Source organism: Panicum virgatum, chromosome 6N, assembly GCF_016808335.1.
Source record: "Panicum virgatum strain AP13 chromosome 6N, P.virgatum_v5, whole genome shotgun sequence".
In the NCBI taxonomy this organism is placed as follows: Eukaryota; Viridiplantae; Streptophyta; class Magnoliopsida; order Poales; family Poaceae; genus Panicum; species Panicum virgatum.
Genome location: NC_053150.1, coordinates 31,686,806 through 31,830,057, shown reverse-complemented (window position 1 = coordinate 31,830,057; position 143,252 = coordinate 31,686,806). Strand labels below are relative to the sequence as shown.

At 47.4% G+C, this 143,252-nt stretch overlaps 5 protein-coding genes and 2 long non-coding RNA genes across 18 annotated transcripts; 3 read left to right on the top strand and 4 right to left on the bottom strand.

Moving 5' to 3' along the window:
• Positions 1-23,325: 23,325 nt before the first annotated feature.
• On the bottom strand, positions 23,326-23,961 carry LOC120679257. Its single transcript, XR_005677079.1, has 2 exons — positions 23,901-23,961; positions 23,326-23,548 (listed from the first exon to the last, which is right to left on the bottom strand). It is a non-coding gene; the product is annotated as an uncharacterized LOC120679257 (long non-coding RNA).
• Positions 23,962-32,538: 8,577 nt separating this feature from the next.
• On the top strand, positions 32,539-35,951 carry LOC120679646. Its single transcript, XM_039961288.1, has one exon. It carries the CDS (start codon positions 33,036-33,038, stop codon positions 35,598-35,600), a length of 2,565 nt encoding a protein of 854 aa, XP_039817222.1. The 5' UTR covers positions 32,539-33,035; the 3' UTR covers positions 35,601-35,951.
• A 15,644-nt stretch (positions 35,952-51,595) lies between these two features.
• On the top strand, positions 51,596-78,798 carry LOC120678925 (rRNA (cytosine-C(5))-methyltransferase NOP2C-like). Of its 8 annotated transcripts, XM_039960382.1 has the most exons (14): positions 56,263-56,681; positions 57,502-57,583; positions 57,713-57,817; positions 58,759-58,906; positions 59,114-59,251; positions 59,945-60,007; positions 60,552-60,673; positions 73,917-74,151; positions 74,620-74,846; positions 75,628-75,728; positions 76,227-76,308; positions 76,881-76,945; positions 78,100-78,138; positions 78,252-78,784. In XM_039960382.1, the coding sequence occupies exons 1-14, from the start codon at positions 56,509-56,511 to the stop codon at positions 78,394-78,396; spliced, it is 1,725 nt and encodes a 574-aa protein (XP_039816316.1). In that variant the 5' UTR covers positions 56,263-56,508; the 3' UTR covers positions 78,397-78,784. The 8 variants fall into 8 exon arrangements, with proteins under 8 accessions (XP_039816317.1, XP_039816311.1, XP_039816312.1 ...); XM_039960383.1 differs by lacking the exon at positions 56,263-56,681 and adding an exon at positions 51,596-52,095 and having other exon boundaries at positions 57,502-57,817; XM_039960377.1 differs by having other exon boundaries at positions 56,262-56,681; positions 57,502-57,817; positions 74,638-74,846.
• Positions 78,799-80,640: 1,842 nt separating this feature from the next.
• LOC120680270 (putative F-box protein At5g55150) lies at positions 80,641-82,303 on the bottom strand. The gene is made up of 2 exons (XM_039961888.1): positions 82,230-82,303; positions 80,641-82,132 (listed from the first exon to the last, which is right to left on the bottom strand). Exon 2 carries the CDS (start codon positions 82,130-82,132, stop codon positions 80,858-80,860), a length of 1,275 nt encoding a protein of 424 aa, XP_039817822.1. The 5' UTR covers positions 82,230-82,303; the 3' UTR covers positions 80,641-80,857.
• Positions 82,304-96,542: 14,239 nt separating this feature from the next.
• Positions 96,543-98,589, bottom strand: LOC120680057. Its single transcript, XM_039961703.1, has 2 exons — positions 97,333-98,589; positions 96,543-97,253 (listed from the first exon to the last, which is right to left on the bottom strand). The coding sequence occupies exons 1-2, from the start codon at positions 97,537-97,539 to the stop codon at positions 96,696-96,698; spliced, it is 765 nt and encodes a 254-aa protein (XP_039817637.1). The 5' UTR covers positions 97,540-98,589; the 3' UTR covers positions 96,543-96,695.
• A 2,571-nt stretch (positions 98,590-101,160) lies between these two features.
• Positions 101,161-104,877, bottom strand: LOC120679553 (pirin-like protein). 4 transcript variants are annotated; one of them, XR_005677235.1, is made up of 9 exons: positions 104,638-104,877; positions 104,305-104,448; positions 104,165-104,214; positions 103,674-103,712; positions 103,522-103,550; positions 103,299-103,361; positions 102,507-102,610; positions 101,801-102,406; positions 101,161-101,685 (listed from the first exon to the last, which is right to left on the bottom strand). XR_005677235.1 is itself a non-coding variant. In XM_039961160.1 (8 exons), the coding sequence occupies exons 1-8, from the start codon at positions 104,784-104,786 to the stop codon at positions 101,860-101,862; spliced, it is 1,125 nt and encodes a 374-aa protein (XP_039817094.1). In that variant the 5' UTR covers positions 104,787-104,877; the 3' UTR covers positions 101,338-101,859. The 4 variants fall into 4 exon arrangements, 3 of the variants coding, with proteins under 3 accessions (XP_039817094.1, XP_039817095.1, XP_039817096.1); XM_039961160.1 differs by having other exon boundaries at positions 101,338-102,406; XM_039961161.1 differs by having other exon boundaries at positions 101,338-102,406; positions 104,305-104,445.
• A 3,502-nt stretch (positions 104,878-108,379) lies between these two features.
• LOC120679521 lies at positions 108,380-112,199 on the top strand. 2 transcript variants are annotated; one of them, XR_005677220.1, is made up of 4 exons: positions 108,380-109,158; positions 109,338-109,492; positions 111,434-111,477; positions 111,834-112,199. It is a non-coding gene; the product is annotated as an uncharacterized LOC120679521 (long non-coding RNA). The 2 variants fall into 2 exon arrangements; XR_005677219.1 differs by having other exon boundaries at positions 108,380-109,492.
• The last annotated feature ends 31,053 nt before the right edge of the window (positions 112,200-143,252 follow it).

The following is a 143,252-nucleotide window of genomic DNA, read 5'->3' as shown; positions in this document are numbered from 1 at the left end:
AGGATGTGCATCGATTATAGAAAATTGAATAAGGCAACGAAGAAGGATCATTTTCCACTACCATTCATTGACGAGATGCTAGAAAGGTTGGCAAAGCATTCACACTTTTGTTACCTTGATGGATACTCGGGATTCTTCCAAATACCTATTCATCCGGATGATCAACATAAGACCACATTTACTTGCCCGTATGGAACTTTTGCATATTGAAGGATGCCTTTTGGATTGTGCAATGCGCCCGCTTCTTTTCAAAGGTGCATGATGGCTATATTTTCAGATTTCATAGAAGAGATTATGGAGGTATTCATGGATGATTTCTCGGTGCATGGTACTACCTTTGAAAATTGCTTGGAAAATTTGGAGAAAGTTCTTAAAAGATGTGGAGAGGTTGATCTTGTGCTTAACTGGGAGAAGTGTCATTTCATGGTGAAAGAAGGAATTGTTCTCAGTCATGTTATCTCCGAGAGAGGGATAGAGGTGGACAAAGCAAAGATATAAACCGTGGAGAAATTGCCACCACCCATGGACATCAAATCTTTGAGGAGCTTCCTCGGTCATGCCGGATTCGATAGGAGGTTCATAAAGGATTTTTCAAAAATCACAAAGCCATTGACACAACTTCTCCAAAAAGATGTGGAATACACCTTTGATAGTGATTGTCTTCACGCCTTTCGAACACTCAAGCAATCTCTCATAAGTGCTCCTATCATGCAACCTCCGGATTGGAATCTACCTTTTGAAATCATGTGTGATGCAAGCAACTACGCCGTAGGAGCCGTTCTTGGACAAAGGAAAGAGGGGAAGGTAAATGCTATCTACTACGCAATCAAGACTCTCAGTGAAGCCCAAGTTAATTATGCAACAACGGAGAAAGAATTGCTTGCCGTGGTATTCGCCTTCAAAAAATTCAGATCATACATAGTAAATTCAAAGGTGATAGTTTATACCGACCATGCGGCAATCAACTATCTCTTGTCCAAGAAAGATGCCAAGGCACGCTTGATTTGATGGATTCTATTGCTACAAGAATTTGATGTGGAGATAAGGGACAAGAAAGGGGCCGAGAACGTTGTGGCCGACCACCTATCGAGGATGAACCATGGAGATGATGGAAAAGAACCTATCGAGGACCAAATGAGAGATGATCACCTATATAGAATTCTCGACCAAGATAGTTGGATGAATGATATAATAAGGGCAATAAAAGGGATGCCCTTAGATCACTTGGAAAAGAATGCAAAGAAAAGAGTGGTCGCGGAAAGAAGAAAATACTATAGGGATCCACCATACTTATATAGATATGGAGAAGATGGAGTCCTAAGAAGATGCATACCGAGGGAGGAACGTGAAGAAGTTCTAAGAAAGTGTCACTCGTCGGGATATGGAGGACATTATGGGCACTTTAGAACTCAAGCTAAGGTATGGGCTAGTGGATTCTATTGGCCCGAGATGCATGAAGACGCGAAAAGATTTGTTTCGACTTGTCCGGAATGCCAAAGGATGGGGAATATCTCGCAAAGGAATGCCATGCCATTGAACTACAACTTGCAAATAGATCTATTTGATGTCTGGGGAATCGATTTCATGGGACCATTCGTGAACTCACATGGGTTTGAGCATATATTGGTGATGGTGGACTATGTTTCAAAGTGGGTTGAAGCTATGCCATGTCGGAAGGCATCAACAGAGGAGTCCATACACATGATTAAATCGGTTATCTTCTCTCGATATGGCGTCCCGAGAATCTTGATAAGCGATGGAGGAACACACTTCACGGGCAAAGACTTTGGTAAATGCTTGAAGAAATTGGGAATTGAACATAGAGTGTCCACGGCTTATCACCCCCAAACAAATGGACAAGCGGAAACTTCGAACAAGCAATTGATGGACATTTTAAAGAAGATCATGATAAAAGGAAGAAAAGATTGGTCGAAGAGACTAGATGATGCACTATGGGCATATCGTACGGCACACTAAACCCCGATTGGTATGACTCCTTATCAATTTGTTTATGGAAAAACATGCCACTTGCCAGTTGAGCTAGAACATAAGGCGTATTGGGCGATGAAGGAGATGAACTTTGATGCGGAAGCCGCTGGAATTAAAAGGAGAATCCGAATAAGTGAATTGGAGGAGTTAAGATTGAAAGCGTACAATAGTGCAACAATTTACATAGAAAGGATGAAGAGATGGTACGACAAGCGATTACAAAACAAGGAATTCAAAGAAGGAGACAAGGTTCTACTCTACAATTCAAGATTCAAACTCTTTGGCAAAGGAAAATTGCAAAGCAAATGGGATGGACCATACGTCGTACACTCGGTTTAACCCATGGGAGCGGTGACAATCATGGATGTGAAAGGCGACTAATATGTGGTGAACGGACAATGACTAAAGGTATTCTTGGAGCCCGACGTCATGCCCCTTCATTACATCGACATATATACCATGGATGAGGAACCAGAACGTCAAGCCTAACGACGTTAAGCAAGGTAAGTTTGTAAATATTCTCTTTTAGATTTTATTTTCGTAGTTTTATTTTTATTCTGGACGAACTTTGAGTAAAACATAGGCTCATAATTTGTTGATGGGCACCTCGGAAAAAGTTGGAGTCCAGGGGGCCGAAAAACCCCCTGGGCCGGCCAGCCCAACACCCCTAGGCCGGCCGGCCTGAGCCTCCTCTTGCGCGATTCGGTCTCGATTTTTGGTAGGTACGAGATAAGGAAATTTTAAACCCGTGTCTTATAGATTTCGCATGCCAAATACGCAGAGATATTGGACTTCTCGTCCAAGTCTTTTCAGGACTTAAATAGAGGCGTTGTTTAGATCTATTCTCTCATACTTTTCAATCTACACCACCACCTCGTGAGAGACATCAACAATGGCCGTTCCAGCGAGCGCAAGAGCCATGATTGCAGCAATGGAGATCAAGGAGAGGGGCATGGCACCCGACACCCCCATGCCAAACCAGCAGATGCCTAGCCCCATCTCGGCAACCGCTGTGCCGCCCCTCCTTGTCGAAGCAAAGCGATGGGTAGCGAAGGCCCCTCCGAAAAAATTTAACACCCAAGCACGGATGAGCGTCAGAGGGAAGGGCCTTCTGTGGTGCAAGAAGAAGCTAGCTCAAGCCCAAAGGGAGGTCGTCGTCATCAGCGACGAAGACGAGGGCGAGAAGCGACAAGACAAAGAGCCACCCGCACCTAGGCGTTCCTTGCACCTTCTCGGAGTTAAAAGGAAAAACTACATCGAGCACACCCCGGAGCCGAAGGACTATGCGGGGGACAGCGATTGGGAGAGCTACATGAGCCCCCGTTCATGGGGCGCCACCTGTCGTGACTACGATGATGATTGGCCGGGATGGGCCGAAGAGGAGAGAAGGGAGGAAGACGACCCCTCCGGAGGTGACAGCGGCAAGGAGAAGAAGAAGAAGGACGATGACGAGCCCGAGGACGATGACCCCAACCGCGGCGGCCATCACTTCGGGTGCTGTTTCAAGTGCTGCAATGAAATCGCGGAATCTCCACGCCACCATCGATAGGTGTCACGATCGAATCGTGGCAATGGATCGAAGGATGGACGACATCGAGCGCTTGGTCGAAGGAGATTACAACTTACTTCTCCGCAACATAAGGAAGTTATTCGGGATGGTTGGAGATCTACAAAAGCAAGGAGGAGGAGGGCGCCCAAGATGCAATTGCCCTAGGTGCCATTGAGAACACTGACGAGCGTCACACCCATCTTTTATATCATTGCGACGAGGACGCCGCATAATCTAAGCTTGGGGGGAGAGGTGTGACGGCTCGTAGATTGAATTTTGTTAGTCTTTGTTTAGTCAAAAGTTCGTCGTGTGCATGTCTTTAATATCGTTTGTGTGATAGACATAGTCTAGCGTTGTGTGCTTTATTTTTCGCATGTGTGAGAGGGAGTCTTAAATTAGTGTTGAGTCATGAAAACAAAATAAAAAGAGTCTTTGTTTTTTGTTGGATCGTGCAATTTTATTTATGCATTCAGTTTTACTTTATTTTCTTTAAAGCAATTGTTCACGAGCGTTGTCATGAAAATTAATTCTTATTTGTGGAGCTTAGTAAATTATTCGTCCATGATAATACCCACACTTGAGCTTTGATCTAGCGCTTGGTTTTGATTACACTTGCGAGTAAGGCATGATTTGGAGGACTTTAATTTTATAAAAATAATAAAACCCCTACAAACATAAGGTTGATCAAGTTCTTGGCAAGTTGAGAGTAAAAAATCCTATCATCCACAAGCTATATTCATTCCACCATAAGTATTGGATGTACATTGAGTTGAGTTAGGATTTTTTTTCTCTTGGGAGTTTTAATTTCGAGCAATGATCATGTCCGTATTTTTCATCTCTGAATTGCTAGCCCCGTCAATATTCGGTAATGAGAATTCCTCATTGGAACAACTCATGAAATCTACCGGATTCCAAAACCCGAACCTGAGATTATCTTGTTTATTATCCTCTTCCTTGACCACAACCCAATTATGAGGATACATTCTGTTCCTGCTCATGAGTTGTATAAAATATAATTTTGATATGAAGAAAGGAAGGAGTACTGGAAATACAGACTGAATCCGACCTGGGAAAGCCCTAGGCCGGCCGGCCTACACACCTTGGGCCGGCCGGCCTAGGCCCCTCTGGCCTCGGCTCGGGCTCCAAAAATTCAGGGAGCCACTTTGGAGATTTGCGTATCTATGTTTTATAGAAAGTGTCATATGAAAAGGTTCGGAAAAGAGAAGGAAAACTCAGGAGAAAGAAAGAAAGAAGAAAAATAAGAAGAAGAGAAGAAAAGAATAAATGAAGGGATTCTATGGTTAGAGAAGTGCAAAGAGATATCACCTTGTTGTTTGAACAATATCCTCAATTCCAACCATGTGCAATCCGACAACGAGGACGACGCTTGTGCCTTGAAGTCAAATTTTTTTGTATGCCTTTGCACATGTCCACCATTCTAAATCTTCTTACCCATGAACCCCTTACATTATGGAGAAACTCTCATGATCATTGGCTCGGAAGGTAAGCAATCATTAGAAGGTTTTCTTAACTTGACAATATATGTATATGCTTTGCTAGCCTCACCTATAGCCCCACTTTATACTTAAGAGACTTTTGGGATATGAGAGTTTGCAAATAATAATAGGATAGCCACTTATATCGAGAGACATGAAAGGACTTGTGCAAGAATTTTTGGTCTAACCTTTGTTGCAGGGTATTTTGCTTCTAAAAACTAAAAAAAGAGAAGAAAGAAAAAAAAAACCTCCAAGGATAGCAAGAAAAGCAAGTGTTGTCGATATTCAAGTTGCCGGTTAAAGGTAAGAGTCGTGGAGTAATATTGGATGAGTTTTTAAACGCCCATGATATGATTATCCTCGCTTCTCCTCTGACCTTTGTTTGAAGAAATATTGTTAGACTTATTTGCATAAGTAAATTTTGCAGTTTAAGAACTCTCGAGCAACCCTTGGAAGGACTTGATGATTTGATTTGCTCGAGGACGAGCAAAAGCTAAGCATGGGGGGAATGTTGGCGCTCCTTAAGTACCCATTTTGTTATACAATTAGGATAGGTTTTGGTAAATTCTTCGGGATGATTCATGTACTAACCCGCCACTTGGCACCCGAACTTGACCGTTTTCGATTTTGTCCTGGATTTTGGAACATGTTGTATTTTGGCAGGAAATTGGACATTTTCGGAGATGTTTCAACGAGACCCATGATCATGCAATAACACGAAGGAAGATGAAGGCCAAAGCCCAAGCAAAGGACCAAAGGCCATGACGACTAGAAGTCCGTTCATGCACATCCACCCTCCAATGAAGCCCAAAGGACAAAGCCCACAAGATGAGATCGAGATACTTCGGGGCTAAGCAAAGTAAATAGAGATTTAAGGAAGGATTCTCCGTCCTATCCTCTCCCTCGAAGAAATCTCGAAGATAACGACGTCCATCGGGGTACAATTGTGAAAGGTATAAACTCCAGAAGACTTGGGGAGAAAGGAGGACGCGAGCCAGCGAGAAAATGGGCCAGGCCGGCCGGCCTGGGCCCATTGAGCCGGCCGGCCCAGGACCTTTCCAGGGAGTCTCGGCCTCCCCTTCGACCTATGGTTTCCTGAGGCTATTTAAAGACCCCTCCCACAGGCTCACGCAGAGATCATTGGGGGAGACGACGTCAAGGAGCAGAATCGAGTTAGACAAAAGAGAAAGGCGACATCGGAGGCCTCATCATCCCTCGGCGCCGCTGCAAGTTGGAGGACAGCAAGGGATCCATCCCTTTCCGGAGATTTCATCACCATGATCGACTACGCTTCGCCTAGCTTCATGGGGTAAAGTCCTCGTTTGTTCATGGGGTTGTAAGGAGATCTTGAGTTGTAATTGCCGAATCCTTTATGAGATTGATCTATCACGATTCTTGTTGATGATGCTTTGATGCTTAATAGTTTGCGACTTGGCTTTGGGTTTGCTTTACTCTTGCATGGTTTACTTAGATTACATCAACTATCGTGTTCTTGTTGATTCGTGACCGATTATCCTCGTGTAGTGACAGTATGCGGGAGGGAAATGTTTTGATCTTGGAACACACCTTTGGTAGATTAGATCTGTTCTTTGTTGCTTGGCGATTACATCTCTAGCGATCCTAGACCCGATGGACAAATGCTCTTCATATCTTGTGCACACACCTATCATTGCTCACTAGTCTAGATTGGATTAGATTGGTAAGATTAGATCTATTTCACACTCAATCACTCAATATATATCTTTTACCAACATCATTAGTGCTTAGTTAAGCATAGTAATACACTTGTTCCGTGGATTGATAAACCTTGGGGGAATACTCTAAGGGAAAAGCTACATGATCCGTGCGCTTGCGGTACGTAAATTGGCGCTCTAAGGAGCATCAACAGTATGCAAGGATGGACCAGTAGTGGAACGTCAGTCCCGGCAATTGGGGAAGACCATGTCCTACTTGGGACGCCCGTCATAGGATGGGGACCACTCTTGAGAACCCCACAAGCCCCGCCCGAGAACCCTGACGGGCCTACTGGCGCCCTTGAAGGGGAATCTGCTGGACAACCCCGGGAAAACGGAAACCTAGAGAACGGCGAGCAAGGACGACTCGTTCCCCTATAAGCACACTCCGAAGAAGGCTCACCCCACGAGTAGCATGCCCCGAAGCCACCCCAGCCCCTTCGGCTTAAGTTGTACCCTTAAGTGTGATCCTGTACCCGGACGTGTAGTACGCGTTTTAGTCTTGTCCCCGTGTTGTACCCTCCCTTGCAGTAATAAAGTTGTTTGTGCTTGTTGTTTGCTATGTTTGTGTGCTTATTGTTAGTTTGTGTGCTTTTCGGCAGAAGGTAGATTCTGTCTTTTCAAAAATACGAATTAAACAACTTAAACATCACTTAATCCTAACCCCAATCTCATAAAGACTCTACCCAATCTATAGATGGATTCTCGAAGCAGTACGAGGGCCTCCCGCAACCGGACCCCTGCAGCCGCAGATGACGGGTATAGCCTAATAGGCAGAACCCTCCTCAGGAAGAATAGGAAGTGAGCCAGAGCAGAGGACAAAATCAAGGAGAAGTGCCACTGCCACCACCACCACCCCTCGTGGACCTGGCACAGATAATACACAACCAGACCCTTATACTGGAAACATTGGCCAATGCCCTCGTAAACAAGCGGCCACGAGAGCAGACCATGAATGACAAGGTGACAACTTTTCTGAGGACCAAGCCGCCCACCTTTGCAGGATCCAGCAAACCCTTAGATGCAGATGATTGGCTGCGTGTGATCCAGAGAAAGCTCGAGCCATTCGAATGCTAGGATCGAGACAAAGTTCTTCTGGCAGCCCACCAACTCACCGGGACTGCCTTAGCCTAGTGGGGGAATTACTGCGCCGCTGCCGAAGATGCCTCCACCATCACTTGGAAGGAATTCGTGAAGGAGTTCCGCCGCTATCATATCCCCTCGGCCACCATGAAGTGCATGGCAGATGAGTTCTGCGCATTGCAGCAAGGAAGCATGTCGGTGAAAGAGTACACCCATCAGTTCATGGAACTGGCCCGATATGCACCAGAGGAAGTGGATGATGATGAAAAGAAGCAGGACATGTTTAAGAAGGGATTGAAACCAGAACACCGGACCCTGCTTACCCCTCAGATCTACCCGGACTTCCAACACTCTGATGAACAAGGCCATTCTCACAGGAAGGGCCAAAGCGGAAGAAAGAAAGGATAACAAGCGCAAATTCCTGGAAAGCAAGGCCCGCCAGCAGGACCGCTTCCAGAAACCAAGGAATTCCAGCTATATGGCACCAAGATATCAGGCCCCAATGCAGTATAGGACCCAGTCTCAGGTGACAGGCCCACAGGCCTCTAACACACAGTTCAGGAGCCAGAGCACCATGAAAGCCCCGCAGAGCAATGCAAGCCAGGTCACCACCAACAACAGCAATGCTAGGGCCTGTTTCAACTGCCGTGAGATAGGGCATTTCATTGCCAACTGCCCATATGCCAAGAACAAGCCTGCTACATCAGCCTTCTCCAACACGGTGAATGGACCAAGGCCAGTTCTGTCAGGTGCCAACCGAGTACCCATCCGCAACAACAACACCACCAACAACAACAACAACAGTCAGCAGATAAGGCAGCCCCAGCAGTCATTTGGACAAGCCCGCGTCAACCACATCAACGCGCAGGAAGCTCAAGGAGCTCAGGGCATAGTGCTCGGTGAGTACCTAGTCAGCTCAGCTCTTGCAATGGTATTATTTGATTCTGGAGCATCACACTCGTTCATATCCTCAAGTATTGTGGAAAAGCACAATATACCTACAGTACTACGAAAAACACCCCTATTAACCCAGACGCCTGGAGGTGACATCAAGTGTCAACTAGGTTGTCTACGGGTAAGGATCAATTTAAGTGGGATAGAATTTCTAGCAGACCTAGTAGTACTTAAGTCTAAGGGAATAGACGTGATCCTTGCAATGGACTGGTTAAGCCGACACAATGGTCTCATAGGTTGTACTGACAAAGTGGTACACCTAACGAACCCAGAAGGAGTACGAGTGACCTGCCATACCTGGGGAAGTGGATCTAACCCAATGGTATTTAACATGGAAGCCAAGACCTTGAAAGAAGTCCCGGTAGTAAACGAATACCCAGATGTTTTCCCTGAGGAACTTCCCGGAATGCCACCAGATAGGGATATAGAGTTTGTCATCGATCTTGTCCCTGGAACCTCTCCTATAGCCAAGAGATCCTATAGGATGGCAGCCTCTGAATTGGCAGAACTAAAGAAGCAACTGGAAGAACTACAACGAATTGGCTTCATCAGACCAAGTTCGTCGCCTTGGGGAGCCCCAGTCCTATTTGTCAAGAAGAAGGATGGGAGCATGAGGTTGTGTGTAGATTACCGGGCACTGAACGAGGTTACCATCAAGAATAAGTACCCCCTCCTCAGGATTGATGACCTTTTTGATCAACTAAAAGAGGCCAAATACTTCTCCAAGATTGATCTGAGGTCAGGATATTTTCAGCTCAAGATTAGAGAAAACGACATCCCAAAGACAGCTTTTGTCACCCGTTACGGTCAGTTTGAGTTCACCGTGTTGTCTTTTGGACAAACTAACGCACCTGCTTATTTCATGAATCTCATGAACAAGGTGTTTATGGACGAGTTAGATAAGTTTGTCGTAGTCTTTATCGACGACATACTTATTTACTCCAAGAGTGTCCAGGAACACGAGCAATATCTGAGGGTAGTTTTGGAAAAGTTGAGAGCAAACAAACTCTATGCAAAATTCAGCAAGTGTGAATTTTGGCTAGAGAAAGTGGCTTTTCTTGGACATATTCTGACCGCAGAGGGAGTAGCAGTCGACCCTGAGAAAGTCGAAGCGGTTTCCAATTGGCAGCAACCAACTAATGTTAGTGAAATCAGAAGCTTTCTTGGATTAGCTGGGTATTATCAAAGATTTGTCGAGGGATTCTCCAAAATAGCCCGGCCCATGACGGAACTACTTAAGAAGGAAAAGAAGTTCGTCGGGACAGAATCCTGCGAAAGGAGTTTTCAGGAATTGAAGCGAAGGTTGTCAACTGCTCCAGTACTAACCCTACCGGACATTCATCGGGATTTTGTCGTTTATTGTGATGCATCCCAACAAGGATTAGGGTGTGTACTGATGCAAGACGGGAAAGTTGTTGCGTATGCTTCCCGCCAACTCAGGCCTCATGAACAGAACTACCCAACACATGATCTGGAGTTTGCAGCCGTAGTGCATGCCCTCAAGATTTGGAGGCATTATCTAATTGGAAATAAGTGCGAAATCTATACCGACCATAAGAGTTTAAAGTATATTTTTACCCAGCCAGATTTGAATTTAAGGCAAAGGAGATGGTTAGAACTGGCTAAAGATTATAATGTGGAAATCTATTACCACCCTGGTAAAGCTATTGTGGAAGCTGATGCCTTAAGCCGGAAATCTTATGGACCCAAGGATGCCCATTTGCAGGAAGAGATGGCACAATTGAATGTGCACATTGTCCCTCGAGGTTCCATTCGCAAGATGAGCATTCGACCTACTCTGGAGGATAAAATCAGGAAGGCACAAAGTTCAGACAAAGACTTGAGGGAAATCTGAACGCAGACTGGAGAAAATAAGGCACCAGATTTTAGAGTGGATAATGAGAGAACTTTATGGTATAAAAATAGGATTTGTGTGCCCTAGGAAGGAGACTTCCGGCGGATAATTATGGATGAAACCCATAACTCGGCCTACTCCATCCACCTAGGATCCACCAAGATGTATATGGATTTAAAACAAAAATATTGGTGGAAAGGAATGAAGGCGGATATTGCACGATTTGTCGCCCATTGTGATACGTGCCAAAGGATCAAGGCCGAACATCAGAAGCCAGCAGGATTGTTGCAACCCCTACCCATCCCGGTTTGGAAATGGGATGAGATAGGAATGGACTTTGTAGTGGGTTTGCCCAGAACACAGAAAGGACATGACTCCATATGGGTAATAGTGGATCGACTCACTAAAGCGGCTCATTTCATACCCGTGTGGACCAACTACGGTGGGGAAAAGCTAGCCAAGCTTTATGTGGAAAACATAGTAAAGTTGTATGGTGTGCCTAACAGAATTGTTTCAGATAGAGGGACCCAATTCACCTCTAGGTTTTGGAAATGTTTGCATAAAGCCATGGGCACCAAATTAGACTTCAGCTCCACCTACCACCCACAAACGGATGGTCAAACAGAAAGGGTAAATCAGATCATGGAGGATATGTTGAGAGCATGTGTCCTTACCTATGGCAAGGATTGGGAGCAGAGTTTACCCTATGCTGAATTTTCATACAACAACAGTTATCAAGCGAGTTTAGGCATTTCACCATTTGAAGCTCTTTATGGGAGAAAATACAGAACTCCCCTGATGTGGTCAGAAGTTGGGGAACGTGCCCTAGTTGGACCCGCACTCATAAAGGAAGCCGAAGAAAGAGTGGCTAAGATTAGAGAAAAACTGAAGGCCGCCCAGTCTCGACAGAAGAGCTACGCAGACAAGAAGAGACGAGAAATAAGCTTCAACTCGGGAGAGTTCGTCTACCTTAAGGTTTCACCTATTCGGGGAACTCGAAGATTTCAAGTACAAGGAAAGCTGGCCCCTCTGTCCATTGGACCGTACCAAGTTCTGAAGAAAGTCGGAGCCGTAGCATACCGTTTGGAGCTACCAGAAGAAATGTCAGATATACACCCAGTGTTTCATGTCTCACAACTAAGAAGGTGTTTGAGGGTACCCGAGACAAAACACGTGCCAGTAGAAGCAATATATTTGTAGCCAGACCTACGATACCAGGAAGTACCTATCAAGATTTTAGACACTGTCACTAGGAGGACAAGAAACTCCGAAGTACGGATTTGCAGAGTTCAGTGGAGCAGACACGGAGTAGAAGAAGCTACATGGGAACGTGAAGATGCTCTGAAGAAAGAATTTCCCCATCTGTTTAGGAGCCAGCCGAATCTCGAGGACGAGATTCATTTTAAGTGGGGTAGGTTTGTAACATCCCGAAAATTTACCAAATCAAATCACGTGCTAAATAATTTCAAAATCTCTTCTCAATCGTTGAGCTCAGTTCATTCAAAATCGTCCCCCGCCCGATCTCCCAATCTCCCGAAAACCGGTCCCGACATTCGAATCCATCGCTGTCCCGTCTCCCTGTTCGCCCTTGTCCCGCGCGTCATGCCCGACCGGGGCGCGTGAGCGTCCGGCCGTGGTCGCCGCCGCGAATATATCTCTCTCTCTTTCTTTTTCCATTTCCTTTTTTCCTTTTCTCTTTTCTTTTTCCTCCCTCTCTCTCTCCTTCCTCCCTCTCCTCTGCCGTACGACCCCAAGCGCCGCTCAGCTCGCCGCCGCCCTTGCCCCACGCACAGACGCGCGCACCCCCGCTCCCGTCCACGCGCGCGTGTGCGCGTCCCTGCACACCGAGCCCCTCGCCACCTTGGCGCACACCTTGCCCACGCGTGTGCATGCGCGCCGCGTGGCCGTGCCGCTCGCCGCGTCGCCCGCCGCTGACGGCCGCCCTGCCGTCTACCCACGCGCCGTGTGTGCGCAGCACGCATTCCACGCGCCCCCGGGACTCGCTGTGCCGCCCGTCGCTTTGCCTGGCCGCACAGCACCGCCGTCTCGCCGCCCAAGCCGCACAGGCCACGCGCAGCAACGCCGCCGGCCGCACAGCGACCCGCCTCGCCACTCGAGCCGCGCAACGCGATACCGAGCTGAGCAGCTAATCCCTCCACGTGCTCGTTGTCCCCCCTGTGCGTTCTCCCTGCTCGAGCCGTCGCGTCGCCACCGCGAATCGCGCGCCGCTCCGCTCCGCGACGCCGGGCACCATTAAAGCCGCTCCGCACAGCTCGCCGGCCTCCCCACCGGCCACCACCGCTCCACCGCCTCTCCCGGCCTATAAGTAGAACCTTCGCACAGATCTTGGCCACCACCACCGCCTCCGCCACCGCGTGCCTTCCCTCCAGCTCCCTAGCACCGCCGCCACCGCCATTGCCGCCGCCTCCAAGACGCCGGCCACCGCGGAGCCCCCTCCTCGCTGCGCCCCAGCACGAGCCAAGGTAGGGGGATAGAACCCCCTTGGTTCCCTCTCCCTTTTTCCCCCAGCTCCAGCCGCCGCCAGGCCCTACAACGCTGCCACCGCGCTGGCCAGAGACGGGCTCCGCCCACCACCATAGCTCCCCTCCCTGCAGGCCTTCTCCCCTGAAATTGAGGGGGGGTCGAACCCCCGAACCTCCCTGTCCCTTTTCCCCCTCCTCCCATCCGCCACCGTGGGCCAGGGCCGCCGGCCAGGCACCGCCGGCGACCGCCCCTCCCTTCCTCTGTTTCCCATGGAGGGAGGAGGAAGGAGGTGGCTTTTTTCCACAAAACCCCCTCCCCTCTCTTCTATTTGTTTAAGAGCCCTCCCACACTTTAGCCTTTTTGCAAATCAAACCCTTCCCTTTATTATATTCCAAAATAAATCCTTCCCCCATATAAACATATTTCTAAATAAACCCCTGACTTTTTTTAGAATAACCCGGGTATTTTCTAAAATACCAATCAAGCCCCTGTCTTCTCAGAAATAATTACAAACAGGTCCCTGGCTCCTTATTTAACCCCTAAACCTCTCTGTAACCTATCATTTCATGCGCCAAACAATCTCTGATCGACCTGAAACCTTACCACGCCATTTCTAACATAGTTTTGGCCATGCCATTAGGAAACCGCCCAAAAATATTACTCCTATCTTCATATCTTAATTGTTTCCGATTCAAGCTCAACAATAAAACCTTCATTTCTTTTTCTTAATTGTGTGTTTGTTTGTATACGTCGTAGATCATGTTGTGAATGAGGGAGAACCCGTCGACGAGCAGTACTGCGAGCAAGTGAACGAGGACCAGTTCCACGATCCCGAACCCGAAGGACAGCACCTCGATCAGGACTACCCAGAAGGCTTTGAAGACGGCAAGTTCAATCCCGCCCTTTGATGCATATTTTGTCCTAGTTTTTATAAACACGACCTATCGGCCTGTTTTACAAAACTGCATATGTTTTGCCTGCTGAAAACATGGTTGGATAGCCACCCCTTGATTTGTTATAACCATTCCTTGACCACCTAGATTAATGTCTGAATGTGATGTGTTTGGATGTTAATCGCTACTAGAACGCTTAGGACATTTAACACGATACGACTTGTTTTATAAAAAGAAAATGTGTGAGTGTGTGTGGGAAGGGAAAATGTGAAACATTCGAAATATGAGTTTAGGCAGGATGGATGGCATTTCTGTGTGATTTGCCGAATGGTGTGCTCTAACCTGTGTGGTTAAGCAAGGAAGGGAGATATCCATGTTGTCACAATTAAGGACTGAGTTGGTGTGTTGTCTCACCTAACTCCACTATTGTGCAAACCACTCGAACGTTGAATGGGCAACGGCTTAGCATAAACCCCAATAGTTAGTCTGATAGTCATCAGGAGAGCTGAGAGCAACGGGTGATCAAGTAGAAGGGATTAGCTCTGTGTGACTTATTGCCCAGTTAAAACCTCTATGATAGGTCAATAACCCCTTGGTGGATCCCGTGATGGCTAGTCAGGTCTAGCTAAGGTAGGTAATGGCTTTGTTGGGATCTGCACTGACACTACGGTGATCGAGCTGTGGTACCCCGCTTGTGGGTAAAGTTGCACACCTCTGCAGAGTTGAAATCTATTCGAATAGCCGTGCCCACGGTACTGGGCGAGTTACGGTCTGGTAACATAACTAGTGTTTCTTCTGGGAATGGATGGGTTGGCGTGAGTTATTTTGGAAAAGTGTCCGGCAGCTGTGCCATGTGCTACGGCGGATGAGGAGTCCGGTTGCAACTTAAAACTTGGGTCCTGTGTGGATCAACACTACATGTTACTCGGTACAAGAAAACTTGCTTTGAAAATCCTTTCTTTCAAACGAACCCCTGCATAAAAATTAGCTTTCTGCAAATTAAACCCTAGCCTTATCCTTGATTTACCCTATGCATTATATTCTGTTTATACCCCTCCGTGGGTGTGGTTGGACTTGCTGAGTATGTTTGTACTCACCCTATTCTTAATTTTTACAGAGGAAGATCCGGACTTCATTTCCGAAGATGTTGAGTAGTGGTTCCGTCCTGCACTCAACCATGCCTGTGGATAGGGTCACCCGCAGGAAGTTCCGTATGGCGCAAGACTCTGATGACCCCCTCTTCATAGTTAATATCATTGTATGGGTGTTAGTTGTTATCCTCGCGATAGTGGCGCTCCACTGCCCACTTCCGCGTAGAGTTGTATGGTGATGTACCATCTGATGAAATAAAAGTGTTATCAGCCTCCTGGGAATGATATTGTATTATTTTTAAGTCTTCTCTCATGAGGGGACGATTCACAAGATATCTCAACCATTCATAAATGGTAGAGTAGGCATTCAAAGAATAGGCAATAAAGTAGGCCATGCAGGGTCAATCCATCATAACAGTAAGTAAAGTGGTAGGGTATCTAGCATGCAATGTCTAATAGGATTCCAAGATCAGAGATGGGCATGCACCTGGCATCTCTTCATAGTCTTCCTGAGCTCCTGGGGCTTCTGGTTGTCCGGGGTCATTATGTCCTGGGCGTCAAGGAAGTACTCCTAGGTCTTCTGGTTGTCCGGGGGTTGGTCAACTCCCTCTTGTAAAGTCCTAATTATAATTATATATAAATTGTTGGGTATTTTAACGATACGAATAAATCCACAAGTGCACGGATACCGACATAGCTTTTAGTCGTGAGTATTCAAGAGTATTGAATCCATAAGGAACGTGTGTCCAATATGTCCTAACTTACTTAGTCCAAGGACATACCAAGATATGGTGGCGAGGATGGAGAGGGTTCCTAAGGTAGTACTAAGGATGAGTTAAAGGTCGATCTCTCAGGTAGAAGACTCAATTCAGGCACTGGCTTACCCCTGAAATGGTCAGGAGCCTCCTGCCAAAAGCTCTACGCTATATCCTAATGTGGAGGATTATGAGGGACCAACAGGGTTGTCACCACCTGCGGTCTACCTCAACAAACCATCGGATGCAAGGCAAATGAAGGATAATCCTTAGCATAGACACCACGTCTGCGCTACTGGTTACTACTGCAGTCAAACTATGTCTGATGTCCCATAGCAAACTACAACACTCCGCATAAATACAGAGCGATGAACCTGCGAGTAAGAGAACTGGTCTCACTCATACGAAAGTACTATGCAAGACAGGAATCAAAAATACTAACTTACTCATACTGGAGGAAGCCAACATCCGTAGAGCTACAAGACCAAAGAAGACCGCCAACAGGCCCATTGCTTCCCCGAACTACTCCTCACCCTCCTCCTACCCTAAGCACTAGCCTAGGTAGGACCTCACCATTAGAGTGGAGCGCTACATCTTCAAGTGAAGAAGGAAGATGTCTTGGTGGTGTGTTGAATTGGGGGTCCTCCTCCTTATATAGCCCTCCAAGGGTGGATCCTTGGGTGAACTTTTGAGGTGGTACCATCCGGAGCTGGCATAGGGAATGCGGTGGGAGTTTGCTGGAGAAAGATGGGCCTCATTGGGCCTAGCAGGGGGTCGGGCGACCCCAAACGGCACTCCTCCGAGCCTGCCTTCCTATGGACAGCTGATAGGTGGGCCCTATTGTCGATTCTTTGGTGCATCTTGCTTGGTACGCCAGTTTTGTCTGGTTTGTGGGCCCTTCTTGTATGTGAGATGCAGGACATGATCTTCTGTGCATTTCTTCTTTGTTCTTTGCATGTTTTCATGTTACTTCCAACTTGTGTCCCTGCAATCAACAATTCACAAACACTCGTGGAATTCATTAGTAATAACTCCTACCACTGCTATTGATGTTCATTCTTTATGTTTATATGCAGGAGTTGATGGCAAAAATTTTGCACTTAACAACTGTCAACAGCACCCCCAGACTTAGCCTTTTGCTCGTCCTCGAGTAAAGGTTGATGCAACTCCTTTGATGTAACCTGCATACAAGTTATTCCAAGCTTCCTCCAGTCCTGTGAATATTGGAGTGGCTACCATGTTTTCTTGGGCGATTGAAGAATGGAACAATGCAGATTTCAGGTTCTAGGTCTTCCTGCTTAGGAACTTGGGTTTTTTATATTTTGAAACAAAAGAATAGTCTTACTCCTCAAATTATTCTCTCGAATCACTCTTTTTATTTTAGTCCTCACCAAGGCAAATTTGCTGCCTTTTTTTTCTCCTATCATCTCATCAGGCTTATTTGAAGCTCAGGGTAGGAGTAAAGAGGCATGCTTGCTTTGCTCATGTTGCTAAGTCAAAAATGAGATCCAAGAAGAAACAAGTCATGCAATCTGATCAAGAATATGCAAGTGTGTGAATATATACTCTTTTTTGGTGGAAGGTTTGGTAATTCTTAACGTTCACAGATAAGATCCGCAAGCGCACAGAAAATACCGTTGTAGCACTTCACCCGGAAAGTATTCAGGGTATCGTATTTTCCACGGGGAACGGAGGTGTAATGGTCTTCTAACTAATTGACCCGGAGGAAGAAAGAGAGGGGTGTCCTTTGGGTAGTGTGGTTATCTAAGAGAAGAGATACTTAAGAGAGATAAACCAGCTCTCACTTGCTTACTTCGGGCACCAGTCTAACCCAGGTACTGTTAGGGACCTCCGCTATTAGCTCTACTCCGTACTCAGACAGGGGGGACTACACTAACCACGAAGTAGCTTCGTAGCGGACAAACAAGGCTGTCACTACCTACGGTCTACCCCGCATTTCTGTGGAGCACGAGGCAAATAAGGGTAAACTAGAGCCTGGACACCACGTCTATGTTGTCGTCTACTACTCTAGTGTCGATTAGGGTTATCCCATCTTTTTCAGGAGCCCTCACTAGAGCATCTGTCACAAGAACGGACGATGATCCCGTAAGCAAAAGATAACAAAAGCTTAACTCTGATAAGAACTCACCAAGTAGATGAAGACCTGGATACTTACTCGAAAGAGACTCATATCCATCGAGGTACTATTAGAGGGAAGCCGACAACTCCGGCCCTCCTCCCATCCGAACTTTGGTCCGGGTCTTGATTCACTTCAATTAGATTCACCTGGGCCTCCACGTGCTCATTCTCGTGAATAGGTATCGTCAGACAGATGGACCGTTTCTATATGAATGCAGAGATGCTCTTTGTCACAACATGGTACAAATTACATTTCTTTCCTTCACTATAAAGTTGTAATCCAACGAATGTGTTCTTCCAGTGATGATCTTGTTGAACTTAATTTACTGGGCATTCATTTATGGAGTAGTTCTTAAATTGACTTAATTTCATAAGGTGAACTGGGTGGCTGTTATTATTACAAGTTAAGACTTCATAAGGACATTTCTTAATTTCATTTCATAAGTTAGGAACAGTTTCTGGTGATATAAATTTTACACAGTGTGGTAAGTCTAATCATGAACTTATAATTAAATTTTCAGCTAAAAACAGTAAAGCATTGAGTCATGAAAAATACATTAAACAGAGCACTATAATATCAAGATGAAATTATACAGAATAATCTACAATAGTTTTGAAGCTCAAAATGTTACATAGTATTCTACACATGATGCTCAAAATACTTTAAATTTACCAGAATTTCTCTAAGCATGAATCAGGAACAATAATTTCGACAAACTTGAATCACATATAACAAGATCAAAATCCAAAGGGAGTTCTACAGTGTTTATGGGTCTCAAATTTTTACCAGAGCCTAATCTAATCAGGAAAAGGCTTCAGTAAAAATATCAACAATTATATCCACCAATAACTTCAGTATGACATTTACTTATCTTAACACATGCATAATCATTCGAGCTAGATTCTGTTAGGTAATCATTCCCAAACTTTTTGTCCAAAATCAATATACACCTAACATGCTTATGCACAAATTTCGCAGGTAAATATGTAGTATTATTACCAGAGCAAAAATAACAAGCTAAACAAGGTGATAACATGAGCAAATAATATCTCTGGTTCAACTCAGTACTTGACACCCAAATTTTGCATGCAGGTTTTTCTACTCAAAAGTAAGTACTGGTACAAATTTCAGATTTTTCCAACTACAACAACTATTTAACAAAATATAGTGTCATTTCCTAAGGATTAAATCATAAATATAGCTACAAAGTTCCACAAATAACCAAACTTGTGCATTGTGTTCATTTAATACTCTAAGATCATGGAAAAAGTTTCATGCACCGTACTATAATAGAACAACTAGAAATAATATGTGAAGTTTCATGCTAGATCTAGCAAGACACAAGTTTTCATCTAATTAGGGGTGTCCACTGGTGCTCAAAATTTTACACAGTGCTAACCATTGCATGAAGTAACATCTAGCCAAAAATCAGCTATAGCTACGAAGTAGAACTCCTAGAACATTTATACCCTAATTAAACTTGATTATTAAACCGAGCTAAAAATATCTGGATTCAGCAAAAGTTTATATTGACGAAGTTGTAGATTTCAGTTCAAAGATTCCAGAGCAGTCGGATTTACATTTTTAGTAATTTTCTACAAATTGATGTGCATTTTTGAAGTTCACTAAAATGAATTCTAATGTTCATGTACATTTTTCACTTAGACCCCTAGAAACCGTGTTTTTATTCACAACGAGGTCCTTCGCCGGGAGAGCTCAAGCAGAGCTTCCCTTGCCGGAAATGTTCCAGTGATGACAGTCCACGACGGTGTGTTCTAAGGATCAGGATAGGTAGAGGAGGTCCATGCGCACCTTTTGGTGCTCGGGGTCGGGGCTGCGGTAGCCGGAATAGGGGTCGACGACGACATGGTGCAGCGGGTCGGAGGAGGTCGTCGACGGCGAGGGTGCTCCGGTGGCCCAAGGCGCCGGACTTCGAGCGCGCGAGCACAACTGGAACTAGGGGAAGGTTTTAGTGTGGTTGAATCGAACAATGCGTGGTTGTGGATGGCTAGCCACGGCGAGGTGGAGCTCACCGATGGAAATGGCGGGCGGCGGAGGGGGAAACCGGGGTCGCGCGTCTCCGGCGACCCTGGGCCTCTATTTATAGGGTAGTTGCCTTTGAGGCGAAGAGAATGCACACCGGGGGAGGTTTATTTGTGGGATTGGGAGACGCGTCGACGGCGAGGCCGACGCCAGCTGCGGCACTGGAGCATGGTGGGGCTGGCATGGCGCCCGGCCAAGTGGCCTGGGACATGTGGCCTACGCTCGAGCAGCCAGAGGGGGCGGATTGGGGTGAAACCGGGGGCGGGCTGGCCAACATGGCCGTGGGACACTGTCCCCGAGTGCCGGCGGCGTACGGACGCCGTGAGGGAGAGAGAAGGAAGGGGATCAGAGTAGTTAGGGACTCATTCGCAATTTCTTAAATTTCCAAGGACTGTTCTGTAAACTAGAATTATCTTCGTTTTCCTAGCCTCAAATGAAAAACTTTTGAGTACCATTTTTTTCAGTTTTTCAATATCTACAATTTTTAATTCAGGCACTTTTTCATTTGAGTTATGGTTTTTGAACTATTTCAAAATTACCAAACATTCACTAAAGGGCTTTAGATTTCATATATTTTTGGACCGAATTTGGGTGGACTTCCTATTAAGCACATGTTACTAAAGGTACTAGATTTCAGTTTACAATATTTTGGTGAGTTGTTTGGGACATGAATGAAGTTGCAAAAATTTTTTCCTTCCCATTACAACATAGGTCCATATTTTTTAGTTAAAATTTAATTTGTATTTTTGATGCCCCTTCTATTGCTTGTCCCCATATTAATTCACCTAGTTGTGATATTTTGATTATTTTTGTCTTTTAAATACCTAGGGAGTCACAGCCTACCCTCCTAAAAAGAATCTCATCCCGAGATTGGATAAATAAACAGAGATAGAGATCGAGGTACCTGGGTAGAACCAAGTTAAAATTTAATTTGTATTTTTGATGTCCCTTCTATTGCTTGTCCCCATATTAATTCACCTAGTTGCGATATTTTGCTTATTTTTGTCTTTTAAATACCTATGGTGTCATAGCTTACCCTCCTAAAAAGAATCTCATCCCGAGATTGGATAAATAAACAGGGATAGAGATCGAGGTACCTGGGTAGAACCAAGAAAACTAGGAAAATGTCGATTGAGATAACTTTCAGTCTCACAGGTGGCTTTTTCTTCATTGTGATGATTCCACTCAGTTTTATATATTTTGAACACCTTTCGACCAGTGCCTCTTTCTTTGATAAAAACGGAGCTGGGTTAGCACGTTGGAAAGTCATTGCAGGTGCAGTTGTTGTTGGTGGTGGTGGGATGTTTCTGAGGGTGTGTTTAGTTGGTGAAAAAGTTTGGGTTTTGTTACTATAGCACATTTTGTTGTTACTTGATAAATAATATTCAATTATGGACTAATTAGGTTTAAAAGATTCAGCTCGTGCTAATCAATTAGATTGTGTAATTAATTATTTTTTTCAACTGTATTTAATGCTCCATGCATGTGTCCGAAAATTTGATGTGACGGATACTGTGCAAAAAAATTTGGGAACTAAACAGGGCCTGAGTTTTGGCGAAAGGCGGGGTGTTCTGAGTTCCGGCTAATGGCAGAGTGGGGTTTTCTTGTTCTACTCGCACCAAGGAAGGCGGAGGGGTAGCTTCTCTAAATTTTTTCTGTGAGATCCGGCCCAACAAGGATGAATTTGAGCCCACTAATGGCCTAAGTGTGAGTGGTATGGCATGTGTGTGGGGGAGTTGTCACACCTTACTAGTTGAGACTAAGTCTCACCAACATATAAACCCAAGTGTCAAGTGCATTTCAACCCTTGGGTTAACTCTTTTACGTGAAGCAAGGACGAAAGCGTAAGCTGGGTTGGTGCGCGTACATGTTTTACTCAATGTGCAAAGTAGAATTTAGTCATATTTGGGATTGAAGCGTTACATTTTCCCCAAGGAGTACCCGATGAAAATCAGCAAAAGACGTGAAAACTGGCGGATCACTTAGGGAGGGCCCATTTGTCATAGAATCAGAACCATGGAACCATGTTTCAGTACCAAAAAGTCCAAGCTCTTTCCTAGTAAACAAATTTATTTGTGAGGGAGACATAGTGGGGGTTAGGAAGGTCACGGCTGTTAGGTAGCGGTGACACTAGTTTATTTTTGACCTTCCAAGATTGACCACTAGTTTGACCTGCAAATCTGCAAAAAAAAGGCAATGTGGCCTCAACGGTTGCAAGCATGGCACTGCCATTCCCCAAATTAAGCTCCAGATTCAAATTGAAAAGACCTTCTTCCGTGTTCTTCGCTGCATTACCAACTTGAGAAATTGGTGCACGATCAGTTTTGCGAAAAGTATGCTTGTTGTACTGATCTATTGAGCTGAAATCAAGCCTATCAAAGGCTGAGACTCTTGGAAAGGAGATACGAGTGAAAACTGAGTTTTTTTGTCTGATTGGCACATTGTTAGCAGCTGTCAGCACACTATTGGAACCATTCTTGACTACTTCAGCATAAGATCTTTTTCCCTTCATGGGTATAGAAGTCCAAGAAGAAGCTTCTTCTCTGAAATACGCTTGAGATTCACTGATCCATGGTGGTCCTCCATTACCCCAGAGATGGAAGAAAACTTTGTACTTATCTCAGGCAAATGAACGTAACTTCACTACTACAGCCACCCCTATCACCGCCGGTTCTAAAAGTACATCACCAACGGTTTTGGGTACCATTGGATTTAAGTCGTTGGTGATAGTGGGGCCATCACCGCCGGTTCCAGAACCGTTGGTGATGTGCACCCATCACCGCCGGTTCGTATCTGGAACCGTTGGTGATGGAGACATCAACACCGCCGGTTGAAGACATGAACCGGCGGTGAAGACCTTTTTCCCATAAAAAAATATTTTTATATAATAATATTGCATCATTTGTACAACATATATAGTAGATGAGCATCGCTATCCCTCATGCCTTCTAGCTCTGTACCAGAAACTGGTCTGCTCACACATATAGAGGCCTATCAGCAAAGCAATTCTCAAAATAGACACGAGAACATGAGTGGATTTAGCTAAAACTAATGTAACCGTCAAGCATAATAAAATAGGCAATAACAGATGCATCAGTAAAAACAATTTTCTCATCATGTCATCAAGTGATCTGAAAATCTAAGAAAATAAAGTACCAAGCATTAAATCACTGAGAATCATAGGTTTGAGTAATATACCAAACATTGCGATACTATAATTGACAATCATTGCGATAAAGCTAAACATGCTGCATGCAACACAGAGCAATAGGGGCATAGTATTGGGAAGTGTTCTCATGAAAGGAACATTTGGCATGTGATAGTTTACTTGATTACCCCATAAGAGAATTTCATGACAAACGGTTGATATACTGAGTCTGATAAATGTTAAACTTCAGAACATTTACCTCTCCGACAAGAAACAGGAAGGCTACCCCTCCCAGAATGCCTCTATGATGGCTCCTTTCTGGCTTGACTTGTTCCCTGCAAGCAATCATGCATTCAAAATTCAAAAAATATTAGAAGTGCATTCACCATATATGAAAAAGAAATATTTGTTTATATTAGTAGAAATTGTAGACCAACAGAGCACTTCCTAAACTTAATAGTAATCATGCACATATATGCGAAAGAATATCTATGTCTTATAACACAGAGCATTTCCTAAACTGAATAATAATTATGCATATATATGCGAAAGAATATATATGTCTTATAACACAGTTCATTTTATTTTTCAAGTATAAAATGAATAATAGTTGCATGCCTTCATCAACCAAATCTGGGCCTAGAGCTCATATAATTAATAAAGTTTGAAGAAAGTAGCTCATAGTACCTGACAATGTCTTGAACAGCATAGGAGTACTACCTCCCAAGGTGCTTTTGCAAGACCTGTTAAAAAAAGGAAGACCATGTTTAGCATGGGAGCTATCCCCACCTCCTTCCCTGAGGTTGAGCACCACTCCTCAACAGACTCCAGCTCCTCTCTCCCCTCTAAGGCTCCAAGAACAGATCAAGATGTCCCTTTCATATATAGAAATACTTTTGCTGTTTTAATTTTATTGCTTGAAAAAAAAGATCCAATTCTGCTATAGAATCATTACCTTAGGAGCTCGTGGGTGGAAGGGCTCGTGGGTCACTGATGGCTTGATCCGGTAGAGCCACCTGCAGCAGAGAAGCTGAATCTGATGAATCAGATGGATGGCGCAGCGAGATTGGCTAATGTGATGGCGGAGGAGGAAACGGGCGGGGTAAGGCTCCTGGCTTCTAGGCGGCTCCGGCCTGAGCTCATGGAGGAGTGCGCCGGAGGGCATGGGAGGAGGGAGGACGAGGGGGCGGAGGGCCGGCCGCGGCAGATCCGCCATGCCCTGCACGGATCCGGCCGCCATGGCCGCCGCGCAGGCCTCTGCCACCGCTGCCGCTACGGGAGGGGGCGGGAGGAGGGTGGAGGGAGGAGGAGGGGGCGGAGGGCCGGGCGCTGCCGCCATGGGAGGGCGTGGGAGGAGGGAGGATTAGGCGGAGGGACAGCCGCCGCTGCCATGGGAGGGCGCGGGACGAGGGAGGAGGACGGGGCGGAGGGCCGGCGCCGCCGCCATGGGAGGGCGCGGGAGGAGGAAGGGGGAATGGGAGGAGGGCGGCGCCACGAGGGAGGGAGGGAGGGAGGGGAGAATGAAAAAAAATAGGTGGAGAACACATCACCGCCGGGTCATATTACAACCCGGCGGTGATGTTAATATATCACCGCCGGTTCGTAATACGACCCGGCGGTGATGCTCTCGAGAGCATCACCGCCGGGTCGTATTACGAACCGGCGGTGATATGTTAGCATCACCGCCAGGTCCATTTGGAACCGGCGGTGATAGACTGTCACCGCCGGTTCGAAACAAACCGGCGGTGATGGGGCGTTTGCAATGATGTATTCTGTAGTAGTGCTTGTAGATGAAAAGGCCACTTTTTTAGAGCAAACCGTGAATTGGAACACCCTATCAGAGAGCTCTAGAACTCTGAAAGCAGGAGCAGAACCACCCAGACAGGCTTGAAGGAGAAGAGCAACTGATCCTTCAGAGAGCTTAAAGTTGCAACGACCAATTGAAGCCACCAAGAGAAAGCTTTCATTTTCACAGCCAAAACGAGCATTGACAGGGAGACCAAACTTACGCCAAATACTTGCTTGGAGATCAAGACCTGGCTGAAGATCCAGAGCAGGGAGAGCCATGAGAAAAAGAGGTTGATGAAGTTCGTACCGTGACGGAAGAGACAATCAGTGACCAGTTTCGGCAGCGCTTGCCCCATACATCACGTCTGCCATCTCCCGCTAACGCCCTACCTTGACCTAGTTTCTAGAATATCCCTTTTAAGATTCATATCTTAGCCAAACGGACAGATCGATCGATCGTGCTCTCTCAAAGCGCTCCAAAAAAAAATGCCGACAAGAAAGCAGTTCTAAACGATATGGCTTGTGTTTCCCCAAAACTGTGTGATCCAAATGCTATGTGGTAGATAAAAGTTTATGCTGAAATTGTTGTACGAACCCCATTCCGCAAGCAGCACTTATATATTGGGCAAATTTTCTTTCCTCTAGATAATCAACCCAAATTGATTGAAATACCAAACTCCTTCATCTGCTTCCATGCTCATTTACTGTTTGATAATATGTCAACGTAGCACACATTTTTTTGCTTTGCTAGATTTGTTCTGTAGACCGTTCAGTCATATAAGTCTTCTAGATCTTCTTATTCGGCTGTTATCTTTAATTGAACAAAAAAAAATTAGATGGCAGCATATATCAAACCTGATATTCTTGCTAACTATTCTTGATCTACAGTTATCTTTAAATCAGAATCACCTTATATATAATTAGATTGGAGTTCTGCAAGGATAATAAATAAGTAATCTCATCGAGCAGATCGAAAGGGCAACACATCAAGGTCCATACGTTCGATCACTTCATCCTGGTGTTCATCGCAGGTGCCGCGGCCGGCGGCCACGCCAATCCCGCCGTCTTCGTCGTGCTGTTCATCCTAGACAACACGGCCGGCGCCAACCCACGACTAGCAACCGCATCATTCACACCCTCTCCGCCGGCCACTTACCAAGATCCAAAGGGTGCGTCTTCTGGAGTGCTTCCAGCTTCCTATAACAGGTATGCATCTATAAAACAATATTGCTTCTATTTCCCCAAATCTATGATCTAAATGCTATCTGGTCGATGAAAACTTTATACTCAAATTGCTGTAGCGAACCCCATTCTGCAAGTAGTACTTATATGTTAGGTAAATTTCATTTCATCTAGATAATCAACCCATATTGATTGAAGTGCCAAACTCCTTCATCTATATGGATGGCAGCGGATCGGGTTCGGAGCAGATATCCGCAGATTTTGGGTTTGCGAGTTTTGAATTTGGGTTCTAATTTTCACCCGCAGATTTTTGGGTTCGGATACTCAAAATATTTCGGGTTTGGGGCAGATTATTAATTTTACCCACGGAGTTCTATTGGGTCTCCGAAAACAACTAGCCCAATAAAACCCACCTAAAACCCTAGATATATATCCCCACATCAGACCCTCACTCGTCACTCCCTCACGGCCGCCTCACCCCTCGCCCATTCCAGCGACCCAGTCACCCGGCGGCTGCCCGCAGCAGTGCAGCTAGGATGATAGGCACCCACCCGCCCCGGCCCCGGCCCCGCCCCCACTGTTGGCCGGCCTACCGGCAAGGCGGCCACGGCCAACAACCCGGCCCAACCACGCCCCCACGGCCCCACTATCGGCCGGCCACTACGAGGCAGTGCAGCGACTAGCCACTCAGCGAGAGCCGGAGCCTTGCAGAGCGCAGAGCAGAGGGCCCCGCGCCCCGCACCCCGGCCATCGCGCAGAGCCTGCCCAGTCTGCGCCGCCGCCGACCGCACCTCTCCAGGCCGCGCCGCCCTCACCAATCCACGAATCAAGCAGGCTAGGAGGTACGATGACATCTCCCTTCCCAGGATCTCGAATTTCATGCATCATCCCCCAATCCCATGTATAATTTTTGCCTTTTTGCATTTGACAGGAAGTGAACAATGTCGGCTCGTGGTGCTTCAAGCGGATCTCAAGCTGCTGCTGCATCTCAATCTATGGGTTCTCGTCCATGTCATGCAGCCAATTCAGCAACACCATCCGATTCAGCAACACCAGCAACTGATTCTGCTACAGGTAATATTGATGTGGTAGAGATAGAAGATGATGTCCCTGCTACTAAAAAGAGGAAGCTAAGATCTGAAGTATTGAAAGACTTTGATTTGATTAGTGTAAATGGGGTTTGGAAAGCAAAATGTAAATGGTGTAAGAAACATTTATGTGGGCAGACAAGAAATGGTACAACTCACTTGAAGAATCACCTTTTTATATGTGATGACAGAATACTAGAAAGGGTTTAACACAGCCAACTCTTAAATTATCTGCAAACCCAAAAGAAGGCACAATCAAATTAGAGAAGTATGTGTTTGATCAAGATGTTGCTAGGATAGAACTTGCTTTAATGATTATTGTCCATGAGTATCCTCTTCCCATGGTGGATCATATTGGATTTCGCAAGTGTTGTCTATGCCATCAAAATAAAATAAATGCCACGTAGATCCTTAATTTCAAATCATGGGTCGGATTTAGAGTCAATTCTCGAGGGCTGCGGGATACATATCATAAATAATTTACTTTTTAAATTTTTTGGAAGATAAGCAAAAAGATTGAAGTGACCCTCAGCCTGATTCTTTGATTTAACCTAAGACTCGGGGGCTACTTCATATGGAGTGCGACTACTCGTCGCACCCTATATTTAAAGATCTTTGAAGATTTCAAGACCACTCGGGCAAGAGCACCTCGCAGCCTCAGCACAGCTCGTGAAGTACTCAGAAAACATGATCCGCGAGAAGTCCTAGGAACTACTCAAGGGCTCAGGAGTACTCAAAGATCTGCGACTATTTGGCTACGAAGAACTCCGGGGCTTGTCAGACCCGGGGCCACAAGATATCTCGTGTGGCACGGTCCTGTGCGAGATATTGTGTACAGCATGTAACCGCCCATATCTTGTACTAGTCGGATTAGATGGAAACTACTCAGGATAAACTCTAGGAGATAAACTGACATAGGATTTCCATGTAACCCTGCTCCCCCAGCCTACATAAAGGCGGGTAGGGACCCCTCTCATTAATTCGATATCCCATAGCGCATAGAGACTCCTTCTACGCGTATCGCTAGACCCTAGGCAATAGAAACCACACAGGACGTAGGGTATTACGCAACATCTTCGGCCCGAGCCTGTCTAAACCTTTGTGTTGCTTGTATCATCGTGTTCCTAATCTCAGCGACCCCCCACGATCATATCTCTATCTAAGGGTATCTCTAGGTAGACGTGACAGTAAAACACTCACAAGGGGATTATTCCATATGGAGCGTGAGTTCATCGCGCACCGTATAAAAAAAGATTTTCGGGGTTTGAGCACCCCATAGCCTCGCTGCAGTCAGAAGTACTCGGAAGATCACTCAAAGTACTCGACGGAGCACTCAAAGCACTCGAAGATGACTTCAAAAGTAATCGACGCCTACAGTACTCGACTACGAAGAGCTCGGGGGCCGATCAGACTCGGGCCCACGGACTGTGCACACCACATAGACGTGAGGAAGATTTCAAATACCCACAAGGAAGGAAGAAGCTGGACTCCAACTAGGACTCCTTTGTAATCCTCCTAGGACTCTACTTTATAATCCTCCTAGGACTCCTACCTTGTAACCGGCCCTCTTGATTATATGAAGGAGGGGGGTACCTAGATCGGCAGATAGAACCAACCAGATAAGCTAGATAGCTTAACAGAGCATAACACACCAGCACAGGGCGTAATATACCAAACCACCACAAAGGACATAGGGTATTACGCTATTCTAGCGGCCTCGAATTTGTCTAAATTTGTGTCTTGTGTCCTCGCATTTACCTTCAAGTTCCAGATTCGGCGATCTATCCCTGAGCAATCTCCTACCTTAGGGTATTCCTAGGTAGACTGGCAGTAAAAACACCGACACACTCCCCACTCCCCACTAGAGTCTTGGGACCTCACTCCCTTTTTCGCCCGTTTGTAACTCCTACTACAAATAAGTATAAGATACACGAGTTGTCGTGAACTGAACATAAGGACGTTCCGCCTAGACCAGTATAAACCTTGTGTTTTCTTAGCAAACCATCCATGGTAGACCTGTGAAACACGGGATTTACTAGCAGATGATTCTGAACATCAAAAAGCATAGTTTCGAGCCTAGTGTGTCTATACTTGGAAGCGGGGCGGGTTGCAGTTGCCCGCCCCGCGTCCGCACGAGCCGCAAGCTCCATCGCGGGCGTATGTGGCGGCCCGCATACCACCGCTTGCTTTTTGCGGCGTTTGCGGCAGCCCGCATGGCCATCTTTCCCGTGCTCTCCTCCGTCCCCGTCCAGGCAAGGACAACAGCAGCCTCCACCCCACCGAGGTCCGCGTCGCTACTTCGTCTTCCTGCACTCACCGGAGCCCTTACGCCCGTACCCACTGGACCATCTCGCCGGCCCGTACGCGCGGCACGTGAAGAAATTTCAGATCGAAAGAATAGATTCCTGAAGTAAGCTACGGCGCCGGTCAGATCCGCGAGGCAGTGATCCACCTGGCACAGGTAGCTCGCACCTCCGTGCGCAGCAGTCCGCCGGAGCCTCCTCTGAGAGGCCACGGCAGATTGCACTCTATATCGCCGGAGCAAGATGGCGACGCCATGGGCGTGACCTGCGATGCACACGAGGCCGCTCGCGCACGGGCACCCCTCTCTTCTGGATCTTAGCTTGAATGGCGACTGACGCAGCGCAGGCGCATGCGAGCTCGAATGGCGACTGCAGCGGCGGCGCGGCGGCGCACAGAGGTTGATTGGCGACTGTGGCGGCATCGCACGCGAGTGGTGCAGGGAGCCAGAGCTTTTTGCGCGCTGTGCGGCGCCGCTGGGCCCGTCGGCAGGCCGCATAACACCACTTCACGCACACAGGCTGAATTGCGGCGGCAGGCTTGCGGCGCGGGTGAGTCCAACGGGCAGCGGGCTTGCGGCAAAGCCCGCCCGGCTTGCATCCCTACGTGTGTCATGCAAGCCGAGTCGTTTCGCCTAGAGCTGAGCGAGCCGGTCCGTCCTCGTGCTTTGGAGTCGACTCCACCGTGTGCCATCGAATGTCTAGGATGCCCACGCGTCGTACATAGGGGGCATGAAGCTCTCGGTGAGGACGGCCACGTCGATTTTTTTATTTTTCCAAAAAGAGGATGACCCCATTTCCATCCTATGTGTCAAAATACAAATTAGTTATTCATGTTTTTAATTAAATTATAGTTTATTGTTCAACTATTTGCATTAGTGCATCCTACTCACAGCCTCGATGCAGTTGGAAGTACTCAGAAGATCACTCAAAGCACTCGACGGAGCACTAGAAGCACTCAAAGACGACTTCAGAAGTACTCTACGCCTGCAGTACTCGGCTACGAAGAGTTCGGGGCTTGTCAGATCCGAGTCCACGAGACTATGCACATCATATAGATGTGAGGAAGATTTCGAATACCCACAAGGAAGGAAGAAGCTAGACTCCAACTAGAACTCTCCTCTATAATCCTCCTGGGACTATTTTGTAATCTTCATAGGGCTCCTACCTTGTAAACAACCAATATCCCACCCTGTGAACTATACAAAGGAGGGGGTACCTAGATCGGTAGATAGGACAAACCAGATAAGCTAGATACCTTACCAGAGCACAACACACCAGCGCAGGGCGCAATATACCAAACCACTACAGAAGACGTAGCGTATTACATTATTCCGGCGGCCCCGAACCTGTCTAAATTTGTGTCTTGTGTCCTCCGTTTACTTTCAAGTTCCAGATTCGGCGATTTGTCCCCAAACAATCTCTTACCTTAGGGTATCCCTATATAGACTGACGGTAAAAACACCGACACACTCCCCACTACAGACTTGGGACCTCGCTCCCTTTTTCGCCCGTTTGTAACCCCTACTACAAATAAGTGCAAGATACACGAGCTGTTATGAACTGAATGTATGGATATTCTGACTAAACCAGTATAAACCTTGTGTTCCACGCTAGACCTGTGAAACACAGGATTTACTAGCCGGTGATTCATGGGTTTGGAGCCTCGTGTGTCATGCAAGCCGAGTCGCGTTTCGCCTAGAGCTGAGCGAGCCGGTCCGTCCTCGTGCTTTGGAGTCGACTCCACTACAATGCCCACGCGTCGTACATCGGGAGCATGAAGCTCTAAGTGAAGACGGCCCCGTCGATTTTTTATTTTTCAAAAAAGAGGATGACCCCATTTCCATCCTATGTGTCAAAATACAAATTAGTTATTCACGTTTTTAATTAAATTATTGTTTAGTGTTCAACTATTTGCATTAGTGCATGCTACTCAATACCATCCCATGCGTCCTCCTCTACAACCAGGTAAACACACCCTAAATTATGTGTTTTTTTGCGAAAGGGGGTTATATTAATAAGAAAGCACAGTATATCCCTGGAGTTTTACAGAAAACACCCTGGAAGACCTTGAAAATACATAACAGCGCCCCCAAGTGTGAGGCAAGCCTCTGAGCTCAAGAACATGGCCGCCGGCGACGAGCATGACGACGACGACCAGGATCGATCCACATTCCTCCACCACGGACGACTCCAAAGCACAGAAATGCCGCATGAGCCAATGCCTGGACACTCCAGCACGCATCATAGTCGCTGAACGCGCATCGGCCATCGTCGCGCAGGGAGAGGAAGAGGAAGAGGGGTCCCCCGCCGCCGACACCGCCGCCGGCGAGCAGACCCCCAGTCCAGCGTCAGTGGCCAAAGCACCAACGCAGATAGAGGGCGCATCCCTAGGGATGCAACAGATCTTCTCCCTTCCGCAAGGACGAAGAAAAGGAAACCTGGTACCGCCGCCGCCGATGTTGGAGAAGAAGATGAGGATGCAGCCCACCACGAGGATGAACCTGGATCCGTCAGCTTCCCATCCGCCGCCGGAAGACCAGTACCGGGATACACCGCCTCCCGCCGGGCCCGCACGGACCAGCAGAAGCAAAAGCCGCCGCCATGAAGCAGAGCTCGACACCGCCGCCGCCAGACGGAGACACGCACACTTCACCGGCAAACCTAGCTAACTAGCACTAATCTACACTAATACTAGTAGTACTAAGTACTCCGACCCGGATCCACCCGATTCCCACGCCGCACGGCCGCCGGAGAGCCGCTGGCGAGGGGAATCGGGCGGATCGATGGCGGAAGCGAGGGATCTCTGTTTCGCCTATCTACTGTAGCGCTCGAGAAAGGGGAAAGTGGTGAACAACTGCCGACCCCCCGACGATGGGTTGTTGCTCCCTAAATTATGTGTTGCAATCACTCGGCAGTTCTAGCAACCATTTCCTCTCGCGCCCCGTGGTCGGACGGGCATATGTGAAACAGCATAGCAAAAGAGATCCTTCGAAGATGGAAATCTGAGACTGGACACAGAAAGCGGTGAGGGCCCAAGGGGCGCGCGAGCGGTGGGGAGGTCTGGTACGGGATTTGGTCGCGGCATGATTTGGGCGCGGCAGATAGGCAATTGTGTTTATTTTAGCTGGGAGAGCTGGTGAGATCTGCATGTAAGTCAACACTAGTCAATTGGGGGAGACCCAGACCTCTTTCCTTGGTCTGCTCTCTCGCTCGTTTACTATTGAAATCGTACAGTATTTAGCAGAGCACGCAGAGACGAGACGACACACCTTCCCCTGCGGCAGGATCGATATCACGGGCAAGGCCATGGTGGCAGCGACGAGCCTACGAGGAAGCAGCGGCAACACTGCTACAGCCAGGAGGTCCTTGATACACGGCCGGCTGGCGGCACTGTCCCTTCGCCGAGTAGTAGTTATTATTGGCCCTGCATTTCCTGAGGAGCCACTCGGAAGTCGATCGAGATGTCGGCACCCAGCGCCGCCGCTCCGGCGGTGGTGGAGCTGCCCGGGGATTCGTCGGAGTACAAGCTCCGGAAGCAGCTCCTGCTGCTGGCCACGCTCGTCCTCAGCGTCACCTACGTGGCGGGGCTGGAGCCGCCGGGCGGGGTGTGGAAGGAGGACGGAGCCGGCGCGCCCATCCTGCGGTCCACCCACCGGCCCAGGTACCTGTCCTTCTACTACTGCAACTCCGCCGCGCTCGTCGCGTCGCTCGTGGTCATCTTCCTCCTCCTCCTCAAGAACCCCACCAGGGTCCAGCTCGCCGTGCTGCGGCTGGTCATGGTGCTGGACCTGCTCGCCCTCATGGGGGCCTACCTCGCCGGGAGCTGCCAGCAGAGGCCCGCCACCGTGTACGCCGCCTCGCTGGTGCTCGCCCTCTCCGCCTATGTCGGCCTCCACATCCTGCAGGCGCTGTCCCACTCGCAGTCGTCGGAGACGGCGGCGCAGCCGGTGACGACGGAGCATGACCGCGACGAGGAGGCGGAGGAGGACGACGACGCCGCGCCCGGCGCCCTCAGGGCGAAGGAGCGGCGCAAGGTGGTGCTCCTGCTCGCAACCTTCGCGGTGGCCGTCACCTACGTCGCCGGGCTGAACCCGCCGGGCGGCTTCTGGGACTCGGCGGCGGCGCACGGCGGCTACCGCCCCGGCGACTCCCTCGTCGAGGCGCACCACAAGGGCCACTACAGGATGTTCTTCTACTGCAACACCACCGCCTTCGTCGCGTCCCTCTACATCATCGTGGTGCTCCTGGAAGAAAAGCTCAGCGCGAGGACGGCGCGCTCCATCGCGCTCTACGTGTTTGTCCTCGGCGCGCTGCTCGGCCTGGTGGCGGCCTACACTGCCGGGAGCTGCCGGGACACGGAGTGCAGCGTCTACGTCGTCAGCCTGTTCGGCGCAGTCCTCGCATTCGTCTTCCTCGCGATGGGGATGGTGATGGTGCTCATGCCATTGCTGAAGCTCCGCTTCCGTGCCAACACTCGAAACAACGACACGATGCTACAAGGCGGGCAATCGGGCACAATCGATCAAGCAACAAAGAAGGTCAAGTCCCTTGTGGTGCTTCTTGCCAATCTCGCGGCGACCATCACGTACCAGACGGGGCTGAACCCGCCCGGCGGCTTCTGGCCGGACGGCCGCGACGGGCACATCGCCGGCGACGCCGTGCTCCTGTCGAAGCAGCCGGCGCGGTACAAGGCCTTCTTCTACTGCAACTCGACCGCTTTCGTCGCGTCCGTGGTCGCCATCGTCATGGTCCAGAACGTGAAGCTGGTGAGGACCAACACCTTGCTGGCGGTGATGGTGCTGGACATGTTCTCCCTCATCGGCGCGTACGCCGCCGGGAGCTGCCGGGACCTCCGGACCTCCGCCGTCGTCGTGGCCCTGGCCGCTGCCGTCCTGCTGTACGTCGTGGCACAGGTCCTCTACTTCACGCTGCGCGCGGCGGAAACCAGCAGCACGCTGCCGGAGAAGGAGCACAAGCATCTCCTGCTGCTGGCCATCCTGGTCGCCACCATCACCTACCAAGTCGGCCTGACCCCGCCTGGCGGCTTCTGGATCAGCGACGACGACGACGGGCCACTCGGACAGCGCGCGGGCCACGCGGTCCTCCTCGACAGCAACCCGTGGCGCTTCAAGGCGTTCTTCTACTGCAACACGGCGAGCTTCATGGCGTCCATGGCGCTCATCCTCCTCCTCGTCAACCCCAACCTCCACCGGCTCGCCATCCGGTGCTACCCGCTGTACGCGTGCCAGGTTGCAGGCCTGTTTAGCCTCATGGGTGCCTACGCCGCCGGCAGCGCCCGGAGCTCACGAACATCCATCGTCGTGTTCGTGCTCGTGGGCGCAGTGATCGCCGTCATCGCCCTGAACATAACCGTGTTCGACTTCGTCCAACGAGGCAGAGGCGCCGCCGGGGAAGAGCATGGCCCGAGAAACGCCGACGAGACGGAGTACCACGACGAGGTGTACGCTAAACGCAAGTACCTGATGCTTCTCGGGATCCTGGCCGCGAGCGTCACCTACGAAGCCGGCCTCTCGCCGCCGGGCGGCGTGTGGCAGGACAACAACGGCGGCCGTCGGCGGCGCGAGGCGGGCAGCTCGGTGCTCCACGACACCAACAGCCGCCGCTACCACGTGTTCTTCTACAGCAACTCCACGTCCTTCATCGCGTCCGTGGTCGTCATCGCGCTGCTCCTGCAGCAGATCCTGCGGCGTCGCCATCGCCGCCGTCCGGACCAGGAGAACCCCGACCTGCTCCTCGTCGCCACGAACACGGCCGTCGTCCTGGACTTGCTGGGGCTCCTGGCGGCCTACGCGGCCGGCAGCACCAGGAAGTGGGAGAGTGTCATCGTGCTGACCGGGCTCGTTGTGCTCTTCATGGCAATCCATGCCGCGGTCTGGTTGTACCGCGAGAGACGCCGTTGCAGCTGCGGCCTCGGAGGAGCAGCACATGCTAACCGGAAGAGCCTGCCAATGGAGGAACAAGTTCCAAATGGTCATTGCCAGACTTCACAAGGGGAGGAGGCATAGTTAAGTACTGATCGTTTCAGGTCTGTCTAGATTATGAAGCGGGCTATGTAGTTCTGTGTCTGCTAGTCGTTTGTCTTGTATGTTGTGTGCTAGTTGTTTCTCTGTCAGTCTAGATTATTGAGAGGGTAGTTCTGTGTCTGCTAGTAGTTTGTTTTGTGTGTTGTGTCTAGTTATTAGCTGAGCTGATTTTACCAAAATGTCCCACTTTGGAGACATGTAGGATTGCATCAGTGGATTCTTATCTGAACCGCCGTGTATAGAACATAGAACTAAGCGTGTGAAATTCCTACAGATTTGCTTCCGATTTGGCAAGAAAGCAGAGTCTCAAAGCTGATGATGTTTATTTGCTTAGAGAAGTTCAAATCATTCTGGCTCTACTTTTTTACTATTGAGATAATTTCACCCGCAGTCCTTAAAGTATTTCACTGTTCTCGTCCAGGTCTCCATCCTACTAAAATGCATTTACGCGTCCCTAAACTATTTAGTGCCGTCGTTTAGGTCCAAAGTTGCCACGGCACAGCCATTCCGCCGACGTGGCTCTGCCATGTCATTTCATTTTGGCGGGAGTTTTGGCGCCACTGGACATCATGTTCATTTTCACTTAGCCCCCTAACTTGTACTCGTGCTACAAAAACCCCCATTCCTTCTCTTCTGCTTCATATTCCGCCAGCCCATTCCCCTATCACCGAACCCTAGCCCCAATCCCCGAAGCGCAATCCCAAGCTCCTCCCCAAATCCATTGAATCCGAGCGCATGGAGACTGAATCGGCCTCGTCCGCATCGATTAGGCAGAGAGGAAGGGTGAAGCCACCATTGATTACATGCCCAGATTGCCGATGCCGCCGAGTGGTTGAACTGAAGTCGAAGAAGCCATGGTCTAAATGCCACGTTTTCTACACGTGCCCAAATCACAAGGTAAGTGGGTGTGTTTTGGTTGTTCTGACCTGGATTTGACTGGGCAATCCTATTTTGGTTGATAAGTTTTGGAGATGCAGAGCGATGGAACTAGGGCCCATTTTGGCACTGGGAAGACAGTTGTGTGCAGTACTTGAAGGACAATTCTGGTGGTGGTGACAATGAAATTGTTGATGCAATGGCAACTGGTGAAGAGAAGAAGAAGTGTGGTGGCGACAATGTTCTTGAAGCAATGACAACTGTTGAGAGTTTTGGACAAAGGGTGATGGATGAAGACAGTAGAAATGTTCTAAGAGCATTGTTGGCTTCTAGCAAGGAAATAGCTAGGTTGTTGAAATGCATGGTTGTTGTATGTATGGTAGTTCTGTTTCTTGTCATTGTTCAGATGTTGAAGTGGTCATACTAATGTACTGATGTGGTTAAGAAATGAAATGATGTTGGGCATGTTTGCAATTGTCAGTTTGTTTGTCTGAAATGATGTAGTGACAGATATGGTATTCATAGCATTGTAGATGTGATATTCATATTCATCATTTCCTTGTAGCCATTAAGAACCAACAGGACAAGTAGCCATTAAGAACCATAGCATTCCAGTTTTGCTATTAAACACGAGAAGTAGGCATGAGGCAATCTGATGCTCAGCCTCCTAGTTTTGCCAGTAGACTTGCCATTACATAACTATGATCATGTATAATACATTCACAAAAGAGAAACCTATGCCATGCACAAAAGAGATTTCTGCGAAAAAAAAAGACATCTTCATGACAAGTAGACTCAAGCAGGTGGTCTAGATTTCTTGGCTGCAGGTGCTCCAGGCTTCTTCTTGGCAGCAGCAACTCCAAGCTTCTTGTTGGCAGCAGTAGCTCCAGGCGTCTTCTTGGCAGCAGTAGGTGCAGGCTTCTTCTTGGTAATCTTGGCCTTCCCAGCTTTAATTTACTTGATGTAGTCAGTGGAAGTGACCTTGCAGTAAGCTGGTTCCACTGGATGAAGGCAGATTCTAACACAGGAAGGAAGTGCTGGTCCATGCTTGAGGTCTGAGTTGGCTGTGAGCAAAGAAGAGAAATCAATGTCAATTGTTAGACACTGAAAATTGTATACATAGGCTATGAGAAATCCGAGATAGCATTGTTGTGCTCTGCTGTGTAGAGGGGAACCAATGTGCTTCTGGTTCATTGACTGTTGGGGCAGGAGCCACATATGCTTCTTCTTCTTGTTCAACTACATATGGGTCTGGTACAAGTTCTTCCCTAATTTCTGGTGGCTTGATTCCATCCTTTTTCAGCTTACAAGTCTTTACGTTGTGCTCTGTTGACTTGCACCAGCCACAATGCATCACTAGACCATGCTTTGATAGCTTAGGGCCAAACCATCCTTGTACCTCTTCAGGTTGTTTCTTCCTTTCCTTTGGTGGCCTTCCAACCTTCTTCTCATAAACTGGTGGTGCCACATCCGGGCCATTTGTCTTTTCCCATTCAGACATATCCTTGCATGGCCAGATATTGTTAGCATATGCAGTCAGAAAGGAAACAACAGAATAACAACTGTCCACTATTGATTCTGTAGCCATTTTTTCATGCCTCAAGCATGAAATGGCATGAGAACATGGCATTCCTGTCAGTTCCCACCTCCTGCAGTCACAAGTTTTCATCTCAAGATCCACAATGTGTTGGTAATCTTTAACCTCAACTTGGAATATGCCTTTCCCAGCTAGCATTGCATAACATATGTTTGCCAATTCTGCATTTTTTGCAATCTTTTTCCTAATCTTGGGACAGATTTGTCCTTGGAAGCTCTCTACCTCCTTCTGCTTGTTGCAATGTCTGGTCATCAACTGAGACTTGATCCTCTGCAACATGCTAAGTACAGGAAGTTCCCTAGCCTCTAGAATGTATTTGTTGAAAACCTCACATGAATTGTTCAGTAGAATGTCACATTTAGGAAAAGTGCTAAAGAAAGCTCTCACCCAGGTGTTTGGTGCCATTTTTTTCCAACCAATCATAGGCATCTTTGTTTAATGTTTTCATCTTTTTCATGTTCCTTTCCCACTGACTAATGGAGCTAGACCTACCACATGCCAGAGTTGGTTTTTTAGATTCTCAACTTTGAAGTGTCCTTGGAAGTTCTGATACAGGTGCCTAACACAAAATATGTGCTTAGCTTCTGAAAACACTTGCTGAACAGCTGGTATGATACCCTGCATAAGTCACAAATACATTCAATTATACACACTACTCATTTTCAGATAACAAATTGCATAAGTAAAAAACACTGAACTAATCTTTTGCTTGTTTGTCATAATAATCCAAGGGTATGTGTTATCAATGTGCAGGTCATCCTTGAGTGTATTCAAAAACCATTTCCATGTGCTAAGTGATTCAACCTCCACCACTGCCACTGCTATTGGGAAGATGCAGTCATTTGGATCAATTCCTACAGCAGTCAACAGTTGGCCTCCCAGCTTTGTCTTGATGTGGAACCCATCCAAGCATATCACTGGTCTGCAGCCATTTAGAAACCCTCTTTTACAAGCATCAATAGTCATGTACAGTGTACTGAATGCACCTCCATCAAGGTTCAGAAAGAAAGTACTTCCAGGATTTGACCTTCTCAGTTCTTGACCAAAATCCCAGAGCTGACTGTATTGCTTAATCTCATCACCATAAATGGTCTTCCAGGCAAGCATTCTTGCCTGGATAGCTTGGACCTAGAAGGGGTCAGGTTCCACTCCTTTTGAACTGTTCTTACAAAATTCTTCAGTGTCATCTTGTCATCTGCTCTGAATGCTTCAAGATACTTCTCAGTCAGCCATACAGAGGTGCATCTTTTCAAAACCCACTTCTTTTGACAATTGTGTTGGCCATTATATGTCTTGACCAAAAAACACTTCACTCTGCTGTCCTTTGATGCATACAGTGTCCATGGACAACCATCAGCACAATGGGCCCTCACTCTTGTGCTGTCATTTCTTGGCATCAATATTGCAACTCTATTTCTGAGACTATACTCAGTGATTGCTTTCCTCAATAACTGCCCTATTTTCAAAAGTTTGCCCAACAAAAAAATGTTGGCCTCTCCAAGTCCTCTATCCTAAATGCCTTGAACCTCTTTGTACTTGGCCCTTCATCATCAGACTCTGGTATCTGCAAGTATTCATCAGTGGAAAGCTCATCATCATAATTATAAGCTTGAGTACCTAGCTGCTGGCCCCTGAGTTTACTCCCAGTTGGCTTTCTCATCCTCTTTCCATCAACCTCTGCAACTATGTCCTCATCCACATTGTCAGCAAACAGGTCATCATCTGATTCTTCTATGTCATTGTCATTGTCCACAAAATCTGGATCATCTTCAATGTCATCACTACCTTCACTTTTGGTTTTAGGACCAATGTCTTCTTCCATTCTTGAGTTCAAATTGCAATAAAAATCTGGTAGTTTCTCCCCTCCCCCCCCCCCCCACTTTCTTCTCCACAAAGGTGACCTTCCTTGGGCTCAGAACCTTGGGCATACTTGCCACAGGGTTCACAACAATGTTATCCCAATCTACTCCATGGATATTGTTATCATGGTGAAGATAAATGACTAGATTCTTCACCCTATCTACAATACTAGCAATGACATTGGTGTCACCATCTGATACTATGACTCAGCCCATCTGTAAGATTCTTCGCTGGCAACAACCAATATACCATCAGTGTATCTGTCTTCTTATACCCAAGCTGACCTATGAAATCATCTATCCAAAGAGGGGACCAAGTATCTCTGTCACACTGATCAAACCAGTCAATCTTCTCATCAATGTACGCTCGATTCTCCCCTTGCCCAACGAAAAAACCACCATGATGCACCTCAAGCGAAAATTCCTCAGATACAGGCCCTACCATCAGAAATTTCAGCATTCAAAAACTGGGATTAAGAAACAAAACCCTAACTGTGTATTCGAAACCCTAAATCCACGGAATCCCACAAAACCCTAAATGTATACTCGATTCCAATGAAAAGCAACATTGATTTGTATGAAAATCTGGGATTTTGGAACACGAACTGTATATGGGGGCGGGTTCTCCCTTGCGCAGCATTCTTGTGGTCATCTTCGTCAGCCGCCGGGAGCAAAGGCCCACGGCGACTAGGAGCCTGAGTTCTCTGTCATTCACCGGCCTTCCTCGGTCCAAAGATGTCGCCGATCGCCGACGGCCGCCGCCTCTACCACCGCACCCCGACCGTTCCGTCCCCGTAGGCACCGAGGTCACTCGAGGAGGAGGAGGAGGAAATGTGAGGTTCTTCCATTCTCGAAGGGGTTCTTTGCTTAAAGTCCAATGCCTCCCCGTCTCACATGTACTTCTCGTGTGACTGTTGCCACGCTGACAGAGACACGTCGGCGGAATGGCTGTGCCGTGGAAATTTTGGACCTAAATGACGGCGCTAAATAGATTAGGGATGCATAAATGCGTTTTAGCAGGATGGGGACCTGGATGAGAACAGTAAAATACTTTATGGACTGCGGGTGAACTTGGAATATTCACATGTCTTTAATTTATTTTATGTGAACTGGTGTTTACACTAAGTATGTATATGTTCACAGCTACAAATTCTGTTTGCACGGGCAAGTGACGCCCTCACTCGCCTTTGAAAATCTATTTTTAGGGGCGGATCACGCTATAATCCTCCCCTACAGATCAAATAAGAAAATAAAAACAATCACCAGCAGCTGGCCTCCACCGCTCTCTCGCGCTAGCAGCCATTGCTGCTCCCTACGAATGCATTGTGCCTGCGCGTCTCCCCACGAACTCGATGCACTGATGCATAACCCCATGAACATGCAGCGCCGCTGACGCTCCCCATGAATGCGCCATATCGCCGCTTTGTCATCCACATTGGCCATTGGATCTGAGATCTGTGGATTGTATTAATCAAAATTATTTTCTCATTAAGCATCAAAGTGTAAAGGAAGCACATTTACTTTTTTTGATAAACGAGTTTATGAGAACCATCCAACACCCTAAGAGCACCTCCAAGAGATTAGGTAACTTGCTTGGCTAGGTAAAAAAGGAAAAGAAGAGGAGAAATCAACTTCCAACAGACTCCATACTGCTCCGCTCGCTACTCAACTCAGCATCCGACGCCCCTCGCTCGGGAAAAAAATGAGCCTGCTCCGCTCGTTATCTCTCTGCCACCCGCCCTCTCTTTCCCACGCTGCATCGCCCCCGACCCCTCGTGCCGTCGCTCCGGCGCCCTGCTGCCGCCCTCGCGCCACCGCTGCTGCGCCTTGCTGCCGCCCCCGCGCATGTGTCGATGCTTGTTGAAGTCCTCCGCCGGTGCTCTTCGAGGTCCTCTACTGGTGCCCATTGAGATCCTTCGCTGGCCTTGAGGTTGCCCCGCATACTCCACCGTCGAGGGGCCTCTGCGCGCGACCTCTTCGAGCGGCGGCCGACAGTAGGGGCCGCATGCGCACACGCCTGCCTACGAGCGACCGCCGGCGTTGGGGGCCACGCGCGCCCTCCGTGAGTTGCGGCTGGCGGCGGCCACACGCACCCTCTACAAGTAGCGGGCAGTGGCGGGGGCCGCGCACGCCCGCACCCGAGGCAGCTCGGCAAGATCCGGCGGTAGCCGGTGGTGCCGCGCCCGCCCGCTGTAGGAGCAGAGGTGAGAGCTGCCATGGATGGGAGCACAAGAAGAAGAAGGGGAGTAGATAATATTGTAGGGTCCATGCATCAGTGAATTGGAAAGAGAAGATGAATGAGGAGATTTAGCTAGTCTGTTGGAGAAAGAGAAGATATAGAGAGGGATTCCTAGCTAAATTCCTATTTAGCTAGTTTAATTTAGAAAAGGAGAAAGCTATCGAACACCCGAGTGTTATGTCACCTTCCGTCACTCGAATTTTGAACCATCTGATCATGCTGCTGATTAATCTGCCATCGCTTGTTCCCAGCGGCCGTTTGTTTTTTATTTTTATTTCCTGTATGTGGGGCCGAGCTGTCGGTGTTATGATATTTGTTTGGTTCTCGGTGTCATGGCTCGTTCTCATCCTCCATTTCCTTTGCTACGCTGGCCGCGGAGGGGGGCTTTTGGTGAGGCGATTTCTAGTTTTCGCAGCAATTTCGTTGATTCGCACAGATTGAACTTCTTTCTGAGGTTTGGATTTGTATCTCCTGAGACTTAGTATCCTCAATAGTTATTTTGTTACCTGATTCGTGGGGATCTTTCGATTTTTGTTTGCTTGTGCTGTAGTTTGGTTGGGTTTATGCAGAAATATATTTTGCAGGGATTCAATCCTCTTCGTCCTCATCCTTTGAGGTCTCCTTAGTTGTTTGTTGTATTTGTGTGGCTAGGTTTTCAAATTCGATCTATTGATGAAGCTATTTCTGAGTTCTTTCGCTCTGTCCCCTTCCGATTTTGTGGGCATTTCAGTTTATCTGCAACTCTCTAGCTCTGAAATTTCTGCAGATCCCCATTGAAGTTACCTGATGTATTCGGAGTCTAGGGTTTTGTTGGACTCATTAAGAACTAACAGTTGATTCTGTGATTTTTGGTTAGTGTCACAAGCTATTTCATTTTGTCCCTCGTGGATTTCATGTTTTTGCATTTCTGTTTGGTTGATTTCGATCGATTACCCTGTGATCTGTCCTGTATTTCATTCAATTCCCGTGGTATTAACCTATGTTTCTTGTTGACTAGATTGGTCTAGCAGTCTGTGTTGTGGCATTCGCTTTGGTTGCATAGCTTTTAACCAATTAATTCATGAGATTAGTCTAGTTCGATATGTTGTTCGGTTGGATTCAGTATCGTAGTTTGTACCTGCTCATTCTTTTTGTGTCTCTGCTTTGCGATCGGGTTTAGTAGTCTAGATTTCTCTCGAATTAATGCCAGAAATAATTTGTAACACAGGTAGTTAAGTGAATTAGATAACAATAATCTCAATGCAACCATTTTAATTTATAGGTGGCTGGATTTGTAACTGACTATGTGCATAGTAGGGTGCAAAACTCTTGGCTAGACTGGGGGTTTGCTGGGAATGTTGTTCTTAGGTTTTCGAATGAGTAGCTAGGTAACTGATTTTTTATTGTATATCTGCTTGACCTGTCTGGTTAAGATCGATTTTTCCTTAGTTTCGCAACAAAGTCTCTGTTCTTTTTGGCTAATAAGTCGTGCTCTCATCAGTGAGCAACAGTCTCCCAAACATGCATCTGCTAGTGGTTGCAGGTCGGAGTTTTCTTCTTTTTGAAAGATGGACACAAGAGTTTTTATTGAACCACCCATCCGTAAGATAAAATCCCCGCTCATCAGAGATAGTACTTCCATGCAGCGGCGAAGCCAACAGGGGGATGGGGGGCTCAAGCCACCCCCCCTCCGTGCGTCCGGCCAGGTGCCCATGAAGCCTCCATGCTTCATCATCTTGCCTAGCATTCAAATAACAGTGTTTAGCCCCCCTAAACACAATGTCACGTTGCCTCAGCCCCCCTAATCCTTCAACCTGGCTCCGCCCCTGCTTCTATGTGTTTCTTCCATAACCGTAATCAAGTATACTAGATACTCTAGCCATAAATAATCAGTTGTGAATATTGACTAGAACAGAACCATACAAATTGTGTACATATAAACTTATTCTATATTGTTTTCTGCTTATTTTATACTTATTTCTTGGAAGACATTTCTGACTAATTGGATATTATAACTAGAATAGATAAGATGAGAGTATTGAGGTTGTTTAGTTCTATTTTTTAGTTGTAGTAGTACTGCAGACTATTCCTGCATATGGTTTTATAATTACTATACTTCCACTAGTGTCAGCTTTTTAAATGTTGTTTCCTTGATCTGCTTTCCCCATTTCCCACTGGTTAATTTTTTGACACTGCCGCTTAGTGTTATGTTGTAGTAAATTTGTTGCTATTTTGCTCTTTATTACTTCCAGTCTACAGTAGGTGACAAGATCCTATACTACTTCTAATAGGATCAATAGCTCTAATGTGATGTGCAATGTGATATATAAATTTAAAATATGACTTGCTTACACTTTTTAATTCTCTGCCCTCCTTCTACCTTCCACTTTTATTTATCCCCTGCCACTGCCTATGAAATTTGCATCCTATATGTAATTTGTGCCATTTCATAGTGGTAGAGAAGAGGAGGTTTGTCCCGGTGGGCGTTCTCTCCTTTTGTCTTTCTTCCTTTTACTATTTCCAGTCCTTTCAATTTTTCATCTTTCTAGTGCTTTAAGTTTACTATAACGATGGATCACAAGATTAGTCTTATTTCTAATTGTTCTACACTATTATTTACTACATTAATATGATATATTTACTATACTTACAGTGTAGCATAACCATAATTACAGTGGAAATGTCACTGTAAATTATGTATGATGCACGTTCTCGTATGCACATGTGATTTATACTAATTTATATTTTACTAGAACTTTGGGAGTCTGTCTACAGAATTGCTATTGATCATTGCAGAAGCAGTGTCTTTGTACTATGCCGTTATGCTTCTGGCCAAATTGCTTTGTAGGTCTATGCAGGTGGAGAAGACCATGTCATCCCTGGCACAGTTCTGAGTATTGAAGTGGTGCTTATATTGACTTTAAGGAAGAGTTGTATTCTAGGTGCAGCTTCATATTGAGTATCCTTATACAATGGCTTCGTATTGAATTGGTGCCTTTGTTTTCTAGTTGTAAATTATGTTGTATTTTAAATACAATATAGTCTGTTCATTATAAAGTTTCAGTACTAATTGTACTGTCATTTTTGTGTAATCAAGGTGTAAATACTATATAGTAGATATTTCCATATTTACATTTTTAATAGTTGTTATTCGCATCTGCAGGGTTTAGGTCCACAAATAAAAATAAATTTGCATTTTTAATAGTTGTTGTTTACATGTTCAGGGTTTAGGTGGATAAATAATTCTAGGTGGATAAATAATTGTACTTATTGATTAATTGTTTTGTTCTTACTTTATGAATTCAGCTGAAATTTTGTTCATTATGATTCTGTCGAGTGTAGGAAGTTTGCAAAATAGTTTTCTCAATTTTTTAATAACCTTAATTAAGAACAAATTGTTCCAGTTACAGTGCAAGCATGTTAAATCGCCGGTGTACCTTGAACTATTATTTATTTGAGTTATTGTTGTAATTTATTTTTTTAGCCTTTTTTTGTATTTGCCATTTGGCATTTGTGGGGTTTAAAGGCACCCTCAAACTTTTGTTGTTTGTATTCCATAGAAATATTTTTGAGAATATTTGTTATGTTAAATTTGTGTTTTCACTTTTTTTCTGCATTTGAATCACTCCTGTTCAATTTTATAATTACAATTCTATTTATTGTCTTCTACACCTAGTTCCATAGTGTGAATTTCCTTTTTGAAGTCCTTTCAAGCCTGTTTTGTGTGAGATTAGTAGTGTGAATCATTCGGGTTGTGTTGGATTTATCACTTGAGTGAGATTTGTCTATGTTTCACTCGAATTTTTGCTTGTATCCGATTCATGTGATTTGTTGCCTGTAATCACTTGAGTGTAGGAAGTCCACGAATCACTCAAGCACGATATAGACGGACCCTTAGAAAATCTTTTGGAGATGCTCAAGGAAATGAGTCTGCGAACACGTAGCGCCGCCAGATCCACACTCCTGCACGCTCGCTCGCCGCCGCCTCCAACCACCAGATTTGGCCGTCGCTGCTCCCCACGAATGCACCGCGCTACCAGATCCGCTCGCCCACGTGCTCTCCACCGCCTCCTGCCGCTACATCGGCCGCTGCGGTCCCCCGCGCATTCGCCGCCCCATCCTGTCGCCGCGGTCCCCCGCGCACTCGCCGCCCCATCCTACCGCCGCAGTCCCCCGCGCGCTGCAGTGGCTCCAGGTGGCAGCAGAGAGAATGGAAGGTGGTGGCAAGGGAGGAGCGGCTCGATCCGTGCCGGCGTAGGAGGCAACGTCAGGCTTCTCACACTGGCTTCTCACACTATCTCAAAGCTGATGATGTTTATTTGCTTAGAGAAGTTTCACATCATTCTGGCTCTACTTTTTTACTATTTCCTGCAATATTCAGGTGTCTTTAATTTATTTTATGTTCTCGGTGGTTAGTGTTTACACTAAGCATGTATATATGTTCAATGAGAACCGTGAGGTGGAAGTGATGGATCAGCACACTACATTATTTCTCAAACCAAACAACAAAAATTTGTTCAAAGCTAGGATTAGATTATTCAAAACACAAGCCGCACCTCAAACTAAACACTCTAATAAGCGTGTTGACATTGTACATGCACCCAATAAAAAGGGAGAAAGCTGAACAAAACCTCGACTGATATAATAGAAATCTAAGGAAAGACAGCGTCAGGTCTACTGGCTTCATTGGTCATTCCCGAGCCCCAAAGCAGCAATGTGCAAGGTCACTTTTGGGTCTCTTTGGGAGGCTCTAGCTCCTATAGCTCCGACTTCTTCGGCAACTCTTGCTTGTGCTGTAGCTCTACCAAATACTCTAGAGGTGGTGCAGCTCTGTCCAGGAGGCTGTGAGCTATAGGAACAACTTTGCTGCAAGAAGGTGGAGCAAACAAAAAAAATCAACTCCACCGGCTCCGGCTCCATCTTTCATGCAAGGGGCCTGAGCCCTCGCAAAGGCGCCCTTAGTTTCAGCAGGCTGCCGGGTGGAAGAGAACTAGAGAGCACCGCACAGTGGTGGCGGACCCACTAGCGTTTAATGTGCATCAGCGATTTGGTTGCCGGCTGCGAGAGAACTTGGGCCATGTTTGTTAGGTGTCAAATCAAGTTTGCACTAAAAGACGAATACCCGCATGGAGTACTAAACGAAGTTTATTTGCAAATTTTTTTAGTAATGGTGTAACTTTTCGAGAAGAATTTAATGAGCCAAGTTTCATCATGATTGGCTACAGTGATGCTACAGTAACCGCGCTCAATCATTCTCTAATCGTGTGGTCAAAGTCCTCATTAACTAGAGCAGCTGCTACAGTACCATAGTTGTGGAGATAATTTTATAATTAGACTTTATTTAATACCCCTAATTAGTGGTCAAAACATCATTTCTCTCTCATCAAAATATTTTCACACTTCATCCAAACAATCTCAGAGCTAGCATTTAATGAGCAGCAGCGATGTGCACACAATCTCAGAGCTGATGATGTTTATTCGCTTAGAGAAGCACTACTGGCAAAACAGTTTTTAAAGCGGGTAAATGCTGTGTTTGGTTTGGGTCGAAAAATATTTCCACCTTTGACTACTAATTTATATAGTATTAAATAAAGTCTAATTACAAAGCCATCTGTAAAATCCCTAGTAAATTCACGAGACCAATGTAATAAAGACTTTAACCGCATAATTAGAGGATGATTACTGTAACATCACTGTAGCAAATCATAGATTAATTACCGTCATTAGATTCGTATCGAAAAATTACACTCATCCGTGAAAAGGTTTCACAAATAAATTTCGTTTAGTACTCCATGCATGCATTCGTTTTTTTGTGAAAAATTTTTCACACTCTCAATCAAACACGGCCAAAAATCTATTTGTAAGGATAGATGCGTACTTGCCCATGCTTTTCCCTGCTACAATTTTTGTTTGCACAAACAGGGGAGGCCCTTACTCACCCTTGAAAACCTGTTTCCGCTCCACCCCTAGAGATCAAATAAAAAAGAGTACTCAATAAAAAAATCACTAGTAGCTGGTCGCCGTGCTACCTCACGCCGGCAGCAGCCGCTGCTCCCTGCGAACGTGCCGCACCTACTCATGTCCCCGCGAACGCGCCGCGTCGACCCATAATCCCACGAACGTGCCGCGCAGTTGTCACTCCCCGCGAACGTGCCGCGCCGCACCTCCCCGCAAACGCGCGGTCCCCCACACGCTCACGGCCGCCTCCTGCCGCTGCGGTCCGCCGGTCCCCCCTGCGCTGTCGTGGCTCACGGTGGCGGGACAGAGAAGTGAAGGGTTTTTTATTTGCAGCGTGCTAGTGAATAGTGACAGTTTGATTACTAATTACAGTGCCAAACAAAACTAGTTTATAAAATCAATTTCAGAACCCGCGTTAGCGACTCTGAATAATTTAATGAGACATCTAAACGTATGATTAGAGAATAGTTACTGTAGCATTACTGTAGCAAAACATCGATTAATTATTGTTACTAGATTCGTCACGAAAAATTACAATCATCTTTAAAAAAATTTTACAAATAGATTTTATTTGATTTTTCATGCGGAGACCAGAAGAGACTGATAAAAATCTAGCGCGCGAACCAAACAAAACCAAAGTGGCGGCCACGAAGGAGCGGCTCGATCCGTGCCGGCGCAGGAGGCAGCGTCAGGTCCACTAGTTTCATTGGTCCGTCCCGAATCCCGAGTCCCAACAGCAGCAGCGTGCAAGGTCACTTTAGGCGTATGGTCACTTTAGGCGTATTTAGTTGGTGAAAAAGTTTGGATTTAACTACTGTAGCATATTTTATTATTATTTGATAATTAATATTTAATTATGAATTAATTAGTATTATTATATTCATCTCGTAGGAATCAGTTAGACTATATAATTAGTTATTTTTTCAAACACATTTAATACGCCATATATATGTGTGTCTAAAAATTTAATGTAATAGGTACTGTACAATTTTTTTTGAACTAAACGCAGCCTTACGAGCATGGCAATAACCCAGCCCATACGGCTGGCTGCGAGCTCTGCTCTGCGCCTGCAGCAGGCAGGGAGCGAGCGATTTCCTTTGCCTGGGTCCACGTGCAGAGATTGAGCCGGCGGTAAAGGAAACGGTGGCTTTTTTCTCTCTCCTCCATGTAGGATGTAGCCTGCTATAATACTTGTTCATATAACAAATGGTCATGCTGGTTTGCGAACCCTGTGGGACGAATCCACCAGGGAGGGATGGGCGGACAGACAAACAAAACAAAGCTCTTGCTTTCACATGGATGTAAATATAATATATACAAATGATCCCGCGTGCGGATCATGCAGGTTTCGCGAGCGCTCTTCAATTCAAATTTCAAAAGGTGTTCTTGTCATGGCCTCATGGGTAGGGTTCACCTAACCGGTGGGAACCGGTCCGGTTTGATCGGTTACCGGTCAAACCGATCCGGACCGGTTCCGGTTCCGGCCGGTACCCAACCGGTCAAAATTCAAATTTGAATTCAAAAAAATGAAAAATTTCTAAAAAAATCCTAAAAAAACTTCAAGGTGCGATGAATTTAATGGTGTCAAAATTTCTCAAAAATTCGTTTGTTTAACATACTTTTCGGGCATTTAAAGTTAAAACAAAAAAGAAAAAGAAAAAAATGAGACGGCCCATTAAGACCCACTTGGTAAACCGGTCAAACCGGCCGGTAAACCGGTCTAACCGGCCGGTATACCGGTTACACATGCGATTTTAAATTTGGATTTGAATTCAAACCAGTCAAACCGGCCGGTAAACCGGTCAAACCGGCCGGTAAACCGGTACGAACCAGTTGAACTGAGTTTTTTGAATTCAAATTTGAATTTGACCGGTTTCTACCAGTAACCGGTCAAACCGGTCCGGTAAACCGGAACCGGTGTCCGGCGGTTTGGGGTGTCCGGTCGGTAAAAAGAAGGGAAAATTCGATTCATGCCACCACAACTCCATGAAATTGGGTTTCACGTTGAAAATCATGCCACTCAATAGCATGGATTTCAACATGAAATCCAACTTCGTGAAATTGTAGTGGCATGGATCCAACTGACCCTAAAAAGAACCCCACTCATGGGTACCAGGGTTCAGTCCCCGGCGGTTGAGGAATCTCTACTTTCTGGCCTGGTTTTACTAGAAGTCAGGGTTCTTCTCGGTCCGCAGCGCGTACAGGTTAGCGAGCCGGCTTCGGGAAGAGGAGAATGGGGGGTGGCAATCGAGCTCTAGCAACCAGAACCAAAGGTCAATTTGGAAAAAATTCTGGAATATTCCAATCACACACAAGATTTTAGTTTTTGGATGGAAAGCGTTCCATAATGGGCTGGCCACCTAGGAAAACAAGTGCCGCCGTCACATTGTAATATCTTATCAATGTGAGAGCTGCGGCAAGGAAACTGAATCGAGTACGCATGCTCTGATTCGCTGTGATCATGCATGTACACTACGGAAAGCAATAAGGAAACAGTGGACATTGCTAACATTCATCGACAGTTTGGGGATTGATGGAGGAGCTATGGTGATGCTGCTCTTATGGAGGAGCTGGCAGGTGGGAAATAATATTGTGCATGACTCGGACAAGCTATCGGTAGAGGGTTCAGTAAGATTCCTGGTCAAGTATTAGGGCGAGCTGCGCGGCATCCGGCATCAAGTCATCAACGACCAGTGTTTGACGCCAAACGAAAGAACCCGATCAGTGACACTGGTCAAAGGGCCGGGCCTGATAAAAAGGAGAGGGCCTCGGAGAAGTGGAAGCCACCGGATGAGGGTGGATAAAGATAAATGTTGATGGAGCCTTTGACAGTGCAATGGGAGAAGGAGGTCTGGGCGTCGCCATTTGGGACCATCTGGGCGCTGTCCTGCTGGCAGCCTGCCTGGGTCTTCATTGGCAATGGAAAGGATGCGGAGGAGTTGGAGGCGCTAGCCTGCAAAGAGGGCCTAAGTTTGGCCTCGGAATGGTGCCATCAACAGGTCGTATTAACCATGGACAGTAGTGCCGTGGCAGGTTTCCTGAAGACCTCCGGCGATCACAGCTGAAAATCATCCGAAGAGGCGTTGGATGCTGGAGACAGGCTCCCCATGGGATGTTACCCATTCTAGAAGAGAGAGTAATGGAGTCGCACACGAGCTCGTGCAATTTGCTAAACGGATGAGTGTGATGTTTTGCATCCCCGGTGCGTGTTGAGCAGCTTATTGCTCGTGATTGAAACCATCTTTCAGAGCAATAAATAAACTCTCTTCTCCTCGAAAAAAAAGCAAAGAATGATTGTGACACTTTTTCCACACAATCACGACCCGTCTGACCGCCTCCCACCTCCACGCCGCCCAATGGTTCCATCTTGACCATCTCGCCTACCCTGCCGCCCTTAACTCGCTCCCGCTCGATATCCCTACCCTCGCCTCCCCCCCATCATGCCTCCCGCTGCCCTCCCCCTTGCCCCCCTCAGGGTGCCGCCGTCCTCCCCTCGTGCTGCAGGCCTCCCCTCGCCACAAAGCAGAGCGTCGTAGGAGGAGCCGACGCACTCGCGATGCCATCTCTGTTAACAACTGCCGCCTCCCCACTCGTAACCCCGATGCCCTCCCCTTTGCCCTCCCCTCAGCCCCGCGCATTCCGAGTTCCATCCTCCGTCGCCATCTCCGTCCCCGTGCCGCACACCACTTGGAGCCACCCCCACACCACGAGTCCATGTAGTCCGCCTGTCCCATCTCCTCCCTCGCGGAAGCTCGCCGCTGCTACGTCCCAGTGTCCCATGGAGGCACAACACTCGGGTGGAAAGGCAGGAGGCAGAGTGGCTTCGGCGAGCGTTCGAGAGGTGGCGGTTCTTGGTGCTGTCTCTACAGCGGGCGTGCTCTTGAGTCTTGACTCACCGGGGCTATCACGGCGGCTGGATTCAGGATTGGATTCGATTCATCCTCTCCGATCACGGTGACAGCGGTTCAGGTGAGCCTGCATGGTTGCTTGGACCCAACGCAGAGGAAAGTTCAAGATTGGTTGTTCCTGATATTGATCTCTTGTCACTTTTCATGGTTCATGCCTTCCACGTTCACCAAGAAAGAAAAGGGATTAGTCGATTGGTGTTGTACTCTACTTAGATTTTCTTCAGGAATGCAGGATAGAGGTCGCGTGCCACCACATAATTCATTCCAGGATAACCTTGCCTGAAACGAACTAGGTTTCTGTAAAGCGAATCCGATTCCCTGTATCGTCGTGATAGTTCATAGATCATACGCTATCACATACAGATTCATCATTTTAGGCAATATCATAGTTGTACTGCTTAAACAATACGATCATAGGTTTAATTATTACATAAATTCTGGAGATTTAGTACGATTCTCCCATTACAAGCCCGTTGGGCTAATTTCAGAGCAAATAGAAAACAACAACGGAAACTAGGTCTTCAGGGCCTCCTTCTTCGGCACTCCTTCCACATGCAATCTTGAGTGTAGCACGAGCCTTAGTCATACCAACCATCGTCATTGGTGTCGGACTCTGCATCTTGCCAAGCTATCCCCAAGGATGGGATAGGTTCATGTCACCATCCCTATGCAAGCTTTGTGGATGCATCAGTATAAAATATAGCCAAGAAAAGGTAAGAGTTTCCTATGCACAATAGTATCACAAATAGATACATATATCATCCTTCTTCCCGATATGGGCCGTTCCGGCATCCCGGACTCCTGGATCACTCACGCCTCCAGATATCACATTCCACCAAGCGGTACAAGAACTCCCGCTCTTCGTATCTCTACTGCACACTGGAGATAGAATTCAAGTAACACTGCTCTAGTTAGTGAAGCCGGATCAAAAGTTGTACATAATCGAGTATGCGGCTATATGTATAGTTTTACAACATGCAGGGGGTTGTACACCTGGACCCACTTGAATCGTAGTCGGTCGGGAATGAACCCTCCGGGATAACGAAACACTGGTCTGCTGTAACAAAACTAACGGATACGACCACCATCCTTTGGCCCTACGGCTCCCTGCGCGCGCACGGGCCTGGGCAAGGCTGGACATCAGGACAGCCCAAGGCGCGCCGAAGTGCAGTAGCGATGGCGAGGCATCGACGTCACGGGTTGGTGCCAAGGCAGGGCAAAGGCCAAGCCTTGGGCACCAGAGCGCTCGCGCGGGCACGGCGGGCGCACGGCGAGGCCGTGGTGGCGTTGAGAAGGGTTCGGCGGTGGAGACGCTCGCCGGAGCGCGCCAAAGGGTGACGTCCTGGCTCGCTTGGCCTAGGCCATGCTCGCACGTGCGGGCCCCTGGCATCCCAGGTCCGCGATGTGGCCCTGCTGAGCGGATTCAACACGGCGGCACTAGGAACGGCGACGGCGACTGTGAGCTACGACGGCGTGGCAGCGAGGCTCCTATTCGCGGCACACAAAAGGGCAAAGAGGGTCCTAGGTCCGGCTATGGTTGAGATACGGCGGCTAGAGGCGGTGCCTGTGCAGAGAAAGGGCAGAGGGAACGTCGGCGGCGGTGCTCACCGTCAGGCTTGGGGCGGTTAGTGGCGGTGCAGTGGCGAGGTGACGCATGAGATCCGGTGGAGCCGTGCCATGCAGCGCTGCAACAGTGGTGTCGATGTGGACGAGGCAGGCAGAGCTCCGGTAGCCAGTGGCACTCTCCTCCTCTGGTCCCTCCTCCTAGGAATTGGCGGTGATGAAGGGGAGAAAACCCCAATTGGGTTAGGGTTTCCGGTCGGGGCGGCGGCTGCGGTCTTTATAAGCGACAGCTAGGGCTTGCGGCGGACCCGGACGCCGAGGACGAAGGTGATGTGATGGCCGCGGGGGCGGGGTGACGTGGCGGCCATCCAGGGCCTCTTCGACCCAGGCTCGGGGTCACGCGGGCGGGTGGTGGTCGAGAGTGGGGTAGTAGCTGTCAGCACGGGTTGCAAAGGGCTCGGCACGGGAGCGGCACGCGCGAGGTGCGCGTGAGTGAGAGAGGGAGCGAGAGGAAGGGGAAAACTGATAGATGGCCCACCCCTGTTAGTTGCGGCGAGAGCGGAAAAGCGGGGCGCGGTTGAGTGGATTGAGGTGAGCGGCGGTGCTGAGCCGTTCCTGGGCCGCGCGGCTCGCTGCGCCCGCGTGTGGCGAGCGGGTTGGGCTGGTTCAGTGGTTAGCGGGCCAAGCTAGGTAGGTCGGGTTGGGTAGGTTAGATGCTTTAGGCCCAGTTAGGTTTAGACAAGATCCATCCAAATTAATTCCAAACAAGGTAGAGCCAATAACTCCAATAAAAATCAAATATTTTTCACACTAACATTTAACTCCTTATATTTAATTTGATTTTATTTTCACTAGGAGAAGGCTGAGGTAGCATTATCCTTGAATTGATCTAAATTTTTGCACTTCACACAAATTTTTTGAAAATTCACATTCGAATTATGATCATGATAGGTGATGCTAGTAGAGAATTATGATCATTATGGTTAACACTAGTGGAGGATGAGTGGGTGATACATGAACAAATTGATTTTAGAGAACACTGATGAATTTGATGGTAATAAAAATAGAAGTGAGAGAAATAGAAGTAAATGATCTTTAGCGGGTTGCGTCTATATTATTGGCAGAATGGCACCTTGTTTCGTGAGTGATTATATTATACAGTTTTAAAGTAGATCAAGCAAAACCCTGCAAAAGCCCTGCCTTCCCGATTACAGCTCTCCTCAGCCCTGCCCACCCCCAGCCGCCTTCTCCTTTGGGTTTTTTTTATCCATACCATTACAATTTTCAAAGTTTGGAGAAACGCCATTACTATTCGTCTATTTCGAAACATACTATTACAATTTTTCGTTTCTCGCAAAAATGACACGGAATACGTATGGAGACAACATGGGCCCAGCTGCAGGTGTATATGAATACGTATATTGCATTGAAGGCTCTCTCTCCTATCACTGACTCGCAGGCCCCACATGTCATCTTCTTCTTCATCCTCTCCTGCCGCCCTCCTCCTCCCATTTTCTCTCTCCTCCTTCCCTGCCGCCTCTGCATCTCCTCCTCCCTCCTCCGGCCACGCACCCCCGCCAGCACGCCTCAGGGCTCGACAGGGAGGACGAGCAGCAGGGCGCCGTGGCGCACAGGCTCCTCGGCACGGCGGAGCTGGCCTCCCTCCCTCCCCGGGCAGGAGCACGGCGTGGCGAGTGGCCGGCCGGAGACGCGGTACGGCGTGGCGCACGGGCGCCCCTCCCCTCCCCTGTCCTCCTCCCCTGCTACCTCCAGAGCGTCCCAGGGTGGCGCACGGCCCTCCGCGCCGGGGAGCTCGAGCAGGCCTCGCATCGGAGGATGGCGGCGAGCGCGTGGCGGCCGGCTCCCCTGCTCCTCCATCCCTCCCCACTCGCCGGCGCTGCTCCTGCATCCCCCCTCGCGGGAGGCCCCTGCTCCCTCTGTCGGCGCGGCGGCCACGACCCTTGCCTTCTCCGCGCTCATCAGCCGCCATCTTCCTCCCCGCTCGCGCGCAGCCTCCCTTCCCGGCACCGGCGCCTCCCTCCCGTGCTCCCTGTGCCCCCGTCCCCTACTCGTGGGCGGCACGGACGGCGCGTGAGGAAAGGACGAGGGCGCGAACGGCGGCGGACCGGTGGCGCGGGCAGCAGCAGCTCCGCCCCGCCGGTCCCGGGAGGGAGGAGCAGGGGCGGCGCGTAGCTGGTCTGCCCCGCCACCCCCGTCGTCGTCCCCGGCCTCGCCCTGAGCCCCTATTCCGGCGTCGCGGCGCGTTCGCTCAGATCTGGCGTTGGGTGGAGAGCCGCCTCGAGCTCGACCTCGGCCGCGGGGAGGAGGAGGGCGGCAGGGAAGGAGGAAGGACGAAGGAGGAAGAAGAAGATGACATGGGGGCCCCGCGAGTCAGTGATAGGAGAGAGAGCCTTCAATGCAATATACGTATTCATATACACCTGCAGCTGGGCCCAAGTTGTCTTCATACGTATTCCGTGTCATTTTTGCGAGAAGCGAAAAATTGTAATGGTATGTTTCGAAATAGACGAATAGTAATGGCGTTTCTCCAAACTTTGAAAATTGTAATGGTATGGATAAAAAAACATTCTCCTTTCGCCCCTCTACCACCCAGGGTTTACCTTACTGCCGGTAAACCGGCGGTTACCGCCAAAATTTACTGATACTGCTACTATGCGGTAACCCGTACCGACGGTAAATTTAAAAAAAAATCGCCAAAATTTAAAATTTTCAAAAAAAATTAAAATAAAAAAACGGTTACCGCCGGTTACCGCTAAAATTTTCCGATACCGCTGAACGGCGGGAAATCGGTTACCGGCGGTAAGGTAAACACTGCTACCACCCCTCGTCGCTCGTGCTCTCCATCTCGCCCCATCCGGCTTCTCCCCGTGGCCGGCCGCCGTCGCCGCTGATGGACTCCTCTTCTTCCTCCTCCTCCCCCTCTCCCTCGGCGGTGGCGGCGCGCGCCGCCGACGCGGGCCGGTACACGTTCAGCCCGAAGCTGCGGTGGCAGCCGGAAGTGGAGGAGTACTTCGCCGCCGCGTACGGCCGGGACCGCTTCGCCCGCATCTCCGAGGCCCTCGCGTGAGTACAGCTCCGCCTGCTAGAGGCTGGCTCTGGCTTTACCCCCCCTTCTCCCTGTCATTTGGTTCCTGCTGATTCTAGGAACGCTGCATTTCCTTTTGGTCCAAGTTCTGGGGCTTTATTGCTGTCTAGCGTGATGTTCTACTGGAGCAGCTCCGCAGATTGTCAGGGAAATGTAGGATGGAGCGGAGTCAAACGAGACGCTGTTCCCAGCACATCCCAAGCTTAACAGTTAGCACGCTCGACTCTTGCATCAGTCCATCCATTGAGCAGATAAAAGAATGAATCAGAATTAGCATGCCAGATATATGGATATTCGAACAATTCTGGTTTTCAGGATCTTGGGAACGGACAACTAGGAATACTTGTTCAAGTTTTAAGTGTATTCCGAATTTCAAGCTATTCAGCATATCGATCGTCCTGATATTTGCCGCCCTGCAGCATTTTATGCATTCTGTGCTTTCTTCGCAGGTTCAACTCTAGACAGATTAATGTGGTGCAATTAAATAGCAGTTGAAATGTTTGGAAGATAAGGTCATCCATACATCACACGATTATCCTCAAGGCAGTAGTATATCTATATATGATTCGTGTCTGTACAAGTTAATCAAATGCACAATGTTTTGTTTTAGTTAATTATGGACCGCTGCCACTTGGGCTCGCTACTTGCTTTTTCAGAAGTATGAAGTATAATAAGTCTTAGGTGCTAATTTAAGTAACTGATATCTGTTGAGGGAGCTTGTTCTGAACTTTCGTGCTAATTTTTAATCCATGACAACTATTACTGTTCTATATGACTAACTATTGCTTTCCTGCTCAGGCATCCTTCTCGTTATTCTTGTATTCGTGTCAATACTCTGAAGTCTTCCACTGATGCTGTCATGCATAAACTTATGGACCTAGTATGTGAAAATGGGCTCTGTGATGGAATCAATGGCATGGAGATTGTTGGTGGAGACCAACCACATGAAAAGAGTTCCCTGGTCCAGAAGTGTCCCTCTGCTGACCTTGAAAACGTTTTGTTTGTTCAGGGATCAGGGCCACATGTGTTGAATTATAATAGTCAACCAGACCAATCTGTTAAGGAAGTAATTGTAAGTCGAAAATGTGCAGAATCAGTTCTTCGAGGTGCCCAGGTATATTTTTCTTTTCTTGAATGTGTGCCTATATGTTGCTGTTAGAGTTTATTTGGTAGTATAGGAAATATCTCGAGGAGGCTTCTTGCTTCCAAGTCTTATACCCCTATATATTCGCCCTAGAGGCTCAATGCAATACAACCCATGATTCATGTGCAATCTATCCTTCCTACTGTAGCAAATGAGTCGAATGAGAGCCACTCCTAAAAATAGGATGAGAACCTGCTATGTTGCCATCAATTGTGATCTCAGATCTACAAAAACTGACAGACATTTGGTGAAAGACATCCTGAATTATCTCAGTCATTTTATTCCCTTCAAATTTTAATACAGACCATCAGATTCAGTCTGCACCATTCAGAGCAACACATGCTGAACATTGTGTGCTCACTTCCCTATTTGTGACTATTCACCACCAGATCTGTTCTATAATGTGATTCTGCTTGTCTTGAGAACTCAAACCTTGATATTTTTTTTATAATTAAATTGCATCAAGATTCATGGGTATCGTGCCTGGAAAAATCTTTGAGAAGGAAGACTGGAAGAAGAAACTATCAATTAATTTCATTACTGTTCTTTTTTTTTTGTTTCACATGCATATGTTATCAGGGATCACTTTTATATTCTGCTGTATTTGGCTGAACAAGTTCACAGTGGTTATTTTGTTGACCTTCAATAATCAAACTAGTTTGCTCTTTCTTTGGTTGAACATAGTAAAATTGAATTGCATGTGTAGTCCTTGGTGCTAGACTGGATTCTGTGTTACATAAATTTCATAGTCTCAATGAAAATAAGATATTTCAATTTTCTTGAAACATTTGTTATTTTCCTTTTATATTTTTGTTTTGAAATGTGACCATATACCATCTACAAGTTCATTGCTACTGGAAAATCTGTACTAGTCATTTGATCTCTTTTCTCCAAATTTGCTTTGTCTTCAGGTGTTTGTCCCTGGTGTTTTAGCTTGTAGTTCACATGTTGAGAAGGGTGATAAGGTTGCAGTCTCAGTTGCCATTGAGCAGCCTGTCAAAGATGGTGGCTGGGCTGTGGGTATAACACGGGGAACTGTTTTACAGGGATTGCAATCAGGCAAGCTTTTTTTTAGTGGAAGTTTAGTTCTTTTTTATACTTGTTAAATAAACTGATTTTGTTTCCTTTGTGACCTATGTGTGTCTATTTTCTGTTGGCATAGATGGTTGCTCTGTGTTGTTCTATTATTTCTATCTTGTGCTGCAAGTTTTTTCCTTGATAAAAGATGCATATTCATAGAGCTATATAATATACTCCATGTTGCAGATGTACATTATGAAGAAAGGAAGGGTTTGTACATTGGTAAAGGGACTGCTGCAATGTCGAGATCTGGAATATTTCGTGTCCCTCATGGGATTGCAGTAGAGATGACTGAAAGGGTATACAAGCTCCCATCTTTCAATGGTATATCTGCATATTTCTTACATTTTTCGGATAATTTTCTGCAGCGTATGTACGCATCTATCAGTGTATGACAGCAATCTGCATGAAAGACAGATACACAGTCTTATTTTTTAGTAATAAATTGATGACAAATTATAACGACCCTTGATTCTCCTCTTAATGAAAAACGTGCTCAGGCATGGTCGCTAAAAAAAATATAATGACCCTTGATTAGCAAGCAATAGATCACCATTTTTCTGAATGGTATTTATATGATTTCACCCTTTAGCTATAATTTGTGCAGCTAGCCAATCTTGCCAAGCAGCCTAGCATTGGTTCTTTGTCCCGCTGTTCTCTTGTGGCAGCTACCAAGGAATTCCATCTGGATAAGCTCCGCTCCACCCCAATTTCCAAAAAGAATAGTAACAGAACATACCTTAAGTTATGTTTGGGCTTCAGTTCCATTAGAAGCAGACCCACAAATCACTTCTGTAAAATGGTGTCAAATGTTGACACATGCTTAATTTTGTTACATGCATACCTACTTTTGAATTTTATTAATCTACTTTTCTGCGGTTAGGATTGCCAAATCAATACTCTGATTGAGTTGATATAAATGCATAAACTACTGTATTGCACTATTTTTTTGTCATATTATTGTTTTTTTGTCGCTTCAAATCATTAAGCTTAATTATTGATTCATTTTGTCACTAGATGTGCTTGAAGGGGAGATATTTCTTCAAAATTTACCAAGTGTTGTGGCCGCACATGTCCTTGGTATGATTTTTTTCTCGCTGCTTAATGTTTCATCCAGTATTATCATCTTTGCCGCAGATTGATACAAATATACAACATGCATTACTTATATAGATTGTGTTAGTTAAAACCCAGGTACTGAAATATAGAAAGCCAATTATCATGGATGAGAAAATTGAATTAGCTGAACAATTATTTAGAGGATGCTTCAAATAATATGAAGCACTCGTGATGAAACATGGACATGCATATTGAACTTTTTTTTTGTTTCTGGAACAAATTCCATGTTCAAATTGCAAATGTCAGAAGAGATCATTGCATCTATTGGCTTCTAGTCGAGAGAGAAACTAGGGCTTCATTGAGTTTGCAGCTTTAACCAAAACCATTTTGCTAATTTGTTTTAAAAATCACATTATCTTGCTAGAAATAAACAGTTGATTCTTGGGCAGTAATGATTCTTACCTCTCTGCATTTGATTCATTTTTGCATGTTGTACAGTCCATTATTTTGTACTACATTGCTAAAAGATTTTAGGCCTGATCTGTATTGTGCGTCTCATTTATAGATCCCCAGCCAGGTGAGCGAATACTAGATATGTGTGCAGCTCCAGGAGGAAAAACAACAGCAATTTCTATCCTTATGAGGGACAAAGGAGAAGTTGTTGCCCTTGATAGATCTCACAATAAGGTGAATTATTCCTTTCAGATTAGAGCAATATACCTGGGTCAAGGTTTGAGTTTCTTATATAGTTTCATGAACACATATATCCTTTCATAACAAAATGCCAGGTATAAGTGGAGCGTGCAGTTTTTGTTCTGTGCAACACTTTAAATGGTGTGCAGTTGGAGCAAGGGGCCTAACTCATTTGCATTCAACCTAGCCTAAATTTTGTTCAAGGGGTTAGGCGGACAAAGTGGATTGGTGAGGGTAGTAAAATGAATTTTTTCCTATTATTTAGGGGATCCGCACTTGTAGACACAGTTCGATCCTGCTTTAATGCAATGACATGCAGTTGTCCTGCATGTTTGTTCGAAAAAGTTATCCTATATGTCGGTGCCCTGCAGCAGGGATACCCACTCTTACTGCAGCAAGGTAGAACTCGTGTGGTCATCCGTAACTATGCCATAAGGGGCGGAGCAGCCGGGCCCCACGGGTCAGGCTCCTACCTCACCGGGCCAACGGCCGCGGACCCGCTCCACGCTCTGGGACAGGTCCGGTGACGCCACGTGTCCCTGAGGAGGGGAGGCTCCGAACCAACAACCGAGGGCTCGGACCCCCCATAGGGGTCCGGGACCTCCTCGCGCCCGTCCGGACCTCCCGCGCGCATAGAACCAACATACCGCTAGGGGGGGTCCGGAGCCGCCATGTGTCCTGCAGGCGCGGGGACGGGTCTTCCGCTGGAAGACTCGCCCACCCATCGCATTCAATGCGGGTGGTTGAGGCGTGCTCTGCCGTCGTGGTTTGCGGGGCAGCCTTTGTCAGTCCTCACTATAGACCGCGTATTACCGAGGTACACAGTGCAGCCGCCAGTGCCGCATCCGCGCAGAGCCCGTCTGCCGCATTAAATGGATACGACGGTACTGCGCTTTTCCATCATGTCGCCTACGCAGCAAGCTACACGGCCGTTCAGCTACGCTGCAGTCAACGCCGCACGCTACACCCTGGCGCCGTTTCGACAAGACAGGGCAAAGTACGCCGGTCGGAAGATTCCCGCGGACAAACCAGGGAAATCCGAGGATGAGATCTCCTTCGCCTGCAGCGCCATAATGTATGAACATTACGTTATTTTATACTGTATCGTTGGGCCCATTTGTCGGGGACCCAACGGCCATGTACGCGCCTCCCTTGAAATATAAAAGGGAGACGCTCGCCGCACACGGGAGGGGGGCTCTCTCAAGTTCATTCAAACTCAAGCAATACAGCACACAGTGGACGTAGGGTATTACGCTCCGGCGGCTAGGGAGTTGCTTCGCAACCCTCCGGCTGTTGCAGCCTCGCCAGACGCCCTGAGGCAGTGGAGGGACGACGTTGACCGTCTCCTCCATCTGACTCAGGCCTCCCCCAGTTCTGCAAGGACTGGACAACGACCTCCGTCTGGTAATGCGGTGGTATCCTACCACCGGCGCCAGGGCGGTGCGTCGGCATCCGTGCGCTCCCCCACAGTGATGGGTGCACGAACAGAAGGCCTGCGGGCGGAGCTCAACCGTAGGCGCGCGGGTGAGGACGCCCGCATCTCTGTGGAGAGGGCGTGAGAGCGTCGCTTCAACATTGAGGGCCGCAACCTCAATGCAGACTTGGGTGTAGCAGCACCCAAGCCTCCGGTAAACGCCCGGATACAGGCGGGTACCCCGGTGGCCGGGGTGGGCTGCGCTGCGCTGGCGGATCACCTCCGCGCGGTGGCATGGCCATCCAAGTTCCGCCCGCACCTGACGGAGAAGTACGATGGTACCACTAACCCGTCGGAATTCCTGCAGGTGTATGTTACCACCATCACAGTAGCTGGTGGTAACGACGCCGTCATGGCAAGCTACTTTCATGTAGCATTGACTGGGCCAGCCCGGACTTGGCTCATGAACCTCACTCCTGGGACGATTCAGTCCTGGGAGGAGCTCTGTGCGAGGTTCACAGCGAACTTTACCAGTGCGTACCAGCAGCATGGTGTGGAGGCTCACCTCCACGCCGTGAGGCAGAAATCCGGGGAGACGCTCCGGGCATTCATCTCGCGCTTCACCAAGGTACGGGGTACCATTTCTCGTATCTCTGACGCATCCATTATCACTGCTTTCCGTCAGGGGGTACGTGATGACTGATGAGAAGATGCTCGAGGAACTGGCGACGCACGAGGTGGAAAGCGTTACCACGCTTTTCTCTCTGGCAGACAAGTGTGCCAGGGCCGCTGAGGGCCGCGCATGGCACTCAGCCCCCCAAGACGGAGACGCCAAAGCTGGTGGCTCCGGTGCTACCGCGTAGGGCAGTGGCAAGAAGAAGAACAAGAACCGGAGTCGCGGGGAGCCGCAACCCGGCGGTCCAGCCGTTGCAGCAGCGGCACCAGCTGCTGCGGCAGCGGCTGGGGGCCAGAATGCGCATGGCAAACGCCCGCGCCCGCAAGGTGGCAGCGGAGGTTCATGCTCAGTGCATCCCACCGCTCGCCACAGTGCCGCTTACTGCCGCGAGATCTAAAAACTCGCGAAGCGGGTCAGTGGGCGGCGTGAGCAGTCCTCCAAGGACAGCTCACCTCCTCCTCGCCAGCGGTCTGGCAAGGAGAAAGCCTCCGACAGCGGGACCGCTGCCGGGGAGAAGGAGCTGGGGTACCAATCCCCTGCTCGGGAGCTGAAGGGCGTGTACCACGACGACAACTCCGACTCCGACAACGACGACCGCCGCAAGAAGCTGTACATAATGTACGGCGGAAGTTGGGAGCTTGTCTCCCGGCGGGACGTGAAGACCCTTCGCCGAGAGGTCCTTTCGGTGAAGCTGGGGGTCCCGAAGGTGGCGCCGCACCACAGGTGGATTAACACCACCATCTGTTTCGGGCCATCTGACTGCCCGGAGAACATGGCCGGGGCCGGTGTACTACCTCTAGTCACCGCCTCTGTCATATCCAACGTCAGGCTCTATCACGTGCTGATTGACGGTGGGGCTGGCCTCAACGTCATCAGCTATGCAGCATTCAAGTAGCTGCAGATCCCGGAGTACAAGCTGACTCTCTCTTGCCCATTCTCTGGAGTGGGCCCACATCCGGTGTTCCCTCTGGGGAGCATCACCCTACTGGTCACGTTCGGGACCGAGGAAAACTTACGCATAGAGAGCGTCCAGTTTGATGTTGCGGAGGTGAACCTCCCGTTCAATGCCATTATTGGCCGGCCGGCACTCTATCGCTTCATGGCCATTGCCATTACGGGTATTTGGTCCTCAAGATGCCTTCCCCTGCCGGTGTCCTCATCGTGCGGGGTGACCGCACCGCTGCCGTCGCTGCAGTTGAGAGACTGCATGCTCTTGCGGCAGATGCTGCACGTTTCGAGGAGGACCCATCCACCTCGCGACCCAGGGTGCCTGCAAAGGCACCTAAGGTCCAGCCGTCTGATACGGACCACGTTCCCGTGAAGACGGTGCAGATCGGAGCGGACTCCTTCAGGACCACCCGCATCGCGGGAAACCTGGAGGAGAAATAGGAAGACGCGCTCATCGCTTTCCTCCGGGCAAATGTGGATGTGTTCGCCTGGGAACTGTCACAGATGCCCGGGATCCCCAGGGAAGTGATCGAGCACAATCTGAGGATCTACCCCGACGTCACGCCGGTGCGCCAGAAGCCTCGGAAGCAGTCCATGGAGCTGCAGAACTTCATCCGTGAAGAAGTCCGCAAACTGCTACACGCTGGCTTCATCGAGGAGGTCCACCACCCCGAGTGGTGGGACAACCCGGTCGTCGTCCCAAAGGCCAACGGGAAGCTTCGGATGTGCATCGACTACACCAGCCTCAACAAGGCATGTCCTAGAGACCTCTATCCTCTTCCACGTATCGATCAGATCGTGGACTCCACCTCCGGGTGTGACCTTTTGTCTTTCTTATATGCATAGTCTGGTTTACACCAGATTCAGTTGTCTAGAGAGGATAGGAAGCATACTGCTTTTGTAACAGTGGATGTACTTTATTGCTATATTGTCATGCCGTATGGTCTGAGGAATGCCTTACTCACGTTTGTACGAGTTATGAACAAAACCTTCTGTAATCTAATTAGAGATATTGTTGAGGTGTATGTTGATGACATTGTGATCAAGACTAAGGTAGGGTCAACACTAGTTGAGGATATGTCCCTCGTCTTCGACCGTCTGCGCGCCATGCGCACGAAGCTGAATCCCGAGAAGTGCATCTTCGGCGTCTCGGCAGGAAAGCTGCTGGGTTTCCTGGTCTCACATCGAGGCATCGAAGCAAACCTAGCCAAAATCAAGGCGATCGAGGCGATGAGGCCTTCTAGCCGCATCAAGGACGTCCAGAAGCTTACTGGATCTCTCGCCGCTCTTAGCCGCTTCATTTCGAGGCTGGCGGAGAGGGCCCTTCCCTTCTTCAAGCTATTGAGAAGGTCCGGTCCATTCTCTTGGACCGAAGAGGCTGAACAAGCTTTCCAGGAACTGAAGCAGTACCTCACCTCACTGCCAGTATTGGTGGCTCCAGAGCCAGGTGAGACGTTTCTGTATCTTGCTGCGTCTGCAGAGGCGGTCAGCATGGTGCTGGTCGCCGAGAGGACGGAGCAAGCTCGCCAGGGGGACACCAGGGTCTCCTCGGCCAAGGATGGTGAGCCGGACCCCGGACATGGGGGCCCGTCAGCCTCACCTCTGTCTGAAGGTCCGGACCCCGGACAAGGGGGTCCGGAGGAGCCTTGTCCCAGTGGGAACCCAGAACCGTTGGGGGCCCAAGGACCTGACGTGGTGGATAAAGGCGAACCGGACCCGGTCGCCAGGGTCCGGACCGTCCAAAAGCCGGTCTACTACGTCAGTGAAGTCCTCCACGAGGCGAAGGTCAGGTATCTTGAGACGCATAAGCTTATCTATGCCATACTTATTGCGTCTAGGAAACTGCTCCATTACTTTCAGGCACACCGAGTTGTCGTAGTGACCTCTTACCCGCTAAGAGCGATCCTGCACAACTCCAACGCCATGGGCAATATCGCCAAGTGGGCAGCAGAGTTGGCTGAGTTCCAACTGGACTTCCAGCCTTGCCATGCAGTCAAGAGCCAAATCCTGGCTGATTTCATAGCGGAATGGACTCCTTCCCCAAGCAATTCTGGAGGTCCGGACCTCAACGCCGGACTCCCGGAGCCGGAAATCAGGACACCAGTTTTCACCGAGCCCCACTGGACACTCTTCTTCGACGGGTCCGTCCGCAAGAAGTGGGATGGAGCTGGTGTGGTCCTCATCAGCCCAAGCGGAGATCAGCTGAAGTACATGGTGCACCTTAAGTTCAAGGCCACCAACAACATGGCGGAGTACGAAGCTCTGATCTTTGGCCTGACACAAGCCCTGTCTCTGGGGGTCCGGCAGTTTCTGGTGAAGGGGGACTCTCAGCTAATCATCAAGTAAGTCCGAGGGGATTGCAGCTGCAACAATCCCTAACTCGCGGCATACCTCATCCACGTGAGGAAGCTCGAGAAGGACTTCGATGCCTTGGAACTGTAACATACGCCTTAACATGTTCCCTGCGAACTCAACTCAGCAGCAGATGATCTCTCCGCGAGAGCATCTACCTGGGCACCCGTGCCTGAGGGCGTCTTCGAAAGACGGTTGCTGGGACCTACCGCCCAGCCTGCCGAACTGGGTGAAGGGGATCACGCTAGCACCTCGAAGCTACTGGTCCCGGTTGCATTCCACCTGTGGTGCCCGCCTTGGGTTGTGAGCTCTGTCGAGAATCCTGGAGACCTCGTAGAGCCACTCCCACCTGCTCAGGGAGCTTCCGATGCATGGATCTCCGAGATCCGGGACTACCTGAAAGACAATATCCTTCCTGATGACGATGTGTCCGCTGAGCGCATAGTACGATTGGCTAAACGCTACGCGGTGGTCGAAGGGGATCTCTACCGCCGTGGCGCCAATGATATCCTCATGCGGTGCATTTTTCATAGAGAGGGTCGCGAGTTGCTCGCGGAGATCCATGGAGGCGAGTGTGGAAGTCATACCTCATCTCGCACGCTTGTTGGTAAGGCCTTTCGGCATGGCTTCTACTGGCCGACAGCACTCCAGGATGCGGCTGAGCTGGTAAAGTCCTGCAAAGCATGCCAGTTCCATGCAAAACAAATACACACCGGCTCAAACTCTGCAAATGATTCCGCCCTCATAGCCATTCGCCGAATGGGGCGTGGATATCCTGGGGCCGTCCCCCCGGGCTGTCGGCGGGTATCGGTTCCTCTACGTCGCCATCGGCAAATTCACAAAATGGCCGGAGGTTACCCCTGTGTTGAACATCACCAAAAAATCAGCAGTCGCATTCCTCAAGTCCATTGTGTGCAGATTTGACGTCCCAAACCGCATCATCGCGGACAACGGGACCAAATTGAAAAGCAGACTCTTCCAAGAGTACTGTGAGGACATCGGCATCCAGCTATGCTTTGCGTCCGTGGCACATCCCCGCAGCAATGGACAGGTCGAGAGAGCGAATGCAGAGATCCTCAGGGGACTCAAGACCCGCACCTACAACTGCTTAAAGAAGCATGATGCAAAATGGGTTGATGAGCTTCCGTGTGTGCTATGGGGCAACCGGACCACACCCAGCCGAGCCACCGGGGAGACTCCATTCTTCCTGGTCTAGGGGCTGAAGCATGCCTTCCCCCAGATATTCACCTGGGCTCACCTCGGGTCCATTTTTTTGACGAATCCATGTAGGAACAGCTGTGACGTGACGATGTGGACTTCGTTGACGAACGAAGGTGGCGAGCAGCAATCCGAAATGCATGCTACAACCAGGCGCTCAGGTGCTATCATCAACGATTCGTGCACAGTAGGGAGCTCCGGGTTGGCGACCTCGTCCTAAGACGGATCCTGAACTGAGCAGGGCTCCACAAACTCTCCCCCAGCTGGGAGGGGCTCTTCAAGGTTACAGAAGTGTGCCGGCCCGAATGCGTTCGCCTTGCCACAGAAGATGGGGTGCCGCTGCCCAATCTATGGAATATAGAGCATTTGCGTAAGTTTTACACTTAGGCGGAGCAGGGAAATGAATTTTTTCTTTGTAATAAGATAGAATTAGCGTGCGGCCTAGAGCGGTAGAGGTCCGCCCTCGTAAACCCGGCCTCTGGCATCCATCGCACCGTCGGCTAGCATTAACGCGCGGCCCAGAGCGGTAGAGGTCCGCCTTCGTAAACCCGGCCTCTGGCATCCATCGCGCAAGCCATGTATATCAAGTTGCAAAGGAAAGATTTGCCCCGGTTCTGTCTTTGTGTCAAATTTTATTTCGCATTTTGATTCTCGAGATTTTACTTTTCTAACCCCCGCGCGGACTTCCACTCTGGTCGCTACAGCTAAGATCTGTATTGACTTGCTGGACTACCGTACAGGTCCGGACCCCCTACCTGCTGGGAGAGGGGTCCGGACCCCTAAGGACCTGCTCTAGAGAGGGGGTGCTTGTTTCTTGGGGCGGTCCGGAGTCCTGTGTAGCCGCTTAGCCGGTTCCGTACCCAAAGCCTACACACCACCACACTGTAACGAGTGGTCTAGTACCCGGAGCTGGGTAATTAGGGGGCCGAACCTCGTTCTAGCTCAAGGGTTGGCTTCCTAAGTCCTACACGGCAGGTCCAAGTCCAACTCCATATCTCAAAGGATCGAGTACGACAGAATGACCTCACCCAGTGCTAGAAGGGGTCTGGAACGTCGGAGCCAGGTCCGGTAAAGTCGTGTTTGTTTCCTGGAGTGGTCCGGAGCCCTGTGTAGCGCTTAGCCTGGTTCCGCACCCCTAAACCTACACACTCCACCACTCTGTAACAGGCATTGAACTGCCTGGACCTGTGTATCCGGAGCTCCGGACCTCGTACTAGCCTGGGGGCCGGTCCAGAATAGGTCTCGCGGGCCTGCTACTAAGCTGTGACTTTGAGTGGTATGCAGGTTAAGCCTTGACTGGTGGTAGCTAGCCTCAAACCATTGAGCCTACCTACCAGGGGGTCTCGGCATCCGCTTTAAGGCTTCATGCAGATCGAGGTCCAGTCTCTATAGTAGACAGACTCAAAACAACTGAGCCTGTCTCCTAGGGGGCTGGGGCGTTTGCTTTGGGCCAGACACCAAGAATCGATCCTGCATGCGTCAAACAGCTAAGTTGCAGCATCATTACTACCATACAAGCGAGTTTGATTTTCCTCTCTGTAGTTTTTCTGCTATACAGGGAATAAGTCGCTCGTTCGAGTTGCAATCTATGCTACACCTATGCCCAAGGACGCTTGCTCAATTTCATACGGGGGTCCGGAGTGTCTTCTGCGGCTCGGATGGCAGATAGGTCCTAACAACTGAACCTATTTGCCAGGGGGCCAGGGCGCCGGGGTGCTGCATACCGCAACCAGAGCAACTGACAAACAGCTAAGTTGAAATTTTTCTTTATTAAAATTTCAACAAGTACAATGTTTGTTACATAACGCAAAAAAACAAAAGTACAATGTCCAGCTCAGGAGTCTGCAGGCTCCCGCTTGAAGTAGGCGGCGACGAAGTCGACGACGTCCCGCACGCCTTCTCGAGCAGAGGCCTCCGTCTCCGCCACAGGACCGTCGACCACGGGGGCTAGCGAGATTGCTGGGTCGTGGCTCCGGAGGCAGGTCAGGATGTGCTCCGCCACCATCCGGATCAGCTCGCGGCCCTCAGCTTCAAGCTGGCCAGCAAGGACCGGCTCCAGACGCCGGAGCCTATCCGAAGCGGAGTTCAGCACTGGGAGGGCGTCGGCAATCGAAGCTGGCGGCTCTGCCACTTGGATTGGACTCATTCCAAGTAGCACCAGAGCTGAGCTTGCTTCGCTCGCCCAGTCGACGATTCGCTGGGCCCCCACGCGCTGGTCCTCCTGCAGCTTCCGGACCGCCTCCTGGACCGCCTCCTGCACCCGGGTGTCCAGTGTTGCCTTGGCCGCCTCCACCTCGCGGGTCCTCTCCTCGAGTTCGGCCTTCTTCTTCGCCGCCGACTCCTTCAGGGACTTGAGGGCCTCGCGCTGGCGCTCTATATTGGTGGTGAGGGATTCCGGCCTTGCAAGGGACTTCCTATCCTCTTCAAGCTCCAACTCGGCAACAGCTTGCTTGCTGGCGGTCTCCTGCAGCTGCTCGCGCCATCCTTGCAGAGTCTCAGAGAGCTTGTCAAGCTCCTGCTTGCGGATCTCGAGACCCTGGCAGCGAGTCTCAAGCTCGGATCGCTGAGCCATCAGGCCGGCCTCTGCCTCGGCAATGGCCGCCTCCCGCCGCTCCAGGGCCTTCTCCCGTCCCGCTACCGCGAGCTCCCGGTCGAACACCTTCCGAAGATTGGCTCGGTAGGACTCTTGGTCGGCCTTGAGTTCGGACCGAACGCACGCAGCATGGGAGGCTTCGGCCTTCGTGCGTCCCTCCAGGCGGGTGTGCCAGTCGCCCAGGTGCTGGCGCTCGCTCTCCAGGGCCGCCCACTCCCGCCGGAATGCCGCCTCAGTGGTAGAGGTCGCCTCCTCTAACGTGTGCCGGACCCGGACCAGCACCTGGGGGAGCGGAGCCGCTTCCTCCTCCGAGGGACCCTGCGGGAGCCGCCTACCAGAGACCTCATCCAGCTCTTCCTCTGCCGCAGGTTGAGCGCTTGGGGAGGGGACATCCTGTACAGGCGTCGGGACCTCAGGAGCCGAGATGCTCGCCGTTGCCGCGCCCGTTGCCGAGGGGCTCGCCGTTGCCGCACCCACTGCCGCCGTAGCTGGAGCTTCGGGGGCCACTACGTCGGGAGCTTCGGGGGCCACCACGTCGGGTGCAGCTGCGCCTGGCGCTGGCGCATCCGCCGTCACCGCGTCAGGCGTTGCTGCGCCTGGCACTGGCGCACCCGCTGTCACCGCGTCGGGCGTTGCTTCACCTGGTGGTGGCGCACCCGCCGTCGCCGCGTCGGGCGCCATCGGGGTAGCGGAAGCTGCTGCACCCGAGCTCCCCGCACCCGCCGTCGCTCCCGCCGTCGCCGCCGAGGCCCCGGTCGCCTGGACACCTGCTGACGAGCCAGCGGCAGTGGAAGAACTGCTTGGGCGAGAGGCCCTGTCGAACAAAGAGAAGAAGCCTTCAATAAAAAGCGGAGCACCAGGAATAAGCGAAGTGAACGGAAGAACACTTACCCTGAAGCGCCGGGTCTCCAGCGCCCACGGAGGCTCGGCGACTGCTTCTGCTGCTGCTCCCGAGGCGGCGGCGGAGGCGCACCACGCGGCTGCTGCTGCTCCCGTGGCGGCGGTGGAGGCGCAACCTGTGGCTGCTCCTGCTGCTGCTCTCGTGGCGGCGGCGGAGGCGCAACCCGTGGCTGCTGCTGCTGCTGCCGGGGGGAGGCATATCTCAGCGGTGGTGGTGGCGGCGCGGCTGCTCCGGGGGTCCCGCGAGGTCCGGGGGCCCGGGAATACCCTGGCCCGCGTCCTCGGCGGTCCTCTGACGCTTCATGGCGGGCTCCACAACTGGGGTCCCGTCGCCCCAGTGCAACCTGCGCCGGCCCGCTTCCCCCCGACGACGCGCCGGAGCTGCTCCGGGCCTGGCTGGGACCGCTCGTGGCGGCGCTACCAGCCACGGCCTGCTTGCCCTTGGCAGTGGGGCCGGACCCCGCAGTGCTCGGCACGGCTTGTTCCCCGGACGCGCTAGGGATCCGGATACCACGGTCCGGGTCGCCTCTAGTCTGGCGTGCGGCCAGCCCACCGTCGTCGAGGGTCGGCAGGGTGGTCAGCACCGCGGTCCTCAGGCGTGAGTCCTCGCAGAGAGGGACGACACCCTGAGGAAGGATCAGGTGCTCCGGGATGAAGATCTCCCCGGTCACCGCCCGCACTAGGACCTCCAGGGCTTCCTGGGTCAGGTCGCTCCCCTCTCCGCGGTGGGTCCTGCTGCAGTCGTCGAGGCCGGACGCGGCCGCTGCTTCAGGGGGGCGATCCGGCGCTTCAGGAAATCCCCGAGCACGTGCAGCGAGGTGAGGCCGCCCTCCGCCAGTACCCTGATCTTGGACAGCACGGAGTCGAACTCCGGCGGCAGGGACGGCTTGGCCCTCCAGGACTGACGGTCGGAGGCGGGTCCCTCGGTTGGCATGATCAGGCGCTTGTTGGCTTCGGTGGTGGCGATCACCCACTCCCTGCGCCACTCCTCCCACTTCCTGCCAGTGAGTCCGGGGATGTACGGCGTCCGCAGGTCCCTTCTCGTCTGGAAGTAGTACGCCCCCACTTCGTCTTTGCCCTTCCCGGACTTCACCAGGACGAAGAAGTGGCGGAAGAGGATGACGCAGGGCCGCACCCCCACGGATATCTCGCACAGGTGCATGAAGATGGCCGTCAGGAGGATGGAGTGCGGCGTGAGATGTTGAAGCTGGAGGCCAAAATCTTTCAGCAACAGCAGAAAGAACGAGGAGATCGGCAGCCCCAGGCCGGTGGAAATGTGCGAGATGAACAACACAAATTCCCCGGCACGCAGGTTGCCGAGGGGAACCGAGCCTGCTCGAATCCCCCAAGCATTCTCCTGTGCACTCCACCCAAGCAGGCGGCGCACCGTGTTCAGCTCTTCCTCAGTCTGGAAACGGCGGGGACGAGCAAGGGATGCCATCTCGCTATGGAGGCGAGGAGCAATCTACGCAGGAGAGCAAGGTGCGAGGAGGCTTGAAGGCAAAGGGGCGCAAAGGTTGGAAGGAGGAAGGCGAATGCGGAAAAGTAACCGCGGTATGCGGTTCGTCCCTTTATGAAGCCTGACCCAACCAGCGCGCCCCCGGAACCGTCGCTGGAACCCAAGCGGCGCCCACGCCTGGTGTTAACCGCCCAGTCCATGACAAGGGGGGCCAGGCCCGCCTGTCAGGGAGGGCGGGTAACAAACAAAGGTGTGATAAGGCGGGATCTGAACCGTCACCCGCGCGCGAAGCAAGGCGGAAGCTGAGCTGACGTGCGCGCTTAAAGCGCTGGCATTTACCAGACTTTTCGGGAACTGCGCTGGTGGTAAATATCCCGTTTAGTCCGGCTGCAACAATGCCGAGCGTCGCTCGCGTGACTAGGTGTACCATTGTGCGTGGGGGCCACGAGTCAGTAAGCCGGTGCGATGTGATGAGACAGCGAAAAACCAGATGGATGGCCAAAGCCGGACAAGACTCCTGCAGTAAGAGGCTTCAAGTTATGCAGAGCCAAATCATAGTAGTGGCCCGGGGGCCACTGTCGGTACCCTGCAGTAGGGATACCCACTCTTACTGCAGCAAGGCAGAACTCGCGTGGTCATCTGTAACTACGCCATAAGGGGCGGAGCAGCCGGGCCCCACGGGTCAGGCTCCTAACTCACCAGGCCAACGGCCCCGGACCCGCTCCATGCTCTGGGACAGGTCCGGTGACGCCACGTGTCCCTGAGGAGTGGAGGCTCCGAACCAACAACCGAGGGCTCGGACCCCCATAGGGGTCTGGGACCTCCTCGCGCCCGTCCGGACCTCCCGCGCGCATAGAACCAACATACCGCCAGGGGGTCCGGAGCCGCCACGTGTCCTGCAGGCGCGGGCGCGGGTCTTCCGCTGGAAGACTCGCCCACCCACTGCATTCAATGCGGGTGGTTGAGGCGTGCTCTGCCGCCGCGGTTCGCGGGCAGCCTTTGTCAGTCCTCACTGTAGACCGCGTATTACCGAGGTACACAGTGCAGCCGCCAGCGCCGCATCCGCGCAGAGCCCGTCTGCCGCATTAAATGGATACGACGGCACTGCGCTTTTCCATCATGTCGCCTACGCCGCAAGCTACACGGCCGTTCAGCTACGCTGCAGGCAACGCCACACTTACACCCTGGCGTCGTTTCGACAAGACAGGGCAAAGCACGCCGGTCGGAAGATTCCCGCGGACAAACCAGGGAAATCCGAGGATGAGATCTCCTTCGCCTGCAGCGCCATAATGTATGAACAATACATTATTTTATATTGCATCGTTGAGCCCATTTGTCGGGGACCCAACGGCCGTGTACGCGCCTCCCTTGAAATATAAAAGGGAGGCGCTCGCCGCACACGGGAGGGGGGCTCTCTCAAGTTCTCTCAGACTCAAGCAATACAACACATAGTGGACGTAGGGTATTACGCTCCGGCGGCCCGAACCACTCTAAACCGGCTGTGTTCATCGTGTTCTTCCAGGAGATCGAACTAGTCCTATCTAACCCCCGAGTACTCACCCTCTGTGCTTAGGCGGGTGCATTCCGCCACCCGGCTGTGGTTACCACACCACGACACTACATGTTTAAGTATAGGAATTTGTAATTGTACCTCTCTAACATGAAAGTAGATACCAGGTGATGGATATTCTGAAGTTGGCTTCAGAGATGGACTTGAGTTGTATTAAAGCTTATAAACTTGATGCCCTCAAATCTGTACGGAAGACTGATGAGGCAACAAATGTTGGCATGGGTGATAGTCACTGTGAAGCAATTAAGACACTGGCAGAGGACTCTGGCCCTTGCCATGTTACAGTTGATGTCAGAGCTACTAATGTAAATGAAGAGAGCTCAACAACAGTGGTGCAGTCTGGTAAGGAGCATGCAAATTTGCACCCATTCTTTGTATGATTTTCATCATTATGCCAAATCATGCATTATGATTCTGAGTCCTTATGGGAGACTTTGCTCAGTTTGCAAGTGTTGGAGATCTGATCTTGTTTAAAGTGTGGCATTCTTGAACAGAAACTGCAAATATACATCGTTTTAGGATTTGTGCTATTAAAACTTTTTTTTAGTATCAGTATATAAAAGGATGCATAGATTCAGAAATCACAACATATTTTTGTTGTTAAAAATATTCAGGATGAAGGCTATTTCAATAGTATGCAAGTCATTAGACTTAAAATAATATAATAAAAAATGCTACTAAAAGGATTTCAAGCAATTTCTATGTCCTAAAAAACTTCTATTTGGAATGAGAGGGAGTAAAAAGTCTGATCATTACACAACCTGTAGACTAGACCACTCTAGATGAAGTGTTTTCCTGATACCGAAACAGAACAACTATTTTCAGTAGATGACAAAAACCCAGAATCCAGAAGATATGTTAGCAAGGCTGAACTAAGGAAGAATTTAAGGCGGATGAAGAATGGACCAGGAAGAAATAATTGCTCTGGTGGTAGGGTTGAAAAGTCAAAGGGCTTTTTCCCTAACAGCTTTGATCGTGTCCTCCTTGATGCTCCATGCTCTGCACTTGGCTTGAGACCTCGACTCTTTGCTGGTGAGGTAAGTTTCACCTAATTTAGTGACTCAGTGCATCAGGTCCTTCAAATTTCACTTCTGCATTTTCTCGCTTTGTACGTTCATCCTATATAAATAACAAGCACAGAAAAGTCAGAAAAAAAACAATAACTCCTGGTCCTACACCAACTATATTTTATATTTGCAAGAAACTTACATGCTTGAGATCTTATCAAGCTCTGAAGCTCCATGGGATTTTTCAATAATTACGGTATCCATAGTTAAAGTACATGGTACATATAGTCTCAGGAACAATCAAATCACAAGGGGGAACATTGTAGGGATGCTATGTTTAATTAGTGTTTACTGGATATAATGGGAGTAAAAAGTTGGATTTCTATTCTTCATAAATTAAAATATTGGGTTCATTGTTCATGGTCAGTTTTTTGTGTTATGGATTTAGAATGTTGAGAAAAACATGGTGATTAGAGAGTGGACAGTGCCACTATTTTGCCCACTTGCAAAGCAATCAACTCCTGTAGCTGTACATGATGTGCACTATTGCTGTAGCCTCTAAATAGTATTAAAATTAATATTCTCTGATGATACTCTTCTGAATATTATTTAATCCGTTGTCTATCTACTGCCACCTGGATTTATGAAACTCCTGAATATCATTTTTTTTGGGCAAGTAAATTGAGCTTGATGTCATCTGTTCCAGTTAATAGCTTGATGTGCATCTGCATGCACCTTGACACCTTAGAATTTTTGCTTGTACTATGACATGGAAGTTTCTTTTATTCATATATGCATTGCACTCTGACAGGAAACTCTAGAGTCACTGAAAACTCATGCAAAGTATCAGAGGAGAATGTTTGATCAAGCTGTCAAGCTAGTTCGCCCAGGTGGGGTGATTGTTTATTCAACGTGAGTTTCTGTTCAACTTCTATACTTCAAAGAGAACTTGTACAATTAGTTATTTTAGCTGGTAGCTGGGCAACCAATGCTCCTAAGATCAACATTATTTGCTTGTCCAAAAATTGAACATGAAGAACAGGCACATGATACTCCAGTGCAGGTAGTGATTTATCACCCGAAGTTCATGTAATTGCTGCATGAATACCAGACATAACTCTAGTCATAAATTTACCTTTTGCCGTTACCCATGTAGTGAAGCAACCAACTAGTTCTTCCATGTTGATACATATTAGACTATTCTTGATTGCCATTCGATCGAAGAACTGAGTATTAATCCTTGTTTGTGCACAAACAGCTAATTTACATGGTTAACCATCTGCTATCTGCATGCCATACAATACATACTGGTACTGTGGTATATGTGGCCCGCAATTCAAAGGAGAAACACGAGAGCTCAGTGAATAGTCTGTTTATTGGTACTTGTCTTTTTTTTCTTCTTCTTTGCAGGTGTACTATAAATCCAGGAGAGAATGAGGCCTTGGTGAGATATGCATTAGACACCTACAAGTTTCTGTCACTGGTATCACAGGTAAGTTCCATTATTTGCAAGATGGGCTGGGCAATGGAGCAGTGGATTAATTTGTCCATTGTTCAAACTTTTCATCACTGTTGTCATTAACTACATCATGACTCAGGTACTGGAAAGTAGATTGCAAAGTAAGCAAGGAAAAATTAATAAAGCTATACTCCATTGAAGAAAAGAAAGGGAAAACCCTAGAGCTCAGGGGAAGACACCCGCAGGCATAGGGCATAGCCAAGTAGGTTACCAGGCTTCAAATGTGGGCTGGGATGGGTTGTTTCAGTGACCCCCCCAGAGATACCACACTAGCCAGTATAACTTGCGAGAAGCTGGTCATAGATTACAAAACTATGTGATATATAATTGCTTAAACTTTTTTTTAAATTGTGCAATGAGGCTGAGTTTCTGAGGAACTTGATTCGATAGTTTTAAACCGATAGCATGCCACTTTAGAATAAAATCTTATCATTTTGTAGATCTCCTGTACAGTCTTCACATTCTTGTTTAAAAGCTTTTTTTTTTTGCAATTTGTTCCAAACTACTAGAATATTCCCACATCACTTTCATTCTTTTTTTTTCAGCTCCCAAAAGTTGGAGGGCCAGGTATTGTTGGTTCGTGTGAGCTATTCAACAAGACATATACTGAGTAAGATCGTTGTTTAATTTGTTGGGAATTCATAGTCACAATTATAGATGGGTGTCCGGGCCGCCCGGCCCGGACCTGGCACGAGCCCGCCCTAGCTCGCCTTTTCTCGGGCCGTGCCTAGCCCGGCCTGATATCCCACGGGCATGTTTCGTGCTAGGCCAGCCCGTGGAGCCTGGCTGCTTGTCGGGCTCAGGCCCCCCGTGGCCCACGATGGGGGCGGCACTCGGCCGCGGGAGGAGGCGCGGCGATGCTGTTGGAGCCATGGCGCGGAGGGCGGCGGAGAGGCGCAGAGGAGGGCAGGAGGGGGCGAGGAGAGGAAGTGCGGCGGCGTCGAGGTAGGGAGGTGTTGCGGCGGCGCGGAGGGGAGCTCCCAGTCTGGCGGCGCTGGATCTGGGGGCTAGCCGGCTAGGGTTGCGGGGCAAGGGGGCGGCGTCGACGGCGGGTTGAGGGAGCGGAGGGGGCAGCATTGGCTGTCAGGGAAGGGAGGCGGGGCGGTGGTGTTGGAGAGCGGAGGAGGCGGGTGAGGGTAGGGAGGGTGATGGAGAGGAAACTTGCGCCTGCGGTCTGTGGGTTGCGGCGTGTGGAGGTGACCGGGTGAGGTGGCCTGTGTGCTGCAACTTGTGGGCTGTGATGTGCGGGGGTGAGGTAGCCTGTGGGCCGGCCGGCTGGATGGCTATCGTGCCGGCCTGCTAACTCCGTGCCAGGCTGTGCCAGCCCACGGGCTGGGTTGGTGGGCCAAGCTCGGGCATGGTTGACGGGCCGGGCCAGCTCGGGCATGGCGGGGAGCGGGCTAGGCCGGACCGTGCTTGGGTCGGGCTAAATTTGCCGTGCTTTGGATGGGCCAACGGGCTGCGGGCTGCGGGCTGCATGGACAACTATAGTCACAATCCCATTTCATTATGATGTTAAATATTGGGAACTGCCCCTTCATTATGATGTCAAATATTGGGAACTGCCCCTAAAAACTGGACTAGGATAGTTCATGTACTTGCTGCTGGTCTAGATTGTTCTCAGGGTGCATCCTTGAGTACTTTTCATTTCGTCAAGCTGGGCAGATATCTCTTCTGTAATGAATACAATCGAAATTTTAACTTCATACGCAGCTGACTAAAATTTGCTCTTCTAACTCTGAAAATAAAAATATGCCTGTACAGGGAATGGTTGACAGAGCATGAAGCTGAACTCGTTCAGAGGTTCGACCCATCCTCACCAGTGGATACGATTGGTTTCTTCATAGCAAAATTTAATGTTGGAGAGAAAGAGGTCTAAATGGATGGGATGGAAGTGTTTGTGCATCCGATTTCAGATGCTTGACCACTGCAAACTCATGGCAAGGATGTCAACTTTCAGCTTCCTGTCAAGTAGATGATGTCTGCCAAGTGCCAAGTCCCAAGATCATACTTTTGGACAAGTCCCATGGAGGGGAGGGGACTGCAGCTCTTACGCCCTGAAATTTTGCCAGGTGTTCAAAATTCACTTTTGTTCGAGGAACCATTGTTCATTATGATGAGATGACAAGGCGACTAAGATTTCAAATATTTTGACATGATGCTGATACATTGTCGCCGTTTGAGCCACGTGATTATGTTGAGCGTTGCCATGGAAAGGAAGATGATGCAACCTTTCAAAGAGGTGACTGTAATCGAATTTTTCGATTTTCCATAGGAAAAATGAAAATGTCACTCCCTCAGCCTCATAATAATTAGCATTCTAGTTTTGTCCTAAATAGACCTTTTTTTGTCTTTAACCGTCAATTTCGAAACCTATGTATAGTATATGAATTGATTCAAAGATAGCAATATTTGACTTACAACGAAGCTAGAATGGATTATATAAACATGCACAGCTCAAATTGTGAAATCTGGAGTGGCGCGTTTCCAATGCACCACCTCCATCCGACTTCGAGCTTTGAGAACATTGAAATTTGAAGGCCGTTGGAAAATGAGCTGAGCCGCCGGGCAGGTCAACGCACTAGCCCACCGGCGTCCTCCTTCAGGCACAGCGGATCCGCATGGCCACTCCAAGCCGGCGGGGATCCCTCCACTCCACCCGCTCCGTCAGGTCCGTCGGTAAACCCTCCACTCCGTTCTGTCGCCTCAACCTCCCTGCCGTGTTCTTTTACCACGCGTGGCTGAGCAGCCAAACGTTCCGGCGAGATTCCGTGCTGACAGGGTCCCCCATTACGCGTCTGGCGAAATCAGGAATAGCCGCGGGATGACGATCTGTTTGCATCCGCCCACCATGGGAGCCCCGTTTTGGTTGCTTGTCCAAATTGGGGCGTTTCACCTGTGCTACCCAAATCTGCTTCTTGCCCTTCGAGTTGCCCTGTCTATCTCGTCAGGACTGTTGTTATTAATGTTCATGTAGCAGCAAATTAATTTCGCAATTCTCTTCGTCCGTTCATCACTGTAGTGCATCAATAGATGTAAGCTTACTCGCAATGATGGTTCATGGCTCTAGATAGTCTGGTATCTCATTAGTCCGGGTATCCAGGAGCAGACTGGTTGATGCCATATAGTTCCTGGATGAATCTTGCTTCAGTAATCACCTTCTGATACTTCCTGGTATTCCACTTCTGATTTTCCCCGTGAATTTTCAGGTCAACAAATCCCGATCCATGGCGAAGCAAGCATATGCAACGAGCAGCCTGGTCATTGGCTACGCGCTGTGCTCCAGCTTGCTGGCCATCACCAAGTTCAGCTACCCTGGCCTCCTGACCGCCCTGCAGTACCTGACACGGTTGCGATGAATGTGATGATCGGGGACAAGCATGCAAGCGCATTTCTTCACTCTTGCTCTTCACTCTTGCTGGTGGAGTGCTCTATCAGCAGTCAGTTACAACAAAAGGGAATTCTCCAGCACTACGAGAGGTGGCAGCTAAGCAAGGTGGAGAAGATGACACGGCCAAGTTGGATGAGGAGAACCAAAGGCTGGTTTCATCTCCAAAGGTTGTCTGAGGTATATGGCCCCTAGAGATATCAAGTTTTGTTCGTCAGTCTGCAATAGGCACTGTTTCTAAAGGTCATATTACTCTAGGGAAGTCAAGAGATAGCATTGTTCTTGTAGAAGGAATTCTGGCTTGAGCTCACAGTTGCATTTGCACTCTCAAGCACTGTATGTCTGTATATCAGAGTCACTATGTACGACCTTTCTGACACTTTCAATATTTTACCAGTGCTATTAAGCTTCATGGTTCTGCTATGATGAGATTTTTATCATTGCCTAAATCTCATATAGAGGCCCATTTGTTATCAGAACAGGCTATATATACTGCACTGTGTTAAAATTTGGAAATCTTCGTGTTTCTTAGGATAGTTTGAAATATGGGTATCCGAAGTACTAGTATTGTTCTACAAAACGGTGCTGACATATTGTGTACTTCTTTTAGCTGATGATGTATCAGAATATGGAATAAACATTGTAGCTATTTTTTCTATAAGAATGTTGTAGCTATTAGCAGTTGCTGGTTGTTTGTGCTTGGTTTTTTTATGTTGTCGATATTTCTGGGTGATTTCCAAATAATTTAAGATCGAATGACTACAGTCATCATTTTGCAAAGTAATTGATCTAACTGACAAAAATAATCATTCGATCTAAGTTGTTTCCTGGAAGAGGATCCCCCCCCCCCCCCCCCCCACACACACACACACAAAAAGACTCCTTCGCACTAGCCTGACAATTGAACAAGCACAGAATCAAACAAAGCTAAACCGCACTAGTCATATCTTAAAACCTACTGAATTCAAAAGGCAACCAATTTCTAAAAGCTTGCAAATGAAGAGTCAACAAGCAAAGAGTTATTCTACTTTTTGCAGAGCTTGGTTCTACTGATCACTTATAAATTGATGACTAGCAATAATAAGAAAGCAGATACGCATAACCAACAACCTTTTACTATGGGAGTAAAAGTTATTATGCATCAGTAGGGAAGAACCAAGTCAGAAATTGTGGTTTGCTCTGCAGCTTTGACATCACGGCTTCCGGCAGTAATGCCGTGATTGTCCCATCTCTCATGTTGTACACGCCGGAGTCAGCAAGAGGATCCATACGCACACCGAAGAACTCTTTTGACGAACTGTCGAAAACCCTATGCATGAAGTAGATGGAATCCGCTTGAACACCATCTGCATCTTTGCTAGCGAGTACTGACTTGGAGCACGTTGTATCTAGGAAGATCGCACGGCCACCCAAGCTGTCCACCTTCATCCACCGGCCAGGGGCAGGTGCAAGGTCCGCTTGGAAGACCTCAAACCGGACTGTTCTATCCTCGTTACCCACTTGAGCATCCGGTGGAACGCTCATCCACCGCCTCACCATTAGTAGCTTGCCATCTGATTCGGCAATGTACCTTAGGACCAAGTATCTTTGATTATATTCGCAGTTGTATACTTCCTGCTGCTCGGGGTCATCAGGGATGCACTGAAGAAACCCCGGTAAGGATTTCGTCTCACTGAGGTGACCAGCATCAAGTTCAATGACTCGAAGCCCTTCATGCCTGGTGAGGGCATATAGCTTCCCATGGAAGAAGGCAATATCACAAATCCTTTGAGAGCCATGAAACCTCTCTGACCTCTGCTCCGGAGACATGCTGAAGCTGAACTTTGCAGAGACCAGGGTCCTCTTTCGACGCATACTGATGCTGATGGCGTCAGGTTTCTTGCAAGAAGAGATTGCAATGCTGTTTCCCTCCATAATTATGGTGGCGACGAGGGGATCCAGTGCCGAATCGAGCGGCGATGCCGACAGTATCACCTTCACATACGTGCTTCGTATGTGAGATTGATCATAGAATGCAGACTCGTCAAGCGCCCGGCCCACGGCAGAGGCCAGCTTGGGGAGATGGAGCGTCATGCCGGAGAGAGGATTCATCAGGGAGCAGGCGCCGTCGTCGTGCATGAGGAAGGCCAGGTTGTCGACCGCGAGGTAGCCAAAGACGCCCTCGCGGACGATGGGCGCGCAGCGAACTGGAGCGCCGTGGAGGTCCACCAGGCCGCCGTCGCGGAGGGCGAGCCACGGGAGCGGCGGCGGCAGCCGCAGGTGCCGCCGGGCGGAGCCGCCGGCGCGCCAGGGGCGGCAGACCGCGCGGAGGCGGACGCGGTCGGCGAGGGACGGAAGATTCTGGAGAACCAGGCCCAGGAGGTCCCCTGGGAGCTCCTCCCACGACGACGGCATCGCCGCCGCCGCCATCTTCAGATGCTCCCGCACCAACAACGAAATTTCAGCACCTACGTATCAAGTTTACCAATCAAGAGATTTGGGGGAGAGCGTGGAGTAATCTCTGTACCTCGAACTTGTAGCGCCCGCCCGATGGGGAGGTTGGAGCCCGGCGACGGCGGCCGACGGTAGGGTCGACGGAGGTGTGCTGAGTGATGATTTTTTTTTTTTGGAAAAAATCTATTTTGACCATCCAACTATTGCCCGAGTTTAGTTTTGGCCATCGAACTCCAAAATCAGATATCCTTGACCACTCAACTTTGCAAACCGTTCATTTTTTTTTTATCATCGGGCTGTTTTGGTGGCCGGTTTCGCTGACGTAGAGGACACGTGGCAATGGGCCCACATGTTAGCTTAATTTTTTTCTTTCTCTCCTGTTTCTCTCTCTCTTCCCCGCTCTCTCTCTTCCTCGCTCTCTCTCCTTGGCGGCGCCGCCCTCCCTGCCCGTCCCCACCTCTCTCTCCAAGGTGGGGCCGCCACTGCCTCCCTGCGCCGCCGCCGCCGCCTGCTCGCCCTCCTCCACGAGGCTGCCGGCCGCGGCCCTCCTCCCCGACGCCCCTGGAGATCCGCCTCCTTGAGCTCGAGCTCGGCCGGCGCAGGGCCATCGCGGCGGAGCAGAGGCCCGCGGGCGGGGGAGCTCCGCGCCACCGCGGCCTTGGGCAGGCGAGCACCGCCGCGGCCCGCGAGTAATGGAGCTCTACCGGCGGGCCTCCTCCGGTCTCCCTAGCCAGGCATTCGGCGCCCGTGGACGGCCCGGAGTCGAGGCTGGGGCGCGGTGGAGTCGAGGCGGCGGCATCCGGCGATGGGCCTCCTCGTATTCCGGCCCTCCTCCCCTGCTCTCCGTGGCGGTGGAGGAGCGAGCAGTGGCGCAGAGGGGCAACATCGGCAGGAGGATGGACGGAGGAGAGGGATCGGCGGTGAGCTGGCAGCGCCGGCCACGGCGGGTGGCGGGGGAGCTCTGCTCGAGCAGAGAAGGTCGAGATCGGCGTGGCGGGGCGGAGGCTCGGCGGGGCAGCAGCGCAGAGCTGCAGCGAGGCAGTGCGGCGCGGCGCGCGGGAAGGTCGAAGAGGGCCCCCTCCTCCCCTGCCCCGGCGCCCCCCATCGCCGCTCCCTCCTTCCTCTCCAGTGCTTCTCTAGCAGGGGGCGGCGGTGGCAGCAGACAGCAGCCTTGCTCCGCCGGGAACGGCACCGCGGCCGGAGCCGCCATGGCCGCCGAGGAGAGAGAGCGGGGAAGAGAGAGATAGAGCGGGGAAGAAAGAGAGAAACAGGAGAGAGAAAAAAAATTAAACTGACATGTGGGCCGCACTGCCACGTGTCCTCCACGTCAGCGAAACCGGCCACCAAAATAGCCCGATGGTCAAAAATGAAAAGTTTGCAGAGTTAAGTGGTTAAAGATACCCGGTTTTGGAGTTCGATGGCCAAAACCAAATTCGGGCAATAGTTCGATGGCCAAAAATGGACTTTTTCCTTCTTCTTTTTTAGGTTGAGTGAGGACTGGTGTTTGGTACGAGGGATGCGATGAAGGCAGATGGCAAGAAAATTGGAGATTTGCTCTCTTCAGAAGTGGGCTTCGCCCATTTGCCCTTAAATAAAAAGGCTTCGCCTATTTGTCCTCCTCAAACATGGTGGCTTCGTCCGTTTGGCCTTCAAAAGATTTGGATCCAAATTCAACTGGATTTTGAACCAAATATTTCATGACTTCCCATTTTGCCCCTGCCCTCATAATCTTATCCATTCTATCGGTTCGGTCTGGTCTCTCTCTCGTGAGATCTCTCGTTCCTCTAGTATCGGTCTTTCTGACCGACCGAGACCGACGCGGCGGCCGCTGGCCCGGGCTCGCCGGAGCACGCCGCCCCCAGCCCCCCAGCCACGCCCTGTCCGCCGGCGCACCAGGCCCCCGACGCGCCGCCCCCTGCTACCGGCGATACTGGCAGGCACACGACGCCCCCGACGCGCCGCCCTGCTCTAGGTTTGCCGCGGCGCCCGTGCTCGGGTCCCCGGCCTGCCCGACGGCGCCTCTGGCCGGCTAGCTGGGGCGGCGCCTCTGGGCCCGCGGTGCGTGGGGGGCGGCGAGCTGGGGCGGCGCATGGGGGTCGGCGAGCCAGGACCGGTTGGCGCGTCGACAGCCAGCGAGCCGCCGCGGTGTGCTGCCGGTGCCTAGCGAGGAGAAGAGGAGCGAGAGATGACCGACAGAGATGACAGCGAGAGATGACATGTGGATAAGATTATGAGGGCAGGGGCAAAATGAGAAGTCATGAAATGTTTGGTTCAAAATCCAGTTGAATTTGGGTCCAAATCTTTCGAAGGGCAAACGGGCGAAGCCACCACGTTTGAGGAGGGGAAATGGGCGAACCCTTTTTATTTAAGGGTAAATGGGCGAAGCCCACTCCTGAAAAGGGCAAATCTCCAATTTTCTCGGCAGCTGGTCCGGGGACGCTGCCGGCAGCGCGGAATGTCTGATGTGTCAAAGGCCGCTATGCCATCCACTATCCATCCAATGGCTGCTGCTACAGATTTTACTTTCCTCAGGGCAAGAGCAATTGTAAATGGCCAAAACACTTTAAGGTGGGGTTCATAGATCAGCAATAGCTGTTGCCTGTGATACAATGCCATGTTTGGATAACTAGCCAAGGGTTAGAGTTAGAGTTAGAAAGTAGCCCTTGCAAATAACCCATCCTCAAAGTAGCCCTTGGGCTGTTTGGATCCAAAGGTTACTTGGCAATTAAAGCACCTTTCCAATCATTAGTCTCTCACTACACCGGGATCTGTTGTGGCCATTCCTGTGTGTGTCGTCATGATCTGACCTTGCCGTAACTAACATGTCTCGGCAACGAGATATTTTTAGTTAAACTAACACATGAACTGACATGCACTCATTGCTGGGACTGGAACTGACAATAAAAACCCAACAAGTTCAGATTATTCCATACACAGAAGTCAAGCATGTGCATATATTTGTCCATACACATGTCACACGAACATACAAGTCATTCATGAACCGATACAAACAGCAAAATTACAATCCATGAAACAATGCATGGGCCATCTCATCACGGTAAGTATTCATGCTTATGTTGTCAACAATAGGTTCATCGGACGCCCAAGATGGATCATTGTCATTTTCCAAAGGTGAATAGTTCGGATCCGCATCACAGGCGTCAAATTCCCTATCCGCAATTCTGCTCTCTCGAATGAAATTATGGAGGGCCATACAAGCAACAATATTCTAGATTGCTTATCCTCTGGAAATATTGGCATGTTCAGCAAAATCCTAAATTTCATCTTTAGAACACCAAAAGAGCGCTCTATGACATTCCTAACTCTGGCATGTGCATGGTTAAAGGTTTCTTTCATAACTCGTGGTGGGGGGCCGTTTTGCCATTGCTCCACATGGTACCTTGTACATTTGTATGGTGACAGGCAGCCCGGCCGATTTGGGTATCCCGCATCAACCACGTAAAACTTCCCTGCATTAGCAAATCTCTCATGTCATGTCTTTTAGATGAAGAAGTTAAATTCAAGCACATTCTTGTAAGATAGTTCCAGAGGTGAACCTGGTGGTGGATGTGGAAATTTGTGATGATGAGTAGTCATGATATCTTTGAATACTCTCATGTCATGCGCTGAACCAGGCCACCCCGACAACACAAAGGTAAATCTCATATCAAAATCACAAACAACAAGCACATTCTGACTGGTTTCGTTGTGCATGTTCAAGTATGGAATCCTCTTACTCTTTGCCACCACAACCTTGATATGTGTCCCATCTATAGCTCCAATACAATCATTGAAGTGTGGCCAGAAAGTTGTATTTTCTATGTGTTGGGTGCACCTGAAAATGTTGGGTCCGTTGGCACAATTATGTCATGTGCTAACCTAAGAATGCTGGTCAACACCTTGTTAAATGTCCTGCTTACTGTCTCCATAGACCTTCTAAAATGGTTCTCGGCCTGTCTAACTGACTGTTGGAACCCAACTATCCATAAAAACATAGCAAGGGCCTCTATGGATGTCATTTTTGAACTGGAGTGCAACCCATATGAAGTGACCAAAGTACTATGCAGCCTATTAAATAAAGGTATCGCCATCCTAAACATCTTGTAGCAATCGGTGTCTCTAGCTAGACAATATCGAACCCAATCCAAACCAGAATCTCCATGGACCCTCTTTGGTAGTTTGACAAAGTAGTTATTAGAGTACATACCCAAGATAGGGACCAATTGCGTAATCAGATTCTGGGCTTGTACCAAAGTGGGCATTGCCTCATCCTCACTTGAGCTGCCTCCATCTTCATCCTCTTCCTGAAGCGCCAAACCATTGCCTTGATCCTACACATGACAAACAAAATTGTCAGCAGTTGTTGACACACAGAAAAAATATAGGAAACATGCATAAGTATCCACAAATCAGCACACAGACCAACGATTAACAGGTTCATAACATCACACAGACACAATAGTTCAACACTTCACAGACACAATAGTTCAACGCTTCATAGACACAACAGTTCAACGCATCACTGTCAGACCCGGGTCAGTGGGACTGCTCATAGGCATAGAGTGTTCTAGAGTAAGGGATAGCGCATGGATGTACCTTACCTCTGTTGTAACTACCCGAATAGGTGTAGAACTAGCTGAAGTATAAGCAAACTACCCGACTGGGTTGTAGTAGGACTCCAACTGTACTCGGCTAGGACTTTCCATGTAACCCTGCCCCCCCAGAGTATATAAGGGCGGGCAAGGACCCCCTCAAAAGATCATCAACACCTAAGGCAATACAAGCAACCACACAAGATGTAGGGTATTACACACCTCGCGGCCCAAACCTGTCTAAATCCTTGTATTCCTTGCACCATCAAGTTCTAGAGCTAGTCGATCCCTTGCTTACAATCCTACTGCTAAGGGTATCCCTGAGCAGGCTTGGCACCTAAACACCGACAGCTGGCGCGCCAGGTAGGGGATTCGGCGAGTTCATCAGCGAATTCGATGGCCACCTTCGCTTTCAGCACCATGGCGTTTCCTCAAGGCGCCACCTTCGTTTTCAGCTTGTGGGTTTGCTTTGCTAATGATTCAGGCGGCTTTTACAGTCACCTAGCCAACCCCATCGAGCCGGAGGCGATCTCGTCGGAAAATCGCAACACCATCACCGGATCAGATGCTCACGGCAACATGTTGCTTCCCGATATCGCTCAGGAGATCGAGCAGAAAGTCGACATCAATTCGAGTTCTACACGGACTCAGATCGATCTCGACTCGAGTTCTACTCGGATTGGGACTCTCTATGCTCAACCTATCTTTGGGTTCCGTAACTCATCATCTGCTTACCAGCGGATGATCAAATCCATCTACTCTTCCTATGGAGCTGGCTTGGATCAGACCATGCACGTCGAGAACTCCTTTGTCATCGCTAGCCGGGAGGCACCCGTTTTCGACGTATACTCGGATTCAGATGAGTCATCTCACGACAACCTAGATCTGATCGTCGATGCATTGGCAAAGCTCCAATTTAAGTCATGCCTTGGGTATTCACCCGGAGAACTACTCGATAGCCTTCGACAAGTTGCTAGCATCGATGACCTACCGTTCCAACACGGTAACCCCCTTACATCCATACGGGAAATTGGATATGGAGGAACTGAACTAGTCGACTATGGATCGGACCTCGAAAGTTACACCCCAGAGCATCAGGTCTCTGTGATCATCCCCAACAGACAAAATGCAGACGCCCCTAGATCAGATCACGGAGGATGATTTGAGGACGAAGCTAGAATATTCCCAACGAAATCCTAGATCAGATCACGAAGGATGATCCCACAAGATGAGGACGAAGCCAGGCGAATAGCTCGCAGAGCAAGGAATCAACGCAGGGAACAGTGCAGGGTCCGAGCAGCGGAACACGCTCACATTAACCCGCGCAACCTCAACCAAGAGTTTGACAATGCAGCAGATACGATCTTCAACACTCCTATCACTACAATAGCAGAAGCTACCATGCGCCTTATGCAGCTGTCTTGAAATCCAGAAACAGAATGCATAATTCAGCTCACCCGTAACGCTGTCAAACAACTCGAGCGATAAAATCCCTTGTCCTCATTATGCGGTACCCAATCCAGGGCTACTGCATCAGTAGCTCCGCAAGCAAGCCGCACCCTGGGAGGCCATCACCATCAGCAACAATGAATACAAGAAGAGCAAGAAGTCGCTAGCGGCCAGCGCCCCAGGGGTGGACAACCCGCAGCTAATCAAGCTTCGAGAAATCAACAAAACCGCAACAACAGCCGCAGAAACAACCATGAAGAAGTAGACGACTCCGGGGTGGACGCACGAGAGATCATCAACGCAAGACGCCAAGCACATCTTACAGATAACTCCGATCGGTTTCCAGCCCTCAGCAGCGTCTTCGACAACGTCCAGTACCCAAAAGATTTCAAACCCACCAACATCCAAGCTTCTCCAAACGTGCCCAAAAGCTGCTGCTACGGGAGATCCTTTCAGTGAAGACTGCAATTCAGAGACCCTTGAAATATAGCGAGGTCCCCATCACATTCTCAAGGGAGGATCAATGGACCAGCTTCACTGAACCAGGAAAATTTCCACTAGTACTCGATCCAGTCGTTCAAGGATCCAAGCTTACTCGAGTACTTATCGATGGTGGAAGTGGGCTTAATTTGATCTTCGCAAGCACATTAATGAAGATGATCCTCAATTACATGAGCCTTCTCACACCAAGCAAGGCTCCTTTCTATGGCATCGTTCCAAGAAATTTCCTCTACACCAATTGGCTCGATTACCCTTCCGGTTACATTCGGTATAGAGCAAAACTTCTGGACAGAGCACATCAAGTTCGAAGTAGCCGACTTCGAATCTTCTTACCATGCCATCTTAAGAAGACCAGCACTGGCTAAATTTATGGCTGTGCCCCACTACATCTACTTACTCCTCAAGATGCTGGTCAATACAGGAGTCCTTTCTTTGCGTGGGGACCTCCTCAAGTCCTTCGAGTGCGACAAGGAGGCAATTGTCCACACCTCTAGCATTCGAGTACCTAGTTCCATGAGTGAGATCTCGCCGCTGTCAAGGAGCTATCACTCAACAAGGACTCGATGCCCTCGAAGAAGCCGAGCCAGCCATCGGTAAAACCAGCCGGGGACGTTGGCACCAAGACCATCCAGCTACAAGAGGGAGATGACTCTAAAATTGCTATCATTGGAGCTGGCTTGAGCGACAAATATGAACTCGAGCTCATCAACTTCCTTAGGGCCAACCGCGATGTATTCGCGTGGAAACCAATCGATATGACAGGGGTGCCCAAGGAGTTGATCGAGCATGCACTAAAAGTCGACTCTAAAGCCATAACAAAAAAGCAGCGACTATGACGTTTCTCCCCGGACAAGCGAGAAGCCATCAAGAAAGAGCTGACAAAACTACTTGCAACAGGGTTCATAAAAGAAGCTTACCACCCCGAGTGGCTGGCCAACCCTGTACTCGTCCAAAAGAAGAAAAACAACGAGTGGAGGATGTGTGTCGGCTACACTGATTTGAAGAAGCACTGCTCGAAGGATCCCTTTGGGCTACCCCGCATCGATCAAGTAATCGACTCTACAGCAGGATGTGTGCTGCTATCCTTCCTTGATTGTTACTCAGGCTACGATCAGATAGCCCTTAAAGAATAAGACCAAATCAAGATGGCATTCATCACCCCATATGGGGCATACGCCTACAAGACCATGTCTTTCAGGTTGAAGAACGCAGGTGCTACCTACCAGCGTGCGATACAGCTCTGTTTCACTGATCAGCTACATCACAATGTTGAAGCTTACATCGATGACGTTGTTGTCAAGACCAAAAGCCAAGATTAGTTCATTTCTGATTTGGAAGAAACCTTCAACAGCCTCCGCAAATTCCGCTAGAAACTTAACCCAACAAAGTGTGTCTTCAGCGTACCCTTTAGAAAACTACTCGGATTCATTGTTAGTCACCGAGGAATTGAAGCCAATCCAGAGAAGATTAATGCCATCATGGCCTTGGATGCCCCAGCAACTGTCAAGGACGCCCAGAAGCTTACAGGCTGTATGGTAGCCTTAAACCGGTTCTTGTTTAGACTTGGTGAATGGGGTTTACCCTTCTTCAAGCTCCTTAAAAGGCAAGACAAATTCGAGTGGACTACAGAAGCGGCAGAAGCACTCGAGAACCTCAAGCATCATCTCCAGTCAGCAATAATTCTAATAGCTCCACTACAAGGAGAGGGACTTTTCCTCTACATTGCTACAACTACTCACGTAGTCAGCACATCAATTGTGGTTGAACGCCTGGAGGAAGTCCACGCTTATGGCGTCTAGAGACAAGTATATTTCATCAGTGAAGTGCTTTCTAAATCAAAAACCAGGTACCCTTCAATTCAGAAAATTCTCTATGGAATCCTAATCACCTCTAGGAAACTTCGCCACTACTTCGACGAGTACAAGATCTCAATTGTCACTGACTTCCCATTGGTGGATATACTCCACAATCAGGATGCCACATGAAGGATTTCAAAGTGGGCAGTGGAATTGGGAGCCTTGGAAATCAAGTTCAAGCCAAGAACAGCTATCAAGTCGCAAGCACTAGTCGGCTTCCTAGCTGAATGGCGGGAGAATCAAATCCCAGCACCTCTCAACGTTCCAGAGCATTGGGTAATGTATTTCGATGGCTCACTCAAGCTTGATGGAGGTTGCGCGAGAGTTCTATTCATCTCTTCCAAGGGAGAACAACTCAAGTATGTGTTCCAGATCCTATTTAAAGTCTCCAACAACGAAGCAGAATACGAGGCACTCCTGCACGGGCTTCGTTTAGCCGTTTCCCTCGGCATCAAGCGACTACTGGTATACGGTGATTCTCTACTCGTTGTCCAGCAAGTCAACAAAGAATGAGACATCAACAAGGACACAATGGACGCGTACGTAGAAGAAATCAGAAAGCTCGAGAACAAGTTTTCAGGATTAGAAATCCACCACGTAGATCATGATAATAATATGGGAGCAGATGTCCTTTCCAAGCTTGGATCTACTCGAGCCGCTGTTTCACCCAGAGTTTTTGTTCATGAGTTACATCATCCATCGGTCAAGATTCAAAATCAACAAACCACTGATGCGGAGGCCTCGACCACGGTCAGGGAGGTGATGATGATCGAAGAAGACTGGCGGATACAATTCATCGTCTTCATCAAGGAGTTCAAACTCCCACCAGGTGTCGAAGATAAAAGCGCTCAAGCAGTGCGTATCATCAGGCGAAGCAAAGGTTTCGTCCTAATCAGCGACAACTTGTACAGGCGCTCCGCCTCAGGCATCCTCATGAAGTGTGTCACTCTTGAAGAAGGCAAGGACATCCTAAGGGAAATTCACGAAGGAGTCTGCGGCATCCATGACGCATCAAGGACACTAGTCGGCAAAGCTTACAGATCAGCTTTCTTCTGGCCAACCGCTATATCAGATGCAGAAGACCTTGTCAAAAGATGTCCTGGATGCCAATTCTTTGGCAAGAAAGCTCATGTTCCAGCACACAATTTGATTACAATCCCTCCATCATGGCCATTCGCATGTTGGAGCCTAGACATGATCGGACCTCTAACTATAGCACTAGGAGGATTTAATCATGTATTGGTGGCAGTCGACAAGTTTATCAAGTGGATCGAGTACAAGCCAATTGTCAAGATCTCATCAGATAGAGCGGTGGACTTCATCTCCGATATCATACATCGGTTTGGTTTCCCTCACACTATCATCACAAATTTGGGTTCAAACTTTACCTCACAATCTTTTTGGGATTTTTGCGATAACTCCTGCATAGAGGTCAATTATGCTTTAGTGGCTCACCCACGGGCTAATAGTCAAGTGGCGCGCATCAATGGCTTGATACTCGACGGCCTAAAAAATAGGATCTACGATGCTAATTCTAAAAAGGGCGGCAAGTGGATTCAAGAACTACCCCATGTGGTTTGGGGGCTACGAACGCAGCCTAGTAAGGCAACTGGACAATCTTCTTTCTTCCTCACCTATGGATCAGAAGCTATATTACCCGCGGACATTATGTGGAAATCTTCAAGAGTAGAGGCTTATCAAGAAGGAGAAGCAGATGAAGCTCGACAACTTGAATTAGATACAGTCGAAGAAGCAAGAATCAATGCTTTGAAACATCCAGCAAAGATCTTTCAACGTAGGAGATCTAGTTCTACAACGAATTCAAGATGAAACGGGATTGCACAAGCTCAATTCCAGATCGGAAGTACCTTTTATAGTGTCTAAAGTTACAAGACCAGGATCCTACAAAATTACCAATGCTGATGGTAATGAAGTACCCAATTCTTGGAATATCGAGCACTTGCGCAAGTTTTATCCTTTATTCAGTTGTATGATAAAGGTGTCAATTGATCTCTTCAATAAAGCAATGGTTCCCAATATCTCTCGACTACATTAAAGGCAGCAATCAACCTGATACTATCAAGATCGACTACTATTATCAAAGGGTTTTTCTAACCAGGGTAATCTTATAAGATTCACACCGACCTGGATAGCCCAACTTGGATAACCTATACAATTTTTCCTACTATGATAACCTATTAAGGTTCATCCGAACCGGATAACTATACAGGCCACATCCCTGTCCTTAGAATATGACACACCCTACTCACTTGCTCGAGTAGATTCCCGGATATCATTAGAAGTTATTCCTACTTGGGTAACCCGACGAGGTTCATCCTAATCAGTCAACTCTAAGGGTGACTCTTGCCTTGCACTAAAGGCACAACTACTCGCTAGCTCGAGTACATTTTGGATACTTTTGAAATTAGTCCTACTTGGGTAGCCCGACGGGGTTAATCCTAATCGGTCAATTTTAATAGTTACTCCAATCTACAGGATAGACACTCTACTCGCTAGCTCGGGTAGATCTTGGATATCTCCATAAAGTTTTTTCTATCTGGGTAACCCGACGGGGTTCATCCTAACTGATAAACTATGGGGGTTACTCTAGAATAACGTCCTACTCGCTTGCTCGAGTAGATTGTATATATCGTCTACTTGTCCTATGATTTCGGAGAACAAGCTTCTGAAGATACATCAACATGATGAAACAGTGATTTATACAATAATGACACATGTCCTTACAAGTCAAAGAACTATTACAAGCAAATCATTCTGCCAAGTTCTTGATGATTGCCTCAACAATTGGCACAGCTTCATCACGGTACCGGAGGAAATCTTGATCCGGGCAATCAGAAGCTATTCCTAAAGCTATTGGGGCTAAGTTATGCTGAGGCCAGTAAGACTTCACAATTCCAAGCAAGTGAGAAATGTAGTTCTTGGTGGTGGCAGAAAGGTAGTCGAGGATCTTCTTGGGACCTTCTTCCAAGCGTTCGACCAGAGGTTTACTACTCGACACCCCTTCTTCTTGAGGATTCACCATATCAACAATCACTTGAGCCGCAGCTACTAGTCGCTCATGCTCACTTGTTGGACCTATACTAGGGAAAATACTTTAATGATCTTGAAAACCATTACTACAAAGCTACTAGGTACGAGTCGAGTACTTACAAGCTTGAGCAGACCGTAATTGTTCCTGGAGTTTCGTCTTTTCCTCCTCCAAGCTTTTGATTTGTTGCTTCAATTGATAAGTCTCTTGTGTATGCTTTCAGTTGGCTGCATAAAGTTCATTCCACATAGCAAGAGTTTGGTCAATGCGCTTGGCAATCTCTGCATCTTTCTGAGAAGGGAGTTTCCGGTTATCCAAAGTCTTATATAGAGCATGCGACTTCAGAAAAGACCGATTGGCAACATCCTGCAAGAAAACAGCGAGTTTGTCAAATTGCAAACAACTCGATGCTAAGACAGATTGGGAGGAAATCAAACTTACGTGCACAAACTTGTAAATCCACTTCATGGAGTCTTGGAAGGACTGGAAGGGTATGATTCGAGTACCAGAACTACCCGACCCTCTAGCATCTCCAGCAGCAGCAACACTCGTGGATGGAGAAGGTTTTTCAGTACTAGCCGAGGATGGAGCAGACTTCTCTACCCCAGGAGCATCTTCTTTTGAATCCCCAGAAGTACTCACCTTCTGGGTTGCTACATCACCAGAACCCTTGATCACCCTCATTATTGGTGAATCGGGGGCTGATCGAGTAGAGGACTCTGGATTGTTTTCAACCCAGTTGCAGAAATTTTGAATCTGAGCTTTTTCTGGCTCAGGAAGATGTTGAATTTTGAAAGAAATAGAATCAATACAAGGCAACTGGGCATGAATTAATATTGAAACAAGCAAGAAACTTACTCAACACTATCAGTACGATGGATTTTCTTCTGCAAAAGGGAAGGTCCGGGGTTTTCATTCCGTTTTTTCCAGTGACATCTGCCAGAGTACAATTGTCATCATCATCAGCAGAAGGAGGTGGAGGCATGCAATACCGCACCTTGCAATTTACCTGTAGGAAGGAGTACATCAAAAAGCAGAAGAAAGTACATATGGAAAGTAATCGAATTTGAATATCGACTACTTACCCAAGTATTCTCGGGAAGATTTGGTGCACAAAACAACTCGGGGAGTTTCAGCGACTTATCAAAGCCATCGAGTTCCTTGCAGCATCTCTTTAGTAATATAGACTGATTGATCTTCTAAGGGGAAAATCTTGATGGATCGTTAACACCCTCATATCTGAATCCGGGATTTACCCGACGCTGCAATGGTTGAATTCGACGACCAAGGAAGGAGTATACTACGGAGTCTCCAGTCACTCCTATCTTCTTCAGTCTCTCAAGAGCGCCCCGGAGTTTCTGAACTTGACTCCCCCGGGCCCAGCGCTCATCCAATTCGCTTGTGCCTTGGGGGGCTCCAGGAGTTCCCTCAGGCAAAAGAGATTCAAAATTTCCGACATAAAACCAATAACTCTTGCAGTCGACCCTTTACCCGAGAGTTGATAAGATAAGTACTCGCCCTCACTCTTAGGGCGGAGTACTAATTCAGCTCCACCAATGTCAGCAGGTTTGCTAGCATTGGGGATTGGTCGAAGGAATAAGAAGTGTTGGAAAAAGTGAAAATGTGGCAAGATGCCAAGGAAAGCTTCACATAAATGAGTGAAGATTGAGAGATGGAGAATGGATTGGGGGGGGGTCAGATGATGCAATTGGATTCCCCAGAAGCGTAGAAGAGCATGGAGGAAATCCGAAACTGGGACTGCAAGACTGCGTTCTACAAAATCGCGGAAAATGACGGTCTCAAGGGTACCTTCGTATGGACGGCCTTCTCCTTCGGCAGGACGCCATTGGATAACGGTGCGTCTCTGGAGCAGTTTCATGTCCTCCAACTCTTGCACAGCTGCCTCTGACATCTTGCATTTCTTCCAGCCGGTTGCAAGATCGGGGATTTCTTCAATTTCCGGTTTTGACATGGATTTCCTTGGGGCCATCTTGGTGTCACGAGCAAGATTCTTTGCTCGGGGGCTGTAAGAGAGGCTAAGGGAATGGAAATCAAGAGAGGAAAAGCTTGGGAAGTTTGGATCTGCAATTGGCGGCGGCCAGGAGTGAAAAGGGTAAAACCCTAGGGAGTTAAATAGGATTGCGAGTGGCAATTTTGTGAATTATCAGAAGTCCAACAGTCATCTCCTATTTTGAGTGGTTTTTTCAAGAATCATCAGAATATGGTTATAAGCCACGAGTTTTGGATCCTCAAATCTAAAGTAAGAGATTTACATTCAAGGCTCGAGGGCTGTGGGATATGTGGCATTAGAGATTTAATTTTCAAACTTTTTGGAAAATAAAGGATGAAAAAAGACTGAAGTGACCTTCAACCTGATTCTGCGATTCAACCTAAGGCTCGGGTGCTACTCCATATGGAGCGCGAGTACTTCACGCACCATATATGATCAAGATTTTGGGGCTTGAGCACCTCACAGCCTCGAAGCAACTGAAAGAACTTGGAAGACTACTCGATGTACTCGAAGGAAGGCCCAGAAGCAGCCAAAAAGATGTTCTGACTACTTGACGTACTCGAAGATGCCTCACCAAGTACTCGACGCCTGCAGGACTCGGCTACGAAGAGCTCGGATGCTTGTCAGAACCCGAGTCAGCGGGACTGCTCATAGGCATAGAGTATTCTAAAGTAAGGGATAGCGCATGAATGTACCTTACCTCTGTTGTAACTACCCGAATAGGTGTAGAACTAGCTGAAGTATAAGGAAACTACCCGACCGGGTTGTAGTAGAACTCCAACTGTACTCGGCTAGAACTTTCCATGTAACCCTGTCCCCCCAGAGTATATAAAGGCGAGCAGGAACCCCCTCAAAAGATCATCAACACCTAAGACAATACAAGCAACCACACAGGACGTAGGGTATTACGCACGTCACGGCCCGAACCTGTCCAAATCCTTGTGTTCCTTGCACCATCGAGTTCTAGAGCTAGTCGATCCCTTGCCTACAATCCTACTGCTAAGGGTATCCCTGAACAGGCTTGATGGCTAAACACCGACAATCACAGACACAATAGTACAACGCATCAAATACTTCCTGACTACTCCAAATTATTGTTTCTGCACCATTTCTTGAAGTACCTGAGCCTAAGATCTGGAGTTAGTTCTAGGACACAAAAGAACTCCCTTTGGTACTGAGATGCAAACAACTTAGACATTGCATAGACAGCTTCAACTGTTCGCTCAACGCCACACGGAAATGCCAGCTCCTGACACCGTGCTATTGAAAAAGCCTCCTTGTCAGTAGCACGTTTCGCCATCATCCTAGCGCTGATACTGGCAGACTCTTTGAATGTACTAGCTATGTCCCACATTATTTTCACCATTGGGCCTTTGCTCTTCTTCACTGGACTAAGCACTGTGGTTGAGGTGCTAGCCCAAGACCTCTTGCTACTTGTACTTCTAGGTGTTGCTTCTAAATTCTCTTTTGCCCTTCTATCTGTCTCTTTTGCCCCTCCATCTTGCCCATGTTGCTCACCATAATCATTTCTAGGAGCATAAGCTATGCTTCCATCCACTGTGAACCCACGAAACAAATGCTCAAGCAAGTCCGAATTTGGTGGAGGTCCCTTCAGTAGCCTCCTTAGGTAAGGTTTTTTCTGCACATTTGAACACTTCATAAGGTGATATGAATTTAAAGGAATGACAGGACAAGAATCAATATGCAAGCAAATATACCTCTGTGTGGGTGATCCAGAATTCAGAATCTGCATCAATGGTTCCATCCGGTAGTCTCCCCAACCCCGTGTGCACTAGCAAGTACCGATAGAAAGAGTATATGTTTTTGAGAACTCCTATTTGATTCTTCACCTGTAGACGGGTGTACACCAACCTACGACGCTCAAATAAGCCCTCTTGCACAGCTTGGTACCCTTCACCACTCATTTGTGCACCAGTATATGTTCCTGTGGTTCATTGTTCTAGGCACAATTGCAACAAGCAAGCACTATTTTCATCGGACCAAAATGCTCTAGATCCTTGGCTCACCGGGGGACCATTGGAGCTGCCCATCTCCTCCACCTCATCCTCCGGCTCCTCATGATCATTGGTGAAGAGATCGCCGGACCTAGATGCTTGCCCGCGGCCGGCACTCCTCGCTGCACGGGGACGCCGTCCGCGCTGGCCTCCGCCTCCATGGGACGCCGCGTTGTTGCGCTGGCGACGTGCAGCAGGTGGCATCACGGTAGTGTTAGCGCACGATTGACCGCCGCCACGATCGTTTCCTCCTCAACACTGCTCCGACTGCCCAAAGTTGAGGTGGCAGGCGCTCTGTGTTGTTCGGCTAGCCCGTCCATCCCATCCTTCGACACGCTGATCCGGGACTCCAATAGACCGTGGTGCGCGATGGGGAGGGAGCCCAGAGTACCTGCCGCTGCCATCGAAGAGCTCGAAGTCGTCGCCCTGGAGGATGTTTTGGTACTGACCAGGGGCAGGGAACCCCTCCCCCGGCGCTCGCGAGTTCAGGTCCAATGCCGTGGGGGCGACCCGACCGTGGACGGGGCCGGTCGGCGGCGGCTGCCAGCCCCACGCGTGGGCGCCGGTCGGCGGCGGCTGCGACGACTTGGAGTTGGCACCAGCGTAGGAGGACTCCTCATGGGACCGCGGATCGAAGCCATTGCCTTCCATGGGAGCTCTTCGCCGATCTGCGGATGGGGCGGATGGGAGGCGGCGCCGCTTGAGAGGGGCTGGGCGGCATCCCTTGCGCTGCCGGTGAGAGGCGCCGGCGCAGGTCAGAGCAGCCGATCGCGTCGGATCGAAGGAGGCGCCGCTCGAGGCGGGTGTGGCGGCAGCTGTCGAGGGCGGCGTGGCTAGTGGGTCGTGGAAGCTCCGGTCGAGGTCGGCATGGCGGCGGCGCCGGTGAGAGCAGCCGCCGGTGGATCCAGGGGCTCGAGGCCCGGCGGCGCTAGGGGGGCGGTCTGGGAGGTCGGGTTTTTTTTTTTTTTCTGAACGGACGATCGGTTCTGCACAACTCGATCCGGTCGGGGGAGACAGAGGGGGTGGTTGATTCCTCAGTGGGGGCCCACCGGAAGTAACCCACTTAGCACTCTCAAGAGCAGCTAGTTTTTTTGGATGGGTTATATCCAAATAACCTCCGCTCAAAAAAAAAAAATATATATCCAAATAACCTCAAATAACCTGCATGTTTGGCTACCCAGGGGTTATTTGATGGGAGCATATCAATTACAAACCAACATCTCCATGCAAACTGTGCAACCTCCAATTTGGACCACCGGATCAACATCTAAGGATCATGGGGAATTGGGTAATTTTACAATTGATCACCCGCCATTGAATTGAGTAATCACACTTTTGCAAATCCTCCCTCCCACTCTCTCTGCGCCTCCCCTTGGATGTTAATCTGTTGGCCAGATTGGAGTTTCCACGAAGAGACTTGTTTGCACCTGATATGTTCCCTTATTTGAGCACCAATTAACCCCCAAATAACTCTAATCCATGGGATCCAAACATGGCCAATATGTGAGTACTATAAAAAGCATTAACAGATGGCAAGAGAGATGAAGTGGTAGAAAATATTTTTCTATTGATTATGTTCAGCTAAGCTTACGATGCATCTTAAGGAATCTTTTTTTACGGTGCATACCTACAATGTTTGTTGCTTACAAATAGTGCTGTATTTATTGCCTAATGCTAACTTTTTACAACATTCTGGTTGTCCTCGATACATAAGTCAGTCCAGCTCATATTCTCAGCCCAAATAAGACCCAACTCGAGATAGAAAGGAGGGCACGATGCTAATTTTGGCTCGGAAGCTCGGTAGGGGCGCCGTCTTGGCGGGCGATGTGCCTCTCCACTCCCGCGCGGTGCGGCGCCTCGCTCTTGTCGATGACCTGACCGGGATGGCGAGCTCATGCTGGTCCATCGCTACGGCCGCGACGTTCTAGCAGGGGGCTAGGGAGGCTATTGCTAGTGCTGCAGCGAATTTCAGATTCAATGGACGACGAACAAGCCAACAAGTTAAGTTTTACTTGAATTTCTTTTATTTGCTTGCATCCACATGCCTAGCTACAAGTATATATTTCTTTCCTTTCATGTGGGGAGAATGTGAATCCTAGTTGGTTGCCTTGTATTGGTAAGCTCGGAATGGCACCAATGGGTGCGGGGCGGAGTGGAGCCGATTCCCTGCCGAAGCGTTGGGCAAAACGGAGGGGAAGGTGGGGGGAGGGTGAGCGAGATTCTCGCGTGGCGGCGGAGGCTCAGCTGCGGCGGGGCCTCAGGCCGGTGCGGAGTGCCGATGGTGGTCACGGACAGGAAGGGAGAAAAGAACGAGTAGAAATAAATAGTTACCGATATAATCAGTGGTAGGTAGGGAATTTCGAGCAAAAGTTACCCTCACATCCATAAAAAGCAAAGGAGCTGCTATGAAAATTGAATAAAAAACTATTTTGGCATGTGACCCTTTTGGTTACTTTTGACTTTTGTTTTTTTTAAAAAGAAAAAAAGTAGGTTGGAAGCTCAACCGAACACACATTTAACTTTAGACGGGATTCGTCACGAGCTAGGACCAAGCAACCGAAGGGTATCCTTAAAATCTTTTTATGGACGTGTACTTTAACCCCCAATGACCACTACTTCTAGGCAACCGAGCTAATATATCTCTTTAGATGACGAAGTCGCCAGCATGAAACGCGAACAATTTCCCATAGCTTGCGAAATGCCAGAATCGTGCATAGCTCCTGTGTTATTTCCACAGTGCTAAACTTTAGCTTTGTTAGAGCAACTTCAAGTGTCTAGGTATAATCCTAGCAAAATTTAGAGTTTTAGAATGCATGTAAAAAAATAGAGAGTTTCATAGTCAGAGGGTAAACCAACAGACTATCCAAATCTACAGTTACAAGGTTTCTAAATTTTGCACTAAACACTCTAGAAAAAACCTGGGGCTTGCAATGTAGTCTCAGGTATGGCTGCGGCGCTAGAGGTGAAATTACGACGAGGGGAGGGCTTGCCGGCGATGGGGAATTTGTGAGGGAGCACGAGGGATCACCTGCGACCAATTTGAGGCAAGAGCTTGGGGTTGGAGGTGGTAGGAGCCTAGGAGGAGGGTCGTCAGCGTACAGGAGCTCGGGCAGCGATGTTGAGCTCTACTCCGGCGAGAGCCTCGACCAGCTGATGCGGGAATCGAGGGAGGAGCTTGTGAAGCTCGTCCATCTAGTCAATGCGTTCATCTAAGAAGGCGCTACTGCCAAGCCTGCGACGCCAACGGCGACTGCGACGGTACGCAGGAATGAGGGGGAGGGCGCGGAGTTCTAGATGGCGAGTCGGTCTCGCTCAGCATCTTTGCTTAGGGAAGGGGAGGAATTTCCAAGGCATATAGGGGCGCGAGGAAGATAGCCAGGCTCTTGGATGCTAATTTTGAGTGTGTGATTTTCTTTTTTTTAGCGAACCCAGCCAGGATAGCTAGCCTGTTAGAGTTGCTCTTACATCAAAGAGAATCTTCCTATTTAGAAGTATTTGAATGGTTCCTGACGTTCATTAAAGTGGGGTGAATAGTCAAAACTAAAAAATTATAACTTAAACAAGCTTACTATAAAACTTGCGGAGTTTCCGAAAATTTGTTGAGAATCTCCAAAACTTCCAGAGATTTCGAATAAATGTCCAAAGACTCAAGACAAAATAGCCTAACTAAACTTCGACTACTCAAATCTCAACTAAAAGTAGATCGAGTGAATTTCCAAGGTTTATGACCCTTTTCTACTGCTTTTCTCTAAAAACCTGCGGACAATACCTTTCCAACAAGTAGGTCGAGAGTAGACCCTAGAAAGGTAGTTCAATGCAAGAATTTCAACAAATTGAAAAAAAAAGAAACATTAGTACGTAGTGATTTCAGCTCCCAAGGAATCTACGTCTACATCTCCATTGAGGCAGCGTCTACATCTCCATTGAGGCAGGGAAGAGGAACACTTACTTCTTGAGCAATGTAGCCTCTCGTTTAGCAACCCCAAGGTCACTTAATGTTCAGGTCGTACAAACTTCACGGGGCACACCACAAGCCTTTCCGAGGCACACCACAGTCTGAAATTCTTAGTGTTAACGATGATCGCGTGCTCCACTGCAATGCCAAATTGCCAATCCAGATACAAATCATAGCCACCCACTTGCACGAACACTGATTCCAAATTGATCATACCTTATTGCAAACACTTTCTACGCTGCACTGCATTTCTTTGGGGGCCAAAATTCCACATCTTAGATACCATCTACGCCTAGAGTATCAGCGCATGGCGGCGGTGGCACAGCGTGGTCGGAGGTCCAGCCGTCAGCCATCTCGAAGCCGTTGCGGCGTCGGCGGAAGTCTTCCCGCGCCTGCTCCACCTCCTCCCGGGTGTTCATGACGAAGGGTCCGTCCCGCACCACCGCCTCGCCGTGCGGCCGCGCCGCCACGAGCATCACCCTCGCGCCCGCCGCCGCGGCGAGCCCGTCCTTGGCCCGCACGTCCACGCCGTCGCCGTCGGCGCCGAACACGACGAGCGTGCGCGCCCCAGCGGAGGCGTCGCCGAATACGGCCTCGCCGCCGATGACGTAGGCGCACGCGCTCCACTCGCGCGGGACGGGCTGGCGGAGGCGCGCGCCGGGCCGCAGGGCGACGTCGAGGCACAGCGCCGGGGTGCGCGGCCGCAGCGGGGAGCGCGCGCCCAGGCACTCGCCCGCGATGACCTTGACGGAGACGCCGCCGTCGCCCGTGGCGGCGGCGGGGATGCCGTGGCTCGCCAGGCCCTGGTACCTCGGCTCCACCCTGCACGCAGCGCAGCAGCCCAGCTGGTCAGCGACTCCCAAGTCCCAAGTCGCAATCCAAGAAACGAGCAAAGCATGATGGCGGCGACTGCGGCACTTACATCTTGTCGTTGGCGGAGAGGTTGACCCAGATGTTGATGCCCCGCTGCACGCCATTGCCGGCGGGCACCTCCGCGTGCACGACGCCGCGCCCCGCCGTCAGCCACTGCATTCACCCGAGCACGACCGCACGCCGGGTCAGTTGACGACGACCATGGAATGGATGCTACGTACATGTCAACTCTCTTGAGGTCTGACCAATTCTATTCTCTACGCTGCTAGCTTTTCTTGAGTGGCCTCTGACTGGCTGCTCATGGTACGGTGGTCGGCGTAAGCACATAGCAACGCAAGAGCTGCAGCATTTCTGTCACGTGCTAGTGCTTGTACGCCTACTACTTTTAACGAGAGGCCAGGGTGAATAATGGAGCTGCAGAGGCACCTGTTCCTTTCACAAGCAAGCATATGTGCTTATTTTATTGGGTATCTGGTAAACATTTAGGCTTCAGCTGCGCTGCTTTTTCATCAGAACTATGCACTTCACACTATCATATGGATGGGCAATTTACAGTTTTTTTTCCTTTTTACAATGAACAGAGTTTCTAGTTGTTTTTCGGGCAACTCTCCTTTACTTTGTCTCCTTTTCCTTGTAATTAATTGAGCTTTATCTGACTGCATAGCCACCAGAAACCAATACTGGTTAGAATACTGAAATTTAAAAATTTGTGCATACAACCTCCTAATATATATAACTGGTTAGAATAGAACAAGGATTGGCTCAACTTGGACGAATAATTTAGAAAATGCTTTTAATATAGTCCTGTGCGTTCAATGCTGCTGTGGATGGGAGACCTAACCTGAACATCTCCTTCGTTGATGGTGCCCTTGTGCCCTGAAAAGTCATGGTAACTGACGCCTCCCTGAAAGCAACCGGAAGACAAAACATGCATTTTGTCAGCAATTTCACTTCAAGAAAAAAGGAAATATTGTTCAATTTACTAAATCAATCTTGCAACATAGGAGTATATATTAAGTAGGATTCATAAGAAGGACCATAAGAAAATTGTCATGAATTCGTACCTCGAGCATATAGGTGACGTTCTCAAACCCTGATGAGAGATACCGCGCAGGAAACAAGAAGACAAAAAAATAAAAATTCAGTTTAGAAACGTTTACTTTGCTCCATTTATAGAAGTAAATATTGATTAGTATTGGTGATGCCAGATATAAACCTCTGTGAGGATGATCAAGAAATGCAGCTGGCGCGGAAACTGAAAAAACAAAGCAAGGAAAAGAAAAGGAGAGGTGTGAATGAATTTTTGATTAACTGCATATAATTCTATTCAAGTCTATGATCCATGAGGGCACTCAAGACTTTTATGTGTTTCCTTCGAGTTCAGTGGGTGCGTTTATAATTACTCAAAAGTTTATGAAACATATATAGGTGACAGCTAGACTTTTGATAGAGATTATTAATAAGTTTGCCGTGGTATATATATATATATATATATATATATATATATATATATATATATATATATATATATATATATATATATCAGACATGTTTAAAGCTACTTTATCAGTTGCCATTTTTGCTTTGTGCATGAACAAGATCGATCACCAGTATCAGTCAATATCGTCTTTGATGTTAACATAAAAAATCCTGCTCTTTTTTACTTCAAAAAAGCACATATCATCCGGGAATCATTCTGCTACGTACACTCGAACTCGTCGAAAGAAAGGATAGGATCCATCTCCGGCAGCTCAGGCCTGTAGAAAGAAACAAGATTTGTGGCGCGGTTATTAGTATCAGGATTATCGCAAATGAACTCCAAGAATTAATACATGGTTAATTGGTACCTGCCGATGCTCCGCCAGTGCGCGAAGCCCGCGACGTAGGGCTTGCGCTCGCACGCGAGCGTCCGCACCACCGCCCGCGGCTCGCTCATCGTCACTTCGCCATCGCCGTTGCCCTCGCCACGCCGCTCCTCGCCGCCATGGCTGCTGATGAGATCGAACATTTACGTGGTCATCAGCTCAAGAAGGAAAAAAAAAACAGAAGTTGCTCATGGCCTCCAGAGCCAGGCCGGCCGGCGCTGCAGCTATCTAGCGATCGAGGAGCCGATCGGTGGAGGCGAGAGAGTTCACCGATAACAATCATCAACAAAGTTACAAAGGGATCCGTGCGGGTACCTCTGAGTCGTCATGTCAGTCTCCATGCCACCGGGCTTCCGCCTCTCGCCGACCTCGGCGGCCGCCATTGCCGGCTTCCCGGTCGATCCGTGGCGAGGAGACGACGGAGGCGGAGGGACCAGGGGCATGCAAGCGGTCGCGGCAGACATGGCGACCGATCGATGTACGTGTGTACGGACTAAGGAATTGGTGCGCCGTCCGTCCGTTGGAGCAAATGAACAACGGGGGCGCGGTGCTGGTGGCTGTGCCTCTGGTCGTCGCCCCGGCCGGCGTTTAAATACCCGCGGCGATGGAGGGAGGGGGATCGTGTCAACCGGAAGCTGCTGGCCTGCTGGGGGCTGCGTGGAGAGTGGAGACAGACGAGAGAGAGGTGTGAACGCCCGTCGCGGGGTGGGGCCCACGCCGGGTGGTTGCGTACTGCCGCTGCCGCTGCATGTGTGGTGTGGTCCCACCGCCGGCCGCCTCTGACGCCGAGAGCTCGCGCACTAGCTCTGTCTCTGTCGCGTCCCCTCGCGTGTGAACGCGGGGTTTGTCGCGGCAGCAGCATCGTCTCGTCTACTCTGGTGATTGATTAGGCCGTGCGTGCGCCTGCCACTCCACCAGAATTGGATTCTGTCCGTGTTTAGATGGAGCGTAAAATTTTTTTCAATGTAATCTTGCTAATTTAAAATATAAAATAAAGTTTATTTATAAAACTTTTTTCACAGATGGGTTGTAAATCACGAGGCGAATCTAATGATGCTAATTAATCCATGATTAATTCATAATCAGCAGATGTTTATAGTAGCATCACTGTTGCAAATCATAGATTAAGTAGCCTCATTAGATTCGTCTCGCGATTTACAGCCCATCCATGCAAAAATTTTTGTAAATAGACTTCATACTTCATGCATGTGTCAAAATATTCGATGTGACGTTTTTTTGCGTTTACGTGAAAAGATCTAAACAGTGCCTTAGATGGATGCTATTATATTATTGTTACTAAATAATTGTACACGTTTATTGTTATGGATAAAATTGGTATAAGTATCGAATATGTATTTACGTCCATACGTCAATTTGGAGGGGTTTAATCTGACTTGCATACAGGATTAATTAAGGCCCACTTATTAGAAATACAAGACAGACCAAAACAAACGGAGCAAATAAAAAATTTAGGTGGAAAATTTACTCGATTTAGAAAGACGGTGTGAGGAGGAACACCCTATTTGTACCCAGTCAAGAAAAAGGCTTTTGCCTTGCAAATATCCGAGGCTTGTAAGGGCAATGCCAATCCAATAAATAGGATGATTTCTATGGAATTAATTAATTTATTATGCAAGTAATTTGCTGATGTGGCAATAGATTTAATAAAGAGAGAGGAGGAGGAAATGATTTCTCACCTAAGAAACCATGTCAACACGAGAATAAGGACACGAAATGAAAGAGTAGAGAGATGATTGGATGATAATTTATTTTCAGGATACCATCCATTAATACCATAATTTTCATGTACAGTGTATACTCCCTCAATCCCAAACGATATTCTTTTACCAAATTTAGGATACATTAGAAGTAGTGATAAAGGACCATGTTAGACCCTAATTATTCATAGTGATTGTGATTGAAAGTCTTTCTATTTGTTAAATTTTCTAGATCCTGCATAAATGCGCATGCATGAGAACCAGCAAAATAACATCAAGCAACCATTTGCACGCATGGAACCAGCAAAATAACATTAACCAACCATTTGATTGGCTCTATATGTTTGTCAATAGATATTTTTTGTTGTTGCTGTGGATGTTTCTTTAATTAGATGAGTCTCATAGAAGCTAAAGGTGTGCACTCTTTGTGGGACAATAATACTAAAAGAACAATTATTTTGGAATGTAGGGAGTACATGCTATGACAAGCTGTGTGCATAGATTTGCCAAAACATTTTACTACAATTTGAAACGGTGTAAGTATAAAGAGTGTCACTACTACAGAATAAGCCTTTATTCCAGGCCATTTGTCCCGGCTGTCTTTGGGCCTGGGATAAAAGGTGGCTTTTGTCCGAGGTCCAACGGCTAGCCGGGCCAGCGGGATGGACAATTGCCTTTTGTCCCGGTTGAAGCCACCAACCGGGACAGGGGGGGGCTTTGGTCCCAGTTGGTGGTTCCAACCGGGACAAAACTCCTTGGCCCCCTTATCCCCTTCCCTCTCCCCCCCCCGCTCGAGCCATTCAGCTCACTTGTTCTTGCTGTTCTTGGCTCGGGACAGGGGAGTTCTTGCTCATTTCTTCACCACATTTGTGAAGATCTTTGATTCCCCCGTCCATCCATCGGCGCCAAAGCTTTGGGGGATTGTTTCTCTCTTCTTCCATTGATTGTGTAGCTCATTTCATGCTTTAGAAATAGAGAAAATGTGTAGCTCATTTCTTGGACATTTAGATTGCATATGTAGGTGTGATTTACTTGTTTTAATTGATCCAAAGGAGTGTAGTATACTTGTTTTAGTTGATCCAAAGTGTTGATGTAATTTTACTCGTATAAATGGCTATATATTATAAATGAGTGTAGTATATTTTTCTTTTAGATTTAGACGAGTATGTGGATAGTAGAAATTTTTACAATGAGTGTAGACACTTGATGTGATTTACTTGTATATATGAACATATTGTGGATAGTTGATTTTTATATTAATGAATGAATTAATGAAAGGAGTATAATAGAATTTTTTGTATTATGAATATATTATTTGACACTCTAGTGATGTATTTATTCAGACTCACATTGAAACCATCTAGAAGTTAAAAAATCTTTATTTCGAAACAAGTATTCGTCGTTAATCTCCATCTAACGGTGTTGACACTACATTTTGGAGATACACGATGCGCTATAAGAACGTCGCCAATGGGCTGGTCGCAACACCAGCACTTTCGTTTGATACACACGCAGCATTTGGCGCAGTTGGCGTGGCCGTTGTTGCACTGAGAGCATATCAACGAGCATGCTGCCTGTGCCAAGTGCTGCATTCCTATCAACCGTAAATGTTGGTGATGCGACTGGCCTATTGGTGACGTCTTATACCGCACCGTGTCCCCCCCGAAAAGCAGTATCAAAAGGACATGGTCGATTGGGAGGTTGAAGTAAGTAAAAAACTTATTAATGTTTGAACTCGTATTGTAATTAGTCAAAATTAATTATCCCATTTTTCCAAAGGTCGAGGAGATGCGCGATAAACTCATACCAGAGGAAAAGATTATAGCGATAAAAGAACAATTGTCCGGATTCATTGTTGAGTAAGTCCTCGACCTAAAAGGCGAATTCTACTATGATGGACACTCTCACATTGACAATCACAGCAAATATGATAATATACGCGTATATATGTAATTAAGAATGAATATACCTATGTAAATATATGTGTGTATATATATCTAAGGATATCTATTTATGAGTATGTATGTATTATATATATAAGCCCTCCAATAATATATATTTATTTATATAATATTTGTCCTAGACATTTTCATATGTAAAGAAATTCACACATATAGATATGTGTATACATATATAAATAGGTGAATTACTTTATATATGAAAACTATCTAGATCAAATATTATATATATAGTAGGTCTATTAGGTACCCTGACTATGTATGAAATAAACTGTTCCATACCCGAGCCCAATTGCACACTCGATCTGCCGGTTTTCCCTGTCCGGTCTTCCGCATCCAGTCCGGGGCTGCGCTCCCACCCCCCACCCCACCACCCCAACCCCCACCCCCCTCGCGCCTACCGCCGCCGCCAAGAACCCGCGCCCAGCCCCCGACGCCGCACCACCCAAAACCGCCACCACCGCCATAGAACCCGCGCCCAGAGCCCGACGCTGCACCACCAAAACCGCCCAGCTCAGATCCCTGCCGTCGCTGCTCCTTCTTCCCCACACTCGCCCCCGATCCCGGCGTCCATCTCGAATTGGTGCCCCCAATCCTGGCACCCAGTCACTGCTCCCTCCTCCAGACGTGACCCCAATCCCGACGCCCAGCTCGGATATATCCTGGCAGCGCTGCATCAACCTGCCGTCGCCGCTCCTTCACCCCCAGACGCGTCCCCAACTCCAGCGCCGCACCACCCCCATCCCGGCGTGTCTCGGGGGATCCTTTTCACCCCCTCCTACCGCGCCGCCGAGAGCCTCCCGCCAGCGCGCTGCATCCTCACAACGTAGAGCTTCAGAGGTACCCCCTACTAGAGCCGTGGCGAGACCCTGCGCCGTCGGCGACCCTCCTGGCGATGCGTTGTTTTTCCGCCCCGTGCCTCCCCGGCGAGCTGTAGGCGTCCGTGCAGTGTGGACATAGCAACCCTGTGTTGGAGATATGGTGCCGGCGCCGCGAGGTGTTGTTCTTTCCCTCCATCGCAGATCCCCCAACCCCACAGGCCTCCACCGCGCCATTGTGTTTGGCCGCCACCGATTCCATCGATGTTCTCCATCCGTGAGCCCACATCGTCTTTCTCATTATCTTCTCTCTTCGCTCATCCCCTTTAAATACCTCACCAGGTGATTCCATTTGATCTGTTGCCTTATTAATATATGTGCGAAGAAATACGGCTTGGGTGAGATTTCATCCGATTGGCTGCTGTTCTAGTCCCTAACGTGATGAGTTTGTGACTCTCATTGATGGTGGGATCGATCCTGATGCGTGTTCACCCATCCCTGGCTGACAAGCTTTTTTTTAGATTAAGGAAAAACAACCGGCCTCTCCCCTGGCCGACGAGCTGGTGGCATGCCTGATGAGCTGGTGGCCATGAGCAGATGAACGACGTGCAACAACACCCAAATACTGAATCAAGCATCCAGCAGAGAGGACAAGTGCCGCAGCCCCTGCACTCAGGTGCCTTGCCCCTTTGTGCTTTCTTCTATTATCAACTGGTGCATTGTATTCTTTTTAAGAAATTCCACTAGTGCATGTGTTCAGGAGGTGATTTTTTTTTGTTTGCGAATTGATCTCCGAGTCCAACGCATGTGGATAGTTGTAGATAACAACATCTCTTGGCAGAGTTATGATTACTAGATTAGCAATAAAATTATTTAGCAGATTTTTCTGAATTTATTGATTGATAGTTCAGTTGATTTTTAGCTAACAATTATAATACCCTGCCCGCGCCTAGACAGAGCATGCAGCTGTTTTTCAAGGTTCTATTGTGGATCTGTGCAACTAATGATGCATGATTAGCTTTATGTTTTGGTGGATTAATCAGATGCATAATCTATCAAAAATATTCAACTTTTGTCAGTTATTGAGATATAAAAGCTGCCTTGCCATGGACATTTTAGTTCAGTCAAAATAATTTGTGTCCATTGCCTTCCGGATCTAGACTGCTCTTAGTTCACAGGCTACAAATGAAGTTTAAAACTGTTATTTTGGATGACTTAAAATCACACTAAGCTAGTAATGAAGATGGTGTTCTGTACAATGTAAGGTTTAGCCTACAGATATACTTTCTCCTATTTTTGTGTTACTGCGTACAATTTTCTATCTGCAGACCATTTAATTTCCGTTGGTTGATTTACCTTGGAGGTTCTGATGATTTGCCCAGGTTGTAGTTCAAATTAGGCCTTAGGTTGTTGCAATTGGTATTTGCGTCATTCTTTTCCCTGTTTCATTATTTATAGTTCAGTTTCTTGATGATTTGTTCAGGTTTTAGTTCAAAGAGGTTTCTTACCTTCATTCTATCCCCCAGCTGTTTCTTGATTGCATGTGTTGGTGGCAATGATGTGTAATAATCAATAGATTGAAGAATTAAATCGAGTACCTGCTGGTGTTTTCAGTCAGTTTGTATTCCATTCCCCTCCTGCTGCTTGATAAAATGCGTTGGTGGAGACGGTTAGTGGGACGATTTGTAATAATGGTGAGAGGTTAAAGACTTAAATTGATTAGTGGGTGTACCTTCTGGTGTTTTAGCTTATTTGCAGTCCCAAATTTAGTGACCTAGTATTTTCAGCTTATTAGCAGTCCCAAATTTAGTGATGGCTGGGTGCAGAGGCAACCAGTTCAACTTCTTTTTTTTCCTTGGGCCCCATATTTAGTGATAATGAGCGTCATAAAGTATTTTCTGGCATTTCAAGAGCCTACTAGTCAGGTTGGCGCGCTACGCGCGCCTATACCAAAAACATTGACCTAAAATATTAATGGAAAGATATTATTCGCTACTATGTTCGAAACAACATCGTATCGATGTATTGAGTTAAATCTAAAAATTATAGTAAAACGGCATAGTAGTTTAGAGTCTGAGAGCGCGCCAATCTCAAGCATTTTAGTATAGAGGTACAAACAATTTTTCCTTAGGAATTCATTTTTTTGTGTCAGTAGGTATAGTTTGATTACTTTAGTAGGAAAAATAGATTAGAAATGAATGAACAGTTCAAGTATATTTTGTGAGTTTACGGAGGGAAACCCAAAGCCAAAAAGTAGTAGAACTACCACGTGTGAATGTAGTATACAAATTTTAGTTATTATTTTTATATGTAGGAAGTAGTTAAATATATTTTGTATTGTCAAATAATGGAAGGAAAATAATTTTTAAGATAAAAATGCTCATTTAATAGAACCGTGGGCCCCATGTGGGTCCCGTCTGAATAGCGCGTGGGTCCCACGTGGGTCCCGCCTGAATAGCGCGTGGGTCCCACGTGGGTCCCACCTGAATAGTATGTGGGACCCGCATAAACAGTGCGTGGGTCCCACGTGGGGCCACGATTCACGGAAATGCTCCGATTCTTGGAGCTTTAGTATAAAAGTATATAAATTAGCCAGTACTAATCCCTGTGTGTGCAGATCAGAGACCATTTCCACCAGAGCATCTTTGGCGACCATAACATGTGAGTGCTGAACTAGAACATTTTATATCATTTGATTTACATATGATTATAGTCATGGTTCCTCATTGTAATTATCTGATGTTTTATGCCATCAGATTATGTGTCCAAACAAAATACTTTTTGTTGGCTCTTACAAAACCGATGCACCAAAATTGCAAAGTAGCCATCTTTTATGTTCATGGCTATATTGTGAAATCACTATGTTCAGATAGCAAATTTTCACCTTTTATTATTAAAGTTGAGATGACAAGGTTTCAGAAAATAATCATTGTGTTTTAAGTTGCAGCATCCATTGTACTATTTTTCTTTATTGGCATTGTCGTTTTAGACTTTTAGTATGTTGGTCGTATAAGCAGTTGTATGCCACGGATCAGCTCAAACTGGACTTCATCTCCGAAGAAAGGAATGCCCCCTGCGCTGGGTTACTACTGGGGCTAATGTGTACTGAAGAATTATTGAAGATTGACATTGACTTAAGCAGCGACACACCTGCATAGCACCTCATGATCCTGTGTATTCTATGACATCAAACATTGTTTTTTTGCAATTATGTAGTGCTTTGACTGTGGCTTGTGTTTCCTGAAGTTGCTTGGGTGTGGGGTACAGTAGTTTGTAAATTTTTGCCTGCGCAGACAGACCATGTTTGTTAAATTTGTTCTTTCGAGTATATAAGAACATGTGTATTCACATCTTGTTCACCTATAATTAATGCATTTCGAATATGAACTGATTGCTGTAAAATCTATTCCCAAAACATTTTAGTATTAAAATGGCAAATTCTTGTTTTTATGACAAATCTAGGGATGAACAGGTTATTACCTTTGTTGACCAAGACTCAGATGAATTTGTTGTCACAAAATCATTCTATTCAAATAGCAATTTAACCATTTTACATGATTACTGGATGAATAGGTTTTGGAAGTGATCAAATTGCAAATTGCCGGCTTTTATTTGTAAGAGTGAGTTCAATTTATTATCACAAAAACATGAAAATATAATTAAGTTCGGTGTGGCACATGCAAAAAGAAACCCACGTGAGCTAAGAAGGTGCGGTTTGCAATCTGCATGCCGAATAAATAGGGAACTGGTATCGTGGGAGGGGAAAAAAAAGGCCAACAACAGCCCATTTTGCTTGGCTTCTCAGTCACGCACGGGAGAAAAAAAACCAAGAGTAAAACCGGTGCGGAGAGGGAGGACGCGCCGGTCCGATGCGCGTTGGCGCGCCTGCGAAGGAAGGTGGGCTCTGGTATGGAATAGCATATTCCATACTCAGAGTAGAGATTAGTCCTGTCCTATAATATTTCATATATATATATATATATGTGTGTGTGTGTATTAGTGGAGTTCCTACTCACACTGAATTCCAATACATAAGTTTAATTGAAATGCAAAAGTATAATTGAAATAGAAAAAAATTAAGAAAAGGAAAATAGAAAAAATGACCTTTGGTCCGGGTTGGTAACACCAACCGGGACAAAAGGGTGCACCGGCCACATGGCGCACCCTTTTGCCCCAATCTGGCGGTTGGGAAACCGGGATAACAGGAGTTTCCCAACCGGGACAAATTTGATGTTCTGTATAGTGTGTGGTTGTGTGGAAACTTCGAGAATTTTGAAGGGAAAGGAAACAAATGGCGTTAACGCGCCCCCTCTATGCTTCATATAACTAGTTTGAAAGCAAGGGAGGCAATTTGTGTCGCTTGCGCTGTAGTATGAACGCACTTCGTTGTTTGTCTCCGTTGGTTGTTTGCAAGTTAGCTTGGAGCCAAACCAAATCGGTCCAGCCGAGCTGTGCCTGCCAAATCAGTTATGGGTAGGTACATAGTACTTTATCAGGCACGGCCTAGTGCTGGTCTTCATACTAGAGTCATGGTGAGATCGAGGAGCTGATGGTCACAAGGTGAGTAGTGTGAAGTGTGAACCCCGTCTCATGAAGACGAACAACAGATCCGGCTCTCTGGATGTCTGTGATGCGTGTTAATAAATCAGGGCCCCTGAAATTGTTAATTCTATTCTTTACCATCATCTGTACATGTGCAGATGGATGCAATGTAAGCATGCAAATAATTAATGGAGTGTTTGTGAAGAAGAGGGAGGAGAGAGCATTTGTGTAATAGTCAAGCAACATTCGTGTATAGCTAGTTTTCTAGTGTGAAAAGCCTTGGTGGATTTGTCTTTGCTGGTTGTCATCCTCGCTAGGTGAGCTATACGTTCCGACCCATCGATAAGGCAGCATGGCTGCTGTTGATCTTCCTCCCTGTTGAAACTGTTCATACCACGAAAATGTCACTTTCCCCCCTTCTTTCCCGGGAACAGTTTCTAGCATTTGAAAAGGAGCAACACGAGTTGCCAATATTTGTATGAAAAGTGCGAGATTAGGCTCCCATATCACCAACACGTGTTATGTATATGGTGGGATGGACGGAGTATCACTTCTTCCCAGGAACCTTTCGTGCATTTCAAAAAGAGCAACACTGATTTGCGCAAAATACTTATTCATAAGAAGTTTGAGGATTAATTAGGCTCCCACCAAGAGAATTGAATTTATCCTCTTATTTGTGTTTATCTGTGATAGATTTCAGATTATTATTGCGACTATGTTAGGTTTTGGCTGCTAATAAAATGTATAAAATCAAGTTGCTTTATCCAGAGGCTAGTTGTATAACCTGAATTAGCTTTCCTTTTGGCAATAATTGTGGCGCGCCATAGATAACTCCATGATTATTTGTTTTAGCATGTATTATCAGCCAGCTCCTATACTTTCTGTATTTTGTAATTTTAATTTGGAAATTCATAAATTCTTTTATATCACTCGAACGAAGCTAAACTTTATACAAAATCTGTAGGTTTCAATGAGATCGATCTACAAGTAATTGACTGGAGGTTTAGACAACAAAGATGAGAATACAACCTTGTTGCTATCAGTAATGAAGTGACAATAAGAAGGTTTACATGAGAGGGAGGTTGTGGATTCGAAACCATGAAACTGTATGTGTGCCTATTTCGAGCGAAAAATGGTGGACAAATGAGTAACTCATATGCAAAAACTAGCAAAGATGAGAGTATAAGCGGGTAAGGATATGGTTTTCTGTGGTTATATATATATATATATATATATAGTGTGGCAACAAGTTATTAGAGCATATCATTTTGCGTTATGTGCTACCAATGGTTCTAAACGTCCACTCTCTGACTCTCTGTGTTTATTGAATTAGGATTACTAAAGTAAGCTTCGAAAATTTATTTTAGAAATACATTAGTTCAATAATCAAACTCGCTTTGGTTCAGCTAAATATAAAAAGGCGAGGCTATAACTGAGCAAATATCTGAATATGTAAACCTTCTTAGGTGTGAACACATTGATATCCAAATCAATCATATGCTTAGGAATTCCAAAATCACAACTAGGACAGCTGAGCATGTGTTCTTCCAATATACAACTAATTGATGTGCACATACCTGTCCTCTACCATCTAATTTAATCCTCACAAAGGAGGATCACACATACAAAAAAAAATTCCGTATCCAAGTTCTCCTAGTGTGAAATGAACATCTGCCATTGCAAAAAAATTCTTTGAACTGGCCCACAAAAATTCAGGATTTGTAGGTACGTTTTTCTTCACCCATTCATTAAGCATGCAAGGTCGCATGGACACTTGACAACCAGCAAAACATGGACACTTACAGGTCATCTAATAGAATTTTTTCCATTACGATGGAATAAAAGGTGGGTACATATAATAAGCTCTACTTAGGTCATTAGATCGAGCTGGGCTGTCCGTAGCTTTCGCTGTGTGAACACCCGGCGCAAGGTTTTCAGCACTGCGTCCAGAAGCAGTCATTGTAAATGACAGACGGACACATCACAACTAGATTGATGTGCATGACTGCTTCTCCAGGACCAGCTATATCCTTTGGCAGACAGTCCAGCTGTGAAGGGACAGAGAAGTGCAAGTTGTGGACCAGCTATATATATATATATATATATATATATATATATATATATATATATATATATATATATATATATATATATATATATATATATATATATATATATATATAATGGCTAGTAAAATAATATTGTGATGAAAACATTTTTTAGGACATATAAATCTATTTAACTTTTACGAAGTCAACCATGATGATATAGAATAAAAAAATCATAATGTTCAGAATTTTGAAAGTTTAATGGCATATATGAAATTTATTTAGAACATCAAATGCAATAATGTAGTACCACAACATTATTTCTATTTTAATTATTTTTTCTAGAATGGTCGAGGGTTTGTAGTCTAATTTTGACAATCTGCAAGGGGAAAACAAATCCCAACCAACAATCTAACCATAATAAAAATATTGTTCACTTAGCAAATAACTCTCGGAATATGACTTAAGTAGACCTAAAACCATTGTCTATTTCAGAAAAATCCTAACAAAGACAAATAACTATCAGTCATATGCAAAAAAAAACAATATTCCAGGCAAACGTTTTAAATCTAGTACGTACTGAACTACCCACAAATATTCAGAAAGATAGTCAACATTTTAAGCGTACTTAATGGAGGAAGAAAAAATGTGTACATGTGGGACAATATAGTTGTATAACCTTGGACACCCTTGAGCGTGTGAACACAATAGCGATATAAATAGGAGAAAATTCCCTATTTGACACTCCCAAAACTGCTAATTCCTTTCTTGGCCCTCGAAAGCTGAATATTCCCTATTTGACACTTCTCCAAACTTTTCATTTCCAATATGACATTCCATCCATTCCAGGCACTAACAGTAAACCGGCTGAAACTTTGGAAAACCATAGTAAATTGTAGAAAAAATCAGAAAAATGCAAACTAAAATTTGTTGGATTCCTTATTATAAGGTCTACAACTTTATTTGCAGGCTGATCTTCAATTTCTAAATAGTTTTTGCTCTAGTTTAAATTGCTACAGACTTTGAAAATACACAGTAAATTATAGAAAAATCGTAAAAAGAAAATTTAAGATATTTTGGAATCCTTGTGTGTAGATATATGAAGTAGATTATAATCTTGTATGCTTATGTAGTGCATGCTAACAGACTTGGATGGAATGTCATATTGGGAATGAAAAGTTTGGAGGAGTGTCAAATAGGGAATATTCAGCTTTCGAGGGCCAAGAAAGGAATTAACAGTTTTGGGAGTGTCATATAGGGAATTTTCTCTATAAATAGTCACCGTGTATGAACTCAAAACCCATGAAGAAACTTACTAAGCAGTCACTCAAGTTATGACTCTAGTGCCGTACAGTGACTAGTGATGTATACTTGTTAGTAGCTCGCTAGTATCTTCATGCATCATGCATGGGTCGTCTATTTGTGCACCATTTGAATCAGTCAGTCCCCTAGCATTTGGCCAGAGGAATCGAACTAGGCGCCTCTCCAACATAATCTTAATTCTTAAGCACTGATTGATAACAAAAGGTGCATCTGAAATGTTTTCCATGCACAATGCCTTTCCTCTTGTTGGTCAGTCCTTGTACCTTAGCTTGTTCATTGCACAATATATAAGCTCAGAAAAGGAGACGTAAAGTTGCGTTGCCAACCTAATTGTCAATGAATCTCGTAGCCTATATATACATCATCTTCCCACATCATTTTTTTATATATAGGTCTTCATAGCCATGGCAAATGTTGTTGTCACCATCATATGAAGGTGCTCTACCACCTATATAGCCTTTATTATTGGAAAATGAAGTAGGGAATCCCCAACATGTGTGTGGGTGTGAGAGAGAGAGGTTGTGAAAACGAAAGTGGCAGCAGAACGGGAAAAGGCCAGCTCCCTGCTCCCAGCCGTTTTGGGCATTTCACACTACTCCAAACATATCGGCAGGCCTTCGCTGCCAAAGAGGAAAAGGTCAGCAGCCGCAGCCGATACCGATGCATGATTGGGACAGAATCGTTTGCCGGCTGGCGGCGGTGACTGGGTTGGACCTTGTGGAATATCACTTCTCTTAGCTTTTGGTTGGGTGGTGAGTTGGATCTAACTGAAAGCAAGCAGCCTTTCTATGCGGGCTCTGTCCACATTGCATTTGAGCCGTCGGCATCGACGTGTACGTGACATCTACCGTACCACTAATCAACTGGATGTAGATATAGCAGGTTAAGCTCGTGGGTTAGCAGGTTAAGGATCCGTTGACTACTTCTAGTGGAGTAGTGGGAATCATGGTTTTAGAGCAACTCCAGTGGAGTGACTAAATTTGAATGACTAAAACTCATTTTAGTCACTCACTTTCCAAGTTTAATCACCTAAAATGTAATCTCTATTCCAGCAGCACCGACTAAATAGACTAAAAGGGGAAAAATAGTGGGCTCTACTTTCGGTAGTCTAAGTAGAGGGTGGCCAAATTGAGGGGGTGGGAGAGGAAATTTAGTCACTTCTCATTTTAGTCACCCAAGTAGAGGCTCTGTTGGAGATGAAAATTTGAGTAAAATGACTAAAATGTGAATTTGGTCACCCAAATAGGGGTTTTGCTGGAGTTGCTCTTAGAGCCAGCTGTTTTTTTGGTGTTGCAGAATCAGAGATCGGAGCCAGCATTTTATTGGCATTTACATCACTACCATTTCAACTTTTAGTTACTTATCTTTCCTTTAAGATTACAAGTACAACTCAAACATTCAAAATGCATGCACACTCACTCTATGAATGCACGAGCGCAAAACCTACCCCTATGAGCATCTTCGAAGACCGAGCCAGCAAACCCACAAAATTGACGAAATCATCATAGGCTTCTTGCTGTCGACGGGAGCATCGCCTACCATTGAAAGCACAACGCCATTAAATCCTAAAATATTTGCTCCCACAAGAAGTTGAACCCAGACCTGAGGTGCTATCGAGACTCTTGTAACCACTAAAACTACATGACTTTTCGGTAAAGTTACTCATCCATCCTGAGATGATGACAACAATCACTTTGTGTACTAATTAAGGAGAGGGCCGGGCTCATCTAAGTCGCTCATGGAGATACCCTAGTTTCAATACAAAATGATTTTATGATATATCCCAATATATTTCTTACATGTAATAGAAAACATCCAAGTTGTCATGTAGGAGTTTGAACAATTATTGAACATATTTGGTATTTTCTATGATTTAAATGAATTTCTGCGTGCTTATCGAAAGTAATTCCAAGTTGAACTATATGAACCTCCAATGAATTTTGAAAATTGAATAAAAATTACATTTAGGCTCATATGTTCTATTCTAGCTCATGTATTAGAGACATATAAAAAAAATCAATTGTCTGCTAGGGATAATTCAAACTGACGAGGGCATGGCACTTTCAGATATGAACATTGATAATAAGGTGAGTTCATTCCTAAATTTGCATAATGATTTCTTATATAATTCATTTAGTTCCAAATGTACATGTCATTATTTGCTTGTAGGTACAAATGTGTCATTACAATGTCGTGACATGCTTGTTTTTTACACATGAGACCCAGACCCAAGTTGGAGCATGTCCCAAACATGTGGAGAGGACTTCAAAGATGTCCAAGAATGTCCTTCCCCTTGGCCACCTCCTTAGGAGGCCAGCAAGGGCGTCTAAGTCAAGTTGGAGGCCCAATAGATGTCAAGTTAGTGTCCATCGCGGACTCCAGAAGCAGTCTGTGATAAAATGGATGCCCAAGTCGCATACGGACTCTGTTTTTGACGACCCACATATGGATGGAAACATAATTTCATAAGATAACCAATTGATTTAGTTTGAGGTCCCAATACTATTGGAGACAACGGTAATCGTCGAATCAAGTCCACGCCCAGAATCTGCTTCGGTGCCACGTCGCTATATTTTGGCCTTTGGGCTGTGTATTGTGTTGGAGCCCATCATCTGCAAATTCGGTTGCATTCTTCCTTGTTCCCTTGTTCTTACTTGTGTTCTTCGATTCACAGACAAGGGTTCGCCTTCTTGGCGAGGTTGACCGTGCATTGCTGGTCAATAACTTGAGGAGATGTGGTGTGCGATTGCGTAGAGGAGTGCTGCTCCTATATACATTCGCATCCTCCTATATACTAGGAAAAAAGTTGTCAGATATATGACATCTACAAAGAAAAAGTACTCGAAAAGCAAATCGACTACTTTGTACATACCTGTTTTGGAGGATTTGATGCCAAAAAGATATCGAGTAGATGAGGCACATGATCTACTTTCTCAAGTAGTTGTTGTACTCGACGCAGAGCTTTTCCATTGGAGATCTCCTTGGTCGAGTACTGTGATGGGTCACTTGCTCCTTGATACTCAAAGCCAAAAGTTTCCCGGGCTTGAAGAGGCTGGATTCTACACTTCATCCAATCAAACACTACAACATCTCTAGTTATTCGATTCTGCTTTAGGTCTGCAATCAACTTAAGCAGATCAGGAACCTGGCTGGTATCTAGCCGCTTTTTCTTCCACTCAAGCCTGATAACTGGGGGCCCTGGAGCAATCACTGGAAGAATGTTCCCATGGTTTCCGACATAAAACCATTTTTGCTTCCAATTGATTACTTTGCCTGACAGTTTATATGGGATATACACTTTATCCATCCCATGCCTAAGCTGAATGCCTGCACCCCCGACTACACCTAGTCTTGTAGAGTTGGGCTGGGGCTTGAGATGGAAGAGATGGCGGAAAAGTTCAAAATGTGGCTCGATGCCCAGGGAAGCTTCGCACAAATGCACGAAGATGGAAAGATGAACAAAGAAATTAGGGGTGAGATGATGTAAGATTCCGTAGTTATACAGAAGCCCAGAAAAGAAATTCGAACAAGGAAGACCCAATCCCCGTTCAAAATAAGGAGCAAAAGAAACAATTTCACTCGTATTTTCATACGGATGATCATGGCCCAAGGAAGACCCAATCCCCGTTCAAAATAAGGAGCAAAAGAAACCTATTGTGGTAAAAATGGGATTTTTCCTTGATATTTTTTCTGGGATTACATTCCGGATAAAAGAAAACACTCAAATCTCGTAAAATTACTCGACATGACGTTTCCTTTCTCTGGGATTACATTCCGAATAAAAGAAAGTGCTCAAATCTTATAAAACTACTTGATATTACACTTCGAGTACTCATTATAAGGTTTACATCGGCTTGGACCTGCATGCGCACCTCCTAGAGCTCCTGGATGAGGACGGCTGCAGCTACATCAACCTAAAGCCGTTACAAAGATTAAAACTTGTTATTCCCACTATGGGAATAATGATACTTGTATTATGAGAGAAAAGTTTCAAGAGCAAGGAGACATATTACAGTTAGCGCCTTGCAAATCCTCTTCTTGTATCTTGAAAAGGAATTTCTCTTTCTCCCTGAATACGTTGCAACAAGGACTAGTCCCGTCACCATGCATGCCATTTCTTGGGAACTTCCATTTTGGAAATCCCAAGAGTATGACACAACTAGATGCAACCCGTCCACAGAAAACTTCCCTCCAAGGTAGTTGCATGGACATGATGCCCCGAATGGATCCGTTGGGAGCAGCATGAATGCAGGTTGTGGTGACTAAGACTACCCTTATCACTCGCAAGTACTCTTCTAGCATCTCTTGCTGAAGAAAATCTACAAGTATCAGGAGGACGGGAGCTTTCTAATCGAGAACACCAACTGAGAGCCATACCTTCAGTGGTTGGGTGCTCCTCGATGGAACTCTCACTCGTCTTTTATAGCCACATATGGATCACTGGGAGACAACCCGTGACACTACAGACACAGCAGTCACGAGTATAACAGGGCGGATTCCCACACAGTGAATCTTCACGTGAATGCACAGTAAAGAGATAAACATCTCGAGTTTTATTCTTAAAGATATTACGGGTGCAATCAGTGTGGTATATCTAATCGTATTATTTTTCTGGGATATTTTCCAAAAAAGAGATCTTTTAGATATCGGATCTGATTTTAACCCGCTAATATTTTTAGAATAGAATTAGTTGCCATGAATTAGATCCTTAATTCCAAATCTTGGCTCGGGAGCTCCTCAAAAGATACAGGATTTTGATTTAAGGCTCGGGGGCTATGGGATATGTGGCATTAGATATTTATTTTTCAATTTTTTTGAAAAATAAAGGAAAAAAAGGCTGAAGTGACCCTCAGCCTGATTCTACGATTCAACTTATGGCTCGGGAGCTACTCCATATGGAGCGCGAGTACTTCGCGCACCATATATGATTAAGATTTTGGGGGCATGAGCACCTCACAGCTTCGTAGTAACCAGAAGTACTTGGAAGAGTACTCGAAGTATTCGAAGGAAGGCCCAGAAGCAACCAGAAGGATGTTCTGACTACTTGAAGTACTCGATGCCTGCATGACTCGGCTATGAAGAGCTCAGGGGCTTGTCAAACCTGGGGCAGCGGGACTGCTCATAGGCATATAATATTCTAGAGTAAGGGATAGCACATGGATGTATCTTACCTCTTTTGTAACTACCCGAATAGGTGTAGAACTAGTTGTAGTACAAGGAAACTACCCGGCTAGGTTGTAGTTGGACTCCAACAGTACTCGGCTAGGACTTTCCATGTAACCCTATCCCCCCAGAATATATAAGGGCGGGCAGGGACCCCCTCCAGACGAGAGACAACCACAACAATCTCTAAGGCAATACAAGAAACCACACAGGATGTAGGGTATTACGCACCTCGTGGTCCGAACCTATCTAAATTCTTGTGTTCCTTGCACCATCGAGTTCCAGAGCTCGTCGATCCCTTGCCTACAATCCTACTGCTAAGAGTATCCTTGAGCAGCTTGGCGGCTAAACACCGACACGCCTATCTCGGCCCCGCCTATCATCTCCGCCCTCCCCCACCGCATCTGGGGTGTTCCCGTCACGTGGTCTGTGGGGTGGGAGAGGTGGCAGCCTCCCATACGAGAGGCGCATGCCCTGCCCTATAGGTATCATGGGTCGTGCGCTCCACTGTTCACTGTGTCAGCAGATGTTGTATCACCCCTGCTGTTCGCTCCTTGCCGGTCAGCAGACGGCGTGAGTGTCATGGGCTCTTGTTAGATGTCAGACGTATAGCCGTCCCAGTTGTGGGGGCCAGCTGTACGACCGCCTCTATGCAAGGATAGGGCGAGGCGGACTCCACCTTGCAAAGGTCGGGCGAAAGGGGGAGGTCCCTTCTCCTCAAGGATCGGTCGGGATGGCTTGGAGGGCTCATCCCCTGAATGAACCGAGTCACCTAGCCACTAATCCCTTGGTTCTGGGTATTCCTAATATCGATACCCGACGCGAAAGGGCCTATAGCCTAGTGATTATAAGAGCCCCGGTAGCACCTGAGGTCCTGGGTTCCACTCCCCTTAGAAGCGAATATTCTAATATTTAACGACATTGTGCATTCACTGGTAGGCGACGTTCTCGTCGACAGCGAGGCTCCTATGGTGACTTCGTCAATCTCGAGTATTTGTCGGCTCGGTCTTCGAAGATGCTCATAGGGGTAGGGTTTGCGTACGTGTGTTCATAGAGGTGTGAGTGTGCGTGCGTTGTGAGTGTCTGAGTTTGAGTTGTACCGTGTATTTAAAAAAAATTGATACCCGACGGTTAGATTCGACAGAAGTTTATATACGTGTATACACCAATATTTTAGTTTACAATGTTCTATGCTGCAGGCTGTTGACGACTCTCTGGAGAGTGTTAATCTTTTCCATGGTGGTGTTGGTGATAAGCAAGTGGGGAAGTACTATGGGGGCATGAAACGAAGGCTTAGTGTCGCTATCTCATTAATTGGGGATCCAAAAGTACTATCCTTACTTCTGTTATGGTTTTAAGTGCAAAATATAGATTGGCATGTTAATAATTTAATATTTTATAGGTTGTTTTCATGGATGAGCCGAGCACTGGACTAGATCCAGCATCAAGAAACAACTTGTGGAGTGTTGTGAAGGAGGCTAAGAAACACTACTACAAAAATGATTTGTAGGAACACCCTGATTTTTTTTCAGGAGCAGACCAAAATTTCACCCATTGCTACAAATGTAATATAATTACTGTAGTATCCGACCCGCCCCTAGAAAAACATTTGTACAGGCGGGTGAAGCCATGAACCACCCCTAAAAATGGTGGCATTTGTAGGGGCGGGTCATAGCCTCACCTGTTCCTACAAATTCATTTTTAGGGCCGGGTGACGGCATGACCCGCCCTTACAAATGGTTCCACGCAAAACAATTCATAACTTCTTCATATGATCTCGAATGAGGTCAACTTTATACCAAAACTAGTGTGATGCTCATGTGTTTAAAAAACAATTATATTTAAAAATATTATATGTTTATAGAATAATTATATATAAAAATAATTAGATTGTACCAACTACTAAACATTTAATTCAGGCCTTTGTCACCGCAGCACACGCTTCTTCGCCGTGCTCTTGCTTTAGCTTCTGAAGCTTCTCATCCTCTATAAGAAATTCCTGGACCAGAGAGTGCCCATCAGATGCAACAATGTAGCATGCAAACACTTGCAAAACTGCAAATCTTCCACGAAACAAATGACTCGAAATTATAAACAACCAGGAAGCACGAAAGCAAGTGGTTTGTAATCAAGGGGTTGTACTATTTATTTTCCATCAACCATTTCAACCTGGAAAGGGTACCAGTTTGGGTTTCTAATTTCCTCTTCCCATTTTGAACAAAGGAAAAGGAGAGCACAGGTGGCATCTATGTCCTCTTCAGATAACCCTTTCCTGCAAGCGATACTGAATGCATTGAAATCAAGCTCACCCACTCTCTTGATACCTATATTTGCACGTCCAAATCCAAGCTCGCTAATGCCCTGAGAAGCCAAAAGCAATGGATTCATAGGTGCCACCATTGGTCTGAACAACAAAATGGAATCTTATAATATTGGATAGTTGATCAATCAACGGGACAGCTTACATTTATCAGCTCCTTCCGAGCATCTTGTAACTGATCATTGCTTTTCCTTTCCACGATAAACACAGTCATGTTCAGCAACTCCAATGCTTTAATTTAATCATTTTATCCTTTAGTTCCTGACTCGGCACATCTATCTTCTCCTTTGATTCTAAACCTTGATGCTTCACAACTTCCAGTTTTCCCAGCAACTGTTTTATTTCTAACTCAAGATTCTCTTTGGCAGCTAATTGCTGTTGTAAATTCAGAATCTTTTCTAGAGCAGCTTGTTTGTCCCTCTCCTTTTAGACATGGTAACATGTCGTGGATTAGTTTATGAAGAAATGACATATCATGAAACAATAAATATGTGACCAAGGGGCAATGGCTCTATGTTGCTCCAACATCACCATCTTAAGATGCTTAGTTTTAATTTTGTTCTGCATTCAACAATAAATGCCTGAGGTAATTTTTCAAAATACTCCCTCCGTTCCAAGAATCTTGGAGAGTCAAAATTTTCTAAATTTGACCAAATTTATACAACAAAATAATAACATTTACTATACCAAGTACCATTAGATTCTTTGTTATATTTTTATAATATACCCATTTGATGTCATAAATTTTTGTGCTTCTCTCTATAACTTTGGTCAAGCTTTGTAATGGTTTCTCTCCAAGATTCTTGGAATGACTTATAATTTGAACGGAGGGAGTAGTATACTACAGGGAAATTACTAAACAGCTTGGGACCCTCGAACATATCTGAAACAGCTGACAAAGAGGGCCAGAGGGAGAATAAAGCATCTGCTGCTAGGAAAATAGTAGTGTAATTTCGTTTTCCCTACCATCCAGCAGTGACATACTGTTATACACATAACACATACGTAAGGGAGAATCGACTGATAGGTTATGTTTTGGCTGACAACATTTCAAACGTACCAAATTAAGCAATTGATGCTTTTTATTATGTAGCAATTGTGCCTCACCAATTATATCTAGGCATATTATGGATTCTTTTTCCTCAAATAGATTGATTGCCTCCTAACCCTGCTGCCGGTAAATGGAAGCTTGGCGAAATGCTCGTCTCCCTGATCTAGCATCTGTATGTAAAAAAGAAAACCCGTCTTGATTAAACTCTCTAATAAAGCATTTGGCATGTATGAAGCATTAGTGCTTGCTGCCTTTCCTGAAAGTTATAGTAGAAATTAAATTCTCTCTAAAGACACATTATGCAAAGAATAATATTCTTCTTACCAATAGAAATACAATCTTAATCTCTAGTTATTCGTTTAGTAGAACTCATTTGTATCACATCATTAATCAAGTGATGGAGCAATCTTAGATTCTATATCAACTCTTGTTTGAAACTAATTCTATATCAACTCTTATATCATTAATCAAGTTGTCTAACAAACTGAATCTAAGAGGCAACAGGCTTTAACTTGCACTTGCAGCAGACTGAATATAGAGAGTGAGAGTGAGACAGGGACGTTGCCGGAATGCAACAGTGGCAGCCTGGGAGGAAACAATGTAGAATAGTCTTTTGGTGCACTTTTTTATACTATAAAGAACCAAATAGTCTTCTGAGATTGAACTGGTGCTAGCAATAGTTTGAATCATAACTGAAAGCCTGAAAGACTGAATCAAATAATGAAATACAGATAAGAAGAATCAAGCACTGAAAGATGCAAAAACTTCAGAAAAATGAAAAAAATGGCAAACTGGAATTGCTGGAAGACTGTAGACACGATGACAATGATGGCCTCACCTTTGCTTCATGCTCGTATCTGTTCATGGTGCCTTCTGACCGTCGATGAGCGGCAGCACGGCTCGATATTTGATCACGTGCAGATGGACCTGTTTAAATGGTCGATGGCAGTTGCTGCGCAATCACCGTTGCCGACCTTCTAGATAGATTTAGCTGCGGTGTGGATGAGCAGCAACGCATGTACGTTGCCATCGCCGACGACGTCCGAACAAGCTTTTTTTGATCTCTAAAGGAATAAATGAAGGGAATTCATTAATATTCATAAGAGCTACAGCGAAATATAGCATATGAAACTCAGAATGTCAAAAATAATCCGACAACTTAAAAGAGATGGCATTGCCTAGTATTTGTAATTGTCAAATATTTTCCCATGCAGAGATTAGTTCGCTTTTTTACCTTTCCAGACTTAGCTGTGCTTGTACTACAAAAAATTAAAGAACCACTACGGGACTGTGCCTATTTGCCGTGCACGGCAAAGGCCGCATTACACTCGGCAAAGTGTTTGCCGAGTGTAACACACGGCAAACAGCTCACGGCAAACAATGGCCGGCAAAGAGCTAGTTTGCCGTGTGCTACATCTCGGGCACACGGCAAACACTTTGCCGTATGCAATATTAGGCCGACGGCAAAATAAAGTGCAGTGTCAAACACCACATGGCACAGCCAGTTTGCCGTGTGCCGTAACGGCGTGGCACACGGCAAACACAGCCGCTTTACCGTAGGACTTTGATGGGTACCGCGAGCTGCCTCTTCTGACCATCACCAGAGTCTACCTCCACGAACCGAGAGGATTCACACTTTGGATAGTACTTTGCTTCAGCGTGTTCTTTCCTAAATAAGATGCATCCCTTGGGACAAGCATGTATCTGTTCATATGGCATCTTCAGTGCACGAAGGAGTTTCTGTGCCTCATACATGCTCTTTGGAAGAATGTGCCCTTCTGGAAGCATGCTGCCAATAACTTGTAACATAACATCAAAGGCGTCTCAACTCAAGGTAAATTGGGACTTCACGGCCATTAGGCAGCCAATGGCATCCAATTGTGAAACCTTGGTATGACCGTGAAGGGGTTGCTGGGCTACAGCTAACATGTCATAGTACGCCTTCGCGGTTGCCTCTGGCTCCTCCTCCTCCCTACGCCCTTCATCAAAATGTGCTTCATGAAAGTCATCTAACATGTCTGCAACCCCGGCATCAGCGTCATGTTCTTCGATGCGTTGCCTAACAACTTCGTCTCTCATACGATTGGCTTCGCCATGGTAGGTCCACCGGGTATAATTTCTCGCAAATCCATAATTGCAAAGATGATTCGTCATGATTTCGCGTGTTTGTCGACGCGTGTTTGCACATTTGTTGCACGGACACCAGATGGTATTGCCTCCTTTGAGCTTTGCAAATGCTCTGTCCAAGAAAGCCTCGGTCTTGTCAATCCACTCCCCGGACAACTGACCCCCACATTTCCATCCAGTATACATCCACGCACGGTCATCCATCTTCTATCATATCAATGAGTAATATAATATAAAAGATCATCCTTGCATCTACACGATGTCTACCAATTCTAATAGGTTAAGATAGGTCCTAATCCCACCCGAGAGGATGCGTAGCTGGGGTTGGTTCTCATGCTCTATACCGATCCGAGGCAGAATTTCGGCAGCACCTCCCCGCTGTTCTCCAAATACACGTCCCGAAAAAGGAGATTGTGTATCCGGAGAACAACGAGGAGATGATGCCGAGACTCTGTCTCGAATCGGCGTAGACCATGAGAACTAACCCCATCTACGCAGCCTATCAGGCTGTCCAAAAAACGTGGACAATTCGAAACAGATACGGTCATACATATGCAAAGATCTTCATATATCCAATCGTATCTCCTTCGAACGGGTGACGCCTAACTCGGTTACTCCTATACAAACATGAAACGAAATGAAGTGTTGTTTGCATCGTCCTCACCTAGGGCTCGATGGTGGCCTAGGCGATGTCGCGCGTGTCGGTGCGGACGGCTCGAGGACGGTGTGCACAATAGCCTCTCCTGCCAAAACAGATACAGAATGGTGTCAATTGAAAATTTTAGTACCACCTCTCCCCTCGAAATTGAAGTTTTCTAACCCGGCAAAAAGAAGCATCAATGCACTGGCTCACCTATGGGATGTTGAGCCACAGCGGGGCGGCAAAGAGTCAGTGGAGCGGTGGAGCGCCGCGGCGGGGCACCAGTGCGGGGCAAATCTGAACAAACACAGCACATTAACCTTTAGCGAACAACGCCGAATTGATCCGCTCCTTGTTTCAAACTCCTCCCAGGCTATCCATTCCATCACAGTAGACAAAACACAATGTGTAGCTCCAGATATTAGCAATTGAGGACCATCATTTCCAAGAAGATATCAAGAATAAGTATTACTGTATTACTGTCTGATGAAAGTAGAGTATCCAACATATGAACCATTTAAAAAGAAAGCAGGAATGCAGAGGTATAAACATGTTGATATGAGTATGATGGGATGGTGGCACACAATTCACAGTATAGTAAATCAGTTTGTTAGTTTGTTGTAATTAAGCATGCAAAGCTAGTCAGATATGGTAGCACAAGTCAAAAACTGTTACGGACTCCAACCACTATTATTGGCTGAAAGGTTGTCTAACATAGAAGGTAGCAGCATTGAAAATACGGTAACAAAGGCAATCAACAATATATACTGAAAGAATGAATTTATGAACTTGAACTTGCATTTTGTCAAACACCTAAAGTGCAAGCATTAGCAGGACAGAGAATTAGCACATCAAATCACCTTGGGTGGGTCGAGGATGGTTGGATTGACAGGCTGCACTCAGCGCCGGAACTCAGGGCCGGGGAGGAGGCGACGGCGGCCCGGGCGTGGCGACCGGGAGGAGGCGACCGCGGCTCGGGCGTGCTGACCGGGGAGGAGGCGCGGTGGGTCGTGGAGGAGGCGACGGTGGCTCGGGCGTGGAGGCGCGGTGGCTCGGGGGCCCACGCGCGGTGTGTCGAGGAAGCGGCGGCGATGGCGTGGTGGCGCGGCGGCGTTGGCGTGGAGGCGGGGCGGCGGCGGGGCGGCGTGGTGGAGGCGGGGCGGCGTCACGGCGCGGCGGCGGCAGCATGGTGGTGCGGCGGCGGCAGCATGGAGGCGGGGGTGGAGTGGAGGCGCGGCGGCAACACGAGTGAAGCGAGTGGCTGTCGGCACGGAATCAAAACGGCTAAGTGTCATTGCCGCGCCTTTGCCGTGTGCCTAGATTCAAAGCACATGGCAAAGAGCCTTTTTGCCGTGTGTCTAGATACAGGGCACACGGCAAAGACCCTTTTTGCCGTGTGTCCAGATACATGGCACACGACAAAGGGTTTCTTTGCCGTGTGCATGTAATAGATGCACACGGCAAACAAAAAAACAAAATTAATTTCCATATATCTTAAACTAAATTTTATTTTTTAAATAATTGGAACATCTTGCAAACATCACTCAACAATTTTAAGTTTGATGAATTCATGCAAAAAAATCCATTATTTCATGTAGGCATATGTATATATCACATGTTATTATTTACTTCTAAAAAATTAAGAAATACCAAAAAGATACAAAAAATTGGCATGACACAAACTAAGTAGTCTATTGCATATACAAAAAGTTTAGAAGTCCAACCCCAATTCACCCGTCACTTCGAATTGAAATCTGAGTGGCTCCTTCGTATTAACTCTTCAAATCTTCTCAGAGTTTGACCGCGTTATAAGCAGTGTACGTGACAACTTGTGTGAATCTTTCTCAATTTTTTTACCTCAGGCTACATACATGAAATGATGATATCCGAACAAATCTTGTGATTTTTAGGTTTCGTTTGCTTTTTATAGAATTTTAAAACGATATGACTAGACGATCCTAGTCATTACATGACCAAGATCTTGGAATTTTCCATCCATTTTTTGGATACGGTCTCACATGGGACTTCTGGGTGTGAATATCATTTTTTCCTTACAGTATTGAACTACATACAATTATTGTAGTTCAAATTTGACTATTTCTCTAAAATTCAGTTTCATGAAATTAAAATGTTAAAAATAGAAAAAGAACCGAAAAAAACACCAAAATATAGGTTATAGACCCATGAACAATATGAAGATACCCACAAAATTTTGAAGGGCTGGTTCAAATTTTTTGAATCACATTTGCCGTGTGCTTGTGAAGAGGCACACGGCAAAGGCCAAAAACACACAGCAAATTAAAGGGCCACGTGGTTTGCCCAAGCAGTTTGCCGTGTGTTTTTTTGGGACAGCACACGGCAAATATTTTTGCCGTGTGCCCTACGGGCTAGCACACGGCACAAATTTGGCCTGCCTGGCTTGTCCGTATTTTGGCGTGTCTCAAATGTTTGCCGTGTGCCGTCTATGCTAGCACACGGTAACTAACGTCTTTGCCGATGTTTGCCGTGTGCTTGATTTTTGCCGTGTGGCTCCATGATTAGCACGCGGTAAAAGGGGCCTTTGCCATGCGTATATTTTTGCCGTGCGCTGGATCTGCGGCACACGGCAAATATGAGCTTTGCCGTGTGCCCGAAATCCGACACACGGCAAATCTTTAGGCACACAGCAAATGTTCGGTTTCCCGTAGTGAACCTCAGCCCCTTAGAATACTGGATATAAATCCAGCAGCAAAGGATCTCAAACGGATAATATAGTTAGAGTGACAAATATGACTTAAATGAAACCCTTATATGACATGTCTACAATCACAACTCGCATGTAAAAATGCTGCAGGCCTTAGCCTTTCGCAGTTGCAGCTAGTATATGTGTCTGAAGTCATACACAAGTTATCCACATATATTCATGCAGCTCGACTGAAGACAAAAATAGGAAAGTAAACTACAGTGATAATACATATTTTCCAATGTTCAAAATTTCGAAATCCATGGCTTTCAAATATGAGGTTGAAAATTCTCAAATATTTACCAAACACGTGAACTGGCAATCAAATTACATGAGAGAGGAAGGGCCAAACCAGGGAAGGGGATCTTACATATTGGTGAGAGATACCAACCGCATCCCTTGTTGCTTTGCAGCCACAGATCAAGATTTTCGATTCCACTGTTGCAAACTGATAACCTGCTGCAGTGGGATGTCCTAATTTAGAGATTGGTGTAAGACCAAAATAGAATAACCAGTAATAATTTTGCTCAAAATTGGGATGTCGAACCATCTATAGTGTCATGGAAATAGCTCAACTGGGGATCGATACTCACCGACGAAGGCGTAGAAGACCAAGGATGTCGATGATGGCGGCGCACAGACCTGGGAGGTGCTTCATGGCCTTTTCCACCAAACCCGCACACGCGACGCATGTCAGCCCGATCACCCGAGACGTCGCGGATGGCCAGGGCGAGGTGTTGCGACGCGCGCTCGACGAGGAGGATGCGCGGCGGGGTGCGGCGCAGGAGGCCCCGCGCCACGGGCTGGGAGGGTGTCCGCGAGCTCACCAGCATACTGGAGAGCTCCGGTGACGGAGAGGCTTGGGTTTCGGATCCGAAGGGCAGGATCAACGGCGCCGAGCAGCGGCTGCTTGCAGAAGCAGCTATCAACTCCGAGCGCGTCCTCCGTCGCCGTGCCGTAGAGTCGAGCGAGGCGAGCCCCCCGCCAAGAGTCGTCGCGGGGCCTGTGCTCATCGTCGTGCCGCCAGCGGGCCCACCTCGAGGATGATCTACGCGCTGACGGTTGTTGGTACTCCTTAGCCTAAACGAATTACTCCGCAAACACATAGAGACCGATGTAGCTTTCACCTTGGAGTATTTCTGGGTATCGAATCCACGAGGAACGATAAAGCGCGACCAGACCTAGAACTAATTCAACCGGACCCACCAGGGGAAGAGAGGTAAGTGGGCCGAGGGTCTAACGTCGGTTAGCCAACTCATTACCTAGAAGACTTGCAACTAAACTATCTTGATCTGCTTCGGCGGCCTAAGCGAAGGGCTCAGAAAGGGGTGAGAAGGGGCCCAACATACTTTTTGGCAATCCTGCTGCTATGAAAACACCCGAACGTGGTGGACTACAAAGGATGGACAGGGCTGTCACCACCTGCCGCCTACCACTGCGGTACCGTGGGGTGGAACACAACCCTATGTAACTAACCAAGTCTAGGCACCACGCCTAACACTATCGAGTTACATACCTCTGCCTACCGGCAAGACAGAAAGCACTCTCGAATAAGTAGAACTTACTACTTACGCAGACTAGGGATCCCGCAGATTAAAAACTGAAAGTAAACAAGTAACTGAAGTAAAGAGGAAGACTAGCGAGATACCGACGAGAGACGAGGAACTTCACTCCAAAGATACTTCATTCCTCTAAGGTGGCTTACAAAAGTGGAGTAAGGCCGAGAAAACTCGGCACCGCTCCTTTACTTTGGCTTTCGCCAAGACTTTCACCTCACACTCTCCCTATTCTACTAAGATGGACTACATCTTGCTTGGACTCTTCTCTTCTCCAAATGGTGTGTGTAGAATGAGGGGTGGAGGCTCCCTTTTATAGTGCTTCCAAGGCGGTTATTCTGAGGTCGCCAGCACTTTACGCAAGGGAGGTCGGCGTCATAACTTCCACGCGAAGGCTGGACACGTGGCGTGACAAAATCAGGCCGGCCGGCCTCCCCTAGGCCGGCCGGCCTAGGAGTCCGCCATCTGTCCACCGCCTTCGATTCGACGCTCCTGATGCTCCCTGGAGGTCGGTGCAAAAGGCCGTTAATCAAACCGACATTCCTTGGGCCGGGCGGCCTGGCTCTAGAGGGATTTCGGCCCTCAATTGCACCAACACACTCCTCAACGGCTGGAGATCACTCCTGGATGAGTGGTTATCTTGTGCTATGATCATGACACAGAATTCCTCTGTTTTGCCTAAGGGTTCAAGCCTTCCGATTCCAACTCGTGCATTCTGGGAAACCACCCATTGGAATGGCTTGATTTATTCCTCTGGATGATACTAGTAAAATCTCATGCCAAGATTCCACAGAAAGTATGCCGGTCGGCCGGATTCGGGCATTCCGGTCCAAACAGTGTCCGTTTTGGGTCAATTTTGGATATGTTGTTCCTGAGATCAAATATGCACCAAAACTTGTGGAACTCATTAGTAATAATAGCTATGACATGGTTATGACCTATATTTCATGAAATCAGAAGAAGCGTTGGCGGCGAAAATCATCGATATCGACTGCCAACACACCCCCACAGCCAGACTTTGCTCGCCCCGAGCAATAAGGTCGAAAAAGAACGAAGCCTGGTTTCATGAACTCAAAGAATGCATAAGATTTATTTCCAAGCTTTCCTCATACCTTGGATTACGGTGGCTAACACCTTCACCTTTGAATATTGATCCTCAGAACAACTCGATGGAGAACACGATTCAGTTCCTTTTCTTTGTACTTGGAGGTTTTTGCAAGATTTTCAAAAATAGGAGGCATGCTCTCATCTCTTTCAACCCACTCTTAGTCTTTCATTTTGTGTTTGAACCTCACTAAGGTCTTTAGAGAAAACCACTCCTACATTTAAAAAGGCTTTTATGTGGCTCAAGGTAGGGATATAATCGCATATCTTCCTCATTTATTTTGCTAGATCAAAGATCTTGTCTTTGAGAGATCATGTCACCTTTAGAACTTGGTCATGTGCATGTGTGTGTGAGGGATGAATGTCCTTTTGAGTGGTGTTTGACTTTGGCTTCTCCATCCTTCCCCTTGATCCTCTTCTTTTTTTTGGCTCGAGTAGATTGTAGGCTCACTCGCTTTTGCCTTTTTTTCTGTCTTTTTCAGGGGGATGGAGAGCTTTTGGTGAACCACTTTTGATGGACTTTATTGATGAATGTGCATAGTGGATGACCAAAGCACTTGATGATCATGACATCTCTCGAAAGGCAATGATATTTGATCAAGCTCAAAATGTCAAAAGATAGCTATATGGGTTCAATTCTATTCATGTATGGCTTTGGATAGGACTTGTATGGTTGAAAGTAAATGAGAGTTGCCTCATTTTAGTTTTTTAAAGAAAAACTCCAAGACTTCGAATTAGAAAGAACATGTCTCTCATTTTGTCATATCATGAGGGTCAATAAACAAAAGTTCAAGTGATCCTATCATGCAAGTTCCAAAGGTAACAAGTACTCGCATAAGAAATAAAACTTAGTCACCTTTGGAAGCTATGTGTGAATTCATCTCTTCCATGAGTTTCATCCAAATTTTAATTTATTTCATTTAGAACTAATTTTAATGAAAATCTGGAAGGAAAAGAAGGATGGGGTCGCAAACCTCCGTGACGAGTTGTACATGTTGATGTTTAGGCACGGGTGTAGTCTGGCTACATGTCTTGAGTTGCATCAGATTTTGCTCAACTTCGCCAAGGAGTTCATCTCAATGATGTTCATGATATTCATCTGCGCACTTGTTGAAAATATTAGAATAGGAGGTTGGTTGGTACACAAACATGTGTGCCAACCAACTATGTTTGTGTGCCAACCAACTAAAGCACAAGCATGAAGCATTTTTTTATTTTAGTTTATTTTAATCTAATTTTTTTTCAAACGTACTAGGCACTGTTGAAATAAACTTGTGCCCATTATCCTAGACTAGGGTAAGGCACGTTTAGGGTCTGGCGATAACCATAGACGGGGGCTCTAGCTTGGAAAACTCATAGACGTCTATTTCTTTGAGTTTCGGTAGTTCGGGCTCGGGGAATATATTCCCGTCATTGTCTTGGAGGGTCTATTGAACTAGGCTCTTTCCACTTACTTCTAAGCTTACCAGACCGAACAAATGAAGGCGGGAAATAGAGAAGAATACCTTATTTCCCACTTTGAAATGCTTGATCTCGATCCGCTTGTCTTGTCATCTTTTCATCTGCTCCTTGTAGAGCTTGGAGATGTGGCAGGCCTTCTTCCTTCATTCATCCAATTCAGCCTATTGGATTTTCCTTTTAACCTCGGCTGACTGGAGATCCATTTTCCACCTCTTAATTTCCCCATGGGATCTGAACTCAAGATCAACTGGTATACGGCAAGTTTTGCCATAGATCAGCTGGTACGGTGTTTGTCCTATCGGCATCTTGAAGGCTGTTCGATATGCCCAGAGTGCCTCGAGTATCATGCTATTCCATCCTTTCCCATGGCATTCACTCTCTTCCGCAGAATGTTTCTGATCTTCTTGTGAGATGTTTCTGCCTGGCCATTGGTCTAGGGATGATATGGAGTAGCAGCCTGGTGGTTTTACTCTCAACTCGCTGAGACACTTCCTATTGGTCTTGTCTTGTGAAGTGTGAGCCTTCACTACCAGACACGACTCTTGGAAATTCAAAGCAAGTAAATGTGATTTCCTGAACCATCTTCTTTGAATTCTTCGAGTCAGCCGCAACTCCGAAAGTGCTTTATCCATTTGGACAAATAGTCCATGGCCTCCCAGATGTACTTGCTCTGACATAGGGAAAGATTCACGAAGTAAACTCCCCATATATCGATTACTTCCAACTGAAGGTTGCTCTTCAGTGGCTAAGCATCAGGGAATTGAAATTCCCGTGTTTCTGACATCTTGGACACCACACAGATTCTTTAGCGTCTCAAAACTTGGTTGGCTAGAATTGTACATCTGCCAAACCTAAGCATGGATTCGGAATACTTGTAGTATCATCCTTATGATAAGGAGTGGCATGCTCAAGAATCTTGCCGGTCCTACATAGCGGGATGCAGCGGTGGAGTAAACTAGTAGCACCGACTTTGGATGGATAGCGATTCTCCCAAGGGTGGTATTTGCTGAGGTGAATTTAGCTTCTTCTTATCTTTGTCTAGAGATATATATCCACTCTCCATAGAATTCACTTAATCCTCATACCTTGGTCTGGATATAGTGACCTCTAGAAGAGTATCATCTCTTGAGAAGTCAATCGATTACTTGAATCCCTGAGAGATGAGCAGTCCCACAATTTGTCTGCTCCTTCCTTATCTCTGATTTTGAATTCTTGTAGGAGCAAAATCCAACGGATGAGTCATGACATGACTTCCTTCTTAATCAATAAGTGCTTTAGTGTAGCATGATCCGTGTATACTATCACCTTGGCACCATCCAAGAAGGAGCTGAACTTAAGGCAAATACCAATGCCAGAAGTTCCTTCTCCGTTGTTGGATAACTGAGATCAGGTCAATGTCTTACTTGCATAATATTTGGCATAATGCTGATTATCCTTGCATTGGCCTAGCACTGCTCCGACGGTGTAATCATTTGCAACGCCCGTGGCCTTGAAAGGAATTTTCCAATCGGGAGGATATACGATGGGTGTAGAAATGAGTGTCTCATGGCATTCAATGTCCTAGGACAGTCTTTTCTCTGACCATAAAGTGACACTTGTCCTTATTAAGGTCAAGGTGTGTTTCTTGGCAATTGCTAGAGATTGAGAAATCATCCATGAATGCTCTCAATTTGGTCAGAGAAAGTCGCCATCTTACACCTCTGAAGTAAGCTGGTGCGTTGCAAAGACCAACGACATTCACCGAGAGGCGAATGTGCCGAGGGACAGGTGAAGGTAGTCTTACTTGGTCATACGAACTTGGTTATGACCAGAACATCCGTCAAGGTATTGGAGGAATGAGTGTTTAGCCAGCCGTTCAAGCACCTAGTCAAAGAAGCGGAGAGGATAATGGTCATTTCGGATAGTCTTGTTGAATATCGATATGCGTCCTTGATGACTTCCCTCTGAGGTGTGATATCTCTACTCTCAAAGGTGAGCGCTCTCTTCTTTGGGACCACTTGAACTAGGCTGACCAAAACACCGTCTTACACCAGGTTGATGATGCCCGCGTGCAGTAGTCTCAATACCTTTTGGTTCACTACCTTTCTCATTGTTGACGCTCACTAACGACCATTTCCAGGCGTCAACTTGATCAGAAAATCATGAGAGTTTGCATTTCTTATACGCATCCTTATCCAATAAAGTTTCTAAATCACACTTTACCTTTTAGAATATGCAAGTTGTGTTTTCAAGCTAATATGCAGGTTACAAAGCACACTTTGGCCCGACACAAAATCCCAGAAAATATCAGAGTACCGATTCAGGCTCAAATGGACCAAGTGAAGCCCAAGAACTGAAGCAAACCCAGCTGGGGCAGGCCGTGCCTCAACTTTAGGACAAGGGGAGACCAAGACAAGCCCACTCCAGGAAGTTGGGGGCAGTTGGCGGCCCGGGTAGGCCGACCGACCTACCTGGTCGGCCGGCCAGGCCCATGGGCTCCACCGCCTAAACCAAGGCATGTGGCACTTCCCTGTTGGCTCAAAACATCGGTTTGGGGTGCTGCGGCTGGTGGCTCCCTGCTATAAATAGAAGGGGGGTAGAGAATAGAACACACACACACACACACACCCTACACACCTCTTCCTCTCTTGCATTCCTTGCATAGTCTTTAGGCTCAGTGGAGTTTAGGAGAAGTCTAGGAGTCATCGAGTCACCGGAGTTGCTCGAGAGTCTGGTATGGGTTCATCTCTAGCTCTCTCTTGTAATATTCGGCCATTTGTAATAGAATTAGTCAGTGGTTACCGATATCTGCTTGAAGTATATTCTGAGTTATCGAGTATGTGCTTCTTGTCATGGTTGCATTATTATTCAATGCTTGCATTGCATGATCGCCATGTGCTGGAGATCGTTAGTCTTTTGTTCTTAGAACTCTATCAACTGCTCCAGTATTCGTATGATTGCTCTAGTGTGATGTCTGTCCATCCGGAGGGTGGGGGCTCCGCGTGGGACACTAGAGTATCCCTTACTAGTGTAGACATGGTGTCTAGATTAGCTAAGAGTTGCTGGATGTCAACTATACCCATGGTTTGTAGAGGTAGCCGGCAGGTGCTGACAGCCCTGTCCGAGCCTTTTAGTAATCCACCACATTCGGTATGGGGAGTAGGAGGTACATAAAGTCACTGGGGTGTACGGGTTCCTCCCGTTACTTCTATTGCGATCTCCCTATTGTGTAGTTTAATCTTTGACGAGCTAGCTAATGAGAAAGTATAGATATAGCTAGCCTATCACAGCTGACTCGAGCTCTGACTTTTACCTTGCTCCCAGCCTAAAGTAACCTTTATTCTTTTATCCAAGAGAGTAGTTTGTGTGTGTGTCACACTACCTCCTACCATGTTATTATCTTGCCCCTGTTTGTGCATGCGAATATCCAATCTAGATAGAGCTCACCAACTGATCTATATATTCTCTCACTCATCTCCTTCCCTGCGGAAATATAAATGACACCCCGGTATACTCCCGGGTAAAATGCTACAGCGGTATTCCATGCGCTTGCGGATGTATTCGTGGTTCATGAAATACTGTCGTCCTAAATTGGCGTCTGCGGGCGTCATCGCTAGGTGATGTTGATAGGCGCCAACAAGCATTTTTTGCGCCATTGCCGGGGAAGGCACAGAGTGAAATATATAGACAGAGTTGTGAACAAAATCGAAATTGGTATTCGCTTGCTAAATAGGCTAACTTGGCTTTGTTTTCTTGTCTTTGTTGATATGAAAACAGGGTAGTGTATGACCAGTTTCGACTTGGCGCAAAACTTTCATTCCGATCCAGAGTCACTTTTGAGGAGGACGCGAGCTCGTCTCGTATCACCTCGGAGATCACTCTCGGCAGTTGATCCAGTCATCGTATCGTCGTCAGCTCCTAGAGCTATGGCCCAGAAGACACTCCGTGATTACTCTGCTCCGTCTGCTAGCCAGGTCCCGACCGGACCCGAGGTTAACACCGGAGGAGAAAATTCGAGATCAAGACGGGTCTCATTATGATGGTTCAGGCTAGTCCATTTTGTGGCAGGGACAATGAGGATGCCAATGCTCATCTCCAGCAGTTCCTGGAGCTCTGCAGTACTTTTGTTATCAAGGGTGTATCGCAAGATGCAATCCGGCTCTGTCTGTTTCCGTTTTCTCTCTTGGGGAGAGCAAAGCAATGGTTTTATGCTAACAAGGCTACTGTGGATACTTGGGACAAATGTGCCAAGGCGTTCCTCTCGAAGTTCTTCCCGACAGGCAAAACCAATGCTCTTCTTGGTCGGATTTCGAACTTTCAGTAGGCATCAAATGAGTCAATTCCGGAATCTTGGGAGAGGCTTCAGGAGTATATTCTGGCGTGTCCGCACCATGGAATGGATAACTGGCTCATTCTACAGAACTTCTACAACGGGTTGACACAGTCATCCTGTGATCATGTGGATGCCGCTGCGGGTGGAGCTTTCTTCTCGCTGACCATTGAAAGAGCTACATCATTGATCGAGAAGATGGTTTCCAACCAAAGTTGGAGCGATGATCGCCTCCAACCACGCCAGCGAGGTATGCACTCCGTCAAGGAGGCCGACATGCTCGCTATGAAGATTGATCTCCTCCTCAAGAAATTTTAGGATTATTCCCAAGATAAGGCTCAGATGCAAACACTTCAAGCCTAGGAAACTCGCATGACGTGCGAGGTCTGCTGGAATGTTGGACATTCGGGCGACAATTGCCTAGAAACCCAAGAAGAAGCTCTATTCCTCAATGGCAGCAATGGGTTTTGTCCACAAGGAGGTCAGGGGTGGAATCAACCACGCCCATATTACCAAGGAGGTAATGGGAATTCGAATTCTTTCGGTCCAAACCAGCCTACCTTGAGAGATCTTGTCTTCGGCCAAGCGAAGATCAGTGAGTCCCTTCAGAAGAAGTTGGCCGCTACAGACAAATCTATGGAGACCATCCATGCCAAGATGGACGGATTCTCCACTGCTATGAAGAACCAGCTGAGTTTCAATAAGGCGCTAGAAACTCAATTGGCTCAACTAGCTGTTGCTACACCTGCTGCTGAACTAGGGAAGATTCCGGGACAACCCGAATCAACTCTAGAAAGCGTGAATGTCATCAATGATATGTGGAAAGAGCCCCTTAGCAGGACATCCCTCAGCTATGCAGAGAAGCTCACACGCCCAAGAAGAGGTGTGTGGGGCGAGTTGGTAGCCACAATAAGAGAAGATCCTGGAACCCCAGTGATCAGCTGCTCAATCTTTGATTATGAATTTGATCACGCCCTTTGTGACCTTGGAACCAGCGTTAACATCATGCCCAAGGTGACTTTCGAGAAGTTAGGCTATCCATCAATTTCCCCTACCACTATGTGTGTTCAGCTGGCAGATTCCACGATAAGATATCCAGAATGAGTTGTGGAAAGGTTAATGGTAAAAGTCAAGAATATCTACATATTGGTGGACTTCATAGTCCTTGATATGGAAGGAGATCTTGGAATTCCTCTCATACTTGGGTGACCATTCCTCAAGGATGCAAATGCCAGAATTGTTGTGGGGAGAGGAAGAATTAGCCTCTGTATCAAGGGAAAGACCATGAAATTTAAATTCCAAAACAAGAAAGAGGTATTCCTGATTCATGAGGATAGTAAGAAACAAGGGCTATGGGCAGAGCCCGGTTGGGATGATCAAGACTATCACCCCTCTTCCAAGCCAGTTTGGGAGGATTGGGAAATTCATACTCCACCAACCGAGCCAGTGGAAGATGATCAGAAGATCCCTGATTTCATCACCAATACAGTATGGGAAGATCTGGAAATCATCTATCCAACATCCGAGGATCCTGTTCCTGCGCCGCCTACGCCAGCAAAGAAGACCAAGAAGGTGTGTCGTAAGAAGAACAAGACGTCATCGGCCGCTACTACTTCTCTAGGTACAAACGAAACGACCTCAACCTGATCAGGTATGGAGAAAGGTCTTGCTTGTTGACCCTAAACTAAGAGCTAGCTTGGGGGAGGTTCCCTCCCCTAAGTCAACTATATCCCTTTATTTGCTTTCAACAAAAAAATTGATAAAAACTTCCAAAAACAAAATAAAAATTTACTGCTTTATTTTCCTTTTCTATGATGCGCGGTAAGAATGTTTGAACTCCCTTTTGATAAGTTGAAAGGATGAGTTTTGCTTTTCTCTATCATATCTGTTGTGCCTAGTTTGAAAATAAGAGTTCTCTTGAGTTTATATTCGTTGGTTATACAAATATGTTGTCAATAAACCTGAAAGTTCCGTGGGTTGCATATGCTTGATCCGAGTCTAAGTTGTTGTGAGTTTAGATATGGTAAATAAGGTTATGCAAGCTTGTTCTAGTGATGCTTGAAGTCTGGAGTTGTTTTCGAAAAAAAAAATTTAAAAAATTAAAAGGCAAGTTTCCCAGCGATATGCAATGTCCTACCAGAGCCATATGTCATATTCCATGAAAAACCCTTATACATATGCTGCTTGATATTCTGTTGAGTTTTGTCAAATTGGGTGACCCTAGTAAGATGATCTTCATGCTTTCTCGATCATAACCACGTACACATCCCATCCATTTCTTATATTCCTACACTGGGAATTAACACCACCATCAACTTCACATCTATAAATGCTCCATGTCTTGGTGATCTCTCTCGTAGAATATTCCTGAAATAAAATATAGTTAGATTATGGTTGCCCCAAAAAGAAGAGAAAAGATGGCATGACAAAGAAGCATGACCAAAAAAAGGAGAGAAAAAGGGGGTAACCATGTCTCAAAAAAGAGAGAGAGAGAGAGACAGGGATGATTCGAGAGAGAAAAGCCATTACCTCAAGGAGTAAGCCATATTCATCCATCTATCCATCCATTCATACACTTGCACCTTTTGATCGAGATTACATGACTTGTTTCTCCATGGATCCTCTCTTTGACTTTACAATAAATAGAATACAAGTGTGCTCTGTTCTTATCCTACCTTGAGCTCCACAAAGACTTGTAGTAGTAGGAAATATCAAAGGCAAACACTGCCCTAGTAAATAAATACAAGATGAGTGCCTTGAGAGAGTTATCCTGGAGCTTTGCCATGTTTTCAAAAAATCTTTCAAAAAAAAGTGTCTCCAGATGGATTGAGGATCTATGAACAAGTACTGCTTTATGCACCATTCTAACTCTCAACAGCCCAAAACAAGGAGACAGCTAAAAAGCCCCATGAGGGAGTAAGGTAATTGAGCAAAGGTATGCTAACTAACTTATTTAAGTTTATAGATGAATCTCTTTACTTCAGACTATAACATGATAGGTAAGGTACGAGTCAAAGTGATTTTCTGATAAACAACCTGATTTGTCCTACTTTGCTCGAGACGAGCATAGGACAGCTTGGGGGATCTTGTTGATGCTCACTAACGACTATTTCCAGGCGTCAACTTGATCAGAAAATCATGAGAGTTTGCATTTCTTACACGCATCCTTATCTAATAAAGTTCCTAAATCACACTTTAACTTTTAGAATATGCAAGTTGTGTTTTGAAGCTAATATGCAGGTTACAAGCAGACTTTGGCCCGACACAAAATCACAGAAAATATCTTAGTGCCGATTCAGGCTCAAATGGACCAAGTGAAGCCCAAGAACTGAAGCAAACCCAGCTGGGACAGGCCGTGCCTCAACTTTAGGACATGGGGAGACCAAGACAAGCCCACTCCAGGAAGTTGGGGGCGGTTGGTGGCCTGGGTAGGCCGACCGACCTACCTAGTCAGCCGGCCAGGCCAGTGGGCTCCACCGCCTCAACCAATGCACGTGGCGCTTTCCTGTTGGCTCACAACATCGGTTTTGGGTGCTGCGGCTGGTGGCTCCCTGCTATAAATAGAAGGAGGGGTAGAGAATAGAACACACACACCACACACCTCTTCCTCTCTTGCATTCCTTGCATAGTCTTTAGGCTCAGTGGAGTTTAGGAGAAGTCTAGGAGTCATCGAGTCGCCGGAGTTGCTCGAGAGTCTGGTATGGGTTCATCTCTAGCTCTCTCTTGTAATATTCGGTCATTTGTAATAGAATTAAACTGTGGTTACTGATATCTGCTTGAAGTATATTCTGAGTTATCGAGTATATGCTTCTTGTCATGGTTGCGTTATTATTCAATGCTTTCATTGTATGATCGCCCTGTGCTGGAGATGGTTAGTCTTTTGTTCTTAGAACTCTATCAACTGCTCCAGTATTCGTATGATTGCTCTAGTGGGATGTCTGTCCATCCGGAGGGTGGGGGCTCCGCGCGGGACACTAGAGTATCCCTTACTAGTGTAGACATGGTGTCTAGATTAGCTAAGAGTTGCTGGATGTCAACTATACCCACGGTTTGTAGAGGTAGCCGGCAGG

What these genes read in the sequence shown, in the direction of transcription:
- LOC120679553 (XM_039961160.1), bottom strand. Translation starts at nt 104,786, where the DNA reads ATGTCTGCCGCGACCGCTTGCATGCCCCTGGTCCCTCCGCCTCCGTCG. An exon ending in CACTGGCGGAGCATCGGCAG is followed by an intron (nt 104,215 to 104,304) that starts GTACCAATTAAC and finishes TTCTTTCTACAG; the next exon opens with GCCTGAGCTGCCGGAGATGG. An exon ending in TCTTGATCATCCTCACAGAG is followed by an intron (nt 103,551 to 103,673) that starts GTTTATATCTGG and finishes ATCTCTCATCAG; the next exon opens with GGTTTGAGAACGTCACCTAT.
- LOC120680057 (XM_039961703.1), bottom strand. Translation starts at nt 97,539, where the DNA reads ATGAGTGGTGAAGGGTACCAAGCTGTGCAAGAGGGCTTATTTGAGCGT. An exon ending in TCTGGATCACCCACACAGAG is followed by an intron (nt 97,254 to 97,332) that starts GTATATTTGCTT and finishes TCAAATGTGCAG; the next exon opens with AAAAAACCTTACCTAAGGAG.
- LOC120680270 (XM_039961888.1), bottom strand. Translation starts at nt 82,132, where the DNA reads ATGGCGGCGGCGGCGATGCCGTCGTCGTGGGAGGAGCTCCCAGGGGAC.
- LOC120678925 (XM_039960376.1), top strand. Translation starts at nt 56,509, where the DNA reads ATGGACTCCTCTTCTTCCTCCTCCTCCCCCTCTCCCTCGGCGGTGGCG. An exon ending in CGCATCTCCGAGGCCCTCGC is followed by an intron (nt 56,682 to 57,501) that starts GTGAGTACAGCT and finishes TTTCCTGCTCAG; the next exon opens with GCATCCTTCTCGTTATTCTT. An exon ending in GGGGTGATTGTTTATTCAAC is followed by an intron (nt 75,729 to 76,226) that starts GTGAGTTTCTGT and finishes TCTTCTTTGCAG; the next exon opens with GTGTACTATAAATCCAGGAG.
- LOC120679646 (XM_039961288.1), top strand. Translation starts at nt 33,036, where the DNA reads ATGTCGGCACCCAGCGCCGCCGCTCCGGCGGTGGTGGAGCTGCCCGGG.